Source organism: Mixophyes fleayi, chromosome 9, assembly GCF_038048845.1.
Source record: "Mixophyes fleayi isolate aMixFle1 chromosome 9, aMixFle1.hap1, whole genome shotgun sequence".
Classification (NCBI taxonomy): domain Eukaryota; kingdom Metazoa; phylum Chordata; class Amphibia; order Anura; family Limnodynastidae; genus Mixophyes; species Mixophyes fleayi.
Window position 1 is genome coordinate 18313377 of NC_134410.1, and position 143739 is coordinate 18457115.

General features: G+C 41.1%; 5 protein-coding genes and 2 long non-coding RNA genes across 15 annotated transcripts in view; 5 read left to right on the forward strand and 2 right to left on the reverse strand.

Moving 5' to 3' along the window:
* The first annotated feature begins 37451 nt into the window (after positions 1–37451).
* LOC142101460 (uncharacterized) lies at positions 37452–39844 on the forward strand. The gene is made up of 3 exons (XR_012679022.1): positions 37452–37523; positions 39287–39334; positions 39785–39844. It is a non-coding gene; the product is annotated as an uncharacterized LOC142101460 (long non-coding RNA).
* A 20414-nt stretch (positions 39845–60258) lies between these two features.
* On the forward strand, positions 60259–69522 carry LOC142102110 (uncharacterized). The gene is made up of 8 exons (XM_075186734.1): positions 60259–60411; positions 63070–63126; positions 64282–64350; positions 64803–65729; positions 66276–66338; positions 67217–67357; positions 68414–68483; positions 69148–69522. The coding sequence occupies exons 1-7, from the start codon at positions 60351–60353 to the stop codon at positions 68443–68445; spliced, it is 1350 nt and encodes a 449-aa protein (XP_075042835.1). The 5' UTR covers positions 60259–60350; the 3' UTR covers positions 68446–68483; positions 69148–69522.
* A 1381-nt stretch (positions 69523–70903) lies between these two features.
* Positions 70904–92585, reverse strand: VARS2 (valyl-tRNA synthetase 2, mitochondrial). Of its 5 annotated transcripts, none has more exons than XM_075186737.1 (30): positions 92493–92581; positions 90016–90183; positions 89754–89835; positions 89504–89604; positions 87338–87459; positions 84871–84937; positions 84640–84737; positions 84465–84546; positions 84021–84140; positions 83438–83546; positions 83269–83357; positions 82920–83010; positions 82192–82319; positions 81932–82035; positions 80977–81058; positions 80805–80881; positions 79618–79702; positions 79370–79499; positions 79032–79102; positions 78819–78944; positions 78534–78638; positions 77542–77610; positions 77271–77349; positions 75822–75949; positions 75241–75393; positions 74124–74324; positions 73843–73954; positions 72733–72923; positions 72490–72591; positions 70904–71257 (listed from the first exon to the last, which is right to left on the reverse strand). In XM_075186737.1, exons 2-30 carry the CDS (start codon positions 90157–90159, stop codon positions 71183–71185), a joined length of 3123 nt encoding a protein of 1040 aa, XP_075042838.1. In that variant the 5' UTR covers positions 90160–90183; positions 92493–92581; the 3' UTR covers positions 70904–71182. The 5 variants fall into 5 exon arrangements, with proteins under 5 accessions (XP_075042838.1, XP_075042836.1, XP_075042837.1 ...); XM_075186735.1 differs by having other exon boundaries at positions 92465–92581; XM_075186736.1 differs by lacking the exon at positions 92493–92581 and adding an exon at positions 92413–92477.
* A 170-nt stretch (positions 92586–92755) lies between these two features.
* LOC142102116 (uncharacterized) lies at positions 92756–121032 on the forward strand. Of its 3 annotated transcripts, XR_012679208.1 has the most exons (3): positions 93179–93286; positions 96589–98732; positions 120535–121032. XR_012679208.1 is itself a non-coding variant. In XM_075186754.1 (2 exons), exon 2 carries the CDS (start codon positions 96873–96875, stop codon positions 98004–98006), a length of 1134 nt encoding a protein of 377 aa, XP_075042855.1. In that variant the 5' UTR covers positions 92756–92961; positions 96589–96872; the 3' UTR covers positions 98007–98908. The 3 variants fall into 3 exon arrangements, 2 of the variants coding, with proteins under 2 accessions (XP_075042855.1, XP_075042854.1); XM_075186754.1 differs by lacking the exons at positions 93179–93286; positions 120535–121032 and adding an exon at positions 92756–92961 and having other exon boundaries at positions 96589–98908; XM_075186753.1 differs by lacking the exon at positions 120535–121032 and having other exon boundaries at positions 96589–98908.
* Positions 102930–121032, forward strand: LOC142102118 (uncharacterized). 2 transcript variants are annotated; one of them, XM_075186757.1, is made up of 3 exons: positions 102930–103333; positions 114385–115701; positions 118526–118813. In XM_075186757.1, exons 2-3 carry the CDS (start codon positions 114665–114667, stop codon positions 118545–118547), a joined length of 1059 nt encoding a protein of 352 aa, XP_075042858.1. In that variant the 5' UTR covers positions 102930–103333; positions 114385–114664; the 3' UTR covers positions 118548–118813. The 2 variants fall into 2 exon arrangements, with proteins under 2 accessions (XP_075042858.1, XP_075042859.1); XM_075186758.1 differs by having other exon boundaries at positions 102952–103333; positions 114385–121032.
* A 14133-nt stretch (positions 121033–135165) lies between these two features.
* Positions 135166–137194, forward strand: LOC142102114 (uncharacterized). The gene has a single exon (XM_075186752.1). It carries the CDS (start codon positions 135183–135185, stop codon positions 136401–136403), a length of 1221 nt encoding a protein of 406 aa, XP_075042853.1. The 5' UTR covers positions 135166–135182; the 3' UTR covers positions 136404–137194.
* A 2022-nt stretch (positions 137195–139216) lies between these two features.
* LOC142102119 (uncharacterized) overlaps positions 139217–143739 on the reverse strand; it is a 4532-nt gene continuing 9 nt past the window's right edge. Inside the window, exons 1-3 of one of the 2 annotated variants that reach the window (XR_012679211.1) lie at positions 143548–143739; positions 142142–142771; positions 139217–139455 (exon numbers count right to left, since the gene is read on the reverse strand). The exon at positions 143548–143739 is cut by the window's right edge and continues 9 nt beyond it. This is a non-coding gene — a long non-coding RNA (uncharacterized LOC142102119). Of the gene's footprint in view, positions 139456–142141; positions 142772–143486 lie in introns of both variants that reach the window. The other variant, XR_012679210.1, reaches the window with a different exon arrangement.

Sequence of the window (143739 nt, forward strand, 5' to 3'; positions counted from 1 at the left end):
CAATCATCTAGACCAGTGTTTCTCAAACCCGGTCATCAGGAACCCTAACATTGCAGCTTTTTCTGGTGACAAGGAAAATAATTATACCAACTGTGGATCTGTTACAATGTGTCAGTCAGTAATGAATACACCTGTGCTAAAGCAAGGAGATGTGGAAAACATGCACTGTTAGGGGTTCTAAGGACCAGGTTCAAGAAACACTAATCTAGACAAACTTTTATTTAAAGCCTTATACACTTAAAGAACCAATTCATATAGGATATATAACAATCTAGATAGCTAAAATTCATGTCGATATAAAAAGTTATACAGACGGAGTATGTTTCTTTTAGACAAATGGGGCCTGATTCATTAAGGATCTTAACTTAAGAAGTTTCTTACTTAAGTCACCTGGGCAAAACCATGTTACAATGCAAGGAGTGCAAATTAGTTTTCTGTTTGCACATAAGTTAAATACTGACTGTTTTTTCATGTAGCACACAAATGTCAACTTTAATTTTCAGTGTACAAATAAGCTATCAAGTATTTGTGTGCTACATGAAAAAACAGTCAGTATTTAACTTATGTGCAAAATAGAATACTAATTTGCACCTCTTGCATTGTAACATGGTTTTGTCCAGGAGACTTAAATAAGAAGTTTCTTAAGTTAAGATCCTTAATGAAACAGGCCCATGGTGTTATTGAGTGACCCCCAAATTGCAGGGAACATGCTCCATTGCACCATACTAAACTTTGCAATTCAATAGAAAACCCTTGTGCATTTGGTGGGGGTGAATGGTAAGGACCAATGTGCTGTGTGATAGGCGTTTGATCATGCTGTTTATCCCAGAGGAACGCATCGCTTCGATATGTAGGACATTTCCAGACTTGTCTGAGATGGTCTGATATTAATCTATCTTTTGATTTTCTCCCAATTAGGTTGCTTGCAAAATGAGGGGAGGCTGCAAACAGGATCAAAGCCTTGGTGGTATTTACCTGCAACACCTGGGCGGCCAGCAGCAGTGATCCAAAATCAATGACATCTGCGCCATTTATCTGCATATATGATGAAGGAGAAATGACAATATTTATTTATTACTTCTCTTGATGCTAATCACACAATGAAGAAATCAAGATTTTCATAATAGTGTAATCCTTCAATTGTAGATGATGTATTCAAGCTCTATTTAAGGTTTCTGTCGCATTCATATGTTTACAATAAACTTGTGCTGTTATTAATCATCCTTTAGTATAATTTTATTACTAGATATGTCAATGTATTTAGTAGAGGATCTGTGTGTGCATTAGTTTAATGGTAGTAGGGGGGGCGGGGGGGGGGGGGGTGGAGTAGTGGCATTACCCCCAGTTTAATTTTTCACATTTTAACTTTTTCACTAAGAGAGATCTTCAAACTAGGACTAATTCAGAGGTTTAAAAGTGTGACATTTATGAAAGGTGTATGTAGCAGGAATCTATGTGAAATTTAGTGACAACAGACCTGGATGACAAGAAGACAGAGAGTGGGAGATAACGCAACAGCTTAAGTGGAATCGTGGAACACCTCAAGGGGAATTTGTGGCTGTCCTCTATAGTATAGCCTAGGAACTGCAGTCATAGTGGAGAACACGCAAGCCCAACTAGGGGCAAATGTAGGATCTCTGGAGGAGGATTTCCATGCCATGCCCCCAGAGAGGGCATGGCCAGCATGCAAGGGGACTTTCAATTAAAACAGTGCTGTCCTCCTACTCTTAAACATCCCCTTCAAATTCATGGGCAATGCTGCATGCACCACTGTTAAGTGAATGTAGCCCCCCCCCCCTCACAACCTGTGCATTGTGGAGTGGGACCAGGGGCAAATGCAGGATTTGTAGAGGGGGTTTCCACACCATGCCACCAGTGGGCGTGACCAGCATGCATGGGGGCATTGCATTAATATTATACATGTGCTTGGCCTCTCTCCAACTCTACAAATCTACTGTTAGGTGCACGCAGCTCTCCCTTTTCAAGCAGAGGTCCAGCCACCTCAATTATACAGTGCCCCAGGCTTGGATGGGGAACTAGGAACCCAGGCACTAGGAACCCGCTTCCCCTCGGTTTGCCTAAGGGGACATACCTTCCAACTATCCCTGAAGTGAAGAAAAAGTCCTGACTGCATGAGACAGCCACACAGAAGTGGGACTGCCCAGCCAAAATCAGGACAGTTTGCAGACTGCCCTGCTCTCTCCTACCTATTCTTGAGGCACTAATGCTAAATCTAAAGGCTATTACTCTCTTCTGACTCCCTTGAATCTCTGTGTTGCATTTAACGCTGTTGACCATTCTCTTCTCATACAAACGCTACAGACCCTAGGTCTTCAAGACAGTTGTCCAATCCGGGTTCTTATCCTACCTGTCTAATCACTCTTTCAGTGTTAATTTCTCTGGATCCACCTCTGCTCCGCTTCCTTTATCAGTTGAAGTACCCAGAGGCTCAGTCCTAGCTTCTCTGCTCTTCTCTATCTACACCACTTCTCTTGGAAAACTAATAAGCTCCTTTGGATTTCAGTATAATCTCTATGAGGATGATACACAAATCTATCTATCCTCTCCTGATCTCTCACCATCTATGTTGTCCCGTGTTACTGACTGTCTTTCTGCCATTTCATCTTGGATGTCCTCTCGCCAACTCAAGCTTTCAAAAACAGAGATAATAATATTCCCACCTGCCAACAGAAGTTACCTACCTGACATTTTTGTTTCTGTTGATAACATGAGCAGAAAATCCCACCCCGCAATCTCACTGACTAGGTGTGATCCTTGACTCAGAACTATCCTTTGTTCTCACATCACCTCTATATCTAAATGATGTTAATACATTAAAAACATTTCCAGAATACGCACATATCTCACACAAGACCCTGCAAAAAGTTTAATTCATGCACTCATTATATCCCGCATTGACTATGGCAATTCCCTCCTTACTGGTCTTCCACTCAACTCAGACTCACACCCCTACAATCTATTTTGCACTTTTCTCAAATATCTCCCAACTCGAAACCTCCGTTCTGCACAAGATCTGCCTCTCTCATCCGCTCTCATTACATGCTCCCATTCCCGCTACAAGCCTTTTTTCAGGCTGCACCCACTTTGTGGAATCCCCTCCCTCACACAATAAGACTTTCCTCTAGTCTTCAAAGCTTTAAACGTTTTCTGAAAAGCTATCGCTTCAGGCAAGCTTATAAAATTCCTTAACCACCCTCTTAACCTCCCTAGGTTACGCTATTACCATCCTTTACCCAGTTAACACAAGACAACAACCCACTTACCCCCTGACCAACATTGCTGTGTGACTGGATCATATAGCACCATTAGGCACTTTTTCCCTTTGCACTCTGGCTGGACTAATATGCAATATGTAGCACTTACCCTCATGTATCAACTTCCATTGTTCCATAGATTGCAAGCTTGCAAGCCCAGCCCTCTTTCTTCTCTATCTGTCTGTATTACCCAGTATTGTTTTATTACTGTGTTTGGTCCCAATTGGAAAGTGCTATGGAATTTACTAGAGGTATATAAATAAATATTAATGATGATGATGATGATGATGATCCTGGAAAGTTGGGGCCCTGTTTGGAAAAAAGGATAGGAATATGAAATATGGAAAGTCTAGCAGTGAGTGATACATTTAGGCTTCATTCACATTTATTAAATAGACCTATTTTCCCCAATTAGCCTCATCATTAAATTAATAGCATTCAGAAATAATCAATATACCCACTTCCCTCAACAAGCCCTTACATTAAATTAATAGTACTCACAATTATGAACAACCATCTCCCCTTCAAACAGCTGTAATGTTAGAAAATTAGTATTCACATCTACTAAAATATATAAAAGATTGTTTCACTTTGGTGAGATGATGTTTCAGCTGCAAAAGTCAATGTGCATGAAACTTCACCACATGTTTGTCTCTGTTTTATTGTACTTGCAATCTCACAGGGCCTCTTGTGGTCTAGTTGATGAACTGCAGGCATATTCATGTGCATCGTTGCCGTGCCCATAGTAGCTCCTGTTGTTAAATTAATTGACCGATTTAAACAGTCTGCTTAGATACAGGCTTTCCCGTCACTGAACAAGAGTAGAATAAAAACATAATAGTAATATTTCCATTATTTATAACAAATATAAAATACCAATAATCGAAAGAAACCACAGTAATAAGCAAATATATCTGCTGTTATATTTACCAAACGCTTGTATAGCATTCACCACTGGGTCTGAGCTGGTGAACTTAGGCAGCCGAGAAGCACTTGTGTGTATGACTTGGTTTTCAATATCAACAACTTTATTAGCTGCAACAGAACAAAGTAAAGCTAATAACACACTCATTTGCAAAATAAGGAAAGACCTTACAGAGTATACCTTATCTAACCATTTTCGACTACTACACAATATGATGCTTGGTTTATTATTAAAGTTCAATGGGTTAGAGATAAATAGATAGGATTGCAGAGCTTATAACATAATTTTTACGCAAAATGGAGATTTAATTTTGCGTGCTGACATTATTTATCTGAGATTCATGGGGTGGAGAAGGTTCATTTAGGGGGTGTTTCTGGTTTACCACGGGAGGGACAGTATTTTTTTTCTCCAAAAAAGAAAGTTGATTATTCTGTATCCTCAGAAATAGTGATAACTAGATGTGGATCTATACATTTAATGGGACACATATTATACCTTCCAGGAACTCATTATATGGGAACATTCATTTTTTGGCACATTTCAAGGAGTGTAATAAATATTCAATAAACAAAAGTGGTAAAGAGAGTTTCCGATGTTCTCTCATTCCCAGGATTAATTTAAGACATGAATGAGATTAAACCAAGTAGTATTTTAATAGAAAAATGTTGAAATGAATTAAGAGAGTAGACTAAAAATGATGGTAGACTGGCATTTGGCATTTTTACTCTTCCCACCATGTGCATTTCCTGTTGGACCCCTAATCTTGGAAAGGCCCAGACTGATTGTCTATAAAAGAATTATAAAGACAGAAACATTTGCACAACTATAAAAGTTGTATATCGTTACCTCTTTTGTTAATAACCTTTACTGGGTTAGTCAGTTCCAGCTGGGTCAAAAATAGACATTGACCCAAGGGGGGAATTCAATTCCCTGTGATGGTCCTTGGAGTGCTTCCATATTGGTTTGTTTAGGCACTCAAGAGCAATGTATCTTTGATAAATTTTCCCTCGCACCCCAGTTGTTTGTAACAGTTAGGAAAAAGGAGGGTAGGTCCATTAGAGAATATACAATGGAAGGGGTGGAACAGTGGGAAGTAGGTTCTCTGGTGGATGAATTTAAGCTCTAGTTAAGATAGAAGTTATGTCTATGGAGATAGTAATAGCAGGATAGGTATTGTGATAGTTAAAGCACCACCACCATACTCCTTCATTGAGAAACCTGGCGATAGCAGTGTTATCACTGGCAGTAATCCTTTGATGTATAGAGCAAGAGCTCTCATGACTATAACAATTTCAGCTCAGACAATATCTTATAGTTTATTTTAATGAAATTGGACTGTAAGATGGGAATTTGGTAGCTACAGTCAACCCTGAATCGAATTGGGCTATTTTAACAAATTTCTAACCGGGTTGAGTAATTTGAACATGTGATTTTGTTGTATACATCAAATACTGAAAAGTTCACGGGAGTGGGGGAGGAAATGCGTCAAACACATCCAGGGGTAGACTTGCTAAAACTTCTTAAAAGGAAAAGTGGAGGAGCTGTCCGTAGCAGCCAATCAGATTCTAGCTATCACTTTATAGAATGTGTAAGATAAATGATAGCTGGAATCTTATAGGTTGCTATTGGCTATTTTTCCGCAAAGCCAGAAGAGATCATACCTAGAAAGGTAGATTAGGAGCAAAAAGGCAACAGCAATTGCTAGTGACAAGCCCTCAAGTGGAGATCATGCTGGGAGTGCTAATAAAGGGACAAACCTGTCGCAGTTGATCCAACTGAACAGCAATCTTCAGAGAAGCCCTTTCTTCCAATACTGTTAAAAGTGAGGTTATGAAATACCGAGGATTCACTTCTCAATCTGGAGATCGTGGTCCAATGGGAACTAATCCGGAGACGTGTGGATGTGGACACAGGGATGAGCAACGGTACAGTAAACATGGATGTGCCTAATGGAAGAAATTACCCAAGGCCAGGAACATCAAAGGGGCTGAGATAATTCTGACAGCGAAGGGACATCCCAATGCCGAGGGAGAGTCTTAAAAGGGCAGAGCGTGCACCTGAGATGCACTCTATAATACCTCTAATTATTCTCCATAATGCCTCCTTATCATCATCATCATCATTTATTTATATAGCGCCACTAACTCCGCAGCTCTGTACAGAGAACTCACTCACATCAGTCCCTGCCCCATTGGAGCTTACAGTCTAAATTCCCTGACACACACACACACACCGACAGAGACTAGGGTAAATTTGAGAGCAACCAATTAACCTACTAGTATGTTTTTGGAGTGTGGGAGGAAACCGGAGCACCCGGAGGAAACCCACGCAAACACGGGGAGAACATACAAACTCTACACAGCTAAGACCATGGTTGGGATTTGAACTCATGACCCCAGTGCTGTGAGGCAGAAGTGCTAACCACTAAGACACTGTGCCGCCCAATGCCAACTATAGCTGCTGCTTTAATTATATATAACTACTTCATATAGCTTTTTCTATTAATCTGTATGACCCCTATATATAGCTCTTCCTATTACTCTATTACTTCCATATAGCGCTAAATATCATTGAACTACAGCTTCTCATATTATTCCATGAACCCCCTGCATATACTATCTCCTATTATAATGTATTACCCTTTATAAAACTCATCCTCCTATCCTATGTGATGTCTCACTATTGCTCCTTCTACTACTCCATAAAATCCCAACATTTAACACCTTCTATTATCTCTCCATGGACCTTCTCCAGTTATTCTCTCTAATCCCTCTTTACCCAGTAATTTTCTTATTACAATTACCTCTGTTATGTTCTACCACTAATCATAATTCTTAATTCTTAAGCTACAAATCATTCCACATACCTCTATTTCTATGTAACAACTTTCCAATTGGTCTTACGCTATTGAGACAACATATTGTTATCATATATTTTGAGTCCTGCACACAATGATGTTAATAATTGCTAAACATACAGGCAAAAGTCAGAGTTTATCAGCTGTACCTAAAATGTTCTGCCACAGACATACTCCTTATGAAGGCGTCTCACAAGAGGGATTTAATAAAGGACCCAGCCTTTCGTCCTTCGCTGTACATACACAAGTTGCTCTCTTTAGCCAAGAGTTCTGTTGTGGGCAGAGGAGAAGGACACTACTGGATGATGGGGTCAAGGCTCAGAACGTTCATCCTACTAACCTTGTGCGTGATTGGTAAGGAAGAACTTTATATTCACAATAGAGAGAACAGTTTGTAACATTAAATATTTGTATTATTTATAATATTGTGTTTGTCATAACATTTAAATATATTGTATGTTTCAAAATTGTATCCCAATTAATGGGAAGCAGTCAAGAACATTCAGTAAACACTCATAAACTATTCCATGTGTTTGCTTATTTTTAACCTAATTAATAAAGGGAAAAACTGTAATTCAATGCAAACTGCACTGCTATTAAATTTGAATATGGTAACAGTATCAACCTATAAGTGGTGGCATGGAACAGGGGAAATTGGTAAAAGACTCTGTGAAGATTTACACCAAAAATGTGGAATATAAAGAAATACTTGTGAAATAGGAGTTGTGCCAAGTTCTTTTTTTTGGGAGGGGGCAGTAAATGATAAATGATGCGTGGACTTTAACCGCTACCAAAAAAAGGGTACAACATGATCTTACTCTTGTTTTTACTTTCATGGGCTTTTAACTGGTTGTTTTATATTGTGTACCTTACACTAGACAAATACATGCTAATTGCTGATTGGTTGATATGGTTTAGGTGCAGATTGGTACCTTTGAGCAATGTAAGTAAATGGCACTAACTGTGAGGGATTTTAAGTTGCCTTTACTCATTTTCCCAAGTTGTGTCTTTTGTAATCCCAACTATTGCCATCCCCATTTTATACCAAGTTCTTTTGATTAAACATGAACATATATGTTTATGTACTGTACCTTTTTTATGCAATTTGTTTTTATTGAAAGAATAAACAGATATATACAGCAGATGGACCGAATACAAAAGCAATATTAACTAAAAGCATTATAGTCCGTTAAGCAATAATTAATGACGTTTAGAATGTAGACCAACAAAACACAATGGACAAGAGAGAGGAATGAAAGAGGGGCTATAGAGGGAGAAGAGGAGGATAAGAAAGGAAGAGAGTGGAGGGGGGGAGGGGAGAAGGGGAGAAGGGGACTCCTCATATCATGAAATAAAATTAGCTAGGACAGAGATGCCAGACGAAAGTGTTTTCTAAGAGTGTATCTGCCCATCTTGCAATAAAAACTAATGCTGTTAATATGTCTTCAACAGCTCAGCCTATGAAAACAAAGGATACATTTAAACATTTAGCACTGGACAAAATGAATTCTAGGAATGGAAACAAAGAAGATTTATTTACTAAGCATATCAGGAAAGATATAAATACCATGGATGCGGAATACATTTTTCTCCCAGGCGACAAACCCACATTAACTCTTAGTGCATACATACCCCACACTGAAGCCAACTATACAAAAATTGTGAAGACTTCACTTGACTTCATATCTATGACCAATGTCATATTTGAAGTTACAGCACAGCAAAATACAACAGGCCTAGCATGTACAAATGGAGGTCCCATTGCCTACAACTCCTGTAAAGTCAAAGCACCTCAGTTGGTGGTGAAAGTTACACTGCATACTGGTAAAATTACACAACCGTTTTATTTTACTGAGTTAGCCAATGAAAATCTTTTTGTGGTATTAGATATTAGCACTCACCTTTCTTGGAAAATCAAGACAAGTGTCGGTAAGATGAACAGTGCAATAGCTAACTTTAATGTTTTGGTAACTAACACTGAAACCAGAAATACTGTGTTTGACTCATTAAGTTTTCTTGATCAAAACTATTTAATCTCATCAATTCAAATTAAACCTAAATTTAATATACTAACTACTACTAGTAAGCCAACATCATTGCCCACTAGTACAGTGACTTTGAGAACTACTAAGACGAAAACTCAGCCAATAAAAAGTGATACAACCCATACTTCAAGTACTCAACAGATTTCAACTAGCGCAACAATAGCTACAACTGCCACAAGTAGACAAACAACTTCAATCAGTACCAAAAATGTTCTTTCAACTACAGCAAGTACAGAGCCAACATCAACCACTACTACACTTTTTGATTTAGCTAGAGAAGGTACAAAGCCAATAACGACTAGTCCTACAACTCTCCCTTCAACTACAAGTATAGAGCCAACTTTTACCAGAACAGTATCTGTCCCTTCAACTACAACAAGTACAGAGCCAACATCAACCAGTGCCACACGTGTGACTTCAACTACAACAGGTGCAATATCAACATCAATCGGAACTACACCTGTCTCTTCAATTGCTACAAGTAATGAAACAAAAACAACCAGTACAGCATCTGCAAACAACACTACTGTAACAAGTAAAAAAGCAACATCAGCCAATACTACAACTAAAGATATCTGGACAAGTAGACAACCAACATTGACCACTCCTACATCCATAACTAAACCTTCCACTATATGTTCTCAACCTGCAACAACCAATACCACAGCTAAGCCATGTATGTACTTATTATCAACTGATATAATATGTAGAAATATTATAGATATAGATAAGTGTTATATTCAGTCAAAATGATCCATCATGATTTTAGTGCCATAAATAGTCATAAGTATTATAGTATTATGATTATTAACAGTGGTCGAGGTGGAAATTTAGAAGTGGTGTTATGGAAATTGTATGTGAAAGGAATATGATAGTTTTACAATGAAGGTAGTAGGAGAAGTGACGGTATGGCATACCACCGTCAGTGGCGCACACAGGGGGGGTTTCTGGGTCTCCAGAAAACCCCCCCTCCGCTAAAAAGTGCCCTACATATCGGCACTGTAGTATAAAGCAGCCGCGGCGCTGTCTAAGAAGCGTCCGCGGCGGTGCTGTATTGTATACAGCACCGGCGCGGACGCTTCTTTGACAGCGCCGCGGCTGCTTTATACCCCCCCGCCGAAAAATCCTCTGTGCGCCCCTGACCGTATCCCGGACCACTTCAGACACTGATTATTACATATACCCTCACATATATTATAAACATATAGCAATAAAAATAACAATACGTACAAAATAAAAAACTGGAGCACAACAAACAGGAAAGTAATTTATGTAACTGAATTGTATTTTCTATCACACAGTAAAAGCTTGTGGATCATCGTGTTTCTCTCTTTGGGTTGTCATATTCATGTCTGCTCTTTCTGCCCTGGGAACCGGTCTCGTCTTTAAGCTATGTATAAAATAGTAAGTTTTTATTATCAGAATTGTAATAGAAAGATGATTATTGGAATTACCAAAAAAAATCATAAGGCTTCGTTACCAAGTGCTCAGAGTGCTTCCAGCGCTCATATCTAACCTTTGAATGGAACAAATAAGATTTATTGCTTTATTTTCACACACTATTATTACTATATGGGATAATGTGCTACTTTATTCTATTATAAATTAAATAGATATTAAAAGTTACCGAGCAGTCCCTTGACCGTAGCGCAACACAAGGCTATAGGCTGGATGCTTTTATACAGGTCACAGAAATCTGAGGTGGCTTCTAATATCCATAATAATGTGGATGATACATTATCACTCCTAATACTCAAGTTTTCCTAATGAACAATGAAGTGATGTCATTAGAAGTCACCAATTAGAAGCATGACAGAAGAAATCACTGTTTATACAAATATTATTTAGAGACATTTATTCATGTATGAACATTACTTTTGTGTTAATATATACTAAGATATGGTCATTTAAAGAGTGGGTGGATAAATGTGATGCAGTGAAGCAGTACCAACTAGTGGTTTATCTCCAGGGCTAGAGTTAGGTTCTCTATCCCTGGTAGGTGGTACAAGCCGCGGTGGCTTGGCACCACCATGACAAGCTCCGGCCCCTTAGATGCGTCCCGGCCATCGCCAGGACAGCCAGGACATCACTTTCGGTCTTCGTTCCAGCCATCACCATGGCAATGGCTGGGACCCTCTTTATCTCACCGCCACGACTCGGTCAGCTGGGCAGTCGGGCACGTTGCGCAATGCCATTTCATTAATTAATTTACTGCTGGGCTAATTTCTCCTCCTGTGCCTCCTGCTTCTGATTGGTCTTTTCATGTATTTAAGTCAGGGAGGGCTTAGCCTCCCTGCCGGTTATAGCTTCCGCTGCCGGTGTGTTGCTGACCTGCTTGTTTCCTGACATTCTGATTGATTCCTCATTGTGACCTCTGCCTGGATTTGGATTTCGCTTCTTTCCACTACCCAGGTCTGGTCCCGGCCTCCACCTCCAGTCTTCCAGCTACTTTGTTCCACATCTCGGTTACCCTGACAAGCCTCTACTGCCATTGAGATAAGTCCTGGGGGCATCCTAGTGCCGGGGAACGTGTATAGTTCTATGGGAAAGGCGGCTGCTAAAGGTGAAGAACTCTGCTAGCCCGGTTCTAAAGGTTTATCAGTAGCTGTGACCCTAACAGTAGGTTCTCAGAAGAACTGTAGGCCAGATCTACATCCAACACATTTATAGTCACTCCTAGTGTGCACACTCACATGGGGAAACTAATAAGCAAAGTATTCTGTATATTAAAGCTCTACTGATGTTGGTAGGGCTACCTAGAGGATAATTGGCCTTGTTCCTTCGGTCCCCCCCATTTCTGCGCATGCACCCTCGCAAATGGTTGGACAACATGGATCAATAGGAAGATGTTGGCCCACACAGTCACTTGCCCCTGCGTTAACCATATGCATACTCTAAATTAGATTGGGCATTCATTGGATGCAAGGGGGCCTGAGCCATGGATTTCCCTTAGCCCTAGTCGCTATATCTTATCCCATTAGGCCTCTAAAGCAGGCCCAGGTACTTTGTACCCAGCCATGCCACTGGGTGTTGGTGTCAGGCACCTGTTTAAGAATGTCTTAAAGCAAGATAGAAAAGACCATTTACAAAATAAACCTTAAAAACTTCCCCTGGACAATTGCCTCGAGGCCCAATAACATCCCTTACTATAGTTTAATGTATGAAACATACTTATGTACAAACATTGGATTTAGGTGTAAAACTTGGTCTGAATCAGAGAATCACATGTTACTGATTGATTTCTCCTGACTTGGCAATGGAGCTGTGACTGTGAGAGGTCTAAGTTCCACACTACGTTTTCAGACTAATATCATTGAACAAGAAACCTTCAACACATTGTGTAGAGCTGAGCGGTAACCACAGCCACAAATTACTGCAAAATTTAGTGTGCTATTCTGCTTTGTATGGGCTCTGGTGGCCTGATGGAGAGATGGTCGCAAATTGGGCGCAATTTGGACACAAAAAAAGTTGCTCGGAAAAATAGCATATTTTCCCCCATATGCTGAGACACATGCTTCTTAAGATCCATGCAAGAGTTTGCGCCAGGCAAATATCACAGACCCTTACACCCCACTTGCACCCCTGTTTTTATCCATTTGTTTTAAGTGCAACAAACGCATTCGCTATTAGTTATCACTAAGACTGCTAAAACCTTTCTAACATAACCTGCACCTCCTGTGCGAAAAAAAATAAAAGAAGTTTTGCTTAAATATGTATGAAAAAGCATAATATATGCACCAATTAGTGTCAGTGGTGCAATCACAAACAGCCAACAAGTGGTTGGCTAGTATCGGAGACTGCCTTCATTTGTACCCTTATTGTACTCTGCCCATCTTAGAATGCACCCTTTCCCACCCCTCAAGGGCCAGGCAGACAGAATGACCCAAATCTGCATGGATGCATATATGTGTGCCCACTTTCTGGGCAAACACAGGGCGCTTCTACGCAAGGTACGCTAAGCAATCTGCCACGAATTGTTAAAAGAAAACAGTTATTTTACTTTTCCACCCATATACACATTGTGTAATTATTAAAAATAAGTAAATAATTGCTGATGCTCAGTGATATACATAATACTGGGGTTGTTTGTTTTCTCATTTTCTACACTGCAGTACAAACCATGCAGTTAGAATCAGATTGGTCACTGTAGGCAACACCACCTTTATAATTTGCTTTACTGTAGTTTTCATGTTTCCCAAGATCTCCAAGTGGCTCCTCATAGAGTCCCAATAAGGAGCACTGCTACTCAATGTAATTATTGTAATTAATGTCTTTTGGGTATGAATCACAAGCCAGACTTTGCTGGATGTAAATCCCTTTATCTGGGAGGTGAGTGTATCTGATTTTTTAATTACATTATAATAATGTTTAAAACATATAGGTCAATGTAGGACCTGCATAGAATGAGGTTCCCTTGATGCTGGCTTAAATGTTTTGATCAAAATATGAACAAAAATATGAAAGCCACAGGTTTGCCAGGCTAGCAAGTGGGCATCTGTATGTTCAATTCTAAATCGGGTCCATAGATTTTCAGTCTGTATACTTGTGTGATTTGTTTGCTGAATAACCGTTGTTGGTTACAACCATATAGCATCATCTAGATAATTCTTGCAAAATTTAGTCCATTTAACTTATTTATTTTTTTTTTATTTTTTTTACAGAAACCACTGGATGGAGTCTTACTAACAATGTTGTCTTCTTAAAACATTCACCAGCCTTTGCAGACTCTTAGGGGCATACGCTGAGGGCCCCAACATACTGTAGACATTTTTGGAAGAAGACCACAGCATTTCATTAAAATGTCCACGTGTGTAGCAGGTTCTAAACAAATGATTGATACTGTTTAAAATTCTAGTGGACCATAGGTCAGTTTTATGTGGGATTTGTGTGTGATGCTGTTTATGCATTTACGTATTCTAAAGGCTGGGGCGCACAATTATAAGTCTTTGTTTTAATTTTTGCTGCTTTTGTTATACTTTGCTTTATTTTTATCTGATTTAAGCAGCAAAGAAAATGTTAACATTTTATTCTAACACAACTATTCTAAAAATATTTCTCGTATTCTACAATGAAATTCTACAAAAATATACAGTTCTAGAATTCTTAGAGCTCCCATAATTTTGAATTGAAAAATCATCAACACTCATGTGACCTGTAGTCTGCTCAGATCATAAAATCTATTAATAAAGCAAAATAGTTATGCAACTATTCCCACTTGCCCTGTTAAGTTGCGTTCATCTGGGGTTCATATTGTGGAAAAATAAGAATCGAATTAGAGGTTATTGGTGGAAAAAAGTGAACTGTCTTAGGAAATATGTAAGCCCTAAGCATGTTATAAATATGATTAGAATAATGCCATCATTGATAGCTGCGATAAGGTTGTATAGTTTGTGTAAACAGACATTAGTGAATTGGATAAGAGAAAGGGTAACCTACCCACAAAGACTTAACTGGAGATTTGAAGACATAAAGTGGTAGATTGACTAAAGCTTCTAAAGATGAAAAGTGGAGGTGTTGCCCATAGCAACAACTCAGATTCAAGCTATTATTTATCTAGTACAGCCATAGGCAATAGGGGAGGGCTGGCAAATTTTAGCATAATACTTTAAGTGCAAAGTTATTTTTTCATAAAGAGGGAGGGTCAGGAATTAGCTTTGAGAAATAAAAGTATAATAAAAAGGGATTTGGGGTGTGGGGAGAGTTTATCAGCAGTGATCATTTGAAATAGAAAACACAACACTCAAATCTCCATAAAATGTAAATGCTTTAAGGTACAATCTTGGTTTTTACTTGTCTGGCGTGCGTCATACTCTCGCTCTGCTAGCTCACCCAAAGTGCCCAATGACCAAGCACTGGCCTGTTCTCTACCACTAGTAGGGCCGTAGCTAGGGCAGCGCGATATCGGTGAGTGCCCAGGCCACAGCGCTGAAGGGGGGCGAATTTTAAGAATGTTTTAAGTTCATTTGGTTAAAATTGAGGGCTAGGGGGGCAGCATTTTTGTTTCTCACAACAGGCGCTAAAATTTTAAGTTATGGCTCTGACTACTACAAATGACCAGTTTCAAATAACAGTAATGTCATTCATGATGTAACTAAGAAGTCCACAGCGGAGGAGCATCGACAATGCTCCTTCAGGACAACAGAAGTGGTGAACAGCAGAGCCAGGGGATAGATTTACTAAAACGTCTAAAAAGGAAAATGGGAGGTCCCATAGCAACCAATCAGATTCTAGCTATCATTTTCTAGAATGCATTAATTAAATGTTAGCTAGAATCTGATTGGCTGCTTCCACTTTCCCTTTTCAGAAGTTATGGCAAATGTAGTGATCTGCTAAGGGCTTTGAAAGACCTGGTGGATCAAGAAAACATTGCACCCCAAGTAAGTAAGACTCCGGATTGTATCGTAACATAATAAATTCCACCAAATACAAAATTATTAGTTTTGTGTTATGTCCTTGTTTACTATGCCTGCTGACAGCTTTGCTGCAAATTCATTCCCACCGGTGAATGTCCCATAGCCCAGTCTCTAGTAATATTCGTGCTACTGGGCCAATAGTTTGTTTTTACCAAGACAATTCAAAGTTCTTTTATTTCCAGTTCAGAAAGAAAATGTTTTTTTAAAGAGAAGTAATGCGTTCTAAAAAGTAATGTCTAACATACATGTGTTTAGCTTCTTACTTTTTTTTTTTTAGAAATTGTCATTAAAATTGTATTTTAAACTATGACTTTGAACAAATCCACTCAAAAATTAACCCCCTATAATAAGGTAACTTTGGAATTTGTTGAGTCACTTGGAACCCCAAAGTCTGACAGTCTTTATGCATCTCTACTTATTCCTCAAGGACCCAGCATAATAAGCTTAGGCAGGAGAAAGGTCACCCTACAAAATTGTCAGTGATAATTCCTTGTAAAAGAAAACTACACAAGTTGTTCCCGTACACGTACAGTATTTCCAAGCAAAGTAAATATATTCTGTATATAATATGATTTCCTTTATATTCTTTATCCAAACTATTGTAACGGGGGATAGCCCAGAACATAACAATTTCCATCACATCAAGATATAAAATATAATTATATATAGTTATATATATAAGTCTCCAAAACAATATCAAAGTCATTTAAAGATATGAGAATAAATCGTAGCACACATGTATATATAAATATATAAGTATAGATTCTCTCTGCCCAGCTAGAAGCCCCTTTCCCAGCAGTCTCACTCTTTCACCACCAGTATTCCTGACTGTAAACACTTCTCACCTGAAGTTACCAGGTAAGCTATCATCGCACGATAATAAAGTAAATATTTACTAACATGCGGACATCCTAGATGGCAACAATCCCAGACATGATGTGGATAAGATAATGGTGTAAACCAATCACTTAACCCTGTTTATTCATGAATAAAATATTTATACCTTAAAACTGGGTCCAAAATGACCCAATAGTCAACGGCCAACTGCATTTGAAGGTGCACACCTCATCATCATCATCACCATTTATTTATATAGCGCCACTAATTCCGCAGCACTGTACAGAGAACTCATTCACATCAGTCCCTGCCACATTGGAGCTTACAGTCTAAATTCCCTAACATACATAAACACGGACACACAGATTAGGGTCAATTTGTTAGCAGCCAATTAATCTACCAGTATGTTTTTGGAGTGTGGGAGGAAACCGGAGCACCCGGAGGAAACCCACACAAACACGGGGAGAACATACAAGCTCGTCACAGATAAGGCCATGGTCAGGAATTGAACTCATGACCCCAGTGCTGTGAGGCAGAAGTGCTAACCACTAAATCACCGTGCTGCCCCCACACCTCCTTCCCAATCTTTGGAAACATCCCTGTAAATGGGGGAGAGGGTGCACTGACATATGCAAGTATGCAGACACTTTGGAAAATGTACATGGTGGAAACAGTGAAAATGTCACGTCAAAGTCAAACTTACACCCACTTCTGGACACCCATCCTCCTTCATTAAGTCCTAAGGGCTCATATATATGTGTGTTTTAATATATACATATTACTTAATACTAACCTCTTAACTTTAAAATTATGGATTTGGGACAATGTGTGTGAGCCTCTATGTACAAGAAGAGGGCGTGGTCATGCATCAAGAGGGCGTGGCTACATCCCATCGTGGCTAGATCCCATCAGGGACAGGTTCAGAGCGTCCGAGCACTGGCATTTGCCAGTCTCCTCCAATACACCATTTCAATGCTGCGTGCACCAGTGGCAGGTGTGCATGGCACCCGCTCCAAATGGACGTACCTCCCAACTTCCCCACCATGGTACAAAGCTGTCCACGGGTGGGACAGTGTGACAAAGCCCTGAAATCGGGACTGTCCCATCAAAATCGGGACACTTGTGAGGTATGATGAATAGGCTGCTTTCTCATACACATTGATTCAGCCAACAAAATTGGCACATGTATTGCGTATGGCCACAGGTACACCTAAGTAACAAATACACTTTGTAATACATTAAAATCTGTGCAAAAAACATAGTTCCTGCAATACTATATTTGATCACAAGATGTCGCTGTGTGACCCATGTGACCTGAATGTTCTGTACGTAACAACATATAGCCATGTCAAAACATGTGATATACTGGTGATACCATTTCGTGCAATAATAAAACAAGTTGAAAGTACGAATTGTGTTTCACGTTGAGGAATCTTTGGCAGGAGCCTCACATCACTACTTTGCGCTGTTTAGGGATCTTGCATCTTCCGCTCTTTAATTTTGTCCCGGGCTTCCAACTTGCCTCCATTCCCCTCCTCACATAATGACACTGCCCATGTCACATGCAGTCCTCGCTATCATAATAACACAAGTGGATTAGTAAGTGGCTCACAAGATCCGTACACTCAGCTCCTGATAATCCAATCGGATATAGGTTCTTCTATCCACACCCACTTCACAATTGGTTATAAACAGATGTGTAGTAGAAGGTGAATGAATAAAGAAGGGGCTCTAATTGTATTTTATCACATGTTTTATGTCTGATACAGAGCAAGATAGCAGTCTTCAACGTTGTACAAAAGAACATTTCCCATACTAAGTGAATGTGAGTTAACCAGTTTAATCCTGATATAACATAAGCTCTGTGGGCCTGATTCAATAAGGATCTTAACTTAAAAAACTTCTTATTTCATCCTGGACAAAACCATGTTACAATGCAAGGGGTGCAAATTAGTATTCTGTTTAGCACATAAGTTAAATACTGACTGTTTTTTCATGTAGCACACAAATATCCACTTTAAATTTCAGTGTACAAATAAGCTATCAAGTATTTGTGTGCTACATGAAAAAACAGTCAGTATTTAACTTATGTGCTAAACAGAAAACTAATTTGCACCCCTTGCATTGTAACATGGTTTTGTCCAGGAGACTGAAATAAGAAGTTTCTTAAGTTAAGATCCTTAATGAATCAGGCCCAGTATCTCTCTTTATATTGGCACCACACACGGTCATACCAGTAGAGGTAGGTGGCAACAGGCAACGATGTGATGGCAAAGTGGCTGAATTGCCCAATAAAAATCTAACAATTGGATCCTTGGTTACTTTGGTAAAATCCTGATGTAAAATGACATCATACTTTATATATCTCCCTCAATTATCCATTTAAGTTGATTTATTTTAAATCTCAACTTTATGGTAAAACTAATTTGTCATCTAAAATTTAGATTTCATATGTAATATATAAATCCAAAAACAAGGTGTTACATTATCATGTAACCAAGCCATAATAAAAATTGCTGCTCTATGTACACCCATGGTTATATATTCCAATAAAAATGCCTGCACGCAGGCCATGTTATATTAAAATAATTAGAGACGTGTGTTTTATTATCAGGAAAGCTTGTGATATATATCACATATAATACATGTATACACATACACACAAACGTCTCTTCCCTGACTGGTGTAGTGTGTGTTCTTAGCCTCCCACCCATTTATGCTGGCTGTAAGATACCCTCTAAGGAGGAAGACTAAATAGAGGGGTAGTGCACTTGTTTTCTAAATGCAAATATGTAACTATATTTGAGAGTTTAGGTGTTTATTTTTAATGAACTAAGTTAATTAAAACTTCAATTAGATGAAGTTTCTATCTTAACACATTGTAAAATACTGTTCAAGTCAGTTGAATAGTTTCAGCACAAGCAAATAGAAATATAGGCAGCTTTATATATATATATATATATATATATATATATATATATATGTGGAGGTCAAATAATTGGATGAAGTAAACCAAATTGTTGTTGTACCGTGCGATTGCCTTTAGTACGCCACGTGTTATGATGTGAACACGTGCACACTGGAACTGCAATCCTTTCAGGTTCGCATAGATAAATAACGCACACATATATTTACACTCACACATTCACTTGTGAATAGTTCACCTTAATAAAGTTCCAACACACAGTCATTTATAATCGAATGTAATAGATTTAATAGTTTAATATAATAATGTGAAAACCACTTTATTGATAACTAAGGTTCAGGATTTAGGAATCATATCATGTTAAGTGTCATCTTAATCCTCTTATTACCACCAGACATCTGCTACAATCGGCTAAGCGATCGCATCTCGCGTATGCAAGTTATGGATGAAAGAGAATTAATGATAAGAATGATATTGTGTGTGTGTAATGTTAATAGGCCAGTTTGAACCAGCTTATCGGTGGGAAGATAAGTATGGATCTGTTGGAGAGCTGACCCCCACCCTTGGAGGGCATCGTTTGAACTGACCAATGACCTGCATTATAGCAGACTGTCCTGAAGCCTGAACCAATGGAAACCTGCCAAGTCATCTTTACTGTTTTCAATGTAACACCAACTGTATATAAACTGAGCTCTGGGGCTAGGATTGAATGCCTGTGTGCTGGATCCAGAGCGCCTGTATGTAATCGGCTGTACTTATTATACTGAACTGTAAATCTTTGCATATTGCCATTAAATTTAATTGTGCGTTGGAACCACAACAAATCGCAGCAGACACTGTTTATTGGTAAGCGATACAATGACTTTAATTTGATATATATATATATATATATATATATATATATATATATATATATATATATATATATTGGCCAGAGAACGGTGGTAATGCCACTATAAAGGTCAGTGATAAGACCACACCACTGTACTTAGTTCACATAGGGCATATCTCCAGAAGTAAATCAATAATTGACAAATTACAGATGGGTTGCTAAAATGGTGTATGGTCTACACTCACCAGGAAAAGCTAAAGGATTTTAATATGTATAGCTTGGAGCAGAGAAGGGTCAGGGTAGATATAATAGAAGATTTTATATATATCAAAAGTTTTGACAAGGTAAACTAGCATTCTACAGTGGAAAGAAATAGAACAAGAGGATATGCACTAAAACTGGAGGGTAGCAGGCTTTGGGAAAATTCGAGAAAAGATTGCTTTACTTAATTTAGGTGGGTGAAATTGTCTTCTAACAGAGGTGGTAGATGATAACACAGAGCGGAATTTAAACATAAAGTTATTCAAAATCTAAAAAAGGAAAACCTAAGATTCAAATACGGTCTGAGGTTTTTAAGAATAAAATGGGCAGACTAGAGGGGTCGTGTGGTTCAGACCAAATTCCAGGTTTCTATGACAATCAGAGCAAATCATCTCCAGCATGTTGGAATTTGGCTCAGTATCTACAATACTGCTCACTCTTTCATACGAGTTTATGAATTTTAATCAAAACAGCTTTTCATACACAATCTTCTCATTGAATGATTTGAAAACACACACACAGAGCCATCTACATCTACTAAGCTTCATATGGTGAGTCTGCACAGAGATCTGCTAATAATCATTGTCCTATTTACCCCAATGCTCACATGGTGATATAAATATTCTCAAGTACCAGACTTTTACATTTTCATAATTGAAGGATCATATTTCAAGATAATCATTTTGATTAAGATTGTTCAATGAAGGTCTTCTGCAAGCCACACACATGGAGATTATTGTAAAACCTAGGGGTCTATTTATCAAGACCCTGCAGTCTATTGCAGCCATAGAAATTTTTCAGATGCACAATTCATCAATGAAAGGTTGCTATGGCAACTGAGCAATGCTCATCTCCTCGGCTATACAGGCTGGCAGGGGTAAGAGTAGTTACCGCTAGCCATGCACACTGGAACTGCAATCCTTCCAGGTTCAATAGAAAAAAATTAAATTAATAAAATTGTAAAGAAATTGAAAACAAAATACCGTATATACTCGTGTATAAGCCGAGTTTTTCAGCATACTTTTGTATGCTGAAAAAGGGCACTCGGCTTATACACGGGTGAACTTACCTGGTGTCCGGTCCCTCGGCTGTCAACTTCTGCATATGCGTTCCAACAACAGGAAGTTCGGCATTTGGAACGCAAACTTGCGTTCCAAATGCCGAACTTCCTGTTGTTGGAACGCATATGCGTTCCACTGCCGGGTAAGTGAAAAAATCTCTCTCTCTCTCTCTCTCTCTCTCTCTCTCTCTCTCTCTCCTTTTTTTAAAAAAAAATTTACAGTGCAATTACATAATGAACAAACAATACAGCCACCATGTTCATACATTTATATCCCTACCCCTTATATACCCCTTTATTTAGGTTAGGTTGTACCCAATGATTTTATAATCATTTATGAATGTTCCTTGTCATCTACTGTTATTTATGGTTTAGCTAAAAATGATTTTATAGATTGAACCTATCATTTTTATTTAGGTTTTTAAATTAGCGCTCTTTTCCACCCTAGGCTTATACTCGAGTCAATACGTTTTCCCAGTTTTATGTAGTAAAATTAGGTGCCTCGGCTTATATTCGGGTCGACTTATACTCGAGTATATACGGTAACTAGTTAAAACAGGATACATGCTTTATTTTAATAATAAAGCATTTTTTTTCCATTGCTGATCCCTGGCTATCGTTATCCTGAGTACCGCTGCTGTCCTTTATGTGGGGAACCTTTTGTCGAAGGACATCGGCAAAGTCTACCACCGGCCTAGTTAGATAGGTAGAAGCCCTAAACGATTTAGAGATTCTCTTCTTGTGATAAATAGACCCTCTAACCTAATATGAAAGCATTGTGAGAAAAATCATTGCATGTGTTAGTACACTAAGGGGCATATATCAATTGTTCCCATTTTCGGCGGCGTAAAAAGTATTACCGTTATTACGTTAATACTAAACCAGATTTCAGCTCGCATCTCCCTGAGCCGCGAGCTGAAATCTGGCATGAAAGGTACCGTAACAACGGTATTTACTTCTGCAAAGTGTTCACGAACATTCCTGAGACACTTTGCGGGGAAGATTTTGACAGAAATGTCCGCTCATTTTTCCTCGCCCAAAAAATTACAAGATAATTCTACTGTAATGGCCACCAATGTCCCAGAGCCACATAGTCAGCCAATGAATTCCTCCCATAGTGAGTTAAAAGCTAAGATTATGAAACCAACACAACATACCCATGTATCACTTTCACGTATTATAATATTTGAATAATTTTGGGAATTATTATAGTACTAGATTATATCAAATAGAATCTGCAATGTCCTCACAGTTTGAGTATATCTCTTCCAGGTAACCACCAAAGCTATTTCATTCACGTCGCTTTTAAACAAAATACAAGTTTTTGTTTGAACCTAATATTAGCAGTCCTGATTCAACAACACCATTAGTGTGACTGAGAAAATTGTCTGTAAATATGGGTGGTTGAATGCTTTAATTTGCTATAAACACTTAATGATCCCGGAGGATTACACCTCATTTTCTACAGTTTCTTTATGAGGAAATTCCGGAGACCACACATGAAATCATCAAAGGTTTTATTTTTTAACCCTTCATTCTCTGCTCAGAAATACTTGTCCTGAAAGGAAAGGCAGATATTTAAGAATACATTACAAACTGTTTAATAATGAAGTCACCATAGCAGTTATCTCAGAGAAAATTAAAAAGACATTATTTAAAATAAAGGTATTGATCTTTCTTTGTCAGCTTCTTAATTCTCATTTTCTATGATCAAACATAGATAAAGGTGGAGTCCATTTTCAATAGAGTATTAAATTATGATTATATATTTATTTTTCTAATAAAGCGCTGACATACTACACAGCTGTATACAGAGGAGATGATGACATGACACAAATAAATAGCATACAGTGACATAAAACAGGAGGCAAAGATGGCCCGGCCCAAAGGAGCTTACAATCTAAGAAGTATGGGGAACACCTGATATATTAGGTAGCGGAATTACAATTAGTGGGGAAAGTGAGGGTGGCGATTTGTTAGGCAGCAGCATTATCAGATTAGAATAATAAATAATAAATGAGCCATTGGAGACTGGCGTTCCTGTGGCACTACCGGTGGTGTAGGATGGTTGGAAGACGGAGAGATGGCAGGCGGCAGAGACCTGAACCATGAACCAATCACTGTACAAATCTTAAAACAGTCACCTGCTGATAGCCATAACTGTCCTCCACCATTCAGCATAACTGAGGGTCCTTCCTCTGCTGATAGCCATAGCTGTCCTCCACCATTCATCATAACTGAGGGTCCTTCCTCTGCTGATAGCCATAGCTGTCCTCCACCATTCATCATAACTGAGGGTCCTTCCTCTGCTGATAGCCATAACTGTCCTCCACCATTCATCATAACTGAGGGACCTTCCTCTGCTGATAGCCATAACTGTCCTCCACCATTCATCATAACTGAGGGACCTTCCTCTGCTGATAGCTATAACTGTCCTCCACCATTCATCATAACTGAGGGACCTTCCTCTGCTGATAGCCATAACTGTCCGCCACCATTCATCATAACTGAGGGTCCTTCCTCTGCTGGCTCTAATAGGGACTTTATTTACTTAGGCCAGTGGTTCCCAAACTGTGCTCCTAGGCTCCCTGGGGTGCCTTGGAGATCTCACAGGGGTGCCTCGGCCAGGGCCAGTGGTAAGCAAGGCAGGGGACTACTTGGTAATTATTTTGGCTTAGGGGTGTCTTGAAAAAATTTTGGAGACCCTAAGGGTGCCTTGAACTGAAAACATTTGAAATCCACTGACTTAGGGTACACACTGGTTTTGTACTCAGCCATGAACAAGTTCACAGGAGCAAAATGGGCGTCGTCTATATGATTGTTTGAAGCACAGGTCATCCTGGGGTTATCTTTATATAGTACCTGAGCGTAGCATCATGCTCACTGCTGGGAAGAGGAGCCTGGGTATTGTAACACTACAGGAAAAGCTGTTTTAGGCTTCTACAGATAAGTCAATAGTTTTTCACAGTTTAGATTTGGTTGGCTTTTTGCTGGTTGGGTGTCCCTGTACTAATACACAAACTTGTAAAACCAAAATAAAAGACAACAAACCTTATGTTTCAAAACCAACCACACTGCAGGAAAATATGAAAAGTTGGCAGAGGTTTCGGAATTCCTGCTCTGAGCCCCATCTGCTGTTTTAGGGCAGACTTTGGACATTTGTTACTTAGGGTACACACTGCACAACACCTTGGTTTTGGACTCAAGTTCACGAGAGCGAAACGCCTGTTAGCTGTATGACTGTTTGAAGCAACAGATTATTTCCTACTAGTCTGACCCAGGACCCGTTACTGCCGGATTGGGTGCCCAAGATTATACCTGCTACCATATGGAGTTTAGGAAGCAGTAATACACTTATAGAGGACCACAAAATCCGTCTGACATAACCTGAGATTTTAATGTTACTACTGACTGACACACTGTGGGACATATGTAGTGGCCAAAGTGCTATATTTTATAGTACCTGTATAAAGGAATACTTCGGTATTGTGTCCCCACAATCTATCTAGGTCTATACTAACTGCTTCACATCATGCAGAAAGGGATCAAGAAATCTATAATACTAATACATGTATACTACTAACATATAATAACCAACTTACTATAACCATTGGTATTTCCCAAGATACTGAGGATGCATAATTGTTTCATTGGAAGATTCACAACATATAAAGAGAATTTTTTCTATTATTAATATTCTTGGTTGAAGATAAAACCATTGCTGACAACAGTAATTTTTTTCTTTTAATTCACGCATTTCATCATTTTTTCACGCATAACTATTAATTTCAATACTTCCCCTTAGCTAAGAGTTAGCAATTTCTAATGAAATATGGATGTTTTAATAATGGATGGCAAAGGTTCAGATGGTTCTCTTTCTATGAGCAGCATGTATGGCAAACATTGTTTTACTTTCATCAGCTAACTAAGGGAAAAATCAAATTCTCTGGGATGACGGTAGTGCCGCTACCAGAGAATGTTTGGTATAAAATATGTATTGGAAATGACACAAGGAATTATGCACCAGGATGGAACGCTGATAGCGTCCAATGATGTAAATACAGTTCAGAGTGAGTCAACAACATAAAATTCATTATGGTAGATTAAAGGGGTGGGGTACGACATATCGATGCTGAGTACCCCGACTAGACTTACCCTGACCTGAGGACTCCAAAGCGCTCCTTCCTGACCATCACCGATGACGACTCTTCTTCAAACAGACTTCAGCCAATCACAATCAAGTAAGAAAAAGGCTCCACTTGATGACGTCATTCAACACGCCGAGGGGATTATCGCTGTTGTTAAGGAGGTAATGTAAGTATGCACCCATGTACAATGTAGTTTACAAAGGCTTCTACATTGTACATGGGTGCTTACTTACATTACCCCCTTAACAACAGCGATAATCCCATCGGCATGTTGAATGACGTCATCAAGTGAAGCTTACTTGATCGTGATTGGCTGAAGTCGGTTTAAAGAGGAGTCATCATCGGGGATGGACGGGAAGGAGACCTCAGGTCGGGGTAAATCTTGTCGGGGTACTCGGCATCGATATACTGACTACCACTGGATTAAAGTTATACCGGGTGACACCGGTACACCTCCACAATGTGACAATTATTATTATCAATAAATTAAATAGAAAATACCCCCACTTCATAGAGTAGTTAATTGAAGTAACTGTGAGTTCTAACTACCTCCATAAATTTGTGCAAACATGATCTACCAGGGTCTGCGTGCAAACTCTATAGTATTAAGAAGCTATATAAAATAAATATTTCAATGGTTTAATTTTTAAGTGATCCATATAAACCCTACTTGTACCATCTGCAGTTTTTCTTGCTCTTCCAGTTTGCACTGCCTAAATTATAACTTGTTATTGTCTCTGCTCCTTGTGCTTAAGAATCACATCCTCTATAAAAATTTAAAACTATTCCAGTGTCATAAAGAGAAATGGCGACTCTCACATGCAATTTGTTTGTCTGTACGGAGGGAGGAGAATTCAGTCACTTCTGACTCTTAACCTTTCTATCTAATTAATGATAAATACCTTTTCCATAAAAAACAAAGGAGACTTGTCATATTTAGGCGTGTAGCTTCCTGTCACATCCCATAAGTGTTCTCTGCCCCCAAGAAAGATCATGGAAGGGTGGAGACACCTGAAAATGTGTTGGGTGTAGGGGTGGATCTAGCAAATACAAGCTGTATAAAGACAGAGAATCATGGTGGAAGTCCATATTCATTACAGAGTTACCAGACCAGTTGTGTTTCCCAGGAAGTTACTCTCTTGGCTAATGATGATGGACCTCAAGGCAGCATTAACGCTTTTACTGGTGGCTTGTTTTCAACTCCAGCTGAGCAGTGAGTACATTCATGGCTGTGTGTCTTCAGGGGAATGGGAAATATAAAGAAACATTTCTTAGATTTGACCTTGGTTAGAAATAATTAAACTTTTTTTGGTCTGTATATATCAAACTAATGTTGGGAGCTTTGACATACCTGTACATCTCTCTATTGGTCAGTTATAACTGTATGTGAGAATGTATGAATGTACAGAGGCTTACCTAATTATCATGGTAAATATTTTCTGGTTCACTGTGCAAAAAGTAGAGGCTTAAACTCTGTCTATTGCCACTTTGTTGTGCTACAATGTGTACTCAGTACATTCATTATACATGACACAAATAAGGCAACATTCTATTTGTAATTCTCCCATCTGAACAGTACTGTGTCTATGTAACTGTTGTAAAATGCTATATAGATGTTACCCATTCCATTTATGTCACTATGTCACTCTGCAGACAAAGTTAGACTCTTAGGGGGGATATTCAATTAAGCATGAGGTGCCTCCGGAACAGACCTGAAGGCACTTCACGTTATTGCAACATTGTGGATGTCCCTTTGCCCCCCATAGGGTTGCAAAGGAAAATCTGCCACGTTGCGGTACCGTATTGACTCATTATATGCGTAGCCGCAATGTGCCGGCTTAATTGAATATGCCCCCTTAGCTTCTCATGTATGTGTCACCATCCAGGGAGAAGGACAGGTTAATGTCACCTTTTTGTCTGTGTCACCGTGCCCTCCATCCCTCCTGCTTGTGCCACTGTGCCACCATGCAAAGGGAGGTAAACAATTGTCATTGTCATCAGCATAATTTAATGGTGCCACAAATTCCATAGCGCATACAGAGGTGACATACATTAAAACAGTACACTTAATATGTGCATGGGTACAGAGCAGAATAATACATGTATGGATGCAATTAATCACATGACAAGGACAAACAACAATGACAGAGGTGGACAAACCTGAGACTTAGGCTAGAAGACCCTTCCCTTGAGAGCTTACAATCTAGAGGGAGGGAGATAGTGAAATGCAGTAGGAGCTAGAGCGATATTAAACGGAGGACAAATTCATTTGAAGCACTTGGGTGTACCCCTAGTCCTGTGTTTTTAAAGTGCATTTGACTATCAGCAGCAGCAGCTATTTATATAGCGCCACTAATTCCACAGCATTGTATAGAGAACTCACTCACATCAGCCCCATCCCCATTGGAGCTTACAGTCTAAATTTCCTAACATACGCACCGAGAGAGACTAAGGTGAATTTAATAGCAGCCAATTAACCTACTAGTATGTTCTTGGAGTATACTCTGGCACATTATTGTATGTAATCATTTTCTCCTTTTCATCGCAATGTCTTCGGTTTTCATTTGGGCAAGGACAGAGCAAACTATAGCCAATCGGATCACTGGCATGTTCACAGCAGCGGCAGATGAAAGTGGGGATGTTGTGGAGGCAATGACCTATCCTCTTGTGTGATTAAGTTAGAGAGGACAGGGCTGCCTGTGACAGGGGCAGAGCTATGATGTGAGGAGAGGAATGGAGGCAGACAAGAAGCCACAGACTGAGAGTTAGATAGTGGAAGGAGCAGGGTCCCCCAACAGTACAGTGAAGATATACGAGACCCTGATTTAAGTGCACTTCTATATGAAGCAAAGATCATACATCCAACTTTTTCGGGAATGTTCAGGAGTTGTCATAATAAACCAGCACACTGTTACTTGATGCTGGGTAGAGATGCTGAAATGTGTTTCAAAGCGGATCTTGAACCAAGATCTAAAGTTCAAAAATTCAAAATACAGTATGTTTAATGATTTTCCATGTGTATGTATGTACGTACGTACGTACGTACGTACGTACGTACGTACGTACGTACGTACGTACGTATGTATGTATGTATTGTAAAAGCAAATTAAATGTGTTGTCTGGACCAAATGTAGAAGTTGCAAGAAAATAGAGCTTAATTTATTTAATTTTTAGTTATAGTAAAAAGTACACAGTCCAGTGTCAATACGACCGGCAACCCACAAACTTTTACAACGAGTGTGTTTTACAAATGCTGTCATGATATAATGGTTTGAATACAGGCTACAAAGAGGTCACAGCAAGGCAAGAACAAAGTAATGGTGAATCACCTTTGTTTCACAGATCTTATCCACGTGCAGCAGTGATTTTGATGCTCAAATAGCTCATAAACACTTCATAGTATTTTATGAGCTATTCCCAAAATAAAAAATATGTATAATAACAATTATATATATTGCAAATCAGATTGCACACTATCAATTGTATTTACTATTATAAATTTGACTTTTTAAAGTATAGATGTATTTATTTATATATTTCTTTTTACAGACACTGCTCCACTTGAAACTGCAGTTACTCCGACTTCAAACTCAAACAGCATAGGAGGTCAGCAAACCTTTCATCTTCTGTTCATTTAAAAAAAAAAAGGTTTTGATTTACATATTACTGAGTAAAACACAATTATATATGCTAAAGAGCCATGGGTGCCTGTTTTTCTGTCTTTTGGATAACAGTGGGGATTTCAAGGGAATAATCACCCACTGAATTGCTGTATGAGGGTACAATAAGATCACCTGTATTTACACTCCCCCCCCAAACTATTTCTGTGTCACCCACTGCCCCCTTTCCCAACACCATAGCACTCCATGTACCTCTCTCTGCTTCCCTTCTGTTCAAAATAAATAAGTGGAAATAATGCAGCCCCTAATTCAACCTTTAGTTAAAATGTTTACAATACCATCATCAGCTATTTTTATAGCGCCACTAATTCTGCAGCAGTGTACAGAGAACTCACTCACATCAGTCCCTGCCCCATTGGAGCTTACAGTCTAAATTCTCTAACATACATACAGAAACTGTGGTCAATTTGATAGCAGCCAAATAACCTACTAGTATGTTTTTGAGGTATGGGAGGAAACCGGAGCACCCGGAGGAAACCCACAAACATGGGGAGAACATACAAACTCCACACAGATAAGGCCATGGTTGGGAATTGAACCCTAATGCTGTGAGGCAGAAGTGCTAAGCCACTGTGCTGCCCTAAACCACCATAAGGATCAGAAACATATTCTCGCTTCTGAAGTAGCAGTTACTGAGTATCTTTGTAACCTTATCACAGCCTTAAACAATGTATTATTTATTATCAATTCTAGGTTCAACTGCTACGCTTAGACAACCATCCGCCATCCCAACAGGTATGTACCACAAATACCATTTCTCTGTTCTCCAATCATTATCTTCATTCACATGCTTGTTTATGTCGCCAGACCCAGATTTAACTCATTGTTCCCCTTGGCCAGGCTTGGCTAGCCTGTGACACTCCAGGTGTTGTGAAACTACAAGCCCCAGCATGCTTTGCCAATATATAGCAGCTTATTGCTGGAAGGGTATGCTGGGACTTGTAGTTTCACAACACCTGGAGTGCCACAGGCTAGCCAAAACTGCACTAGGCTGTTTTTGTTTTCTCCTTCCTCCTCCAAACCATCATAGAGCTCCATAGAGCCCCAACTTCCCCATGTTTTATATCTATCAGATTTATAATGCTAGTTAAAGCATATCAACGTGTATGGGAATGGCACCCGTTGGTTCCATTGGCTCCATACCCACTAGCATTTGCACTTGCAGTCAAGAGCGTTTGAGTTGTGGGGATAATTTTTCACATTTTTACATGTACGTATTGACCCACCCGACAGCAAGTGCAAACTCTCATCAACCAATGCAATAACATTAAACATGTGTTGTCGCTGGCATTTAACACAATGTCAGTGGGTGATCCGTCTAAAAGACGGAAGTGTGAGATGTATATGTAGGAGACACAACAATAGAAACTCAACTTTTATATTTGAGCAATCTTAGAATCATCATCATCATCACCATTTATTTATATAGCGCCACTAATTCCGCAGCGCTGTACAGAGAACTCATTCACATCAGTCCCTGCCCCATTGGAGCTTACAGTCTAAATTCCCTAATATAGACACACACTCACACATAGACATAGACAGACAGACTGGGGTCAATTTTGATAGCAGCCAATTAACCTACCAGTATGTTTTTGGAGTGTGGGAGGAAACCGGAGCACCCGGAGGAAACCCACACAAACACAGGGAGAACATACAAACTCCACACAGATAAGGCCATGGTCGGGAATCGAACTCATGACCCCAGTGCTGCGAGGCAGAAGTGCTAATCACTAGACCACTGTGCTGCCCAATACAAGTTATTAATAATATATATGTGTTTTTGTGTTTTCTCAGGTGGATCCTCAAATGGTCCCACGGTTGCTGGTGGCCCCGTGGTTGTTGGTGGCAATAATATATCCGCTGCAACACCCAGAGCTGGTAGTGTGTCTGGAAATGCTGTGACAGGTATTTCATTCTTTCTTGGGGGCACTTAATGGTGTCACTCAAACGCAGTGAAAATGAAAAATAAAATTATATATATATATAACTGACTTTTGATATTTTTGCTAGTTGATATTTTTACATTATGATTTTACTATATATCTACAGTTTGCTCAACTAACTCAATTTACTGCATCTTCCAAGGCTACATGTAATGCCTGTTTTAGGACAGGACGGTTACTGGAGATGACAATGTGTTATGGATTTTAATACATTGACCATTATTAACACTGCATCAACGGGACATGTACGATGCTTAAGTAGGACACTCATCAATTCCAGCATTGTTTTTTTAAATTGAGTTCTTGCTGTTATTTCAGGGTTCCTGCCTGGTGTAAGAAGCACTGGATTGCCAGTATTGGTCAATATGTCTGGCCAACCAGTTTCTCATGGCAATGGTGAGTGACCTCATGATGCTTGTAGAACATTAAATACATAATGAATAATGTGACCACCTCTGTAAAGCGTGGTGCGAATCAAAGCCATCAAGGAGTTTGGTGACGATACTGTATATAAGCCTGTAGCCACAGGTCGAGTGCAAACATAGAGGTCACTACAAGCTGGTTTCAAACATTTTTTTTTTTATTTACACTACTGCATACATTATTTTTTATAATACTCAAGTATCAATTTGCTATTCATAGTGAGCTGTGTTTTTCCTTTGCTGATAGCTATGGATTCCATCACTGAACACACGACGTGAATGTTGGTTCATCCAACGGCTGCCTCCGTTTTGTCTCACCAATGAGTGCACTTTAACTATATGGTGTACTAATGCAATGTGTTATTCTCGGTTCTCTTTTAAGAATAATCACTCGACATATGGGAATAACATAACTGATGCATCATTAGTACATTTATTTGGTTTAAATATTAATTATATGCATATAAGATTATACTAATATTAATGTCATTTTGTTAACCCTATAGGTGCAGCAACTACCTCCACTGTTTCTGGAGTAACCCCAGGCTCCTCAAGTGCCACTTCAGGTATAAATGATGATCAATCTTGGCTTCACTTAGTGTTACAGTCAGATTTTACATGTGTTTGACCTGCATTTTTTTAGACTCTATTCACTAACCAGGTTTGATATAAAAAAAAACACATATTAATAAGACATAAACACAAAGGGCCTGAGTCATTTAGGAGAGCAAAGCATGAAAAAAGGAGTAACTTTGCACCTGGGAAAAACCATGTTGCATTGGAGGGGGGGGGGAGGGTAAATATAAAATGTGGGGACAGATTTATAGTTTGGGTGGGGCATGTTCTAGATCAACTTTAAATTTCTGTGTAAATATAAAGCTAACAAGTATTTGTACGCTACATGAAAAAGCAGGCAGTATTTAACTTGCGTGCAAAATAACAAACTAATTTGCACCCCTTGCATTGTAACATGGTTTGTCCCAGAGAATATTTACTCCTTTTTTTGCCTTACTTCCCTTAATGACTCAGACCCTATATGCCTGATTCATTAAGGAAAATAAGGCCTGTGTTGGTCTGTGTAGGCGGCCTAACTCCTGTCGGCAGTGTGCCATCGATGGACAACATGCTTCCAATGTGATAAATGCTTGCCACAAGCTTGGATAGCATCCTGGACGACAGCAGATCATCTGGGGATATTCTCCTTACTCATGCAAAGGAAGTCTTAGCTCACAAGGCAGGATTTTGCCCTTCATGCAGAAATGCATGAGCAGACAGAAAACTGCCAAATACACCCAGGGGCTTAGTAGATCAGGTGGAGAGTTGAACACCATCTAATTAATATTCTGCATTTATATTTAACATGAAAGTCACTTTTAGTCAGAGTTATCCTTTAACTCCTCCAGGAGCCCTCCTGTTAATCTTACTCAGATGCGATTATTCTCACAATAAAACAGCTTCAGGTACGGTTCAGCACCGAGGAATGTGTGTGATTTCACTTGAGGTGGGGTATGAACTGAAAATAAGACATAGAGCAGGGAAAGTGATAGCAGTCATAGGTGAGGTTGATATGCAAGAGAGATTACATAAAACTGGGTGTAGAGCATGCTTTGCTCCCTGTAAGGCAACAAACATTTAAACCTGATGTAAATGTTGGAATGAAAATGGGGAATGATACATTCACCGAATCTAATTGCAATAAGAGTATTGGAAAGGAAACAATGGAGCAAACAATTAAGTACATAGTTTTAAAGTTATCTCGTTATGATTATTATTTTAATATATTTAGAGGATATAGATAGATGATAAGTGACCAAGTCTGTGACCTGTGCTTTTTCCCATTCTGTTTCTAGGATCAATCCGTGCAAACAATGTTTCAGTGTCTGGTACAGTGTCCGCTGTCCCCACAGTCACTGGAGTCAGTTGTGAGTTTAAATTATACTATTTTGTACAAACACACTTCATGTTGATTTGTTTCAAGTAGCTTAGATCCCTCCAGGAATTAGTTTATTTATAGGGCACCACTAAAATCCATAGTGCCATATAGTGGGAGAGTAGAGCGTAATAAAAGACATAAAGGACCAACAGGCAAAATACCGGACATTCAAGAAGCATAAACATAAGAATACCAGGATGTAGGTAAGGTATAGAACAAAGAAGTGTCAGGACATGTAAGAAGCATGAGACAAGGACATACAGATGGAGTAGGTAGGAACGTGTTAGTAAGAGTTTACAATTTAATGGGGGGTGGTGAATATTAGACAAAAGGCTGGGATGAAATAGGGAGAATGGGGGCAGAGGGAGGCTGGGCCAGAGTGGAGTTAGGTTGGAGACAGTTAAGCTTTGGTGGATTTTCAAGCATCATTTGGAGTGTAGATTGAGATGCACTCAAAGATGTAGGGAGGGAGGAGTAGCTGACGGATTTGTGAGAGAATGGAAGGAGTTTGAATTGGATTCTGTAGAGTATAAGGAGCCAGTGTAGAGATTGACAGGAGAGGAAAATCAATCTCACTGCAGCATCCTTGTCTGTCCTACTCGCTTATCTTCAAGCGCCCGACCAAGGATGACTCATTGTCTTCAACCTTTACCATGGGACAGTGATGGATACATGGTGACCAGTTTATTGCAGACCGATCTGAAATTCCAAGGAGCACAAGAGAAAGGGAGTTAGAAAGTCGAAAAATGTGTATAAGGTTGGCACAACTGCAAGCAGGGCATGATCTGCAAAGAAAGAGGGTGTGTGAGCAAAAATTGATGTGAGGTTTAGGACATTTGAGGAAGAATTGAGGATAAGGAGAGTATTGTGATGAGAGTCGGTGGGTGAGGAGGGTGGGTAAGTGGGAAGAACATATCAGAGGAAGTGATTTAATATTTATTACAGTTCTTGCTATCTTTAAATATTCTGTGGGCTTCAAAAGCTTGTATTTGTTGATGAACACAGTTGTAAGTACAACCAAGTTAAGTAAACATGTTATGATGTGGATTCAGGACCGTTGTGTGAAGTTTCACAGAGTCCCTAAAGTGCATTGATCGTATTATAGTACTTGCTATATATAGTACTTGCTGTGTGTACAAAAGGTTGAGTAAAACACAGCTGATATATTAATAAAATGCCCATGTGTATGAGCCCTAAAGGGAACAGAATATAAAAATATCACATAACTATTTGCACCAGGTACAGAACACGGCTTTACCGGGTCCCATAGCAAAATTTAGGAGAGGGCCCAGCAATTCCGTTTCACCCCTTCGATAGCTCTTGCTGCGCTCTCCTGAGGGTCCCACCACTAACCTCCAGGTCCCATAGCAGAATACTGTCACTGATTTGCATATAGTCTAGTGTTAAAGGATTAATATTTCTAATAGACTGTTATGATAATAATAGTATAAAGATATAAGTACTAATGAAATGTAAAAAACTAAAGTCTGTCAATTTTTTATATTTTAGCTGTTTTCAACTTGAATACTCGGAATATCAGTACTTTTCCTATTGGTAAGAAAATTTTGTTGAAATTTTTATACAACATAAACGTTTGCAGTATTCATAGGTATCCACATTAAATTTCACTTCTTGTGCTACAAACGTTGACCAGAAGATGTCAGTAACCATCAAAGTAACTACTGGAGACATATTTACTGTACAGATAATCAAAATTGTGGTGCGTGTTTTGCACAAATTGAATTTCACGTCAACGTGGGCCATATCGCAGATTGAGACGTTTCGGCAATACAGCTTTTGAGATCCACTTTTGCTATAGTATTCCAAGGGAACGCACTGTTTTTTTAAATTCGTATTTGTAAATTGTTGAACTTAAAGTCTATGAATAGAGCTGGGACAGTTTGCTATGTGGTATGATTTGTGACAGAATACTTGGAATACTTACTTAAAGCTAAATACCGCCAACTAAACAGAGCAGAGGTAAACGGGTGATGTGCCTACTGGTGCTCACGGGAACGAAGGGCTTTGGAAGGGAGGGGAGAACAGGACAAGCCCCCGCGATGTGGCCATGCCCCCATCAAGGTATGGCCACCTCCCACACTACTATTCTCCCAAATGTTGTTACCATGTGTTAGGTTGCCTGGTCAGATAACAAACCTACAGAACTGATAGACAGAGGTCTTTACCTATAGCAGCCAACTTTCCCATAGAGCTATACGCGCTCACAAGTACTCGGGTGCCCCCAGGACTTCACTCCAATGTAGTGTAGGTTCGTTATACAGTACCGCAGCGGCAGGCCAGGAGGCAGCAGAGATGGTAATGGATGGTCAGATGTAAGCCGAGGTTGAGGGTCACTAGCAGGGTAGAAAACTCAGATAACACGCCATAGGTCAGGGTCACACGCAAAACTGCAGATTCCAAGATACGGGCCAAAGGGTCAGGGTCACAGGCAAGCAGACAAGGTCCAAAAACCAGGCAGGGGGTCACAACAGGTAATCAGCGATTCAGGAATCCAGAGCAGGTCAGCAACAGTCCAGTACTGGAACGCTATAACCGGCAGGGAGGCTAAGCCCTTCCTTCCTTAAGTACTGAATGTAGCCAATCATAGCCTAGCTCTGAAATCACCCACAGCCTCAGCCTAAATAATAAATGCACATTAATTTGCTCCCAGTCTAGTGAATTAGCTGCGAACATGCCCGGCTGTCTTGCATTGCCGGGACGCGGCGCTGAAAGAATTGGCGTCCGACCGTTGCCCTAGCAACGGTCGGGCCGGACCTGGAAGTGACTTCCCGGTCGTCAAGGAGATGTCGGGACGCAGGACAGAGCATAGAGCGAGCCGCGGCGGATATGGACACCGCCATGGCTCGTAAATGCAGGAGGCCCAGTGACCCAGCCCAAGGTAGCCCACTATGGGACTGGCCCGGGGGGGCAGATGCCCTCTTGCCACCCCAGCCTAGCCTGTCCAGCCTGCCCCTGTCAACAGGATTATGTGGTATAGATTTAATCTTTATTGAGCGATATGTTTTACTTATCAAAGAAAAATATATCTCATATCACACATTGTACTACAGTCATTAATTGCTCTATTATAATGTTATTAAATATATAAATTACTTCAGTGTTGTCACTGCTTCCTAACACGTTAATAGACTGTAGTAACAGAACGGCTGCTGTCACTGTAAATATGTAGTATTTATGACCTTTGAGTCAAATGTCATAAATGCTGTGATACACAGGTTGTCCACAAGGTGTCAGCCTTGCTGCAAATAGAAACAACATCAGTCCTCATCTACGGCACATTTTTAGTCCAACAAACATAAAGACGCTAAATAATAATCTCAGCTGCATTTTTATGTAGGGCCTGATTATCCAACAGGCTAACAAGGCTGCAGCCTAGGGCACAAAGGTGTTGGGGGAGGGGAGGTGTAAAATTGTGACAGAGAGAGGTATACACTAAAAATACTTTTCAGATATAAGAGAATAGTTGTTCTCCATAGTAAAAATAAAAAAATGAAAGATAAACGTAGTAAACCTTTAATATTGAAGTATTCCGTAATGGATGAAGACAATGAGTCATCCTTGGGTGGGCGCTTGAGGATATGTGAGTAGGAGAGATGAGGATGGTGAAAGGTGCAGATACCACAGTCACTTTACTTTCCTTAAGGAATCAGACTACCCATGTAAAACAGAATACAGAGGGCTGGTTGTAAAATAGAGCAGGGGTATAATTTGCCTTATCCCTCCATTTACAGGAAGGGGGTCTGCTAACACCAATATGGTTCCATAATAATTCTGTATTATTTTGGTCATTTAAACCCCTTGGCCATGCAGTGCCTTCATTAATTATCTTTTTACTTTTAGCCTTCACCAATTCTCAGCCTCATGTGTCAGCCCCATCTGGACCCAAAGTTGGATTGGACACCTTCTCAGGGGTCAACCCGTGCCCTGAAGAGTGCCCCAATGGTGAGTCTCAGTCTCAGGACATTCCAAAAATTTCTGGAGAACTCCGGTTGGGATTTGGTGTCAAAATATTATTGGAGTCATGAAGGCAAAAAAGGAATAAACTGTGCAGTTGTGAGGATTTAATTGTGCAAGAGTCTAGTAAATCACAGAATGATTCAGCTTGTTCAAAGGTGTAATTACCATAGTAGCAGAGTGTGCAGCTGTCACGGGGCCCGCAGGTAGTACCGAGCCCATCCCCGGGTCCCCTGTTAAAGACCCATGGGTACATGTGTTTGTTTGACCCTTGGCCAGTACACGGGGTCTATCAAAAAAGTTGCTATGCAGCCACATATTAGCAATGAACTCCTAGTCTACTGTAAGAAAATATTTACTCTATTTCAGTGGATTCCAAACTTTTTCAGTTCAAAGCACCCTTAGGGCCTCCATAATTTTTTCAAGGCACCCCTAAGCCAAAATAATTACCACGTAGTCCCCCACCTTGCTTACCACTGGCCCTGGCCGAGGCACCCTTGTTAGATCGCCGAGGCACCCCAGGGAGCCTGGGCGCACAGTTTGGGGACCACTGCTCTATATAATATATCTTCATTTTACCTATAAATCAGCCACAATAATTTGCACGTCATTTAAAAAAACTTAAATGAGTAGAGATCATAAGTAATCATAAAGCGGGTTATTCATTTTTGATCTTGTGTTGATTATTACACTAATCAGAGATGGGTGTTAATGAATGCAACAATGTATCAGCATTAGAGTGCTGTGTAGGTTTACTGATGATAACAAAGCAGTTGGAGCGGACTGCGGTGTAATCAATGTAGACTTGCATAGGTCTTAGTCACAAATATCCAGCACATTTATTAGGCTTAGGGTGTTTGAGGGGGTATATAGTAAATTCCATCTTCTTGTGGCTTCAAAAAGTCACTGAGCTGTAATTAGCTCCAGATTAAGAGTCTCATAGGCCTGAAACTGAACACACTGGTAGGTTAATTGGCTGCTAACAAATTGATCCTAGTCTGTGTGTCTGTTTGTCTGTCTGTCTGTGTGTCTCTGATTGTGTGTCTCTGTCTGTGTGTCTGTCTCTGTCTGTCTGTGTGTGTGTATGTTAGGGAATTTATACTGTAAGCCCCAGTGGGACAGGGACTGATGTGAGTTAGTTTTCTGTACAGCGCTGCGGAATTTGTGGTGCTATATAAATAAATGGTAATAATATTAATAATAATCCATCCTCACCATAGACCGATGGATATTATTCTCCCCCTACTTTGCTATGGTATACTATACCTCCAGCTTAGACAATCTGTGCTCACCAGCTGTTGTAGAACTACAAGTCTCACCATTTCCCTGCCAGCCAAAATGCTGAGAGTTGTTTCCACAACAGTTGGACAGCTATAGGTTACGGACCCTTGTTGCAAATCATGGATTAATATCCCTATAATTTATTAGATAATTTTCACATCCCAAGCAATAAATAACCTCTTCAGCTAATTGTACAAGAATTTCTTCATCTATCTACCAGATATCTCCTGCTCAGTGCTGTGTTTTATTTTTTGCCTCAAAGCCCTGCAGAAAATGACTGCAGGATCTTACAGGTTCATTAGGTGTTGCAGCTCCGCTGACGTTAAAGCTGATCATTTGTCTATAGGAATGTGGCACAATAAAGCTGTTTCCCACGGCGTTAAAAAAAAAAAACACATTGATAGAAACCTCCTTCGAGAGGGATAAAATATATGTTAACATCAATACATAAATATATATTTGTTTTTCAGGTATTGGGGTAAATCCTCCATGTGTTTGTGGGATTTCAGTCTTTAAAGGTGAGTAAACAAGCAAAAAAGTTAAAGTTGGACTGGGAGTATTGTAGAATTGTAGTAATGAATTGTAGAACTTAACACTAAGTTGGTGGATAACCCATACTTGCCGACTTTTTAAAACTCGCCTACGGGAGATCCCGGAGGAGAGGTCACTCCCCCTGCTAGGAAATGCCAAAATGTATTTGAGGCATTTCATGGCTGGGTACGGGGCTTAATGACACAAAATCGCGTCATTAAGCCCCACCACCAACATGTCTGGGAGGATGCCTACTCTTCAGGGAGTCTGGGAGGGCTCCCTGAAATTCTGGAGCCTTCTGGAAATTCTGGGAGAGTAAGTCAAATATTGAACCTACAGTAAGAATAACTGATCTATTCATAACACAGTACAGCAAATGAGTAATTTTTTTTATCTTCAATAGTGCGTAGTTTAACTGTTTCTGCTTAATCCACTAGGACCATCAGCCTGAAGTTATCCTCATTAAATCATATGAACACAACAGGCGGTGAGCAGGTGAGTTTTTAGTACTGCATAATTCATGAGTAATATGATTATTTGTATAGTGTAAAATATATATTTATTTGTATCTCTCACTAAAATACATAATAATGAAAAAGAGCAATCTATTTCACTGTGGTGCCAACTTCGGTCCATGGCCATTTTAATTAAAGCAGCATTTGTCTTGGGCCCACAAAAAAAGGAGGTCCCTGTCAGGCTCAGTAATGGAGCCAGGATGGGGAGGTCATAAAACTGCTTCTATCTCAACCCTCTGGTGAAAAGAGGCCCTTTTGTTTCAAATAGAGGAGTCTCCTCTTTCAAATGAGTTGCTTGGCCAAGGTGAACCAAGGGGTCATTTAAAAAAACCAAAACATATTGTTTACTTTAAATTAGTTGAACCTATTATAATAATGATCAGTTTCAGAGCAGCCGCTACTGGACCTGGAAGGGGAGGGGACGGGCAATGCCAGTTTGCCCACCTGAGGACTCCACTCTGCTTTCAGAAGAGGCCTCTTCTGAATATGTGCCAGTTCAAAGCATCCGCAGTGTAGGCCGGGCATCTCTGCTCATGTGACAGACCTGAGCATGCTCAGAAGTTGCTAACACTATGCTCTTCGGAGAGCAGAACGAGGGCCCGGGAGACTGGACCCTCCCCAATATTTTGCTATGGGTCTCGGCTAACCCTTACAAATTTTGCTTTTTGGACAGTAAAAGATTTTCTTTGTATCTAAATAGCCGGTCTATGTATTTTTCATTCGTACTTTACAGTTCTCTTGTTCAGAATCAAACTATATCTGGTAACCTCTGTGCTTCTATTGCAGGTTCTACTCAGAACACGTCTGGATGGGCCAACACTAGACTATATATAGATACACTTGGTGACCTCACTCCCTGTACACAGGGGCTCTTCTTCATACTTGATTTTTTGTATTTAAATAAACCTGTTCTCTTGTGTGCCTGTCACTGTTTCATGTAATTAATCACTTCATATAAAATTGTGAGTAAAACCGCTGTCAGATTCCTCTGTCATTGTCCAGGAATTTTAACAAAAACGAAAAATAGAACATGCAGTATCATTGGATTGTTTGTGTTACAATAAAACGTCAGTATTGTGCAACCACAGAGAGAAGTGTACATTTACACTTTTGCAGGTACTAGTTCCCCTTAGGGTAGGTAGACATGATCATTTTAACCCTACAATTTCAGGTGCTTTTCATTACTGACTCATTCATGGTGATAAACCTGAAACTAACTGTGAAATGTGGAAAACCTATTGTCCATATAAAAGACATTAGATAGACCACAACACTAAGCTTTTCTCTGTCCAGTGGCGCACGCAGGGGGGGTTTCTGGGTGTCCAGAAACCGCTCCCCTCCGCTAAAAAGGTGCTCTACATAGTGGCACTGTACTATACAGCAGCCATGGCGCTGTCAAAGAAGCGTCTGCAGCGGTGCTGTACTGTTTACAGCACCGCCGCGGACGCTTCTTTGACAGCGCCGCGGCTGCTGTATAGTACAGTGCTGCCGAAACTGAGCTGCAGCTGTCAATTGCACCCCTGCTGTCAATGTTCTTCCCCTACTAAAGGTTCTTTACCGTTTTTGACCAAAGCTGCATAACATTTTTCTGAGAGCCAGCATAAGGACCCATAGTTACATTTTTAATTAAAAAATCAAATTCTCTTTTAATCACTTCATTATTGGTTACAAGATACATATAATATTTTATTAATATACAACTGATGGTCAAAAGTCACTGAGCAACACAAATGTTAAAAAATAATCTAAACTTATGAACCTCACTATTCCTGATAAAGTTATTAGAGTGAAACGCGTAGAGTCCTGTATCACTGTTTCATTTATTCTCTCCACAGTGCCCAAACGCCTAACAGGGTTCCAAAGGGATTTTAAGACTCTTCATTTATTATTATCTTTTATTTATAATAAACCACAAGGTTTCCACAGAACCGTACATTCAACAAAATTACATCAGGACATACAGATAAGAACAGTGGGTACAGATCAGCAGAATAATAAATGCATGGATGCAATTAACAGAACAAATAGCATGATATACAGAAACAATTCAGCAGATGTTAAAACAGGGACATAGAGGAGGACAAAGTGTGGGCAGACATGAGACACATGAGTACAGGCTTGAGACATAAAAAACAGACTTGAGACAGGGGGAACAGACTTGAGACAGGGGGAACAGACTTGAGACAGGGGGAACAGACTTGAGACAGAGGGTACAGACTTGAGACAGAGGGTACAGACTTGAGACAGAGGGTACAGACTTGAGACAGAGGGTACAGACTTGAGACAGAGGGTACAGACTTGAGACAGAGGGAACAGACTTGAGACAGAGGGAACAGACATGAGACAGAGGGAACAGACTTGAGACAGAGGAGACAAAGGAGCAAATGGGAACAATAGGCATAGTGGGGGTCACGATGGTGCAGAGTTCTGCAAGATACTGGTCCCGTGATGTAAAGAGACTAGATGGGGCCATGGTGGTGCAGAAGCCTAGGTGATACAGAGTCCTGGAGGGTCCAGATCGTGCAGAGGACTATTTAGGCAACATCAAGGATTGTGCAGGAACGGAGAAGGTGCCGTGATGGTGCCTGGACATAGGAAGTGTAGAAATCTGGATGGTGACAAGAAAGCTATGACAGTGGCAATGTAATCAGTAATTCAATAGGTTGCAAAACAACAGCAAGGCAACACTATGGCAAAGCAAGGTTTTGGAAGAGTAGTACAAAGGCAAAGGCAGTGTAGTGTGTATGGGGGAATTAGTTGCAGGAGAGCAGTGAATGGGCAGGAATGAAGTGGTGAGAAAGAAGAGATGAGAGAGTTTGTAGAAAGCAGAGGTAGTAAGTGGAAGGGTAGGGGGCATAGAGAGCAGGAGTTGAGCAGCTAGATGGTGATTGAAGCAGAGCAATAAAGAGATAAAATAAAGTTATAATTACCAAGTTACAATGTTCAGAAACAAGAAGTAAGAACAATGGCAGCAGGTGAAGTTAGTTCATAACACTAAGTGTAAACAAAAAACAATACAACCACACCCCAACCTGTTTCCCCATAGAGTGAATGCTAAGATATAGTTGGGATGAATATAAACTAGGTACATCTGTGCTAATTGGACAGCTGATTAAAATAAATTATTGATCTTAGTCAGGTTAGATTAGTGCCATGCCAGAATGCTCTCATAAACTCTGCTTCACTGATCAACAGCCCAACACAGACTATCATCATCAGCTATTTATATAGCGCCACGCACTCCATAGCGCTGTACAGAGACCTCACTCAAATCAGTTATAACATTAGATAAATTCCTGTTATATAATTTAAAAATAAAAAAAATACATAGTTTGCACAGATGTGAAGTTACATTGCCAATATCTGTCCAAATGATCAATCAAAGTTTTTATACATTTTTAACTATTCATAATGAAAGTTATGAGATATTACTGAACCACAAGGTGGCTTCAGGAATCTTCCTAGGATTCATTGTGAGCCTAGCCTGGCTACCACTGAAATGTGTGATTATTAACCTTTAAACATATCAAATATTGATTAATTGTCAAATTCTTACAAGTTCCAGACACTTTATTGGATCTGACCTATACAGGTCAGGAATCCCCTGACATAGCATATTCTTTAAAGTCTGTGAATAAGTTAATCAGCTCACATTGTACGTCCTGGTAATTTCTATTTGACTAGGTAGCATAGTATGTGATATGTAGTAGCATTCCCTTTTCACAGCTGCAAGATGGTGCAGAGTGGGATTTAAATTCAAGTAACAGTGGAAATTCCGGAGGGGGTTCCCACCTAAGGACTAAATAAGTTTAAGTTGAACCAAGCCTAAAAATAATAGGTGTAGTCACATGACTATTAAAACAGATCTCTTGACTCAGAAAAGTCTGAAGTTGCTCTCTGAAAGATCCCATATTTTGTTGAAGTTTCTATCTGCAGTTTTGAAGATAGAAAATTAACTGTGTTTCTGTTATCATCTAGTTGTCTACTATACGTGGTAATATGCAGTACAGTTCAGTCCCTCTTGAGAGAAATGACTTACATGTTGGTGTGTATCACTGTCGTTATTAATCCATTGCTTATATTAAGACCGCAGGCAAAGCGTCCTGAGCATAATTATGGGTGTGACAACAGATTGTTACAAACAGCACCAGGGAGAACTCTGAGTTTTTCACAGATGTCTGATCATATGCAGTCTTGTATAGACATAGACGATAGCTACAGACACTGCAACTTGTATTATGTTAACCAAAAAGTCAATTTCAAATGAAGCTCTGTATCCTAAAAGGTCATACTCTTAAGCATTGTTAAATGGCACCTGTAGGATTTGATAGCTTTTATTTAGGAGGACATTAAAGAGGGGTGTATGGCGTTAAACCCTGTCTAGGTGACATCCGTTATCAGAAACACTTGCCCTTCTTCGCCCCAATGTATGAAGGAAGTGTGGGGGTGAAATGAGTTTTCTTCACAGGCCTTTTCCCCTTTTCTACGAACGAAAGGGAATGGGGCACATTTCTATCAGCTGATTAACAATATGCATTTATGGGCCCATAAACAAGGTGATCTAGTTGCTGGGCCTCGCTGCCCCTCGTCCGGATCTCTGTCAGATTTGACCATAGGCTTTCATACCTGTAGGTTACGCAGTGAAGCATAGCCAGAAACCAGGTTTCTGAATTGACAAGCAGATTGAGAGAGTTTGAATTAAATCAACCATGGATGGATGGATGGGAATTTGGTGCAAGCAGACCTAGGGGGTAAATGTATCAAGCTGAGAGTTTTACAGCGGGTTTGAAAAGTGGAGATGTTGCCTATAGCAGCCAATCAGATTCTAGCTATCATTATGTAGAATGTACTAAATAAATGGGGGGTTTCCTAGTGCCTGGAAGCAGCTAACAGTAGTGCACACAGCATTGCCCAAATATATTATGGGGATATGAAGAGTTGGAGAGCAGCCAAGCACTGTCTAAAATTATAGCTACACCCCCATGCACGCTGGTGACGCCGACTGGTGTTGTGGTGCGGAAACTTCCCTCTACAAATCCTGCGTTTGCCCCTGGAAAACTCTCAGCTTGATACATTTACCCCCTAGTGTTACAGAGAGTATAGATAAAAGGAGAGATGTGGATAAGTTTGGAAGAGTTGGAAGTACATAGCGGATGGGTAACATTAGGATAAAGAGAGCAGTGTGAGCAGATTAAGAGAATTGAGCGAGAGGTGGGACTGGGTGTGATGTTGCCAGCATCCATGAGAAGGAGCCGAGGACATGGGATGGGGGGTTGTGAATTTGAGATATGTTACTGCTTGTGCTGTGAATGTGGTGGGTTTAGAAATCAGAGCAGCCCATGGGGTAAATGTATCAAGCCGAGAGTTTAACTGCGGGTTTGAAAAGTAGAGGTGTTGCCTATAGCAACCAATCAGATTCTAGCTATCATTTTGTAGAATGTACTTAATAACGGATAGCTAGAATCTCAGCTTGATACATTTACCCCCATGAGTGTGAGGTAGGAAGCAGTAACGAAGAGATAGTGAGAGAAGAGGGAGAGATTGGATGCTGGGGGAGAAGAAACATTTGTAGCGGAGGGTATAGGAAAGGAATAAGAGACACAAATAATATATATTTATATATAAAGTAGATGCACTGTGGTGAAGAGTGGTAGAGGTTAATATGAGTCAGTTGGGGGAAGCAGTTGAGACAGGTAGTGAAAGACAGTGGAATGCAATAGTCTCATTACACTGTTTGTATGTGTAAATCAGGAAGAATTATATAGCAGTTATATACATAAGGATACAGATTAAGGCATTTAAGCCCAGCATGGCTATATTGTAATTGTGTATTCATCTCTTTTGACAACTGTCTGCCAGGTACATTGTAGCACTGGAGGTTGACTGTATACACAGAGCAGCCACCTGAAAAGCTAATGAGTCAAAATCCATCTTATTATATATATGTTAAAATCATTGACGGAAACAGCTGTATTGTGGCAGCATTTTCAAGTCTATTTATCCGTATGGTGACCTGACTCTTATTCCCATCACTTTGTATGTGCTTTATAAACATGGGCATGGATGCATTGTCCTCTAGTCACTGGGCAGCTGTGCCAAACAACCTGATCTGAAACGGTTGGATGGGACGTCCGCGCTTCTCTCAGGCGATGGAGCAATACATGCACCGATGTGCGTCTCTGGCTGACTACATTACTGCAAGGCCTATCTTCCTCTTCTTATCACAGCTCTGTGATTTACCTCAGGCCTGAGGGCACAGATACTGTTGCAGGGAAATAATGACGGATTTGCAGCCAGAATGACCGGTTTGGCGATTGCTGTACATTTAAATAACTGTCATTAAATGAGCTGGTTTAGGCTTGGTTTATCTCTTCCAAGGAACACAAAAATAGCCTAACACTAAACACCTGGCGATCACAGGTGTGACTACTGACTGTGCTGCCTAAAGTGGAAATTGAAGCCGTTCTCCTCTCGCAATTGATACAGGTGACATAAATATGAATATTTGCCTTAGAGTACTGTGCACCATAGAAGTATTGATAGCATCATGATTAGGTGTAACAGCAATGTATAACCCACAAATGATTTAGTAGCACTCGGAAATAATCTAAGACAGCTGCCTCAGCCTTAGTGATGGGCATGCCCCGGCTATAACATTGTGCATATGAATTACATATGAGTGTTATGTATAAACATGTAACCGTAACACCATTCACATTGCTATAATTATTCAGTGGTAATAGAGGAGAAACAAGAATCTGAGTGAAACTGCTGCAACTGTAAGTAATAATAATAATAATAATAATAATAATAATAAAAGGGGAAGGTCCGCAACACAATTTATCTAATTGTTCATTTTTTGCATCCCAAAAGCATATGAAACACTTTATAAGGTTACATAAAGTCTCCTCTCCTGGAACAACCGGGAGACTCCTGAATTTCAGTGGGCGGCACACAGGGCTGGATGAAGCGATTCTCAGTATTTCTATAATAGCTGACACAGTTGTTCCATGGAACACCAACGTGTCTCTCCAGGTCTTACACACAGCACTTTTTTAAATTTGCTGCACATCCCACAATGCAGGGAATAAATTAGTGGCATTGCTAGTTTATTTGCTCATTTATTTCACTGTGAGCTATGCGGGAAATGTAAAAAGGGATTTGCATTATATTCACTCAATAAACTGAGTTTTCAAGGGGGTTCTGGGTGTTTTGGTTCATTCTTTCTATAGGCCGATCGTACAACAGCGCGTGTTCGAACAAAATCGAAAAAACGATCAGAACCACTGTTATCTAATTTTGTTATATGGCTCGTATACATTGCCTTGTTCTGTACGTTGCAGTTGATTTAATGGCCAAACAAACACCTTGGGGTGGAGATGTTGCCTATAGCAATCAATCAGATTCAGATTTGTAGAATGTACTAAATAAATGATAACTAGAATTTGATTGGTTGCTATAGGCAACATCTCCACTTTTTCAAACTCGCAGTTTAGTAAATATACCCCCTTGAGTTTTCCTTCATTCAGTGTACCAGATTTGTGGCTTTCAACTTTATTATCTTAAACTAATACATGAACCAAACAGTGTATGGCCATTCGGCACTAACCACTGGTTTCAGGAAATACTCCTTTATGATTGGCCGGTGCTAAATCTGGCGTCAGAGTGACTACACCCCTTCTGCGCTCACAATGACGTGCCCACAAAAAGCAGGTCAAGGGATCTCCCTTATAAAGGGACCAAGAGCCACGTTGCTTCGGAAGTGGGCAGTGACCTGCCGCCGCTAATCAGTAATAGCGCTGTATGTATTAGCTGCTGATTGCAAAAACTTTTCCACCGACTGTACCTGGTCTGCACCATCGAGCCCCTGACACCTACCTCTGAAGAGAAGAAACTAAATATAAAGAACAACAAAGAGGCACCGGCGACAGCCTACTGGAGGGAGGGAATTTGTGCAGAAAAAGTGGCTCAGCAGCTGCTAGGGAGGAATATATAGTGCAGCCAAAGGACCTCCCCTGGATCATATTGGCTGGAGTATGCAATGGACTTAATCCCTAATAGGTAAGTGAATGACTCTGGCACAAACAAATGAGTTTAAGTGCGCTTGGCTCATTGGCCTTCCATGTCATAATATATCAGCCAATTTTTAAACCCCTTTGAATGTATATGTGTGTCTGTGTGTGTGTGTGTGTGTGTGTGTGTGTGTGTGTGTGTATGTGTGTGAGTGTGCGTGAGTGTGTGTGTTCGTGTGTCCGTGTGTGTTTGTGTGTGTGTGTGTGTATGTGTGTGTATGTGTGTGCTAGTTATGTCCTCTCCTAGAATATCCCTGTAGTATACAATACAGTATTGGGAGCGCAGACACATTAGCTGTAATTACAAGGGCTTTTCAGTGCTGTAGAGTTAGTTTAACACAAGAATAACTTTTCATCGGGACTTTAAAAGATGTTACACATGTTGCATAATTAATCTTCAACTGGACAGTATTCTCAAAGCATATAATCAGTCATAAAACATAATTCATATTTAATAACACTTCTATCATGAGGTTTAATCAATAGGGCAATAAAATGTAAGCACCTGTTAATATGGAAACATAAGCTTCCGTCATCATTTATCATTAACATCATCTATACATACACCCGCTCACACTATACATTAAAATACTGCGCTCACACATACACTATATATTAAAATACTGCGCTCACACATACACTATATATTAAAATACTGCGCTCACACATACACTATATATTAAAATACTGCGCTCACACACACTATATATTAAAATACTGCGCACACACACACTATATATTAAAATACTGCGCCCTCACAGACACTATATATTAAAAAATACTGCGCCCTCACAGACACTATATATTAAAATACTGTGCCCACACACACACACACAGACTAGGGTCAATTTAATAGCAGCCTATTAACCCACGCAAACACATACAAGCTCCACGCAGATAAGACCATGGTCGGGAATTGAACTCATGACCCCAGTGCTGTGAGGCAGAAGTGCTAACCACTGAGCCACCATGCTGATTTTTCCCAGTGCATGTGAGAGAATGATAGTTACGGACATAAAATTAAGTTTGTAAGATAGTCAATGTGAACCCAGAATGTTTCTGTACATATACTGGAGTCCTCTTCTGAGATATTTGGGTGTCTCTCTTATGAACCTCAGGGTGGTATCACACACAAACACTTTTCACTTTATATTTAAAGCGCAAAGTCATTCTGAGGGGATGTCACACAAGTATGTTCAGCTCTCTATTTTTAAAAAGTGTTTCAGTAAAACATTCCCACCAGGTGAAATACATTACATGCAAGAAGACCTTGTCACACATAGGGCCTGATTTAGAGGAAAATGCAAGAGGTATCGTAACTTACAATTTTAAAAGTTGCATCCAAGTTTATAGGTATGTACGCCGTATTCAGAGTGGAAGATGTGTCCAGGTCTGAATGACCACCAGATAAGGCCGCTTGATAACAGATACACCCCACTTACGTCAAACTTGCAAACGTGTACAAGAAAAACATTTCTTTTATATGTTATAAGTGCAATTGCTATTAAGCATCATTTAAACTTGAATAACCTAGCTAATCCAGCAAGAACAATTTCCTGACACGCGTACATAAAAATAAATGTTTTTATCTTTAATAGTATATTGCCAAGTGACTTCTAGGGGTAAATGTATCAAGCTCTGGCGAGTTTGAAAAGCCAATCAGATTCTAGCTATCATTTATTTAGTAGATTCTACAAAATGATAGTTAGAATCTGATTGGTTGCTATAGGTAACATCTCCAGTTTTCAAACTCGACGGAAAACTCTCAGCTTGATACATTTGCCCCTAGAGTCTCAATAAGCATCTGCAAATAATTTCCAAACGTCTTACAAGAAGTTCGCTAGTTCAGGTGTTCATTATCATCAGCATCATCCACTATTTACACCTACCCCTGACCAAACACAAATAAAACCACCTTTTCAGTTGCATCGTTGCATTGTCCCAGTCTAAATCATGTCAACGTGGTAACACACAAGGACCAGCAGCAACAAAATCACGATAACAATTAGATATGAGCAGTTCTGAGCCTAGAAAAACACACACCAATGGAAGCACTGCTAACAGCCACATGGCCTTTTTAAAATTAATCAGCTCTAATGTCATTAGGAGTAACCACATATTGCTGAAATGATTCCGAAGCCTAGGTGATTTCTATGGGCGTATAACTTTGTATTTATACAGTAGTTAACAGCTTATAAAAAGAACATATTCACATAAAATCATAGACTTAAATGCAAACTATAAATACAATGCAAATAGAAATGTGATGATGTCTCATTGATAAATGATGCTTTTTGCTTCCCGCCCTGATATTTGTTGCCTAATATGTAAATGTATGAGAGCGTTCTTGTGTATGTTTTCTTTGCATAGATTAACCAATGCAGAAGATAGTTGTATTGTGCATTGTGCATCTAAAACTGTAGATGAAGGACTGGTCAGTGTCCTTCATCTATCCTGCACTACACAGAAGCATAGAATGTGCCAAACCACTTTCCTCTTGCATCTAGCTTTATACAGTTCCTGGTGATCTGACATTGATCATCCTGACAAGTCACAACCAAACCTGTGAATGTGCACACACTCAGGCTATTCTCCACACACACTAGATATTTATTCTACTTTATACAGAGGCTCAGCCATAAGTCAGCCTCTCTGACCATCTACAGTTCTCTGCAGGAAGTCCCTGATCGCACCCAAGGAATGTCCATTATGATATAGGTACCAATGCTAATGCCTCACTGTCCATACCTCCAATACTCCATGGTTTTGGGTACCTTGCTCAGATCAACCAGGCAAAAGGATTTGAGGAATATGAAAATGGTGACCTGACTTAATCCTCACCCAATGCCCTTGACTCTCATCTTGACCTGATATCCTACGTAATTGAGAACGTCGATCCTCAACTGAACCCAAAGATGTGCCCACAGGTAAGACGATACTGTTTTTCATTCTTTATAACAAATAATGCTAATGCGGAAAGTTAGTAAGACTTGTACTCATAACTTTTACATTTGGTAAATTTCCAAAAGGCTTCGATTGTTTTGAATGAATATCCAGACAACTAAACTTTCTGAAGGGTGGGTAATTCAACTGTGGGACACTTCAACCAGCCTCGTTTAGCTGACTGATAACATAGAACAATAGCAGGCACTCTGGTACACCACAAATGCTGACACCATAGCATCACAATAACCACGTTAAGCTTATTTTGTAGACACAGAGCAAGAAGTTGTTAAAAATACAATTAAAAACATGAGAAGAGAAATAAGTATGCATTTAATAAGAACAGTACATTCAAATATTTCATTAAAAAATCTTCCAAGTGTCTTATTTTTGGGGGACCTTCCCACTATCCCGGACTGATTCCTAAAGTCTCGGGTTGGCCAGAGATCTATTGATTATGCTGAAGTAGGTAGACCCAAAATTGGCAATTTGAGTCAAATGTCATTTTTTTTTAACATGAGTTGTCTCAAACTGCGTCATCGAGGCCCCTCCCACCCACTTCACTAGGAATTGGGCAGGATGCGGGAGGATGATCTCTTCTCCTGGGAGTCTGGGAGAACTACCTGAAATTTGGGAGTCTTCCGGACCTTCCGAGAAAGTAGGCAAGTATGCAGTATTCTAGGAGGTGTTCCTGTGAGCTTCTCCCATGATGTACCTCTTGTCTGCTCTAAGTAAGGTGATCTTTGCATATTAAAAACAGATCAGTTCTGTAAACTCATTTCAGTAGTTTTATGACTAAATACTACAAGACAAAATGATAGTCATAGACATAAAATAGAGTTTAAGCAGCAATTACGTTAAGATCTGTATACTTCTATCACTGTAGTACAGTTTTCTATTGAGCTATTTTGGTCGCCCTTCCCGGTGGTAGTCACCATTCCGAAACAATTAACACCAACATTGGCTTTATCTACATAAAAATTGCAAAAACTATGAGATCGACATTAACAAAATATAGACTAAGCAACAAATAAACACAGAACATTTCCGAATTGGCTTTGACTCGGCTCCTATCAATTGCTATCAATTGCGACCAAAGCAAATGCCTGCATTTGGAATTGATGTCACTTAACATAGCGACACTAACATTTAATGTTTTAAAGCGTCAATGCCAGTAGCAGCCTCCTTAATAATCCAAAATAAGGGTTAGCGCTACAGTTAGCATTAGGGATAGGAATAGGATTAGCGTTAGGGTTAGGGTTAGGATTACGGTTAGAATTAGGGTAAATATTAGCGTAGGGCGCAGTGTCCTGGCATTGCCGCTTTAAAACCTGAAATATTAGTGTCGCTATGTTAAGTGTTGTCAATACCAAGTGCAGGCATTTTTTTGGTCGCAATTGATAGCCGCCGAATCAAAGCCGGTGCGGAAAATATATTTGTTGGTAAGTCTATATTTTTTTAATGTTGCTCTCATAGTGTTTGCAATTTTTATGTAGCTATAGTCAGTGTTGGTATTTTCGTCATCACTACAACATACCACACCGGCCCTTTACTGCCATGTGCTGTATATACACGAGCAAATGTTTTATCCCTAATCGCCCTACTTTTATATCATGCTATGGGGTCTGTTAATGAATTTCCGAAGAGGTTTTTATCCCGGTAAATCCCAGGATCTCGGAGGATTGCCATGTTTTAAGATAATATGCCTGTTTATTATTAGAGGATAGTAGCAGATATCAGAGATATCTGCTGCTTTCCTGGAATCTTCAGCCATAGATGTATTACCCATAGATGTCTATGGGGACTGCGGAAATGCCGTACTTATCAAGCTACGAAATTGGAGCTTGGCCCCAATAGTTAATGCTATCTGATGACTGCGTTAGCCGTTCTATCCTATGGGAAGAACCAGGGCCATCTTAACAACATTATGGGCCCCCGGACAAAGCAGTGCACCGGTGCACCGGGAACCCTATATATATGTATATGTGTGTGTAAAAAAAAAGTTATATATATATATTTATATATATATATATATCACTTTTTTTTCAAACCCACTCCTTAGGCTACCTTTCAATCGCCCTGCTCTTCGAGTCGAATCCTCTTCTGTTCTTCATCGCTGTTCTCCGCTCCTCCATGCTGTGCCTGCAGTGAATGTCGGGCGTGATGATGTTATCACGCCCGACATTCACTGTGAGCATAGCAAGGAAGAGGGGACCAGGGAGGTCAGGTAACTGCAAAAGGTAAGTTGTTTTTTTTGTTGCTGTTGTTTTTATAGAAATCCTGCCTCGGGCCCTCTTGTCCGCTGGGCCCCCAGGCACCTGCCCATCGTGCCCAGTCGGAAAATGGCCCTGTGAAGAACACCTCAGGAGGGGGATCCTCAGATCCCTCTACGTCAGGCTCCTCCCCTCGTAAACTGTAAAAACACCCATAATTGCAATCACTTTACTATAGACTAATTACAGGTAGAGGCTCCTATTGGAGTCACTGTCCCGGCTGAATAATTTTAAAAAATAGGCAAGTTAAATAATTTCTTATCATTGCAATTAGAAAATATGAAGAAAATACGATTGGTAATATATAGACCCTGCAATCTCTGATGGTATCAAGAGAAAATTATGACAATGGTAATTAGTAATGGTAATTATTTCTATAGGTCTACTTAATTTTTTATTTGTAATTAGCAGTTAAAAGATTAATTTCAAGTAATAGGCTTACAATAGAAACTAAAAGTAAAATGCTAATACAAAGTACTAAGACTTCTCTCTAATAGAGCTCAGGCTCCATCCATGGTCCCATTTGAGCCACATTATAGGGGGGAAATAGAGGTAGGTAACTGTATGGATCAATAGCTTCCTATAGATCTGCATGGTCACAACTCCGTCGGTTGCTCACTCAGTACCAGCACGGAGAAAGCAAGATTGCCTTTAATTTTTAATTGGTTTCTTAAACAAGTTACATTTTTTTAAACTACTCAGCTTGATTTATCTGACTATTAAAGCAATTTTCTTGCATCCAATTATTTGTCCATTCATTACATGTGACTGCTATATCTATTACACAATATTCGAAATTACAAGATACAATAAGTTCCCATCACTCTCCAAGTGACGTGAACCAAATTCCTATGTAATAGGATTTTCTCCAGCAGACCTGTCGCCTTATACACCCACCTGAACTTATAATACCTCTGACATCTCTATGGCTAATACACAGAATATTCCTCAACACTTTGACGTTAATTTCATATGGTATAAAAAGTGAGTTACAAGGTAATGAGAGGGTGGGAAGCCCAAGCTGTGAGGGTAATCCTGTGACGTAGCAAAACCAGATCCTATATGACAGAGGAGATACAGGCAGTCATCCATCTACACAAACATAGTAATACTGTATGTGTGAGCGCTGACATTACTTACTCACCAGCCATGAGGAGTATCCAACACCATGTGCAGCGTTCCACCAGGGGCTTTGTGTGTCGTGTGTTACACTAATTAGGCTTGGCCCTATGCATAAAAACAGAGGGAACAACATAAATATCATGGGCCTGATTCATTAAGGAACTTAAATTAAGAAGTTTCTTATTTAAGTCTCCTGGACAAAACCATGTTGCAATGCAAGGGGTGCAAATTAGTATTCTGTTTTGCACATAAGTTAAATACTGACTGTTTTTTCATGTAGCACACATATATCAACTTTAAATTTCAGTGTACAAATAAGCTATCAAGTGTGTGTGCTACATGACAAAACAGTCAGTATTTAACTTATGTGCAAAACAGAAAACTAATTTTCACCCATTGTATTGTAACATGGTTTTGTCCAGGAGACTTAAATAAGAAACTTCTTAATTTAAGTTCCTTAATGAATCAGGCCCCATATGTTTAAAAAATGGAAAAAAAGATTTGTCGTGGGCAATAATTTAAATGCAGAAATCAGTATATGTTTCAAACAGGCAGCTGCGTTGGCGATGACCCTCCCCCATGAACTTCCCTTTCATCAACACAGTGGGTCATTAAGGAGAGCAAAGCATAAAAAAGAAGTAACTTTGCACCTGGGCAAAACCATGTTGCATTGGAGGGGGGAGGTAAATTTAAAATGTGGGGACAGATTTATAGTCGGGGTAGGGCATGTCCTAGATCAACTTTAAATATAAGTGTAAAAATAAAGCTATCATGTATTTGTGTGCTAGATGAAAAAACAGATAGTATTTAACTTATATGCAAAATAATAAACTAATTTGCACCCCTTGCATTGTAACATGGTTTGTCCCAGAAAGCATTTACTCCTTTTTTTGCCTTACTTTCCTTAATGTCTCAGTCCTAGTGTGTCAGATAGAAGCCCACCTTAAGAGGAGAGAGGAACCACTGGGTACCACTAGGGAGCCTCTGGACCAGGGTGTCTTGAACTACACTGAAAACTAAATTTTTAGTTTTTGGTAGCGTTATCTCTTAACAAATGTCAATTAATCCTTTAAGCTCTGGAAGATATTTTAGTATTGGAATCCTCACCACTATCTGTGTGGAGATTGTATTATTATTATTATCGTTTATTTGTAAGGCGCCACAAGGTTTCCGCGGCGCGAGAAGGTTGGCTATAACGCCAACAATTGAATATGCCCCTATGTTGTTATGTTCTCCCAGTGTTTGTGTGGGTTTCCTCCGGGTGCTCTGGTTTCCGACCACAGTCCAAAAAAATACTGGCAGGTTAATTGGCATCTTGCAAAATGAGCCCTACGGTGTATTTGTGCAGCATGGAATTTAGACTGCAAGCTCCAGTGGGGCAGGGACTGATGTGAATGATTCATTATTTTCTGTAAAATGTTGCATAATATGTAAGTATTAAATAAAGTTTAACAAATAAAAATGATGTAATGCTTGTATGTCACAGAAACATGAAGAATCCTATGAATGCAAAGTTTCACGAATAGTGGTAGAAACAGTGAGTACCACAGGCCCATGGCTTGTATACATTAGGTACATCTATGGAAAATCAAGAGTATCCTGTGCTACTTACTGAGTGCATTCACATATCTCTGGTATAGAGTTGTACGTTACAAATAACAATGCAAAACTGCTCAAACAATGAAGTGCAAAAAAGTAAATAAAATACTTATCTTCAAATGTTGAGGAAATCCATGTGTCACAATAAAGTAATCCTTCCCTTCTTACAAAGCCCCCCCTAGCAGGGGCTTGCTGCTGACGGCTGCTCTGATTGTGTTTTAAACACAATCAGAGCAGCGGGACAGCACACTGCCAATGCTGAGCATACTGTGCAGCCGTCAGCAGCCTTAGAAATTAGAAAGGGGGTGGGGCCTAAACCGCCCCCCCCTTCCCCTAAAATCGCCCCGGGTAGAGTAGTTGCCTAGATCCACCCCTGAGCTGGACAGCAGTTCTAATAATGTCTCACTTTGTCTGCAGATGGCTAAAATGTAGTTTCAAACTACAGACTTTCTTTTAACATCAGTATACATGTATGGATGGGAGTAGGAGAAAAACTATAAAATATATAAGATGTATTAGCGCACATCATGACATGAACATTTTATTTGAATACTTGCATTCCTGCACATATGCCTGCAACTGTTATGGTAAATGAAATATATTAGTTATACAATGGTCATGTCTTAAAAAGTCCAGAACTATATTCAAGGTTTGCTCCATCTATCATACATGTGATTGTTCTATATTTATGTATTTTTTATTACAGCAGTGGCCTCTCTAGTTCTCTTTCATCAGAGATGGGGTATCACAGGAGGCATTAGAGAGAGGTGCAGGAACATGAGGGGAAAGAGGTGGGGGACACAGGGCAAATAGCCTTGCATTGTCTAATATACTTTTATATTATACAATATAGTGTTATAACATATCTAAACTTAATTTCACACTCCCCTAAAGCAATTCAGTTCCAATGCCATACCAGCACTTCTAAATTCCCATTTAGACCACTATATGTGTGTGTATATATATATATATATATATATATATATATATATACCTACACATACTCAGTGGACACTTTATTAAGTACTCTTTTCAAGTAGGTACCCCCCTTTTTCCCCATTTAGACCACTATATGTGTGTGTGCGTGTGCGTGTGCGTGTGTGTGTGTGTGTGTGTGTGTGTGTGTGTGTGTATATATATACATACACACACATACTCATACTCAGTGGACACTTTATTAAGTACTATTTTCAAGTAGGTACCCCCCTTTTTCCCCAGGACAGCCTGAATTATGCATGGTATGGATTCAACAAGGTGCTGCAACATTCCTTAAAGATTCTGGTCCATGTGCTACATGACAGCATCACGCAGATGCTGCGATTCTTCCATTCTACCACAACCCAAAGATACTTTGCTGGATTCAGATCTGGTGACTGTGGAGGCCATTGGACTACACTGAACTCACTGTCATGTTCGTAGAACCAGCTTGAGATGCCATTAGAAGATGGATAGACTGTGGCCATAAAGGGATGAACATGGTCAGCACCAATACTCAGGTAGACTGGGGACATAAAGGGATGAACGTGGTCAGCACCAATACTCAGGTAGACTGTGGCCATAAAGGGATGAACGTGGTCAGCACCAATACTCAGGTAGACTGTGGCCATAAAGGGATGAACATGGTCAGCACCAATAATCAGGTAGACTGTGGCATTTATGTAATGTTCAATTGGTACTAATGGGCCAAGAAAACAATCCCCACTCCATTACACCACCACCAGCCTGCACTGTTGACGAAAGTCAGGATGGATCCACGGATCCATGCTTACTCCAAATTCTCACCTTACTATCTGCATGTAACAACAGAAATCGAGATTTGTCAGACCAACAATTTTCCAAATTTTAACTATACAGTTTTAGTTGAACTTGTGCCATCTGTACCCTCAGTTTCCTGTTCTTAGCTGACAGGAGTGTAACCCAGTGTGGTCTTCTGCTGCTAGAGCCAATACACTTTGAGGTTCCACATGCTGGTGTTCAGAAATACTCTTCTGGTCATTTTCCACTGCCCTCTCTCATTAACAAGGTGTCTCCCCCACAGAACTGCCACTCACTGGATGTTTTTTGTTTTGTGAGAGAGAGAGAGAGAGAGAGAGAGAGAGAGAGATCGGTGACATGAGTTGAGGGACTGACATGCAATGACCTCATGTCTATAGCAGCCAATCAGATTCTAGTTCTCATTTTGTAGAAGGTACTAAATAAATGACAGCTAGAATTTGGTTGCTACAGGCAACATCTCCACTTTTTGAAACCCGCAGTTTAGTAAAATATACCCCTATATTTCAGTACATTACAATGATAAACATTAGTACCAGGAGCTCACCAATGTAGCTACTGAAAATGTTCATCTTTTGTTCTATTTTTTTAATCATGGAACAATAAATATTTTATTTTTAGATATTTATCTATTACAGACTCTTTCGAATCTATGTTTGCAGCTACTTTTTCGACTACTGATTGCATAATGTCTCAAGCTATAGTACGTACTATACCTTGTAACCCAGGGCGCGAGTATTTAATACTTTTAATTTTGGATGACTATTTATCTTAGACTCCAGGGTGCGGCTCACACTGTTAGGTACATACATTATATTAGAGGACATGGGGTTAATCTTTTGCAGACTAAGCAGGATTTGTCTGGCAGCTTTTAACGCATAAGCGATATGTTGTTTGCAAGCAGTTTAATGTTTGCCAGCAGGGTCACCCGGCGTTGTGTGGTCCGATTTGTAATGTGTAGCTAATTATTTGGTAAATAGACCAAAAATGCTATTTAGAAAATAAGATTTGTTGCTTTGTTGCATTGTCGTTATGTCGTGTTGTCGTGAGGTTTTCTTCCAGCAGTCAAACAATTGTTTTCTACCAAACAATTATGTTTTCAATATTTGTTGCTCTGACGCTTTCTTGTATTGTCGCGTTGTCGCAATGTAGACTTTTTCGATACTAAATAACTATGTAAAATTTGGCAGCTTTACCTTGAGAGCTGTGGAAGATATTCGGCAGCAAACAAACAAAGAAACAAACTTCTTCTTTTATATAGATATAGAGTAGATGGAAAATAACACTACACATAAAAAGAGACAGAAATAAAGACAAACAGTAAATAAGTACAATAAAATGGAATGAGACTGAAAAAATGGGTAAATATAAATTGAGAAACACAATAAAACAACTGAAACTGACACTTTTCTAACAGGCTTGTCACAGAAAATAAACAAATATAATAAATAAATAAAAACTGAAAAAGACATATTGATACTAACACATCTGTAGATTTACGGCCCATGCATAACTCTGATGCATTTTCTGCAACGTCTTAAAACACGTTCATCTGTAACTTGTGTGTGGAGCACATTCACCCACATTTATAATGCAATTGGGATAAGTGTTATGTAGTAAATGCAATCGGAGATGTGATACCAGGAGACAAAGGAGAGAGTAAATGAGTCCACGGAAACAAATTAACAAGCAAGAGATCGATACAGTGAGGAATAAATTGATAGAGAATGAAAAATGACAGGAAGGAAAGAATTGAGACAGGCTCGTATAGACGTAAAAATGAGACAGGCTGAAAGAGGAAGAAATTAGACAGATTTGTGGAGAAATATGAGACAGAGAAATAGAAATAAAAGAGATAGACTGATATGGAGGATACATGAGACAGGCTGATAAAGAGAAACAAATGAAACAGACAGAGAGGACAAATGAGACAGCTTGATAGACAGAGATGACTGAGACAGGATACTATAGAAATAAATAGATTATACAGTAGGGAGCAATGAGACAGACTGATAGAGAGGACAAATTAGACAGGCTACTATAGAAAGAAATAGATTAGACAGATGTGTACAGTAGGGAGGAATGAGACAGACTGATAAAGAGGACAAATTAGACAGGCTACTATAGAAAGAAATAGATTATACAGATGTGTACAGTAGGGAGGAATGAGACAGACTGATAGGACAAATTAGACAAATAGGACAAATCAAACAGCTGGATAGAAAGATGAGACAGTTTATTCTATAAAGAAACAAATTAGACAGATTTGTGCAGAAAGACAGACAGGTGTAAATGAATAAGATAAATACAGAAAATAATAACTGAGAAAGATGGATACATAAAGCAATAAATAACAGTCATATAATAACACAGACATAAAGGTATAAAAACAAAAGGAAGATTGGAAGGGGGGGAGAGAAAGTAATATGACAATGCTGAATGATTCACTGTCCCCCCCACCCTATAACTGCTGGGTAGCATGTTTTGGGATAGAAATAAACTGGAGCCATAAACAGTCGCACCCATGGGTGTAAACTCTATGCTCGCCTCTCACACCCTAGTGAGACATGCTTTGTCAAGCTCATCCAGGTTACACGCCAAACCAAAAGATGTGAGATCTCCTCCCAGTGAGACAGTCATATAAATAACATTAACTTGGTGCTAAAGAGATCCTGTGTTCAGAAGAAAGTGACCCCAAACGCCAGGATGATCGTATTTGGTACCCCCGGGGTCCTCCTCTCCTGGGCTGCTGTTCTCTGTGTCTGTAGTAAGTAGGATTGTCTTTATTTTCTCAAAGTCATAATTGTATAAATCTATATATATGTATAATTCAGTAATTATAATTTATTCTATTTAGGTTATAACTATAACTGTGGAACTCTACACTATTATAACCACAGATTGGCCGATTCATATTAATCTATTTTCCTCAGTTGCTCATACACAGAAACAGAATATATTTTTATTCCTATGAATACAATTTTTTTTCACATAAATCCTGTTCTTATTGTTCTCTGACCAATTAATCAAAAACATTTTAACCTCAATTTATTTTTATTTATTTATTTAAAAAATAAAATAAAAACAAAATTACAAAAATAAGGGGTACATGGGGGACTACTTCTGTTTTATTTAACTTAAAAATTGTGTTGCACTCGTTACAGGGACATTTAATATTACATTTTGCTCTGATAGGCACCACATTTACTTACATTGTTGAATAGATAAGAGTAGTAAGACTGAAAAAATGCAAAGTTCCATAAACTTCCACTTTTCATCAATACTAATTGTGTAGATACAGAAGTGCAACCGTGCAACAGTTGTACTCAGATAAACTGGATCAAACACTCACATAATGTCCTCTACTAATTATAACTACAGATAACATTTCTTATCGAAGGCATCTAATCATTTATTAAATTATGTTAGTGAATTTGCCATCACCGCTTCATGTGGTAAGGAATTAACCACCTTTACAGTAAAGAACCCCTGCTAACACCCTTACAGCAAAGAACCCTTGTAAAGATAAAATTTCTTCTAATTGCAACTGATGACACCTGGTTCTCTATATGGTTCTTTGTATGTAACGTTTGTTGGACACATTTTTTACCTTGAATATATTGATTGTTTAAATCATGTGCAATTAAACCCCTTTCTATGCAACCCAAAATTTTATCCTCCTTTGCAGCCACTGCCTGGCACTGTGCTGCTGCTCAGCTTTCTGTTTATTACAGTTGCTTTTCCGTTTCAGTTTTCCTCCATTGTTTTCCATTTAATGTACAAGTAGCATAGTCATCCCACAACCTAGGTGCATAACTACAGTTACCTACATTGCATTTCCTTTAAAAGAGTGTACAAAATGTGTGCTTATCTGTGTCACTGTACACAATTGTTTTATGATTTAATTTTTACATTTTCACTTTCCAACCTTTGCTAAACAAAATATCAGGAAACTAATTACACCAGATTAAATCTTAAGACACATATCCAACCACTCACAATCCACCAGACAGCTCTCTTATCTTAGTACTTTGCTAATTGCAGTTCTGTTTATCTCAGTGACAGTGTTAGTTATTTGTGTAGTTTAGGAATAACTCATTCTCTGTCCATGGTGCTGAGAGGGTTGATGGGATCTGACTAAAGATTACTTCTCCTTCCACCTTATGAGTATAATAGTACTTATTGTTTGGGAGCGCTTGGTCCACCCTTCCCCCTAAGATAGATATGCAGTTTCTATTACATGATGTGTTTCTTTGATTTGGTATTTGGAGGCTGGAATTATAGTCAGGCACTGAAAGTAATGTGGTTTCCTATTGCCAGACTCAGGGACAGATGTAACAAGTCATGATGGGGAGATTTTGTACTATGTCCGTACCAGTTTAATTTAGCTGGTTAATATACTAGACTAAGGGTGTGTCATAGCAGTTAGAACAGAAGCCACGAGTGGGTTGTGGGGCATTTTGAGAGTAAAGAGGGCAAAACAAATCCACAATTTGGAGGATAGGTTCCTTTGTTTTATGCCTTGAATTTTCCTTTGTCTAAACCTGATCCTGCTGCCAAAAAGACATTCAGTATGGACATGGAGAACAGTGACGGAACTACCATTGGTGCAGCAAGTGGGATGCATCGGGGCCCATGGAGATAATGGGGCCTGCTGCACGGGGAATTAGTGAGCTGTGGGTCCCGGTTTGCTCCTCCCCGCTTCTCTGCACCGGGGCCTGCAGCTCAATAGCTCTGTTTTTGGTAGAGATTATATTTATAGGACTGCAATTCATATATTCCTGCTGTAATTGTGTCAGAAAGTTGCCATTTTTTCATGCCCTGCACCGTTGTATATATTAAGCACTGAGATACCATAGAACTTCTGGTATTGTGACATAATAAAAGTGTTTTTGTCATCAATGTATTTGCATGTTTCAAGTCAAAAAGCACAGGCATCCTTCTCTAATATAAGGAATATATTAAAAGTGCTAATAATAGTTATAAAAGTACAGTTTTGAATAGTCTCATGTAAACATATTGTAGACTTACCAGCTTTGTGGACTCTTGAATTATTATGTTATATAGAATTGCTTGGAAAATGTTCAGGTTCCAAAGCTGGTGGAGTTTATCAATTGTTTGTATTTTATTAAACTCCACTAGTGTGATTTATGTGTGAATGTTTGTGAATGTATGTGTGTTTTATTGCTTCTGTCGAAGGTGGAGAACTTTAATAATTTGACATAGTTATTTAGGAATTAAAAGTTTATTTTTTACTGATTGTACAGCGCTGCAGATTCTGTGGTGCCATCTAAATAAAAATGATGATGATGATGATGATGTGGCCACGGAACTTCTTGATGACCTCAAATATTATCATTTGCACTAGGATATAAAGGGGGGGGTCTCAAGACTCTGCTAAATATTTGTTTTTTTGTCTTTACAGACGCTGCTCCACTGTTGTTATGCAGAAACCCAAGCGACAAACTGGAAGGTCCTTCTGGTAAGTTATGTGCATATACTGAAGCAATTACACTGATTACTAGAACAATATTATGCTGATATCATGTTTGCTTTCACATTTAGTAGAACAGCATGTGTGATGTCATGTACTGAAGTCTATTTATCAGGGGAAGTAGACCATGGGATTCTACTACCTGTCAGTGTCAGCACTAAAATTCTGTACAACTTGAAACTAATCAAAGCTTCCTATCAGATGCGATATACACTGAATCAATTCTTGATGGAAAACAGGAGACCCATTGTAACAGTATTTCGCAAACCCAGTCCGCAGGGAGCCCTAACAGTGCAGGTTTTCCAGGGAAATAATTATACCACCTGTGGATTTGCTAAAATGTGTCAGTCAGTAATGAATACACCTGTGCTAAAGCAAGGAGATATGGAAAACATGCACTGTTAGGGGTCCTGAGGACTGGGTTTAAGAACTACTGATCTGTAGTCTTTATTCATTCAATATGACTTCTAGTGACTGTTTTCCACAGGGCTTGTTTATAGGAACATATGTTCCAGGTCATTGTACAAAGCGTTACTGACAAAATATGAATATGAGACTGACTACTTTTAATAGTTTCCCTGAGAAATCGCCCCTGTTACACCCACTGTAAAACCATTCCCAGGCAGATTTTGAAATGTTGCCACTGTGCATGTGAGGTTCATATCAGTCTTGTTCCTGGCATTCCTGTTTTTAATTGGCATAGGTGTGGCACAAACCAGCTGGCAGTCATCAGTTTCTGCATGAAATCCAGAATAATGAGATTGTCTGATTCAAGATGTAACTTGGTGGGGGCTATTTACAAACAGCTCTACAAAAGTGCCAAGAAACCTAATTAGATTTATTTGGTTGTGATAACTTAACCTCATCTATCCTGGTTTTCGGCCAAGGGGTGTGAGAGAGACGGAAGAGCTCTGGGAAAACGGCCGGACAGAGCAGCCCCTGGGGTTCTAGTTAGGGCTCGGGAGCACTGTAGGAAAATGTTTTTTTAGGTAGTAGGGTAGCTTTAATATGCCTTTTCATAGTGGGCCAACTTGTGTTCCAAGTTTAGCCGTCTTTTCTCCAGTGCAGGTTGGCACAAGATTTACAGTCTAAGCAATTTCACTATTTTCAGTTGTTTAAACTTTTTTACTTAATTTTCTGCAGATCCTATGGCGCAGTACCCTCAGTGTGATGGTACACCTGGCTACACCCAAATTACAAGGGTCTCTCTTGGTAAGTGTTATGCAAATCTGGTGGAGGGAGAGTCTCACATATCACGCTTTCACCTTTGTTCCTTAGTGATGTATTGCTTTCTAGTTAATTGATAGACAGCATCCTATAGAAGTTCAGTTCAGATAATCGCTGCCTCCACCATGTGTATATGACAGCTTCACTTTAATGTGATACTTCCTCTGCTACTATAGTAAATTCATACAATACTTCCATTCATTTAGAGTAGCCAAGGAGGGACATTTAGAACTATTTGTGAAATGTAAATCTAAATGTTGTATTCTTTATATTAAAAAGACCATTTAAAATGTGTGCACCTACTCTTAAAAAAAGGCAAGCAGAGAAAAGAAAAGAAAAAAAAAAAGCTGGAAAGTATTTAGAAGGATGGCTGGATAATTGGGTAGCATCGGGAATTTAATCTGTCAGTAACACAGCCTTTGAATTGGTTGTTGTAGGTCAATTTGGATCCTCTGGAGGTTCTATTGGATCTGCAAGTGGAGGAAGCGGCTCGCAACTCACTTCCATCATTAGCAGCAGTGAGCACTCTAACACTGTGATACGAGGAGGCAGCAGTTCAAGTGGTGGAAGTTGGCAAGCTGTAGGTGGAGGAAGTCAATTTGGCCAAAGCGGTTCATCTTCTGGATCAGCTGGTGGAGGAGGCGGAGGTGGTGGAAGTTGGCAAGCTGCAGGTGGAGGAAGTCAATTTGGCCAAAGCAGTTCATCTTCTGGGTCAGCTGGTGGAGGAGGCGGAGGTGGTGGAAGTTGGCAAGCTGCAGGTGGAGGAAGTCAATTTGGCCAAAGCAGTTCATCTTCTGGATCAGCTGGTGGAGGAGGCGGAGGTGGTGGCTTGTCTCATCAAAACTCTGTCAACATGGGATCAGTGAATTTCGTTCCTCCACGTGGAGGAGGTGCTGGTGTCATAAGCGGAGGCTCCTTTGGCCATGGCGGTTCGTCATCTGGGTCAGCTAGTGGCGGTTCATTTTCAGGATCATCTGGTGGAGGTGGAAGTTCGTTCGTAGCATCAGCAGGCGGAGGTGGTGGCTCATCTCATCAAAACGCTATCATCCTTGAATCAATTAGGGTTGGATCTGGAGGATTTGGTGGAGGAGCAGGTGGAGGCTCTTTTGGTCAGGGCAGTTCATTTTCTGGTTCTTCTGGTGGCAGTTCATTAGTTGCAAGCGGTGGTTCATTTTCTGGATCATCAGGTGGTAGTGCAGGCTCGTTCTCAGGATCAGCAGGTGGAGGCGGAGGTTCGTTTGCAGGATCAGCAGGTGGAGGAGCTGGCTCTTTCCAGCAGATTCATGGTGGAGGTGGAGGTGGAGGTGGAGGCGGAGGTGGAGGTTCCTTCGTAGGTGGTTCATTAAACCCACCAAGACTACCAGGTAAAATATTAACATGTTTCTATTTTGCATTTTCCACATTTAATTTTTTTTATTTGTAGATATTTTTTAAATGAATCATTACTAGGCCGAGATGAGTCCTTTATCACATTTTTCCAAAATCACAAATGTAATGTGTCAATCAGACATTTGCCTTCATCAGTCCAACTCTTGTTGCTATGGGTAGTAAAATATTAAATCTTTGACTCTTTTTATAAATAAGAATTTTTACACTTTTAGTATAAATAGTGATAGTATCCTATCCTATAACATTATTGAAGTATCTAATCCAAGAAAATAACTGAAACTAGATACAACAGACGCTATTTATACATTAAGTGAAAACAAATTGTTCAAGTGGACATTTGAGCCTTTTAATTGGTGTTGTTAAATGGATGTTGTTTTCTGAATAAGTTTACGATTGGCATGAAAAGACAACACCGATTGACTTGTTCTTAAGATTAGCACGGAAGTGTAAATGCACTTTTAGGTTTAGCTAATTTTTCCACTTTAAATTAGCATAATTGACGTTTGTTGGACTAATTACAGGTGGAATAAACCCTAAAGATGTTCCAGTATCCAAGGGATGTAAGAAAACTTCAGAAGGAACATGTAAGACTTACATTTTTTTTTTTTAATCATTTCCCCCTTCTGCGAATGTATGCTACTGTACTGTGTAGGGGGGGATTCAGAAGGAATTCTAGTACTATTAAAAAGAAAGATGACTCACGCCAATATAACTAAATACAAGGACGAAATCGCAAAGAGGAAGCCAGATATCTTTGCAGTAACAATGCCTACTACCTCTTGGACTTGAACCTGTTCTTAAGTTCCATCACCAGAAGTCTTGCTGTGGTCTCGAAAACCGTGGGACGTTCGGTGGCTACAGCAAAGTCTACTGGTGACTGCATGTGGCTATACTTAAGAAGAACTGTCCTAACAAATGTTATTTGATGTTTTAGGCCTCATACCCATGGGAATTATAGATTAATTGTAAAGCTATTAAAAACACATATCTAAGCTACTATTTACTAACGTTTTAGCGCTCAATGTATCCTTCTCAATATTTTGCATGCGGTAAGCACAAAAAGAGAAGAAGCAGTGCTACCATAAATATGCCAATGGGTATGGTAATATTACAAACAAAGAGCCGTTAAACACACCAATATCATTATTCACCAAGGATCGTTTTTGGAAAATCTCGGATTTTCCAGCAATTTTTCCTGTGGGATTTAAAGCAGCACAAATTAAGCCCTGTATATATAGATGTTTCAACTTGAATTATACTGAAGTAAATGTCATTATGAAGCATTTATTCAGTATTTATAAATTAGATAAATCACTGGGGCACGCAGTATTCCTTCAGAAAATACAGACATAAGATTATATGATGTTAAAGTTCTTTTAGTGAACAGTATAGACTTATTCTGTACATCTCTTGGAATTTTGTACACAGTCCTGTTTAATTAATGATAATGTAATTTTTACAGTTGTTCACAAAAAAGAGGATGGCTTCAACCAGATCTCTCAAAGCCATGGAGGTGGTGGTGGGTCCTCCCAAATCTCCCAAGGTTCACTTCATCCAGGTGGTGGTGGTGGTGGTGGAGCAGTAGGAGGTGGTAGACCTCCAGGTGAGTGACAATAAGGACTACGTAATTTTCAAATCTGACTCTACGACATCAATTACCTACCCACAGGAATTTCTAGTCTTCTACATTTTCAAAATCTATTTGGAATTATCCCAGAGCAAAATAACTGTCACCATAATATCATTTTCAAATATGGCTACATGATGAAGGTAACTTCATTAGAAAATGGTATTGGTTTTGTGACCCGGTTTTTGTACTTTATCATCTTCCCACAGTTGAGACGGACATCACTGTATGCCGCAGTGATATCACTGTTTCTTTTCTGGTCAATTGTAGTCTCCTTAGTTTTGGTTCAATATTTGCTTATGGACAGAATAGAGCTATTTTGGTAACATAGATACATTTTTAGGTGCTTGCACGTTATTAAAGACGCACAATAAATAATATGCAAAAACATAAATTCAAGTTTTCATTCTGTTTTATGACTCCCCACTCCATCCACTAATTCCGGGACTTTGGCCTTCAGCTTGCTCAAGTCAGGATAGCCCAGGTAGCCAGGCCTTGAGATGCCAGTTGGCTTCTTAGTGGCAGCATTCAGGGACTACCTGTAGCTCTTTGTCGAAGCTCACAAAGAAAGTTTCCAACCGATAAGTAGTGGGATGCTGCTGAATGCAGCAAATTGTGAAGGACCACCAATGTAGTAGCATGGTTAAGGTGGTAGAGAGCTACAAGAGTTTTAATAAAAATGGGAATCACCATGATAGTACTTGGACCACAGACCTTTCAACCTCGCACCATATATGAAAATAGTGAAAACTGTAGCCTATAATAGGCTTAGAACATCTGTAGCTCTCCTTCTGCTGTGCACCTACAACACTTTACCCCCTGCCCCTGAAAATAAGGAGAGTGCAGCTGTATTTTTTTTTGTTTAATATAGCCTGCAACTTAAAAAGGACCTTGTTCTTTACAGCCCAGCTGAAACACATACATGGAAAGTATGATGTATTGGAGACTCGCTATATTAAAATGTGACTACTGTTAAGACAATGTTCATTGTGTTTTTATAAAGTTTTTATAAAGTGTTTTATTTGGATACAGGTTCTTCACAACAAATTCCTCAGTCGGGATGATAGAAGCTTGATGGAGCATGTAGTTAATATTTGAAAAAGTAAGTTAATGTGTGTCCTACTGCACAGAGGAGGAAAATTGGAGTTGAGGGGTGAGGGATGGAAGCAGTTACAGGATGAGCAGCACAGCAAATGAACAAACACCGATAGGCAAAGGGAGTGCAAAGCATTTTGGATGCATACACATTGCTTCATATAGAGGTACATAGGACATCATAATCATTCTACATCAGTAGGACAGAAGCCTCACATTACTATTCTGTGCTGTTGGGAGGCCCTGCTCATTCCATTGTCTCCTAGTCATGAAGACCTACCCTCACTTTCTCAATAAGAATACAGGACAGCCTTAGTATCTGATTGGCTAGAGGTTGTTTTATCCCCACCTACTTCAAAATTGGAGACACACAGATGAGCAGATGACGACTGACAAGAAGAAAAGATGCTCTAAGCTAGACCTAAACCTAAGTTTATGATACAACAATTTAGGGGTTTGCCCTGCCACTACTGGAAAGACAGGAGAGAAGGAACTATAAGTACAGGGAGTGAACACACCTACACAATTACACTGGCAGGGCATGAGTGTTGTTATCTGACCCATACACAATCTCTGCAGCATCATTGAATAGAGTGACCCAACTAACAGTCTCTATGTCAGAAGCCAAAATCAGACGTCAATGTGTAATAATGGTCTTTTTTCTTTCGCAGGAAATAAAACGTCAACGTCCAGCGACTGCCGTAAATGCAAAACGTTTTAGAAGGTTAACACCAAATAAATTGTATATAGTTATTTTTGTACAAATTCTCCCGTTTCCTGGATCCAATTCCCCATTCCCTGCGTATGCAAGGCATTTTCAGTGAGCAGTGTATAGATGTTTTCCTAGATAAATCTCGACGCTTGTTCCCTCCGGAGGTATTAGGATGGCAGTTGTTATTCGTCGTTTTTTTTTTTAGTCCACCAATCTTCCTCCGAAAGCGATTTGTGCCAAATTTTGTGTATTTTTGTATCTCTTTGTAAAAAAAAATATGTTATGTCTAAATATCAGTATGTGCAATAAAACTTGCAGAGGATGTGTCATAAAATGTGGTCTCATTCTATGAATCCTACGCTTGATTCTATGTTGGATGTAGAACGAATAGTTAAGATTCTAAAATTAGGATAAATGCGGCTACAGAGGCAAGTGATGTCTTAATGTTCACAGCACAGGGCAATACACATAAACTAAGGCTTCCATTCATTATTGAACATCAGTATATAAATTATATAATGTACAGTAGATGATAAGTTAAGACCTATTAGAAGTCACCCAGGAACATTTTAAGAAATTAGTGGGACTGTGTGTAAGATTAGTGCTTGCCCCCTCATTATACATACCCCAAACATTTTTGAATAAAAAATGGAGACCAGAGTGAAGATGCCAGCAGTCACCAGGAGAGCTTGAGATCACATTACATGGGCATGGTCGTGTCACATTGGGGGCATGCCACATACTCAAGGGCCATGCCCAGCAAAATATAACAAAAAAGGGACAAAGTAGAATGCTGATAAAGGGAAAATTATGCAGAGGATAAGAAAGATACAAAGTGTGACAGGGGAGAAACTGAGTAAGGAGGGGAGCATCAGGGAAATCAAAGTGTTAGATAAAAAGTCTAAACTGCAGGTTTGAAAAAGTGGAGATGTTGCCTATAGCAACCAATCAGATTCTAGTTATCATTTATTTATTGCATTCTACAACATGACAGCTAGAATCCAAATTGATTGCTATAGATAACATCTCCACTTTTTCAAACCTGCAGTGTAGTAAATACACCCCTAAGTGGGAGGGAGTGGATGTTACTTTGACATGTACCACTTAGTTAAACATTGTTGCAAACCAAGTACACCCCTTCATAGAAACAATATTTCCTGATGTAAGTGACCCATTTCAGCAGGATAATGCGCCCTGCCAAAATTGCTCAGGAATGGTTTGAGGATCTCAATCTGATTGAGCATTTGCTGTGATGGGCTGGAAAAACAAAGTCCAAGCCATGGAGACCCCACCTCGCAACTGACAGGATCTGCTGCTAACGTCTTGGTGCCAGATACCACAGGACACCTTCAGAAGTCTTGTGGAGTCCATGCCTCCACAGGTCAGAGCTGTTCTGGGGGCACGAGGGGGGGACCTACACAATTTTAGGCAGCTGATTTTAATGTTGTGGCTGACCGGTGTATAATCTACCGTGCAGCATACGTCATCCTCTATACTATATTGTGTCATATAAAAAAAAATAAAAAATCTCTAGGTTTATATAGTCCTTGCTTAATTAACACTTCTACACATCGATACGTTAATGAAAGTCACATCTGTAAGGTCATAAGCTTGCCCTTATATCTAAACATTGTAGTGACCTAGGCGGAAAAAAAATGTGTGCACAATAAATCAAATTGTAAAACTTGCATATAAAATGTATCAAACTGTAAAAGTTGTATCTAAAATGTATTAATTTAATAGGAAAAATATATATTTACAGAGCATTTCTGTTTTTACAATACATATATAGTGACCACATGAGGATTATTCTTAAGTATACAGAGTATACCTATTAAAATACACAGACGCCAGGCAATATCCATGATAACCACATGGTGTCACATGACTGTATCAAAAGAAATGAACCAGCTTCTACAGTAATTTGTGACCTGTAATACACATAGTGACCACAGGTTGGCGATCAATTCTACCAGCCAATGTCCTTGTTTTGTTCATTCTTGTAACATTTCCTCTAAAGTCCTCATTGTCTGCTGCAACTTAGAGATTTTCAGGTGCAGAGAGTTATCCTGCAGAAAGACGCAAAAGGAATCAAGGTTAGAGGAAAAAATATATTTATAAAAAAAAAGACAAATACACAGGCCAATGTCATTACAACAATGTGACACTTTGTTGGGCATGATGTAAGCAAATGAATGCATGACATATTGTGTGTGTCTCCAATTTACACTTTGTATGTTCTCCAACTTCAAAAAGTTTTTCATGCAGCAATTACTTTTCCGCGTCTCCCCTTTACTTTCTTTAGTGTGTTGACAATAGGGAGGATAAGTAGGAACGATGGCTACACATGTTCCAATTAGATCATTTCTTGTTGAACCGTTAAATAGAAGTGTGTGATGACAGACAATTACATGTAGTTGGTAAAAGTACGGTTAAAGTCCGACAGTTGTCCAACTGCCCTACAATACATGTGTACAAACATTTTTTTTTTTTGCTGTGTTGGATTAAGAATTGCTAGGTAAACTAAAAAAGGAGTTTGATTTATAATCTGATTAAAAACGATCAGACTAAAAACAACCTCATTGTAACGTGTGTGCTTAAAATTGCTGTAATTACACAGCAACGTAACCGTTCAGAGACCAGAAAACGGATTACTGTATGGCCAGCTTTAGAAAGACAGAGGGGATGCACACAGTTATCAAATGTACTTTTATTTAATGCAGCACCTGCCTTACACCTTAGTTGTACAGGTATAGCTCAATTGGCCTACATGGCTCCCCCTGCTGGCTGAAATTAAAATACCATCCAATCAATCCTGTGTCAGTCAACATCGGCAGGTCTGGCGCAGAGACCTCATCTCTCTGATGTGATGCTTTTATTATTATTATTAGCACCATTTATTTATATAGCGCCACTAATTCCGCAGCGCTGTACAGAGAACTCACTCACATCAGTCCCTACCCCATTGGAGCTTACAGTCTAAACACACACAGACACAGACACAGACACGGGTCAATTTCTTAGCAGCCAATTAAACTACCAGTACGTTTTTGGAGTGTAAGAGGAAACCGGAGCACCCGGAGGAAACCCACACAAATACAGGGAGAACATACAAACTCCTCACAGATAAGGCCATGGTTGGGAATTGAACTCATGACCCCAGTGCTATTTGGCAGAAGTGCTAACCACCTAGCACTTTTTCTTTCCCGATCACAAATACTTCTGTTCATACCAAGTGGTGACAGACAATACAGATTGTTATAGGGACAAACATGAATTACTGCAAGGATCTCCAACATACCTCACCCACCTCCGTGCATTGTATCTTGCCCTGAAGCTGACGCTCTAATTTCTTAATTTTATTCTGCAGTTTGCTGATCTCCGAGAGAGGATCAACCAGTCCCTGGTAAAGAAAGTCAAATTAACTTATAGTGTAAGCTTCACATTGAATTGTTTATTTATTATATTCCAACATATTTTACTGGGTACTGGCTAGGAGCCATTGGATCTTTACAGTATTCTACCAGAGACAAGTGTTACGGACCTGTAGGTTCATGTAAAGATGACAGTTATCGCTCACTTCTCCTAAAGCCCAGCCAATACGATGCTCACGCTCCTGAGGACTACCCCTGGAGAGCTGAATGTGAAGGGGACCTGTCAGCGAGAGAGTCTGGAGTGCAGAGAGGAAAGACTGAAGAGAGCGCAGGTCATCTTCCTGAGAACAGAAGATGTGGGCTGGGGCGGAGAGAAATAAAAACAAATTGTTTAGCATGCTTTACCGTTATATTAAATATCCAAACAGCCAAGGCTGTAGATTTTCTTTTTGGCCTATTACCCTTTTCAATCTCTCCTTCGGGCAGTCCTTCCCTAAAACCAGTGAGATTTTAGGCATATCTAACTGGAGTGCCTGCACAAAGTTAGACGCTAAAAATGCAATTGCAAAATTTCCCTTAATTAATACTCCTAATTGCACACAGTGGGAGCAGTCATTTGCGGGAGGAACCAGTTTTCACGATTCAGTAGCCTATACATTGCACTAATGTCATTAGATCTTTGTGGATTGGTTGTATTCACAAAAAAGCAGCCCATATTGTGTGTAAGTGAATGTGACCTTTTCCACCAACGCTGGTGTCACACATGGACTTTGGAAAGAGGCTTTTGGATGTCCGTTAATTCAGAAAACTAACAGGTCTGGTACACTAGGTGTTTCCAAAGATAGATCCTCAGGCCACCAGTATAGGTAGATGGAAAGGAGAAGGAGCACCCCACTTCTTGGACACAGATCACTGGGATATGACATGCCCATCCCCAGGAAGGAACAAGGTCTCAAGACCACCCTACTGCCCTCGTAGTGAGTACGATCCTCACTTGTCATCCGCTATGCTCGTTAGAGAACAAAGTAGAAGAATAAAACACTTCACTGAGAAGCGACACACTGCCATCGGCCAGGAAACTCTCCAGCCACACTCCAGGAGGCAGCTGAGCCTGTTTAAAATTATTAAAAAGAAAGGCAATTCCCTATGCCCACTTCCTACGCAGGGCACTAGAAAGAGAATGGCGGAAGAAGCAAGGGAGCAGAAGAGTTCTAGGGAGAAGGAGTAACCTCTTTCCAGTGAGGAGACCCCTCTAGTTAAACCTAAACAGGTCCACTCACCCTCCGGCCGCGCCTTGGTCACGTTATAGTCACTTCTTAGGCTGCGCAGCGCGGTGATTACGGAGTGAACAAAGGTAAAGCGTTGCACCTCCTCGGGGTAAAACCAATGAGCCTGGGTGACAGAGAAGGTCATGAACAGCCTCCAGATTTATATTAATCGTTAACACTAATACACCAACAATTTAAAATAACCCTACTGCACTAACGCACATACAGAAAAAGGCATCCACTGTCCACTTCTTTCAAAAAGACACACAACAATCTGCCACGTTGTCGCTTACCGTGTGTCTGGGAGCGGGGTATTCAGCAACACAAATGCTGGGCGCACTCCGCGAAGGGGCTGCCGGCAGGCGCTGCCACAGCTCCTCTGATAAGTAAGGGGTAAAAGGGGCAAGAAGACGCAGAGTTTGTTCTGCCCCCCAGTACAGCACTTGTTGGGCGTCATGGGAACCTGGGCCCTTTAAGATGGGTTTTACAGATTCCTGTGTTTGTAGAGAAGATTAAATATATTTGCATATATATATTATTATTATTAGAGAGGGGAGAACGATCAAAACCAAAACAAGTCCCTTTCCTGATGCAATGATCACCCAATCGGATACAATGAACATACAGATGGCAGCACGGCGGCTAAGTGGTTAGCACTTCTGCCTCACAGCACTGGGGTCATGAGTTCAATTCCTGACCATGGTCTTATCTGTGAGGAGTTTGTATGTTCTCCCCGTGTTTGCGTGGGTTTCCTCCGGGTGCTCCGGTTTCCTCCCACACTCCAAAAACATACTGGTAGGTTAATTGGCTGCTAAGAAATTGACCCTAGTCTGTGTGTGTGTGTGTGTGTGTGTGTGTGTGTGTGTGTTAGGGGATTTAGACTGTAAGCCCCAATGGGGCAGGGACTGATCCGAGTGAGTTCTCTGTACAGCGCTGCGGAATTAGTGGCGCTATATAAATAAATGGTGATGATGATGATGATACTATATCATAGTGTGTTGATTGAATTAAAATCTATGAGACTGGAAAGGGGCTATTTACTCAGGGACTTTAAGTGCCGAGTATTGCATGACAACATTCTTGTAGCTTTAAAACTCCTCGATTATATGGCATGTGGATGGTTCAGTACTAATATCAATACATTCATTTTAGTTCTCCGGAATGTCTACAGGGACGGATCATGCCGATGTTCTGGCTGGAATCTCCCCTCATTATTCCTTATACCGCAAACAGGTGCGAGGAAAAAGGAGAGGAGATTCCCTACAGTAATGGCCGGCATGTGTGCAGCCGCACAGCGTGGTAATGTCTGGCAGTACAATGCCAGCGATAATATTCTAAAGATTGAGGCCTTACCCACTCACACATTGAATTATCATGTATGTTCCATGGGAGCCTGCATGTCCTACTTACCAAATAGATATCACAGTAGTTCTTCACCCAGAAAGTGTGGATAGCTCCAGTGGCTCCATGAATCTCATAGGCCTGGAGCTTCTTCTCGCACTCCACAATGAGCCGCCGGAGGCAGTCTAGGAGCCATCGATCCATCGGATCCTGGGGCCTCAGCTAGTGTAAAGACAGAATATCATTAGGAGATGTAATAGCTGGGAGGATCAGCAGCAGCGGGCGTATCTGGCCGAAGAGGGAGTAATAAATGTGGACGCGCTGCTAGGTCATGAATGCCTTGTTGTATATGTAATGTAGTGTAACTGATACAAACAAAAATTAGAACTCACATATCCCAGGATTCCGTTGGCAGTAAATTCTCACATAGAACAGAACTCTAGCACATACTACAGACAAGTTCAAATATATTGGCGGCTTACTATGTAGGCACAATTGCATAGTAGTCACAACGTCTCTCATCCATTACATGGTTGTTACGATATAATGTTTTGTACAGTTAGAGGCTACTGTCCGACAGCCATAACCGTCAGCTGTGGAACACAGATGGGAGTATTAGAAAGTGACCAAACCTGGGAAACTCCACCCACCTCTTCCATTGGGAGAGGCGTAAACCCCTCCCCCAGAGCAGAGAGCGTGAACTTCACCCCGTTCCAGATTTTGTTACAGAAATAGCGGAAGGAAACGACGAAGGAGACATCCAGATTGATATTGTCACCTGAAAGACACAAAGGGGAATTGAAGAAGGAGATGAAGAATGGTATCAGACATTAAGAGGTTCCTGATTCGCTGTTTGTGGCAAACATTCTTAAAGTCATATTATAAAGTAAAAAAATATACTTATATTTATTAAAAAATATAAAATGTTAAAAAAAAAACTCTTCTTGTCAAAGAAAATTTCACAAATATTGGTTCACGCCACAAGCTGGCTGCCTGAACTGTACAGTGGCTAACAGGGTAAGAATAATTTTAAAAATTGCTTATTAAGGGCTGGAACCATAATGGCACACTTTATTTATTCACTTTTTTACATTTTCCTTCTTTTCACTGTTCATTGTTTCATGTTTGGACAGAAGGATGTAGGCCGGCTCTTATGGGCTACTGTCATATGGAATTTTGAACTGTAAAATCCTTGTCATGGAAGCATATAAGGGATATATGGGACTGCATCCCACACCCAATCCCTGGTAGGTGCGGAGGAGTAAAGATCCAGATGTCTAGAGCTGAAGGGGCATAAAGCCTCACCCATGGGGGCAGTGTTGAGGGATACGGTCAGCTGAGACTAGCCGGTGATAACTACCTGTACTGCTGCCTTTTTCTCCTACTTTACAGCTGAGAAAAGACCCTTATCACACCCCCGAAGGTTAATAGGAGCTGAGGGAGGTTCTAGGGGAGGGCGGGTCTTCAGTTTCTGAGTGCCCAGCATCGGCCTCCTAGGGATGATGGTTTAATCTCCATTGTCTTGGGCGGAGACATTGTTATTTTTGCAAAGTCAGCGTAACCCTGGTAAATACACAGCTATTTTCTATTTATTCCATTCATTTGCAACTTTTATAGGGATTCCTAATATGTGTACTTTAATAAAGGTTATGGGGAGTGTCAACCTATATGGATCTTATTAGACCCAGGAGTTCTCCCTCTTCTGTGGAAAGTCTGCAGTTTCAGGGAGGAGTTGGAGGGTGGTCATCACTCCCCATGCACAGCTGAGGCTAGCAGCAGGAGACCAGGCTTTGGGCAAGGCACGGACAGCTGAGTGTGAAGAAGACATAGGTGTGTTTCATACTGTGTTATTGAAGACGTATGATTGGCTGATCGTCTGTGTTCAGCATTCCAAAGAGAACACTGCAGAGGAACAACCTGGAAACCACTTGTTCTGGTCCCTGTTCAATACACAGGGACCAACGGCTCTCAGTACCAGCCCTGTTCATGTCCAGGCACGTTGGGAGAAACAGATCTACTACATTGATGAATTATACATTAGATTCTGAATTCTACAAGCTTAAATTTCTCTTTACACATAGTAGCAGGGATTTCCTCACCGTGTAGTCTATGAGAACAGAGGGCGAATCTCAGAGCATCTGTCCCACACTCTGGGATCCCTTGTGGATAATCCTTTATCTGAGAAGAAACACATATACAGCGTAAGGCAGAGACTGACATTACCTCCTCTGCATGTGCTGATGCTGTCCTCTTTCCTATCAATTCTACTATCTAAACATTTGCAATTTACAAACTTTATAGTCCCTGTCTAACTGCTGAAGACATCAGAGGTTATTCTATACCTGCATAATATAGAGGAGTACATCTTACCAGTGCAGACTCCGCTACTTTAAGTTCCCGTGGATCCAAGTTTCCCTCATTTAATTTTTTGCGCAAGCTCTGTAAGGTAATTGTGAGCATACACGTTAGATGTGATAATGAGTGAAATACAATAAAGGCTTGTTAGATATAAGCCCCAATATCTGAGAGGTGAGTGCATTTGATTTTAACAACATTTTAGTGGTTTTTGAAGCATATAGGTGTAGGACCTGTATACAATGAGGTGACCTTTATGCTAGGATGCAGGCTTAAATGTTTTGATTAAAATACGAACCAATACCTTGTTTTCATTTTGCTAGATACACACAGATATGCAACTGTTTTTTTGTTTTATATACACATAGGGCATTTACATTGCCACGCAGTAGGTACAATATAGAATATGGGCAGGTTTATTTCTGCTCTGGTTTTGTTTCAAAATATTGCCTTACACTGTCTTAGCCGCTGTCTATTATGCCTATATAAGGCCTGTTGGGTGTGGCTCACAAGCCAGCCCTTGTTAGATGCAAGCCCCTATAGCTGGGAGGTGAGTGCATTTGATGCAGTGTTAAGGACAGGCACTGACGACTGTCTTTTTCTTTTGTATACAATCAAGACTAGTTTAACCCCATTAGATGATGGACGAGCCCTCTCCTAGGATTAGCATCGTCTTTGTCCCAAGTACTGTGACCGCGGGCTCCAGCTAAATGGGGCCACATGTCTATCTATATTTATGTATGGTGTCATGGTACAAAGTCTATGCACATGAAGCGTAAGGCAGTGTTCATGGGAAATTAAATTATAATTACAATGCTTTTACTACTTAAATAAACGCAGAGAAGGTAACCCACATATAAGAACTGTGCTGTTTATATGTAGAGAATGAAAAATGTTAAAAATAACGATTATCTTTAATAAATTGATGGAAATGGGTGAAGGACAGCACAGTGACAAACGTATTACACGGATAGCTGTGTGCAGTCGGAGCAGATGGCTGCGTGTACCTCCAGAGAAATTCCTGTCATTACATCTAGAGGATCCAGAACGTTCCCTAGAGATTTGCTCATCTTCCTTCCGTGGGCGTCTCGGACCATGGAGTGCAGTAACACCTGTCAGCAAATAAAGTGACATTCTTATCAATATTGGTTACCAACTCACAAGCAACCAGCGAAACAAGAAAGGTTCTCTGTTCCTCAGTGATCTCACTGGTTCCAAGTTACCGATACTGAACAAAACGAATCCATTGTGCGTAGATGATGGGTAAAGTTACATGTTGAGACCACTATTACCTCTTTGAATGGTAACTGCCCCGTGAGCTGTTCTCCTAACATGACCATGCGAGCCACCCAGAAGAAGAGCAGATCGCTGCCCGTCTCCAGCAAAGAGTTAGGGTAAAACTCCACAAGATCTTTGGTCTGTAAGGAAGAGACACCTCGACGTCAAGAGGTTAGTGATGATATATCATATCCAGTTCTATAATAAGGTCATGTCACAAAACTCACATGCTCTGGCCATCTCAACATAGCAAACGGGAAAAGACCGGAAGAAAACCAGGTGTCCAGGACATCTTGATCTAAATGTAAGAAGGTCAATGAAACAGTTTAAGAAAGTCAACAATAGAGCATTACATTATTACCTGAAGCTATAATAATAATCATCATCTCTTGTAGTTCCCTGCAGGACACAGGGGTGGCGGATTGTGCAAATACGTCCCAAACCCCCAAAAAGTAGACCATTTCCTTTAATTTTGTTTTTTTTATACAATATTGCTGCAAATTTATGATTCCTTCCATTTCATCACAACTGTTTGCTCAGTGTCAAAGAGAATTTTACCTCTCACCTCTTTCTAGAGAGAGTTCTATCTCAGGTTTACCCAAGGCTTCTGCTGCTTTCTTCCTGGCTTCGGCCTCACTGTGGGCAGCTACCCAGAATTCTTTACTCTCATCTATTCTTTCCTTGGTCACAGTGTCCTGAAAAACACAGATGGCTCATTTTAGTCTGCATCATCAGGATAGGGAAAATAAACTGTTTCTAGGTCCCACCTTTATGGGTGTCTTTATCAGAGCATGTTATTCTGGTTGTAGTTACCTGGGCAGGCTGAACCTCTGATATGGTCACACGATACGCTGGGATCTGATGCCCCCACCACAGCTGCCTGGAGACACACCAGTCACTAGAATTCAAAGAATCAAATGTGAAAACTAAAATGATGTATTATGAAGGCTTTGCGGAAAGAAAAAAAAAAAAGTTCTTAAAATCTTATTTTTAAAAACACAAAACAAACAAACATGATTTAAGATAGGATTTGCATTTATTTCATAGATTTATCTACTTGAGAATGAAAGACAACTAACCCCAGAACTGACATTTCCATACAAGAAGTATCAAACAATTCATATCTGGCAGCTCTGACAATCGCTATCTGTCTGCTAATATATGTCCGCTGACATACACACGCATGTACATCTATAGCGAACTCTGACAGATTTGGAAGTTCGGTGGATTAACACAGCGGCCAGACAAGGCCTGTGCATAAGGAACTTAAAAATGGCTACTTCCAGCAAGGATAGTAGAGAAGACATTCCGGACATATTTAATAAGCCCTTAAGTGGTTTCTAATTATAGTATTTACCACAGAAGTGCAGGCTTTGATAATATAATAACGTAAATAAAAGTTTAAAAACACTGTGTGGGCCTCTTGGAAAAGCTCCACACCACCAACACTCCAGATGGTCTGCAGTCGGATCTGGCACACTTACCAGATGGAACACATTACTAGTGTTCTGAGGGGCTCCTCCGTCTCCTACAAAATTTGGACCCCATGGGCCATATATCACAATCAATCTCCACTCCAGTTCTACTGGAATCTAGACATGGAAAGATATTCCTAAGCAAGCATACTTGTTCTCTCATTGGATGTGTGAATCATTTACCCCCCCCCCCCCCCCCATCCTTCCCTTTGGTCCCTGTATACCCCCCCCCCCCTTTATACCATTCAAACTTGAAAAGTTAAAACATCTTTGTAGTATAGATAGGTAAATATACATTTATCTCCCAAGTGCGAGAGAACCTGTTGTGTGTAAATACGTGTTATCTATTTCTGTTCAACCTCTCGAGATTTTGTAATGCATTTTCTATGGGAAAAGATGTTTCTAATAAAAAGTTATAAAAAAAACCAAAAAAAAAAAACCACTGTGTGACAACACTTTAGTCATGTCAGAGAGATATTCGTACGACTACAGGAAACGAACATATATTCCTCTCCTAATTCAAACCTGATGTTTGAGAGCCAATTCCTCCAGTTCTTCTGGTGATAGGACGGTGTGAGCTTCAGCTGTCCTGAATCCACGGCCTGGAGGAATAACGGGGCAGAAGAAACGTATATAAAGCAGATGATACAGGGTAAGAGGGAATGATCGAAAGATACAAGAGAAAAACCAGCCTCACCCTTAGAGCCTTTTCGGCCATTGTTTCACAGTTCAAAAACCATTGGTTCTTCAAGAGATGTTCAATCACGTCACCAGAACGACTGAGCGATACAGACAGAGACGTAGAATTATTAGAAAAATGAATTAAATAATCAATAAACCCCCAACATTGAAAGGCTCACATTTTAACCATGAACCCTCCTCCATTACACACAGCTGAAGCTTCTCCCAGATCTGTAGGATAGAGTCCTAATGGGATCTAAGTATCCGGCCATGGACAATGTACAACGCTTTGTAAAGTACATTGTAAATGGCCGCATACTTACATTACCCCCTAAACAGCACCGATCACAGCGTCGCGCTCGCCAGTAACGTCATCGACTCTCGCCGGCTCCCTCATTCATCGCGATGCCTTGCAGTCGGTTGCCACATCGGTTGTCCTGGAGCCTTTTCGGAAAGGAGGCCTTTGGTGTGAACACGTCAGGGTACGTCTTGTCGGAATAAGCACCATCATTATTTCGTACCCCACAAGTTGGACGGAATCTTCACATCACTACTCTGTGCTGTCAGTGGACCAGGCTCTTTCCGCCATATAACTCACAGTTTGCAGATTCCTGTTTGCCTGCACACATCATGACACAGTAGCCCTGCCCTCACCCAAATGCACAAGTCAACAGGTGACTACCACCCACAAGACCAGCATAAATCAACTTCTGAAACGACGTGTTCTGCTGCAAGCTTTACAATAATCTGATAAGCTGCAGGTCATTCTATGCCTGTCCACAGCAAAGCAGGGGACATACAGACGTGCAGAAGATGAAGAATACAAACAGAAATGTGGTCAAACACATCTTTAATATAGATGTACACAGATAACGGTGACATCTTTAGTTTTAATACACAGATGACCAACGAAAGTTGTAAGAACAGCTCTTCAATAAACAAGGTGCGGGATTCGGGACAATGATGCTCACCTGCAGACAGGAAGCGGCATTGAATGCTCACATTCTCCCCTATAAAGACCCTTCTCCTTTAACGCAGCCAGAATTTTCTCACGAGCGTCAAATCTTTTCACTCCCTGTGAAGCAGAACATGAGAGGAGACAGTTCATGAGGAATGAAGGAGTGTCTTAAGCAACATGTGTACACACAAAGTAAACACACCCAACGGAGTGAGATGAACAGAAGAATTTGTAGAGTAGTCAGACACAAGAAAAGAACAATATGTCCTAAACCTGAATCCAATGCCCGCTGGCCTCTGTCATTGTTCCGTCTTCTCCAATCACAGACACCAAAGGCAGCTCCAGGTCCTGCGCCATCTCAAAGTCCACCAGGCTGTGGGCAGGGGTCACTTTTACAGCTCCTGGAAGTGAATTTCCAGCAGAGGTGATTATGTATCTCCGGTGACTGATGGTGCCTAGTGACACCAAACTTTGTGTCTCTATGCCTGGTTCTTCCCTCTACCTTTGCACGTTATCCCATTAAAGTTGTCTTATTAATTTCTGCTCTGCCTGGAATACACAACTTTATTCACAACATTAAGTCTTCTCCTTAAACACTTCAAACATCCTCCTGATAGACATCCTTTCATCCCTTTCCTCCTATAACTCTACCAATTCTCTTTCATCTCTTGATCTCTCAAGGAGATCATTCTGATTGGTGCTCTTCTACCAGTTGACATCTCATGAGCTATCCAACTTTAAGAGTCACACACAAGTCTGGTTCTTAATGGTTTCTTGGTTCCATATATTAACCTCACTATTCCACAAATGGTTTGTAATCCTAGTCACTACTCCCAGGATTAAAATTAAATTTAAAACAAAACAAAACCCAATAGATTTAAAAACATTTCTGGAGTTTTCAATAACCTTTCCTGTTCCCATATTATATTATGATGATCCAATAAATATATAACTTACTGTAGGATTTAGGAGTAGTAGCTATTGGTCTATCGTATACTGACCTGTACCAAACTCTGGGTTGACAAGAGCATGGGTGACAACAGGAAGTAAACTTCCAGTGAAAGGGTGACAAAGATTCTTTCCATGGAATTTCTGAAAGGGACAAAAATAAAGCAAATACAATTTAGGGACACCTGATCACAGAGCATGCCCTTTCAGCTCATATAACGAGGCTACTGGTCAAATGTTTATGGGTCCAGTATCCAAGTCTAACGGTTTGCTAGCTCAAGCATGTCCTCATTGCCCTGAACCATGGTCATCACATATCACCCATTCTTGTCCATCACATTGGAGACTTTTCTCCAGAATAGTTCCAGAATCAGGTAACCTAGGAGGCTCAAAGACACTAACCAAGTATCTAGAGTCTTCTGGATGGACGGCCACAGCGGTGTCACCCAGCATAGTCTCCGGACGTGTAGTGGCTACGATGATTTCATCATCTGCAAAATCAATTTGCGGAACGGTTGAGATTCAGCGACACAGAAAAGTAAAGACAGTAAAATCATATTGTCAATGTTACCTCCTTGTTCTGTGGGATAAGCAAAGCTGAATAGAACGCCAAAAGGAACTTTTCTTTCGTACCCGGGTACAGAGAGGTAGGTTTTACCATTCAACTGCTGGCTCTCCACCTGTGAAAACAGAAAACCAAACGTAATGTAGAGAGAGGAAAGGTCAACTCTGCTTTCTGCAATAAAACCATCACCTGTCAAACAAAATGAACTAGGTAATAAATTGCTAGCATGAAGAGAGTCTAACATCTAGGTGTGTAACAAATGTTATGCACTTTCTTTAAAGGAAATCTTGGGAAAAGCCAGTTAACTGAATACATGAGAATGACAAAAGCATTAAGGAACTGTTAAAGTGAGGAAAGAGGCATTTACGAGAGAGAGGAGAGAGAGGAGAGAGAGGAGAGAGAGGAGAGAGAGGAGAGAGAGGAGAGAGAGGAGAGAGAGGAGAGAGAGGAGAGAGAGGAGAGAGAGGAGAGAGAGGAGAGAGAGGAGAGAGAGGAGAGAGAGGAGAGAGAGGAGAGAGAGAGAGAGGAGAGAGAGGAGAGAGAGGAGAGAGAGGAGAGAGAGGAGAGATATTAAACAATGTCGTCTCACCTCAATATCCGATATGGAGGAACGAAGGACACAGGACCAGTTCACAAGGCGATTCCGTCGAGAAAGCAAACCATCCTCATAGAGGTGGATGAAAGCTTCAGACACTGCCCGAGAGAAATGCTGAACAAAAGCCACAAACAATCAGATCAGTGAGCCAACAAACACTTTCTAAAAAGATATTACAAACGTTCTCATCTGCAGATATAATTTCCTTTGGACAGTATCCAATTCAAATAACAACGTAATATCTTCTATCTGAAAAATTGTCTTCTACTAAACAAATTTGAGGCACACCTAGAGGGGCAGGGACTGATGTGTGTTTGATTTAATACTCTCTGTACAATGGCTAAGTAATTTGTAGATGCTATACAAATAACGGTTAATAAATAAAAATAGTATTTATGGCACTTAAAAAAATAAAAAAAATACAGCGTATGGGCCTACTTTGTCCATAGTAAAGCAAGATCTGTCCCAGTCAAGAGAAGCTCCCAGAGATTTGAGTTGATGATAAATTCTATCCCCTTTACTAAAAGGAAAATACATTAAAAGTTGTACAAAGAATACAAGTATACATGACCAACATCATAGTACGAAAACAAACCAATCCACCACCACTTACTTCTCCTTCCACCTCCAGACAGCCTGTAGGAATTGGTCACGGCCCAGATCATGGCGAGACAGGCCTAGCTCTTTAAACAGGTTCTTTTCAACTACGGCCTAGAAGACAGGATAAGCGCTACGGAATTTGGTGGCGCTATATAAATAATTGATGATGATGAAGGTGACCAACAACATAAATCATTGATCCCATCAATTAAATAAATAAAAAAATGTGGGGTCCATAACTTACCTGCGTGGCGATTCCAGCATGATCTGACCCAGGCAACCATAAAACCTTCTGACCCCGCATCCTCCTCCTGAGGAAGACAAGAAAAGGTCTCTACAACCGCGTACATTTAAAACAGCTCTACACTGCACCTACACTATACAGAGGACACGTTTTTTTTAAAAACTGATACATTTATACACATATTAGAGATCAGTGAAACCAAGAAGCCGCGTTTTTTTAAATTCAAGAAATGTGCAGAAGTGAGTAAATTACTTTTGAAAGTGCAGCCAGAACAATTAAGACCACTGTGTTTGTGCAAACAAAAAAGAATATAGTCCGGCGCTCTAAAACAAACAATTTACATATTACGAGGTGTCAGCATATACATAAATAGGAAAATTTTGTGCACAAAAATCACTATATTGGGATAAGCTCACCTGCCAACGTCAAGCCATCTCCAGTGCTCATTTGCTCACCTACAGGCTATGTTGTGCACAAAATTCTCGTATTTATGCAAGTACACATTTCACTAATTAATGTATATAATTTTCTTAATTGTCCTGGCTGTAAATTTTCAAATGATTGCATTTGCTTGTACACATTTAATTAAGAGGCGGTGTTACTATTGGCTGTACACTTTAGGACACTACAACTCACGCAACTTCCGATGCACTGTCACCCCCTGACTTTTCTGCAATCATAATGACAGCTAGGCTTTCCTTGGGGTTACTTTCCTGCAGTTTTCTAAACGAACTCTGACGTTATCACCGCTTCCTGTATTACTCTTTCTGGGTGAGGACTGGAACAGATCTCTACTGTAGCTACAGGAGATGAGCCCTCTATTCTGCCGCTCAACAAAACTACACAGAAACAGCCTAGGTGTTACATTCAGCACTCAAGGTCTTGGCAAGAAGGAGAGTTCCTAGCATACCTCAACAGAGACGGTGTCTACTACCTACACGATCGTGGAGGGGCTTCAGTGTCTACTTCAATTTGCAGTGCAAAATGCAAAAACTATGAGCTTTGTACCGTCGGAACTTCAAGCCTCAGTGCGCGTAGATGCAAATGAGGATTTTAGCTAATATTAAAATGACTGTTCTATAGGTCTCTCTAGAAACTTTCAAAAATGTTTCCATGCTTTTGTAATTTTAATCAGAGCTATATTAGATACACTATATGGCCAAAAGTATTCGGACGCTTGACCTTTAAACCAACAGGGACTGTAATGACATTGTATTCAAATATATATTCTTTAATATGGAGTTGGTCCCCCTTTTGCGGTGATAACAGCTTCCACTCTTCTTGGAAGGGTTTCCACAAGATGTTGGAGTGTTTCTGTGGGAATTTGTACCCATTCATTCTGTAAAGCATTTATGAGGTCAGGCACTGATGTTGGACGAGCAGGTCTGGCTCCCAATCAGTTTATCCCAAAGGTGTTCGATGGGGTTGAGGTCAGGGCTCTGTGCGGGCCAGTCAAGTTCTTACACACCGAACTCATCAAACCATGTATTTGTAGTCCTTGCTTTGTGCACTGGGACATAGTCATGTTGGAATAGAAAAGGGCCTTCCCCCAAACTGTTGTCACAATGTTGGAAGGATAGCATTGACCAAAATGACTTGGTATGCTGAAGCATTAAGATTGCCCTTCACTGGAGATAAGGGGCCTAGCCCAAACCCTGAAAAACAGCTCCATAATATTATCCCTCCTCCACGGAACTTCACAGTTGGCATAATGCAGTCAGGCAGGTAACAATCTCCCGGCATCCGCCAAACCCAGACTCGCCCATCTGACTGCCACAGAAACGTGATTCGTCACTCCACAGAACACGTTTCCACTGCTCTACAGTCCAGTGTCGGTGTGCTTTACACCCCTCCATCCGACGCTTGGCATTGGTCTTGGTGATGTGAGGCTTGCATGCAGCTGCTCAGCCACAGAAACCCATTCCATTAAGCTCCCGCCGCACAGTTTTTGTGCTTACATTAATGCCAGTGGAAGTTCGGAACACTTCAGCTATGGAATCAGCAGAGCATTGGCGACTTTTATGCACCATGCGCCTTAGCAGTCGTTGACCCTGTTCTGTGATCTTATTTGGTCTTTCACTTCGTGGCTGAGTTGCTGTTGTTCATAGAGGCTTTCACTTTCTAATATCACTTACAGTTGACCGTGGAATATCCAGCAGGGATGAAATTTCAAGTACGGTCTTATTGCAAGGGTGGCATCCTATCACAGTACCACGCTTGAAGTCACTGAGCTCTTCAGAACAACCCATTTTGTATCACAAATGTTTGCAAATGGAGACTGCATGGCTAGGTGCTTGATTTTGTACACCTCTGGCAACGGGTCTGATTGGAACACCTCAATTCAATAATTAACAGGTGTGGCCAAATTCTTTTGTCCATATAGTGTCTATGTACATTTCTAAAAATCTACACTCCATTTCTGAGCAGTACTGTTCTTCCAGTATCAAAATTGTATTAAATCACTTACCAGCGCACGAGAGAGTCCTCGATGGCCACTGTGAGAGCGTGTCCAAGGTGAAGAGACCCAGTGATGTTTGGGGGAGGGATACAGAGTGAGAAGACTTCCGGAGTAGCATGAGGGAGGTGACTCTGCAAAGCAGTAATGTAATATTACTATGGATACAACTATTATAGTTCCCCATCTCAACAACCACTCTATCGGTCGCCTATACGTTTAACTGAAATGCCAACTTTATCAACATTGGCCATTCTGCACAATCGGTCCCCTGGTTCCTTGCTTTGTTCCATTTCCTTAAATATATTGCTTTTCAAACCATAATAAATTAACCTCTCAGGTAAGAAGTTCCAATTGCTACAAAGCAAGAAACAGGAAAAGGAGGCAACTGAACAGTTTGGAGTCTTCATTATTAGTGGACAAGATTCCATTTCTGTAATCAGCAAACCATTCTTAAACCTTGCTAAATTATATTAAATAGTTTGCACTTCACTCAATATGCAATGATACATTTAGTGATCACTTTATTAGGTACAACATTCTAGTACTGGGTATCATCCCACCCATTGCTCCCAGAACAGCCTGCATTCTTCCTGGCTTGGATTTAACCAGGTACTGGAAACATTCCTTAGAGATTCTGATCCACGTTGACCTGACACCATCACAGAGTTGCTGGAGATTTGTCAGCTGCACATTCAGGCTGAATCTCCCATTATGCCGGGCGCTCAACTGGATTGAGTTCTGGCGGCTGTGGAGAGCACTGGAGTGCACTGAACTCATTGTCATGTTTGTGGAACCAGTTTGAGATGACATGTGCTTTGTAACATGGCGAGTTATCTGCTGTAGCCATTAGAAGATGGGTAGACTGTGGCCATAAAGTGATGCACACAGTCAGCAGCAATACTCTGGTAGACTGTGGCATTTAGACAATATTTAATTGGTATTAAGGGACATTATGTGTGCAAAGAAAATATTCCCCACCCCATTACAATAACACCACCTGACTGCACCGTTGACACACGGCAGGATGGATCCATGGATTCATGTTGTTTACACCAAATTCTGACTCGGCCATACAGCTTTTTTGCAATCTTCAACTGTCCAGTTTTTCAGAGACTGTGCCCGGTGTAGCCTCAGATTTCTATTCTTAGCTGACAGAAGTGGAATCCGTTGTGATCTCCTGTTGCTCCAGCAAATCCACTTCAAAGTCCGACAAGTTGTGCGTCCAGAGATGCTCCTCCGCGTAGCACTGTTGTAAGGCTTGGCTATTTCAGTTACTGTCGCTTTCCTATCAGCTTAAACCAGTCTGGCCATTCTCCTCTGACCTCTCTCATTAACAAGGTGTTTTTGCCCACAGAACTCGTGCTCAGAACTCTAAAGACTGCTGTGCATAAAAATCATAGAAGATCAGCAGTTCTGAGATACTCAAGCCATCCCAGTACGGTGCTAACAATCATTCCACGGTCAAAGTCACTTAGATCACATTCCTTCCCCATTCTGGTGTTTGGTCTGAACAACTGAATCACTTCTTAACGTTTGCATAGTTTTAGACATTGAGTTGCTGACACGATTGGCTAACTAGAAATCAGCATTAACAAGCAGGTGTTCAGTTGTACCTAATAAAGTGATTCATTGACAGCATGGTGGCTTCGTGGTTAGCACTTCTACCTCAGAGCACTGGGGTCATGAGTTCAATTCCCGACCATGGAGTTTGTATTTTCTCCCCGTGTTTGCACGAGTTTCCTCCCACACTCCAAAAACATAGTAGCAGGTTATTTAGACTGTAAACTGCAATGAGGGCAGGGACTGGTGTAAGTTCTCTGTACAGAGCTGCGGAATTAGTCCCGCTTTATAAATAGCTGATGATGATTGGTCTCCGGCTCATTTTGCAAATTGTAAAAGGGCTGTTAGTTGCAAGAACACTGACAGTAGGACACGTGGATTTCTTGTTCTCCACAACGTTGAGTCATATTGCATTGCTTCTTTCAATTAAATTCGCTCCAATCACTCGCACCTGTCACACTGCAAAACTTAATATGATTACAAAGACCTCACCAAATGTGACACAAATATATCCTCCATTTCTATGGAGAAGCTAGCATGTGAGGATCCCTACTTTTTCAGCTCAATCAAAGAATGAGCGGCGTGGTACTAACAGGGCTTCGTCTGCACCCTCACCTGGTACTCTGGCTTGAAGAACCCCTCTTTCACCCACCAGGAATACCATGCTGCCTCCACATAACGAGGGCTGTAGGAAGCAGGCAGCGGACAGGTTGTATCTGGAATTAAAACGTAATGTACTGATAAGTAATGGAAGCAATGATAAGAATGGCAGACACTGCATAGACCAGGACAACAAGCAGGGTAGGTGCCAGAGCTATGCGATTAATAGATCTATGTGATTAATAGACAGAGGGCACCATCCAACCTTTCTTTTCTCCTGGCTCCGTAGCAATTTTATACTCAATCTTCTCTTTAACCTTCCAATGCTGGCCTTTAACTTCCGCCACCTAGCATATATGATGGGAAGAAAAATTAAATATTATTAAAAAATGGTATAACAACAGGATTTACACATACAGGCAAGAATCATCATTTGTATTTTACAGGATTTAAATATCATAAGGCTGAGTCTAAGTGCAATTCAAGATCAGTCTCTATCAAACAATAAAATAACACAATTGTCATACTACTGTTTCCTGAGCAGCATCTTCCGTTAGCTGAATACGCCGACGCTGCCGGCGCTCATCTCTCTTAATCTGTTCTGTGATGCTGGCAACACCCCTACGGGAAGGCATGCAGGTAACAGTCTGCCTGGAAAGGAGGTGAAGCATTGTGTGGAAGTACCCCCAGAGAACCTATAGATGGCAAAGGAGTATTAGTGTGATAAAATCATAATCAGTCATATGATCTTCAATTGTTTTAATCTTGCTTACTAATAAGATACTCCCCCTACTGTCTCACTGCCCCTTCTCCCCCTTCCTGTCTCTCTGTTCCCGTTCTTCTCTCCCCATCCTGTCTCAATATCCCTGCTCCTCTCTCCCCCTGCTGTCTCATTGTCCCAGCTCCTTTCTCCCTCTATCCTGTCTCACTGCCCTGCTCCTCCCTATCCTGTTTCACTGCTTCTGTCTCACTGCTCCTCTCTCTCTCTCTCCTGTCTCACTGTCCCTGCTCCTCTCTCTATCCTGCCTCACTGCCCTTGCTCCTCTCTATCTATCCTGTCTCATTGCCCCTGCTCCTCCCTATCCTGTTTCACTGCTTCTGTCTCACTGCTCCTCTCTCTCTCTCCTGTCTCACTGCCCTTGCTCCTCTCTCTCTATATCCTGTCTCACTGCCCCTGCTCCTCTCTCTATCCTATCTCTCTGTCCTAGCTCCTCTCTCTCTATCCTGTCTCACTGCTTCTGTTCCTCTCTCTATCCTGTCTCACTGCTTCTGTTCCTCTCTATATCCTGTCTCACTGCCCCTGCTCCTCCCTCTCTCTCTCCTGTCTCACTGTCCCCTGCTCCTCTCTCTCTCTCTCTCCTGTCTCACTGTCCCTGCTCCTCTCTCTCTATCCTGTCTCACTGCCCCTGCTCCTCTCTCTCTATCCTGTCTCACTGTCCCTGCTCCTCTCTCTCTATCCTCTCACTGCCCCTGTCTCTCTCTCCTGTCTCACTGTCCCTCTCTCTCTATCCTGCCTCGCTGCCCCTCTCTCTCTCTATATCCTGCCTCACTGCCCCTGCTCCTCTCTCTCTATATCCTGCCTCACTGCCCCTCTCTCTCTATCCTGTCTCACTGCCCCTCTCTCTCTCTCTATCTATCCTGTCTCACTGCCCCTGCTCCTCTCTCTCCATTCTGTCTCACTGCCCCTGCTCCTCTCTCTATATAGCCTGTCTCACTGCCCCTACTCCTCTCTCTCTATATCCTGTCTCACTGCCCCTCTCTCTCTCTATATATGCTGTCTCACTGTCCCTGCTCCTCTCTCTATATAGCCTGTCTCACTGCCCCTGCCTCTCTCTCTATATCCTGCCTCACTGCCCCTCTCTCTCTATATCCTGCCTCACTCTCTCCTCTCTCACTGCCCCTGCGCCTCTCTCTCTATCCTGTCTCACTGCCCCTGCGCCTCTCTCTCTATCCTGTCTCACTGTCCCTGCTCCTCTCTCTCTCTATATCCTGTCTCACTGCCCCTGCTCCTCTCTCTCTATATCCTGTCTCACTGCCCCTGCTCTCCTCTCTCTATATCCTGTCTCACTGCCCCTGCTCCTCTCTCTATATCCTGTCTCACTGCCCCTGCTCCTCTCTCTATATCCTGTCTCACTGCCCTTGCTCCTCTCTCTCTATATATCCTGTCTCACTGTACCTGCTCCTCTCTCTATATCCTGTCTCACTGCCCCTCTCTCTATATCCTGTCTCACTGCCCCTGCTCCTCTCTCTATATCCTGTCTCACTGCCCTTGCTCCTCTCTCTCTATATATCCTGTCTCACTGCACCTGCTCCTCTCTCTATATCCTGTCTCACTGCCCCTCTCTCTATATCCTGTCTCACTGCCCCTGCTCCTCTCTCTATATCCTGTCTCACTGCCCCTGCTCCTCTCTCTATATCCTGTCTCACTGCCCCTCTCTCTATATCCTGTCTCACTGCCCCTCTCTCTATATCCTGTCTCACTGCCCCTCTCTCTATATCCTGTCTCACTGCCCCTCTCTCTATATCCTGTCTCACTGCCCCTCTCTCTCTATATCCTGTCTCATTGCCCCTCTCTCTCTCTATATCCTGTCTCACTGCTCCTGCTCCTCTCTCTCCTGTCTCACTGTCCCTGCTGCTCTCTCTCTCCTGTCTCACTGTCCCTGCTGCTCTCTCTCTCCTGTCTCACTGCCCCTGCCCCTCTCTCCCGGTTGCTCTCCCCCTCTCATGACTCACTCTCCCCCTCCTGTCTCAACGTCCCAGCTTTCCCCTCCTTAATCAAAGGTCTTTGCTCTCTCCCCCTCCTGTGTCACTGCTCTTTCGCCTCTGCCCCCTCCTGTCTTACTGCTTCCATCTTAATCAAAGGCCTTTGCTCCTCTACCCTCCTGCCACACTGCCTCTGTCACTCTCTTCTCCTCATGGATCACAGTTACAGTCTTTCCTTACTCTCTCCTATCTCTCATTACGGACTACAATGACCTTGCCTCTCTCCGGCATTTAAACGCACCGCCCTGAGGTCCTAACAGGACGCAGCCAGACTTCCAGCAAAGCCTGCGGCCAATCACCAATTACAGAACACAACTCTCAGCAACCAGCACGCGTTTCATTTTAGTATCGAGGTTTGGAACGCAGACACGTGCGATTCTGTTCTAACACAGCCAATCAGAGAAAAGGACTAATGTCCCTGGATTGGGCGATATTTTGGGGGCGTTTCCTTCCCTCTGCACCCACCAATAGAGTCCAAGACTCTATCTCGCCTGTCAGTCAGAATGACAGCAATAATACTGAATGTGCCGCACTCATCTGCTCCATAACCCCTATTCATAGAGGTGACTGTGATACATTAGTGCAGCATTCATGTGATTTACATCTGGCCACAGTATCTGCCTTTAACTGACTCATTTTAATTAACTTGGAAAAACAGATGTAGGACGTTGTTCAGTGGCTGAATTGGGAAAATCCTGACATTTATAAAGGTAAATACACAAGAAGGAAAAGGGGTAATATAAAGTCTGCAGTAACATCTACTGCTGCTAATAGGACAGTGTATTGATTCACCAAATACTTGTATACTATCCTTCATCCTCAACCTCCAGACCGTGCGGCAATGCATGCTGGAACTTGTAGTTCCTCAACAGCTGGAGAGTCACGTGTTGCATGCCCCTGATTGCAGCGATAGGTCATTCCTTTGCACACTCCTATGATGCATTGCTCATTCCAGGAAGTCCCATCATGCCCTGCTGAGCACAGTCACGTGGGTAAGCTGCTCACACGGAGATGTTACATGTAGTGATGGCCCAGGTGAGTGAGGAGCCCACATACATATACACATTGTTATTACAGATACACTCCTACTCCTGGAGAACTCTATGTCCCAGCATGCATTGCTGTGTGGCTATATGGGCTGCAGTGTTGTGTGAGGCTCATGTGTGTGTTTCAGAAGGTTCTTGGGAGTTATTCTGGTGAGTTTACATTAATCTCCATGAAGTGTGATCTGTCCTAATATAAGTGGTGAGATTGAAGCACAGCAGAGATTCATTATATGCGGAATAAATGCAATAGTTGCAGACAATGCATGGTGGGGAGTGCAGGAGCTGCATGTGAATTGCATGTTGTGGGGAATGGGTGGAAGCAGCAGGTGAACTGCAAGTTGGTTGGGGACGGAGCTGGAGGTGATGAATTGAAGACTGGGGGCTAGAGGTGAATTGCATGCTGGGGGAGAGCTGCAGGTGAATTGCATGCTGGGGGAGAGCTGCAGGTGAATTGCATGCTGGTAGAGAGCTGCAGGTGAATTGCATGCTGGGGGAGAGCTGCAGGTGAATTGCATGTTAGGGAAGTGCAGGAGCTAACTTTTAAAGTAGAAGATTAGAATATGTGTTTATGGAGGCACTCCTATAGTCCTAATCCACCAAATTGAAAACATTAAACATATTCATTTTTACTTGTATTCATTTAAAAAAAAAAAAAAAAACCAATGAAAATGTATCAGACTTCTCAATGACTTAAATCACACTTGGGTGGTGAAATATTTAAAATAGAAATTGTGTATAAAGAAAAAAGTGTTTTGAAGATATTAATGTAATTGTTGCAATCCTGTCAGACACCAGGAAGAAAAAGATGTTAGTTTATATAAATGGATTAAGGTATAAATTAAATTTCCTTCTTATGCGAGTATAGTTTAAACTGTTCCCATAATTTAGATTGATTCACAGTGTATTGCTACATATTAATTCAGAAGAGTTGAAAATGTATTTTTATAATGCCTAGTTAAAATATCACACTGTATGTTAGTTGTTTATTCACAGATCACTTCTCGCTGCACATGCTAAACAGACGTCCTATAATTAGTCATTCTGTGTACAACACACAACATGCAGCTTTTGTGTACCGTACTATGCATGTGATGGTATTTTAGTTTCATGTATTCTTTTGCACATACACCGCTCCATCCATCACACACATATACATTGAGAACCACCTTTAATTTGGATTCTATAATACTGCATATTTACACCCACAGTCATGTCCAAAAGTTTTGAGAATAGCACAAATATTATTATTAAAGAAGGCTTCAGGTTGCCCAAGGACGTCCAGCAAGCGCCAGGGCTGTCTCCTAAAGTTGATTCAGCTGCAGGATCTGGGCACCACCAGTGCAGAGCTTGCTCAGGAATGGCAGCAGACAGATGTGAGTGCATCTGAACGCACAGTGAGGCGAAGACTTTTGGAGGATGGCCTGGTGTCAAGGCAACCAGTAGAGAAGCCACTTCTCTCCAGGAAAAACATCAGGGACAGACTGATATTCTGCAAAAGGTACAGGTATTGGACTGCTGAGGACTGGGATAAAGTCATTTTCTCTGATGAATCCCCTTTCAGATTGTTTGGAGCATTTGGAAAAACGCTTGTCCGGGGAAGGAAAGGTGAGCGCTACCATCAGTCCTGTGTCATGCCAACAGTAAAGCATCCTGAGACCATTCATGTGTGGGGTTGCTTCTCAGCCAAGGGAGTGGGTTCACTCACAATTTTACCTAAGAACACAGCCATGATTAAAGAATGATACCAAAACATCCTCCAAGAGCAACTCCTCCCAACCATCCAAGAACAGTTTAGTGACGAAAAATGGCTTTTCCAGCATAGAGGAGCACCTTGCCATAAGGCAAAAGTGATAACTAAGTGGCTTTGGATCCATGGCCAGGAAACACCCCAGAGCTTCATCCCATTGAGAACGTGTGGTTGATCCTCAAGAGGCAGGTTGAAAACCAAAAACCCACAAATTCTGACAAATTCCCAAGCATTGATCAGGCAAGGACGGGCGGCCATCAGTCAGTATGTGGCCCAGAAGTTGATTGACAGCATGCCAGGGCGAATTGCAGAGGTCTACAAAAAGAAGGGTCAACGCTCCAAATATTGACTCGTTGCATAAACTCAATGTACTTGTCAATAAAAGCCTTTGACACTTTATGAAAATGCTTGTAATTTTACTTCATTATACCATAGCAGCATCTGACAAAAAGGTCTAAAATCACTGAAGCAGCAAACTTTGTGAAAACCAATACTTGTCATTCTCAAAACTTTTGGCCATGACTGTATGTGCTGGAAATGATATGCAACCACTATATAAGATTTTTCACTGCGCTTTTCTGCGAGTTCTGATTGCATTGTGCTTTTGACAATTTAGAGCCGTTTCCTATAGCATTCTAAGGAAACAAAACTTATTTTATTCAAAATTACTGGACTTTAATGTTGGTTATTAGAGATTAATAAAAGCTTCCCACAAAGGACAATGCAAATTAGAGTGACATTGAATTGATGGGGACTCCCCTTAGCCGATCAGAAGCAGTTTTCCACACTAGCTGTGATATGATTGGCTGGTAGTAAGGGATGCCCAGTGGCTCTCTGCTTTGATTACACATCAAGTAAAGATTATGTGAATCTGGACTGATGTGGAAAGATACAATTTAATGCTGTGGAGCTCCATTTATTTCAATAGTTTGTACATGAAGTGTACAGCTCCTTTGAATTGAATGGGCCATTGACATAAATGGGACAAATACAGAACAAAACTGCTTGTGTTAAACCCTAGTGCTTATGTACACAATGTGTTCACTTAGAGATCAATTGATTTTCTTCATGAACACCCGTAAGTGGAACAAGCTGTGTCCAAGAAAATACAAGGTAAAGGCGTGCAGTCACAACTATGAATACAAATGTGTACAGTGAAATAGAATAGAATGGGTTTTATTTTTGCATGATTTTCAGCGTGTGTGAGTCTGGAGAGCACGGTGACTATTTTGTGCCAATATCAAATTTCAAGGAGTAAAGCGTGTCACACTAATCTAACACATTATTTCTTCTTCATTTTCTGCAAGTACACTGCAAAATAAAATGATTTAAAAAAAATAATAATAATCATTTCAGTTTGGCACATCTGCTTCATTGGACTATAATATATTAATATGCTAAATTCTTATTAAGGATTAATGTTGAGTTTGTAGTATGTACTTTATTTGGATTGTACTGTGCCTCATCTGACCACTTGATTGTATACTGTATACTTTCTGTTTTTAACTATGTAATCTTATATTTCTCCTATCCTTTTTGTTTAGCTATAAGACAGAAGTAAAGGAGCATTGATAAAGTGGACAATAATGTTCCCACCTTGGAAAGGAATCTTTGCCTAATCTGGTATAATATACAAAGCATCCTGCCATTGCTAAGAAAAAACAATAACACCCTATTTGATTGCTACAATTACAACTGAAACAAAGAAAAATACATTCAAGAATTAAATGCTCCCTGAGGGGCAATTTCTGCCAATAGTACAATCAGACAGAGGCCAACAGATCACAACTTCAAGACAGACGTTTTAGTAATTGACAAAAAAACAGGTATGCAATCTGCTTTGTACTCTGATGTCAAGTTTAGTCAAAAGGCAGATGGCACAGATGATACAGAATGCGAGAATTCTGGAAGTGACAATTCTAGGGGTGAAACAGAAGAACCTTCCAAGATTGTTGAAGGGGACAATGGAGGGAAACCTTATACTTGTTCATTGTGTCAGAAGAAATTCAAGAACCTTAGATGTTGTAGGACACATGAAAAAAACCATGGCCTCAAACGAAATCATAAATGTATTGAGTGTGAAAAAAGGTACCATACTAAAGGGCAGCTTGAGATACACCAGAGAATTCACACTGGAGTGAGACCTTACAGTTGCCCTCAATGTAAACAGAGTTTTGCTTACTTATCATGTCTAAAGAGGCATAAACAAATTCACACTGGGGATAAACCACATAAATGTCCAGAGTGTCTGATGAGCTTTAGTTCGAAAACACATCTCAATAGGCACTTGAGGATTCACACTGGAGAAAAACCCTATGAATGTCAAATGTGTGGGGAAAAATTTAGACATAAGGTTACTTGGGATAAACACTCCAGAATTCATACTTGGGATAAACCTCCAGCCAAATCCGAGAGATATGAAAATGACGTTTCTTGGGGTGAATCAGAAGAGCCTTCCAAGGTTGTTGAAGGGGACACTGGAGAGAAACCTTATGCTTGTTCATTGTGTCCAAAGACGTTCACCAACCTTAAATATTTTAGGAGACACCAAAATAACCATGCTGCTAAGAGGCCGTATAAATGTACCGAGTGTGATAAAAGCTGCCGCAATGAAATAGAGCTTGAGGAACACCAGAGAAGTCACACAGGAGTGAAACCTTACAGTTGCCCTCAATGTAAACTGAGTTTTGCTTACGCATCATGTCTAAAGAGGCATCAACGAATTCACAGTGGGGATAAACCACATAAATGCCCAGAGTGTCTGAAAAGCTTTGGTCGGAAAACACATCTCGATAGACACTTGAGGATTCACACAGGGGAAAAACCCTATAAATGTGAAATGTGTGGGAAGACATTTAACCGGAAGTTTACTCGGGATACACACTACAGAGTTCATTCTAGGGATAAACCTCGAGCCAAAGTTGAATCTTCTTGCACAACAGACGACTCGGATGACTGGTGAGATGGAAGCTGCTGTCAATCTATTTCATGCTTTGAAAATCCAATCTTCAGAATACACACATTTGTTGAATATTTAAAGAGAACATTTTAAGCGAAGAAAACATTTGACATGTAGAAGAGTAGGGAAATAACCTTAGCTGGTAGTGGAGGTAGCCTTTAATTGCTAAAGATAAATTTTACTATTTTATCTGCCTAATCTGCCCGACACTTCTTGTAGACGCTAATTTATTTAATTTTCCCAATACCAGATGAATACTATTACAGAGGTGAGCAGCTCAATCTGCTGCTGTCGTTATGAATCCACTGACGGGGATGACACGTTGGGGGTGGTGAGGTCGATACAGGCGCTGGAAGGAGCTTGTACTTGTCAATCCACAAGATGTTTGAGAATTATTTGGACTCTTGAATATGTTTTGATAAAGAAAGGTGGTGGAGTAAATGGACATGCTCCTAACACTGAGGGGCTAATGACCTTTTAATAACTAATCTCATTAATTAACCACTCGCAAAGAGTTTAGTTTCCTGCTCTAAATTATTTCTGTGTTAGACGTGTGTTAAAAGATATCTTAATAATTTGCTTGCTTATTGATTTATTAGCAATGTTCTAAAATAAGATATAATTAAGAGATTTTAATAAATGTTAAAGATGGTAATTAAGGGTTAATGGCATTTGGATAGAAACTGCAGTATAACAGAAAAACTGTTTGTGTTTAACAGTATGTGCTATGTGACAGAAATAGTAAAGCTTAACTCTTCTAAGCTGCAAGGAACTTCGCAATATGGCCGCAAAGAAGAAGAAAGCCCATTGAACAATATGTTCTGTGAAATACTAACAACAAAAAACAGATTTGCACTCAACAACTGCAAAATTGAAGAAATAAACCTATTTTTTTTTTAATTCTTTGACATGTTTGGTATCCTAATGTGTATAAAACACTGTGGTGCTTTATGAGCTGTACACATTACTTGTCTGACTTGTCTGTCCAGATCAGGCCTGGCCAACCTCTGGCTTTCTAGATGTTGTGAAACTACAAGTCCCAGCATGCCCTGCCAGCTATCGTATGGCTACTGGCAAAGCATGCTGGGGCTTGTAGTTTAACAACACCTAGACGGCCACAGGTTGGCCTGGTCTAGATAGAGTCAGTGCTGCATCAATGACAGGACTGGTCTGATCTGCTGTAATACTTAATCAATCTTCAAATAAGGAAATTGTCTTAAAATAATCAATATCTGCCTGGACATCAAGTTATTATCCATAATACAGGTGTATCAGTATATATTATTCAGACGCACCATAGTAGATATCCTTGACCTGGCATAAGTTCATCAGTGAATTGATTTGCACTCCCCTTAGCTGCTCAGCCTCTCATATGCCGTGATATGATTGGCTGGTAGTAAGGGATGTCCAATGGCTCTCTACTTTGATCATACATCAATTAAGATGAATGAAATCTCTACTGAAGTGGAAAAATACAAAATTAACAATGCTGGGGAGTTTTACGTTCATTTGAATAGTTTCTACATGTAGTGCACAGCTCTATTGAAATGAATGGGCCATTGACCCAAATGGGGAAAAATACAGAACACTGGTTAAACAGTTTGTGTTAACCCCTAGTGGGTGCATACACAATGTGTTCCCTTAGAGATTAATTGACTTCTCAAATGAGGTGATATGTTCTGGAATGGACCAAGCAGTGCCCAAAAAATGCAACGTACAGGCACAATGAATGCCAATGGGTATGGGCACGTAGAATAGAATGGGTTTTATTTTTGCATGATTTGCATTTAAGTGAACAATGTCTTCAGAGCACAGTGACTGATTTGTGCTAATTTCAATTTTCATCATTGAGTAAAATGTGTTGCACTAATCGAACACATTCCTTCAATTGTGCTGTTCTTTATTCTCATCAAGCACACTGTAAATAAAAATGTAGTCATTCCACATCTGCTTCATTGGACCAGAGATTTGAAAATGCTAAATTCTTGTGAGTGAGTACGATGTGGTTTGTTTGGCATGTACTATCCGTCCTCTGACCATCATCTGTTTTGTATACTGTTCAATCTAAATTGTAAATTAAAAGGAAAATATTTTATACATTTAGCTTATATCTGTTATGACATGGGTTGTAGTAAGATTAGAAATATATATATATATATAGAGACCTGACAGAGCATCACCAGGGATGAAACCCAGCGTCTGGTGATGTCTATGCCTTCCAGACTTCAGGCTGTAATTGACTGCAAAGGATTTGCAACAAAGTATTAAAAAGTGAAAGTTTGATGTAGGACTGTTTAGTTTGTCCCATTACTTTTGGTCCCTTAAAAAGTGGGAGGCACATATAGAAACCGTTGTAATTCCTACACCATTCACCTGATTTGGATGTAAATACCCTCAAATTAAAGCTGAAAGTCTGCAGTTAAAGCCCATCTTGCTTGTTTCATTTCCAATCCATTGTGGTGGTGTATAGAGCCCAAAATATGAGAATTGTGTCGATGTCCCAATATTTATGGACCTGACTGTATATATGTGTATGTGTGTGTGTGTGTATATATATATATATATATATATATATATATATATATATATATATATATATATATATATATATAAAAATTACATATCATTAGGGAATAATTAGAGTTACACATGTAAGCAAAAACCATCATCTGTATGTTATAGGATGTAAATATCATAAGGCTGAGCCTTATAAGTGCAATTCACGATTAATCTCTATCAACCAAAAAAATAACACAATTGTCATAATACTATTTCCTGAGCAGCATCTTCCTCTAACCGAATCTGCTGACGGCGCTTAACTCGCCTAATCCGTTTTGTGATGCTGGCAACACCTCTACGGGAAGGTATGCAGATAACAGTCTGGCTGGAGAAGAGGTGAAGCATTTTGCGTAAGGAGCCATAGAGATGGCAAAGGAGTATTAGTGTGATGACTTCATAACTAGTTATATGATCTTCACTTGCTGTAATCTTGTTGACAAGTAAGTTTCTCCCCCTCCTGCCTCACTGTCCCTGCTCCTCTCCCCTCCTGCCTCACTGTCCCTGCTCCTCTCTCCCCCTCCTGCCTCAATGTCCCTGCTCCTCTCTCCCCCTTCTGTCTCAATGTCCCCTCTCATGTCTCAGTGCCCCATGTCCTCTTTTTCTCTACCCTGTCTCACTGCCCCATGTCCTCTTTTTCTCTACCCTGTCTCACTGCCCCATGTTCTCTTTTTCTCTACCCGGTCTCACTGCCCCATGTCCTCTTTTTCTCTACCCTGTCTCACTGCCCCATGTCCTCTTCCTCTACCCTGTCTCACTGCCCCTCTCTCTATCCTGTCTCGCTGCCCCTGCCCTTCTCTCTATCCTGTCTCGCTGCCCCTGCTTTTCTCTCTATCCTGTCTCGCTGCCCCTGCTTTTCTCTCTATCCTGTCTCGCTGCCCCTGCTTTTCTCTCTATCCTGTCTCGCTGCCCCTGCTCCTCTCTCTATCCTGTCTCGCTGCCCCTGCTCCTCTCTCTATCCTGTCTCGTTGCCACTGCTCCTCTCTCTATCCTGTCTCGCTGCCCCTGCGCCTCTCTCTATCCTGTCTCGCTGCCCCTGCGCCTCTCTCTCTCTATCCTGTCTCGCTGCCCCTGCGCCTCTCTCTCTCTATCCTGTCTCGCTGCCCCTGCGCCTCTCTCTCTATCCTGTCTCGCTGCCCCTGCGCCTCTCTCTCTATCCTGTCTCGCTGCCCCTGCGCCTCTCTCTCTCTCTATCCTGTCTCGCTGCCCCTGCGCCTCTCTCTCTCTCTATCCTGTCTCGCTGCCCCTGCGCCTCTCTCTCTCTCTATCCTGTCTCGCTGCCCCTGCGCCTCTCTCTCTCTCTCTCTATCCTGTCTCGCTGCCCCTGCGCCTCTCTCTCTCTCTCTATCCTGTCTCGCTGCCCCTCTCTCTCTCTCTATCCTGTCTCGCTGCCCCTGCCCCTCTCTCTCTATCCTGTCTCGCTGCCCCTGCCCCTCTCTCTCTCTATCCTGTCTCGCTGCCCCTGCCCCTCTCTCTCTCTATCCTGTCTCGCTGCCCCTGCCCCTCTCTCTCTCTATCCTGTCTCGCTGCCCCTGCCCCTCTCTCTCTCTATCCTGTCTCGCTGCCCCTGCCCCTCTCTCTCTCTATCCTGTCTCGCTGCCCCTGCGCCTCTCTCTCTCTATCCTGTCTCGCTGCCCCTGCGCCTCTCTCTCTCTCTCCTGTCTCGCTGCCCCTCTCTCTCTATCCTGTCTCGCTGCCCCTGCGCCTCTCTCTCTCTATCCTGTCTCGCTGCCCCTCTCTCTCTCTCTCTCTCTATCCTGTCTCGTTGCCCCTCTCTCTCTCTCTCTCTCTCCTGTCTCGCTGCCCCTGCCCCTCTCTCTCTATCCTGTCTCGCTGCCCCTCTCTCTATCCTGTCTCACTGCCCCTGCCCCTCTCCCCCTCTTTTCTCAATATCCCAGCTTTTCCCTCCTTAATCAAATGTCTTTGCTCTCTCCCCCTCCTGTGTCACTGTTCATTCTCCTCTGCCCCCTTCTGTCTTACTGCCCCCTCCTTTATTAAAGGCCTTTGCTCCTCTACCCTCCTGCCTCTGTCACTCTCTTCTCCTCATGGATCACAGTTACAGTCTTTCCTTACTCTCTCCTATCTCCCATTACGGACTACAATGACGTTGCCTCTCTCCTGCATTTAAACGCACCGCCCTGAGGTCCTAACAGAACACAGCCAGACTTCCAGCACATCCTGCGGCCAATCACAGAGCAGAACTCTCACAGCACACACGCGTCTCATTTTAGAACCGAGGTTTGGAACGCAGACACGGGCGATTTTGTTCTAAGACAGCCAATCAGAGAGAAGGACTGACGTCCCTGGATTGGGTGGTAGTTTGGGGGCGTTTCCTTCCCTCTGCACCCACCAATTAAAGTCCAAGACTCTAACTCCCGTCAGTCAGAATGACGCAATAATACTGAATGTGCCGCACTCATCTGCTCCATAACCCCTATTCATAGAGGTGACTGTGATAGAAGGAAAAAGGGGGTAATATAAAGTCTGCAGTAACATCTACTGCTGCTAATAGGACAGTGTATTGATTAATCTAATACTTGTATTCTATCCTTCATCCTCAACTGCCAGACCGTGCGGCAATGCATGCTGGAACTTGTAGTTCCTCAACAGCTGGAGAGTCACGTGTTGCATGCCCCCTGATTGCAGCGACAGGTCATTCCTTTGCACACTCCCATGATGCATTGCTCATTCCAGGAAGTCCCATCATGCCCTGCTGAGCACAGTCACGTGTGTAAGCTGCTCACACGGAGATGTTACATGTAGTGATGGCCCAGGTGAGTGAGGAGCCCACATACATATACACATTGTTATTACAGATACACTCCTACTCCTGGAGAACTCTATGTTGGTACCAGTGTGGCAGAGGTGTTGGGACCAGCGTGAGAGGGGGCAGAGGGGGTATTTTTGCATACAACTAAATAAGTATTTCTGTTCTGATCTAAATACTTATTACATTTTTTTGACACAACTACTTCTAAAATGGGACTGCTCAGTAATTATTTTGGAGGGGTGCCTTGAAAAAATTATGGAGACTCTAAGGGTGCCGCGGACCAGAGCCGGATTTACACCTCATGGGGCCCTAGGCAAGATATCGGTTTGGGCCCCCCCCCCTTCACACAGTGGCCCCTCACACACACACACACACACACACACACACACACACTGGCCCCTCACACACGCATAATACACGGACGCAGTGGGGACACACATAATACATGGACGCAGTGGGGACACACACACACATAATACACGGACGCAGTGGGGACACACACACACATAATACACGGACGTAGTGGGGACACACACACATAATACACGGACGCAGTGGGGACACACACACAATACACGGACGTAGTGGGGACACACACACATAATACACGGACGCAGTGGGGACACACACACATAATACACGGACGCAGTGGGGACACACACACACACATAATACACGGACGCAGTGGGGACACACACACACATAATACACGGACGCAGTGGGGACACACACACACATAATACACGGACGCAGTGGGGACACACACATAATACACGGACGCAGTGGGGACACACACACACATAATACACGGACGCAGTGGGGACACACACGCACAAAATACACGGACGCAGTGGGGACACACACGCACATAATACACGGACGCAGTGGGGACACACGCACATAATACACGGACGCAGTGGGGACACACACATAATACACGGACGCAGTGGGGGGACACACGCACAATACCAGGACGCAGTGGGGACACACACACTTAATATACTACCCCACCCCTCCCCCAACTTACCTTTTTCCTTGTAGGAGCTGTGGAGTATTCATCCCCTTCACACATGGGACGGCACTTGTGATGTAGTGCATGTCCCATGTGACACACAGCAGGCCACACAGAGGAGGGAGGGAGGAGACCAGCCACCACACCAGCCCCATGTGGCCCCTCCCCCGATTCGCGGCTACCCAACCCCCCCCCCCCCCCCCCACGAGTCGCGGGAGGGGGGGGTGCCGCGAGTCGGGGGAGGGGCCCAAAAAAAAATTTGAATTTTTTTTTTTTTTTTCAAAAAATTGCTCCTGTCCCCCCCAGCTGTGCCCCCCGAGAGCCGCTAGGCCCTAGGCAGGTGCCTAGGTTGCCTAGCGGTAAATCCGGCCCTGCAGCGGACTGAAAAAGTTTGGGAACCACTGTGCTAGCTTATATAATATCCCTTTTTATAAATGGATTAAGGCTTAAGTTGAATCATGCATCCTAGAATGGAGGAGATCTGGCACAGCCTTCCTGACTCACCAGCGAGCTCTAAAGAAGGTCTGAACTGTGCCATTTTATATAATCCTTTTCCTTTCACTAAAGTGAATGCTGATGCAATCAGGACAGTTGACAGTATCATTTTGAGTAAAACAGCTAAGTTTGCAAACAGCAATTATATCCATATATCGCTTAGCAACAAACATTACAACAAATACTTAAGAATACACAAATACTCTGTTGTAAAACCAACATTACATTATACCTTAAGTTGGTAAATAACCATTGTCTGAGCTGAGTTGAAGGGCATAGTCCACTATACTAGGTTTAGGGAAAACATGGCCATAAAAGACAAATAATGTGCTGAAACATCACAGACTTAGTATCTGTTCATAAAGAGACACATAGAAATCAATGATAGACTCCATCTTGTTTCATAATTAAAGGAAAATACCATACTGCTACATTGTCAGCAGTTTACAGAGAGATTGTTATCTTTATTCAAGATAATGGAGTCGAGTGAAATCAGTCTCTCTGTATTGCAATTATTTATTGAGGCATCGTATCAGCGATTTCCTACTGTACATTTAGTGAGTGGAGCATTATTTTATAGTTTCAGTTATGTGTTACAATTGTTTTCACTTGTATTATACTTTGTAACACTGTACAGACTGCTTCATATGATATAGGGTCTCCAGTTGTCTCCTGAGATAATGTATGTATTTAGAATATATAGGCACTTCTATATTCTCTTATATAGTAGCAATATATTTAGGTTCAGGGGAAAGTGTATGATTCCCTATCATTTGTATTATATCTAGCCATTCATTCACTCTTATAGCCCTCTATTTTCTAATTCTGTGACAATAGTTTGTTCGTATCACTTTATTGTGTCTTAGCCTTCAGTAATAACGGGTGGCTAGGTATTGGTGTTCATAGGAAACATTGTGATTTTTATTCTATGTTAATTGGCTGTATATTAGCAGCAACATGTTTCTGCTGCCATTCTGGTCTGTCTTTCCGGACTGTGACGTCAATCCGACGTCCTAACCCAACGTATGTTTCACCAGGAGCTGCTGGGGAATTGCCTGCTGGAGGTGTAGTGCAGGAGCTGCGCTCCTTGATTTATAATCCAGTGGGTCATCTTGTAATCCATGGAAATTTGTCTTGTAATTCACAGTGTAAAGTATGTATCAGGGCCTATAGGGCTGTGTGAGTATAGCGGGTCTGACGTAACCTTCTGCGCCGCGCAGCTGGCCTACCCGGTACTTACCCAAGGTTCAAAATCACCCAGGCAAATATCCGACATAATACAAATAAGTTTATTTAACAAAATGGTGGCACAAAACAGCAATAAACATATTTAAATAATAACAAATAACACTACAGTCTGGGACAGACAACATACAGGGTATAACGAAAACACCTCACCAGTACCCTTGTCACTCTCAGGGACTGCTGTCTACCAATCCAAGCTTATCCCCCTCTCTCCTTTAAGGCTACCAGCAAAGGTAGCGGCCTTGAGTCACTGTCACTCTGCTTTCAGCATACACACAGCTCCCCAAGACCTGGAGAGGTAGACCAGGCTAATGGCAGTACTCCAGGGACCGATTGTCCAGTTCCTGTTGGGCAGAGATTTATATCTCAACGCCAGCCCGACTTCAGCTATTACTTGGGAGTGAATGCCAATTTGCTGTCCTCTAGAGGTCTCTTTTAAGCCCAAAAATGACCTCATCAGCAATTTCAGGATCTGCCTGATTGGTCCTTTTCTGTGTTTACCTTTTCACAGGTAAACATACAGCCAAAGGGATAGCAGATGAGTCACTCCGGATTTAATTAGGGACAGGTATTGTTCTGTGGCTACACAGCAGAGTTTGTTAAAACAGGAGAGATCACAATCCAGACACATTTACATTTAAATACACAATGCAGTCCTCTGTAATTAAACATAGAGCTCTGTCTGTGGGACTAGCACACAGAGACCCACAGCTAAACAAAGACAAGAGACCCCCTGGTGTGCTGTACATTCATACAGGACTGGCAGACAATAACCTTTTTGCCTAGACTGAAACAATGGACTAGTCTGCAAGATAACGATACATGCTGGTAGACCTTTTACTACTTTCAAAATATAATATACACAAGTCTAAATATGACTGAGAAATATGGGGAACCAGAGGGCTAGAAAAAGTACATGTTTTTATAGTCCGCTGTTGACAGGTTGAGGTGATATACCTCGTTTCCCCACAGGCTGGATGAACTGATAGAATGGATTCCTACATCAAAGGGTTAATGTATCAAGCTGAGAGTTTTCCACCGGGTTTGAAAAGGGGTTGCTATAGGCAACATCTACAATCAGATTCTAGCTGTCATTTTGTAGAATGTACTAAATAAATGATAGCTAGAATCTGATTGGTTTTTCAAACCCGCCGGAAATCTCTCAGCTTGATACATTTACCCCCGAATGTTTAATCATTGTGCTGTTGATAGAATTTGGAGGATGGATGTTAATATATGGTATGCAGACTGCATGGCAGCTTAATGTATATATTTTTTTTCTTGAATCAAGTAATATATATATATATATTTTTATTTTTGTTGTACATACAAGGAGAAAATGTACAGAAACAACTCAGATAAAAGAAAAAGACAAAACATAACATAAGTCAGCCGTCAATCAAAGCTTAGTGAGATCAGTGCGGGTAGCATAATGTTTTTCTTCGTACATAAGATGAACATATGGGAGCAGATCCAAATTATAAATAGTCAAATGCATAAACACATATATAAATACAAGCATCACCTGAACTCACAAAACTTATGTAAGCAAAATTGGTATCACATTGGTCAAGCAAGATGAGGTTCACATTTTGCATTAACTAGAGTCTAGACCCACCCTTCTCAGTCTGTGTATGGATTCATACCAAACAGACCAGATTTTGTGATATTTGTGTTCTGGCCGTCTTACAGTATAAGTATATCTCTCATGATCCATAGTATCATTTACTAAAGCCTTTCATTTATAAAAATCTGGTTTTACGTTTGCAAGCCAGTTGCGCGCTATGATAACTTTTGCTAGAGTTATGGCTATAAAAAACAAATATGCAAAGAGGTACACTTAAGTTATCTTCAAGTGATATACCAAATAGGCATGGCTTAGGCTCCAAGGGGGGGGAATCCCCGGTACAACCTCACCAATACACTCCCATACTTTATTCTAGAAAGCGTATACCACCTGACATTCCCATAACAGATGCAAGAAATCCCATCCTGACAACCCACACTTAGGACATTCTGCAGCCAAAGACATTGGAGTATGATATATCCTGTGTAGAATATAAAAATGTATTTGTTGGAAACAGACACAACAGGTGGCGAGTTTTATACTTCTTAGGATGTGACACCACTCCTTCTCTACAATTATACCAATATTAGATTCCCACTTAACTTTAAGAGGTAATAAGCTATTACAAGCTTGATGATAATTAAGTTCCGTATACACCGATGAAATGACTCTACGTCCTCTTATACTCTCTAGTAGTGATCTAATTGGTGAAGTTAACACTATTGGGGAGGGGGGGGGGGGTTGCCAAACTGCGACAGAATAGCATGCCTGATTTGCAAGTAACAAAAGAAAGCCCTCTGAGGGATATGAAAATCTCTTTGAAATTGCTTGAAAGATTTAAACAGGTTTGTTTCATAGAGGTGACCCAACGAGGACATCCCTAGATGATGCCAAAAGCTATCCCCCATTCAGTTTACTCAGTTCAGGTAGAGTATCATTATACCAGATCGCAGTGTCAGCATCCAGCACACTCCCCCCAAGGATTTTATGCCTGGGTCATAATAGGAGCATCTGATCTACGAGATCGACCCAACGGTTCAATGGCAAATAGTGCTGGGGATAAAAAGCAACCCTGACGAGTACCCCTACCCAAATGAAACGGGGTTGAGGTATATCCATTTACACATACCCGCGCCACGGGAGCACGCACGGTACAACAGTTGGAGCCAGTGGATGAATATCGGACCGAAGCCAAACCTACGCAAAACCTCCTACAGGTAAACCCACTCCACCGAATCAAAGGCCTTGGCGGCATCAAGAGATCAGCAAGATGGGTCATCTGTAGATGCATAAATAAATGCCGCAAATTAATGGTTGTGGATTTGCCTGGCATGAATCCAGTCTGGTCCGGGTGAACAATCTGGGTAATGACCGAATTAAGTCTTGTGGCCAGAATTTTAGCGAGGATTTTGACATCAGAGCCCAACAGAGAAATTGGACGATAAGAATCTGGGTACAAAGGATTTTTCCCGGGCTTGGGCAATACAACAATTAAGGCCTCTGACATTGTAATAGGCATCACATCTGAGTCCAGTATTCTAGCTTAGTGTGTATGTAGCTGTGGGACAAAAAAAAACGTACAAATTTTTTTTATACAATTCCACTGGAATACCGTCCGAGCCTGGGGACTTCCCACTAGGGAAGGATTTAATTGCCAACTCGACTTCAAGTGTGAGAGGGGCATCTACCAAAGCAACAGAATCACTAGTCAAACTAGGGAGTTGGGTAGAGTCTCAATATGAGTGGAGCGGTGTATCCGTGAAGGATGCCCTAGAGGCATAAAGTTCTTTATAATAACACAAAAAGGAATTGCCAATATCCAACCCTGCATAATATTTCACACCATTTTGATCGAGAATAGCTGTAATCACCTTATTAGCCCCTTCCTTCAGAGATAAACAGGCCACGTAACTACCGTCCATGTCCGCTACCAAGTACTGTGAGTGTCTAGCAAATTTTGATTTCTCCAATAAAAAATCTGACCACTTACACTGTGCAACCAGGCACTGAACTCTATCCTCCAGTGAACGTGATATCAAATATGTAGCCTCTAAATTTCTACATGACTGTTCCAGTTCCACCTCCCTAGAGCGATTGAACTTTTTAGTATCTGCCACTTTCTTTATAAGTGTTCCCCTCAAAAAGCCTTAAATGCATCCCATAGCAAAGCTGGATTAGCATAAGAATTATCCCCAAAATAGCCTTCCCAAAGTGCTATAAGATCAGCTCCGCCTGCCATCGGCTGCAGCCAGGCTGGATGCAGTTTCCAGAAACGGGTTCCCTTATCTACCATAGTGTCCACCTGAGCCAGAACAGGAGAATGGCCTGATATACCTCTCGTCAAATATTCAATCTTGGACACCAGAGGCAACAGAATAGGGGATAGAAGGATAAGATCTATCCGGGAGAGTGTATTATATGTGGTAGAATGACAAGAAAATTGTCGCACATCTGGATAATGAACTCGCCAAACATCCACTAGCCCCATCCCCTGGAGAAGTTTAGAGAATACCGTTGGACGTGAGCAGTTTATGGGAGTTGTAATAGGAGTCTCTCCATCTGTAAATCATAGGATCAAGCACATTATTAAAGTTCCCCACGCAAGTAACAGGAGTATCTGGAGATTGGGATATGAAGGACGCCGCCTTTTCAACCACCTCGATGCCGTATGGGGGAGGAATATAAATTGCAAGAACTATTACTGGAGAGGAATCAATTATTGCTCTAATTAAGATGTACCTACCATAAGGGTCTAATTGCAGACATTCTAAAGTAAAGCACATGTTTTTCTTTATTAAGAGAGAAACCCCCGTGGAACTTGGAGAGTGTACAGAGTGGTATGCCCACCCCACCCACAGTTTAAGTGCCATTACTTTACCACCATGTAAATGTGTTTCCACCAAGCAAACAATGTCAGGTGTATATTTTTTAAGCTGGGAAAGCACTAAATTACGCTTAACCCTGTCATTTAAGCCCCTTATATTCCAGGTGAGCAGGCGGAGCCCCCCCTACCCCACCGCATGGCTAACCCTTACCATGACATATCAGGTTACATATATCTGAGGATAGCGGGACCACACTGGCGCAATCACCATACAGTTGAGGCATAACATGTACACAACAAATATACATTGTCACATTATGCATTTAAATACATTATGAACCTGCCCCACATTAATCCCACAGAGCTTCATTATCAAAGCATGACAAAGATTTCCACGGCTGACATTAAAGAAAGATAAGAAAAACAAAATATATATATATAAAATAAACAGATCAAACCATCCCTTCCCACCCCGCATACTCAGCGAAACAGTAACAGCTAGAGTACACTTGGATTCCTAAACTGTTAAAGATTACCCCTAAATAATCATGTCTATCTAAATGCAAACGTTGGGAGATTAGCTATTACTAGCAGGGGGCCGCCTGTATTTTAAATCCTCCAACCAATTCTGCCTAAATCAACCCTCTACCAAGAAGCCAAATTATGATTATAGTGAGATAACCTAAGCAGTATTAGAAAACATCAAGTATTAAACTGAATAGAATAAGGAAACTTGAAACTTAAGCTATCAGGTGTCCAAGTCATCATGTGTCCAAGTCCTCAGCCGGCAATCTGCGATCCAACCAATCAACAGCATCTTTAGGCGGCGTGAAGAAGTGTTGTCTCCCATCTGCTGATACGCGAAGCCTGGCCGGATATAACATGGCATATAACAATATGGTTGTTGTACTTAAGGGGGCCATGTTGTCGCACCAAACGGAGAACAGCATCTCTGTCCTTGAAATGTACGATCTTTGCAATAAATGTACGAGGCAAAGCTCCAGGCAGAGGAGCCTGAGGAGGGAGGCGGTGTGCCCTTTCGACCGAGAAATGAGACAAGGCTTCTTTCCCGAATTCTTGAGTCAGCCAATTCTCTAGAAATGCTTCAGGGTTAGAACCCTCTGATTTTTCTGGGAGACCCACAAATCTTAGGTGACTGCGCAGCAGTCACCCCTCCATATTTGAGTTTTTGTTTACATTGATTTATCTGAGTCACCAAATCCACAATCTGCCTCTGTACAGGAGCATCTTCCAGTGAAGAGATTCTATGCTCTGCTTCTCCCACTCGTTCTCGCATTTTTTTGAAGATCGTGTCGGATAAGGGAGAGGTCGGCCTGCACCTCACCTATCCTATCTGTGACCTACTTTTCACTAGTATCTCCTGCAAGGATGGAGAGGTCTCAACGAGTTGTGGACTCAGAGTGGGTGGGTTATCTGATGCTATAGCTGGATGCCCATCATCTTTAGGAGCAGTTGATGTAGCTTGACGAGCGGAACGCTCCAACTGAGCCGTTGCGGGGTTATGCTTTCCCATATCGCTGCGGAAATAGTATATCAGAGTATACAGCAATGAACACCCAGGATTTTTCTTCTCTTTTCTCCCCTTTTTCTTCCTCCTTCACCTGAGACAGTAATACAGAATGGTGTTGAAAGGTTGCTGACCCACAGAGAGTATCCCACTATTACCCTCTTACAAATTATTAACCTCCACGAAGTTTGCCAGCACAGAGAAAATAGCCAATATAATACTGGTATATGCAGCAGGTTTATATGGAATGCAGGAATCGATCCCTGCAACACATTTCCCTGTCAGATTGTGATAAAGAGGGCGCCTGCAGCATGTGGGTATCTAAGATGGCGGATGTTGGCCTTGCAGCTATTTTCCCTGCACCGTGTGGAACAAATAGGGTTGTAACAGGGGGCACAACCCGCTGACCAAGTCATCAACAAAGTCCCGACCGCAGCCTGTAATTACGGATCCAGAGTCGGAGCAGAGGGTGAGGCGGCTTTAAGAACCAAAGTGCACCACGGCCCACGAGCAGCGGTTTCGCACCAAAGGGTATATATTCTGTCCTCCGTAGGAGCCTCACAGACGGCCCAAGAATTACCAGGTGGCACACAGGCGGCACATGGGGAAAGACACGCGCCGGATCACCAGGCTTAAATTCAGTGTACCTGAAAGAAATGACAGGCTGACGTCCAGCACTGAGGTACCGATCGCTTCCCGCCTCACCGACACCACAAGGTCTCGGAGAAGTCCAGAGTCGTCACCGCCGGTTCGGCAGAAGGTATATAGTGTTAAGTTGTAAAGTTTGAGGTATGGCAGTAACCGTTGAGAGGATAAAAAAGGATGAATTATAGCGGATTTGGCGGGAGCGTCCTTCTCCATACTGCTCCAGGCCACGTCCCCTTAATGTATACTTTTAGTTATGTTTCTTGGAATTTAGTTTCTATGCTAATGTTTTCTTATGAAATAGGAATAAGGCTCAAGTATCAGTCGACACCCTTTTGACTTACAGAATTAAATTCAAATATATGATTTGTGTTCTTATGTGTATTACTGCATATATACACCTATTTGCTGGAAATTATATGCAACCACTATATAAGATTTTTCACTTTGCTTGTCTGAGTTCTAATTGCACTGTGTTGTTAAAAATTTAGAGCTGTTGCTATAGCCTCCTACTAAAACAAAACTTATTTTATTCAAAATTATTGGACTTGAAGGTTTATTGGTTATTAGAGATCAATAAAAGCTCCCTGCAAAGGACAACGCAAATTAGAGTGACATTAAATTGATGGGGACTCCCCTTAGCCGATCAGCGTATCAGAAGCAGTGTTCCACACTAGCTGTGATATGATTGGCTGGTAGTAAGGTATGCCTAGTGGCTCTCTGCTTTGATTGTACATCAATAAAGATTACATAAATCTCTACTGATGTGGAATAATACAAATTAATGCTAGGGAGCAACGATCATTTAAATAGTTTCTACATGTAGTGCACAGCTCAATTGAAATGAATGAGCCATTGACATGAATGGGCAAAATACAGAACAAAACAACATTTGTTAACCACGGGTGGGTATGTACACAATGGGCCTGATTTTGAGTTAGGAGCAAAGAAAAGGAGCAACTTTGCACCTAGACAAACCATGTTACAATGCAAGGGGTACGAATTGACTTAATTGTTTGCACGCAAGGAAAATACTGGCTGTTTTTCAGGTAGCACACAAATGCTTTATTTTAACTCCAAAATTAAAGTTGATCTATGACGTGCTGTATCCCAACTATAACTGTCCCTACACGTTAAATTTACCTCCCCCCTCCAATGCAACATGGTTTTGCCAAGGTGCAAATTTGTAATTTTCTTTGGGCCTGATTATGAGTTCGGAGCAATGTGTTTACTTGGAAATTAATCAATTTTTTTCCGTGAACACACTGAAGTGGAACAAGCTGTGTCCAAGAAAATACAACGTAAAGGCTTGCAGTCGCAAATATAAATGCAAATGTGTACGAGCAAATAGAATAGACTGGGTTTTATTTTTGCATGATTTTCACTTGAGTTAACAGCGTGTGCGAGTCTGGAGAGCACGGTGACTATTTTGTGCCAATATCAAATTTCACCAAGGCGTAAAGCGTGTCACACTAATCTAACACATTATTTCTTCTTTATTCTCGAAAGTACACTGTAAAATAACTTTTTTGAACAAAAAATCATTTCAGATTGGCACATCTGCTTCATTGCACTAGAATATATTAATATGCTAAATTCTTATTAAGGATTAATATTGAGAATGAGTTTGTACTATGTACTTTATTTGGATTGTACTGTCCCTCATCTGACCACCACCTGTTTGTATACTGTATACTTTAACTATGTAATCTCATATTTCTCCTATCTTATTCGTTTAGCTATAAGACTGAAGAAAAGTAGTATCGATAAGTGAACAATAATGTACCCTTCTTTGAAAGAAATCTTTGCCTAATCTGGTATAATATGCAAAGCATCCTGCCTTCACTAAGAAAAAATCAATAACGCCCTATTTGGTTGCTACAATTACAACTTAAAGAAAAATACATTCAAGAATGAAATACTCACAGAGGGGCAATTTCTGCCAATAGTACAATCAGACAGAGGCCAACAGATCACAACTTTAAGACAGACCTTTTAGTAATTGACAAAAAAACAGGTATGCAATCTGCTTTGTACTCTGATGTCAACTTTAGTCAAAGGGCAGATGATACAGAATGCGAGAATTCTGGAAGTGATGATTTTTGGGGTGAAACAGAAGAACCTTCCAAGATTGTTGAAGTGGACAATGAAGGGAAACCTTATGTTTGTTCATTGTGTCCGAAGAAATTCAAGAACCTTATATGTTGTAGGACACATGAAAAAAACCATGGTGCTAAGCGAAATCATAAATGTATTGAGTGTGAAAAAAGGTTCCGTACTAAAAGGCAGCTTGAGATACACCAGAGAATTCACACTGGAGTGAGACCTTTTAAATGTCCAGAGTGTCCGAAAAGCTTTAAATCAAAATCACATCTCAATATTCACTTGAGAGTTCACACTGGAGAAGAACCCTATGAATGTCAAACATGTGGGAAAAAATTTAGATATAAGTTTACTCGGGATAGACACTCCAGAATTCATACTGGGGATAAACCTCCAGCCAAATCCGAGAGATATGTAAGTGACGTTTCTTGGGGTGACTCAGAAGAGCCTTCCAGGAATGTTGAGGGGGACACTGGAGAGAAACCTTATGCTTGTTCATTGTGTACAAAGACGTTCACCAACCTTGAATATTTTAGGAGACACCAAAATAACCATGCTGCTAACAGGACGTATAAATGTACCGAGTGCGATACAAGCTGCCGCAATAAAACACTGCTTGAGGAACACCAAAGAAGTCACACTGGAGTGAAACCTTACAGTTGCCCTCAATGTAAACTGAGTTTTGCTTACGCATCATGTCTAAATAGGCATCAACGAATTCACAGTGGGGATAAACCACATAAATGCCCAGAGTGTCTGAAAAGCTTTGGTCGTAAATCACATCTCAATAGACACTTGAGGATTCACACAGGGGAAAAGCCCTATAAATGTGAAATGTGTGGGAAGACATTTAACCGGAAGTTTTCTCGGAATACACATTACAGAATTCATACTGGGGATAAACCTCGAGATGAAGCTGAATCTTCCTGCACAACAGACGATTCGGACGACTGGTGAGATGGAAGCTGCCAATCTTCAGAATCCACACATTTGTTGGATATTTAAAGAGGACATTTAAGCAAAGAAAAACTTGTGACGTGTAGAGTAGAGAAATAAACCTTTAGAAATTAAAAGCTACCACCACTACCAGCTAAGTTTTACTATGTTATGTGCCTTACCTGCCTGACTATTCTTGTAAACCCCCATTTTACCCTTTAAAAGGTAATTAACACTCATCTATTTTCGGTGTTCTGGCTCATTTGATTTCCCCAATACCAGGTGAATATTATTACAGAGGTGAGAAGCTCAATCTGCTGCCAGTATGAATCCACTGACGTTGGGATGACACGCTGTCAATCTATTCCATGCTTTGAAAATACAATCTTCAGAATCCACAAATTTAGAGAACATTTAAGCGAAGAAAAGCTTGTGACATATAGAAGAATAGGGAAATAAACTTAGCTTATCTTTAGCAATTAAAGGCTACCTCCACTACCAGCTTTCATATTTCTGTCACGTAGCACATACTTTTAAACAGAAACAGTTTTTCTGTTATACTGCAGTTTCTATCCAAATTCCATTAACCCTTACTTACCATCTTTAACATTTATGAAATCTCTTAATTATATCTTATTTTAGAACATTGTTAATAAAACAATAAGAAAGCAAATTATTATATCTTTTAACACACGTCTAACACAGAGATAATTTGGAGCAGGAAACTGTAAACTCTTTGCAAGTTGTTAATTAATGAGATTAGTTATTAAAAGGTCATTAGGCCCTCAGTGTTAGGAGCATGTCCATTTACTCCACCACCGTTCTTTATCAAAACATTATAATAATTCTCAAGTATCTTGTGAGTTGACAAGTACAAGCTCCTTCCAGCGGCTGTGTCGACCTCACCACCCCTAGTGTGTCATCCCTGTCAGTGGATTCATACTGGCAGTGTAATAGTATTCATTTGGTACTGAGGAAATCAAATAAACGGGGGTTTACAAGAAGTGTCAGGAAGGTTAGGCAGATAAAATAGTAAAGCTTAACTCTTAGCTACAAGGAACTTAGCAATATGGCCGCAAAGAACAACGTCCATTGAATAATATGTTCTGAGAAATATTAACCACAAAAAAACAGATTTGGACTCAACACCTGTAAAATTGAAGACATAAACCTATTTCTTTTAATTCTGTGACATGTTTGGTATCCTAATGTGTATAAGAAGCTGTGGTGCTTTATGATCTGTGCACATTACTTTTCTGACTTGTCTGTCCAGATCAGGCCTGGCCAACCTGTGGCTCTCTTGATTTTGTGAAACTACAAGTCCCAGCATGCCCTGCCAGGTATCGGATGGCTATCTACTGGCAAAGCATGCTGGTGCTTGTAGTTCAACTCCTAGAAAGCCACAGGTTGGCCTGGTCTAGATAGTCAGTGCTGCATCATTGACAGGACTGGGCTGATCTGCTGTAATACTTTATCAATCTGCAAGTAAAGAGATTATCTTGAAATAATCATTATCTGCGCCTGGACATCGAGTTATTATTCATCATACGGGTGTATCAGTATATATTTTTCAGACGTTCCATAGTAGATATTCTTGACCTGGCATTTACAATCATACTGTGGGAGTTGAATGTGAAACAATATGGAGTCAAACAAGCAGCCATTTTATGATATAATTAAGCTAAGATGTATTTTGACATTATATACTTGCACAATTTGTTTATGACCTCAGTAAATTGATTGGGACTCCCCTTAGCTGCTCGGCTTCTCATATGCCGTGATATAATTGGCTGGTAGTAAGGGATTTCCAGTGGGTCTCTACTTTGATCACACATCAATAAAGTTTAATTGATTCTCTACTGAAGTGGAAAAATACAAAATTAATAATGCTGGGGAGCTCCATTCATTTCTACGTTCATTTTAATAGTTTCTACATGTAGTGCACTGCTGAATTGAAATGAATGAGCCATTGACATGAATGGGCAAAATACAGAACAAAACAACATTTGTTAACTACGGGTGGGTATATACACAATGGGCTTGATTTTGAGTTAGGAGTAAAGAAAAGGAGCAACTTTGCACCTAGACAAACCATGTTACAATGCAAGGGGTACGAATTGATTTATTTTTTTGCAAGGAAAATACTGGCTGTTTTTCATGTGGCACACAAATGCTTTATTTTTACTCCAAAATTAAAGTTGATCTATGACGTGCTGTATCCCAACTATAACTGTCCCTACACGTTAAATTTACCTCCCCCTCCAATGCAACATGGTTTTGCCAAGGTGCAAATTTGTAAATTTCCTTGCTCCGAACTCATAATCAGGCCCAATGTGTTTACTTGGAGATTAATCATCTTTTTTCCGTGAACACACTGAAGTAGAACAAGCTGTGTCCAAGAAAATACGACTTGAAGTCACAGATATAAATGCAAATGTGTACGGGCAAATAGAATAGAATGGGTTTTATTTTTGCATGATTTTCACTTGAGTTAACAGCGTGTGTGTTTCTGGAGATCACGGTGACTATTTTGTGCCAATATCAAATTTCACCAAGGAGTAAAGCGTGTCACACTAATCTAACACATTATTTCTTTTTTATTTTCGGTAAGTGCACTGCAAAATAACTTTTTGGAAAAAAAAATCATTTCAGTTTGGCACATCTGCTTCATTGCACTAGAATATATTAATATGCTAAATTCTTATTAAGGATTAATGTTTAGTATGAGTTTGTACTATGTACTTTATTTGGATTGTACTGTCCCTCATCTGACCACCACCTGTTTGTATACTGTATACTTTAACTATGTAATCTCATATTTCTCCTATTTTATTTGTTTAGCTATAAGACTGAAGAAAAGTAGTATCGATAAGTGAACAATAATGTACCCTTCTTGGAAAGGAATCTTTGCCTAATCTGGTATACTATACAAAGCATCCTGCCTTCACTAAGAAAAAATCAATAACACCCTATTTGATTGCTACAATTACAACTGAAACAAAGAAAAATACATTCAAGAATGAAATACTCACAGAGGGGCAATTTCTGCCAATAGTACAATCAGACAGAGGCCAACAGATCACAACTTCAAGACAGACGTTTTAGTAATTGACAAAAAAACAGGTATGCAATCTGCTTTGTACTCTGATGTCAACTTTAGTCAAAGGGCAGATGGCACAGATGATACAGAATGCGAGAATTCTGGAAGTGACGATTCTTGGGGTGAAACAGAAGAACCTTCCAAGATTGTTAAAAGGGACAATGGAGGGAAAGTTTATGCTTGTTCATTGTGTCAGAAGAAATTCAAGAACCTTAGATATTGTAGGACACATGAAAAAAACCATGGTGCTAAGCGAAATCATAAATGTATTGAGTGTGAAAAAAGGTTCCATACTAAAAGGCAGCTTGAGATACACCAGAAAATTCACACTGGAGTGAGACCTTTTAAATGTCCAGAGTGTCTGAAAAGCTTTGGTCGTAAATCACATCTCAGTAGACACTTTAGAGTTCACACTGGAGAAAAACCCTATGAATGTGAAATGTGTGGGAAAAAATTTACATATAAGGTTACTCTGGATAAACACTCCAGAATTCATACTGGGGATAAACCTCCAGCCAAATCCGAGAGATATGAAAGTGACGTTTCTTCGAGTGAATCAGAGGAGCCTTCCAAGGTTGTTGAAGAGGACACTGGAGAGAAACTTTATGCTTGTTCATTGTGTACAAAGACGTTCACCAACCTTAAATATTTTAGGAGACACCAAAATAACCATGCTGCTAAGAAGCCGTATAAATGTACCGAGTGTGATAAAAGTTGCCGCAATAAAATAGAGCTTGAGGAACACCAGAGAAGTCACACAGGAGTGAAACCTTACAGTTGCCCTCAATGTAAACTGAGTTTTGCTTACTTATCATGTCTAAAGAGGCATCAACAAATTCACAGTGGGGATAAACCACATAAATGCCCAGAGTGTCTGAAAAGCTTTGGTCGTAAATCACATCTCAATAGACACTTGAGGATTCACACAGGGGAAAAGCCCTATAAATGTGAAATGTGTGGGAAGACATTTAACCGGAAGTTTACTCGGAATACACATTACAGAGTTCATACTGGGGATAAACCTCGAGATGAAGCTGAATCTTCTTGCACAACGGACGACTCGGATGACTGGTGAGATGGAAGCTGCTGCCAATCTTCAGAATCCACACATTTGTGGTATATTTAAAGTGGACTTTTAAGCAAAGAAAAACTTGTGACATGTAGAAGAATAGGGAAATAAACTTAGCTGGTAGTGGGGGTAGCCTTTAATTGCTAAAGATAAGCATTCATATTTCTGTCACGTAGCACATACTTTTAAACACAAATGTTTTCTGTTATACTGCAGTTTCTATCCAAATTCCATTAACCCTTATTTACCATCTTTAACATTTATTAAATCTCTTAATTATATCTTATTTTAGAACATTGCTAATAAATCAATAAGAAAGCAAATTATTATATCTTTTAACAAACGTCTAATACAAAGATAATTTAGAGCAGGAAACTGTAAACTCTTTGCAAGTGGTTAATTAATGAGATTAGTTATTAAAAGGTCATTAGCCCCTCAGTGTTAGGAGCATGTCCATTTACTTTCACCACCTTTCTTTATCAGGACATATTCAAGAGTCCAAATAATTCTCAAGTATCTTGTGAGTTGACAAGTACAAGCTCCTTTCAGCGGCTGTGTCAACCTCACCACCCCTAGTGTGTCATCCCCGTCAGTGGATTCATACTGGCAGTGTAATAGTATTCATCTGGTACTGAAGAAATCAAATAAACGGGGGTTTAGAAGAAGTGTCGGGAAGTTTAGACAGATAAAATAGTAAAGCTTAACTCTTCTTAAGCTACAAGGAACTTAGCAATATGGCCGCAAAGAAGAACAACGTCCATTGAATAATATGTTGCGAGAAATATTAACGACAAAAAAAAACAGATTTGCACTCAACACCTGTAAAATTGAAGAAATAAACCTGTTTCTTTAAATTCTGTGACATGTTGGGTTTCCTAATGTTTATAAGAAGCTGTGGTGCTTTATGAGCTGTACACATTACTTTTCTGACTTGTCTGTCCAGATCAGGCCTGGCCAACCTGTGGCTCTCTAGATGTTGTGAAACTACACGTCCCAGCATGCCCTGCCAGCTATCGGATAGCTATCTACTGGCAAAGGATGCTGGGGCTTGTAGTTTAACACCTAGAAAGCCACAGGTTGGCCTGGTCTAGATCGAGTCACTGCTGCATCATTGAAGCACTGATCTGATCTGCTGTAATACTTTATCAATCTGCAAGTAAAGAGATTATCTTGAAATAATCATGTGCCTGGACATTGAGTTATTATTTATAATACGGGTGTATCAGTATATATTATTCAGACGTACCATAGTAGATATCCTTGACCTGGCATTTACAATCATACTGTGGGAGTTGAATGTGAAACAATATGGAGTCAAACAAGCAGCCATTTTATGATATAGTTAAGCTAAGATGTATTCTGACGTTATATGCGTACACAATTTGTTTATGACCAGTTCATCAGTGAATTGATATGGACTCCCCTTAGCTGCTCAGCTTCTCATATGCCGTGATATGATTGGCTGGTAGTAAGGGATGTCCAGTGGCTCCTCTACTTTGATCACACATCAATAAAAATTAATTGATTCTCTACTGAAGTGGAACAATAAAAATGAACAATGCTGGGGAGCTCCATTCATTTCTACGTTCGTTTCAATAGTTTCTACAAGTAGTGCACAGCTCCATTGAAATGAATGGGTAATTGAGCTGAATGGGGAAAAATACAGAACACTGGTTAAACTGTTTGTGTTAACCCCTAGTGGGTATATACACAATGTGTACCCTTATCAATTGACTTCTCAAATGTGGTGACATATTCTGAAATTGTCAGGAACAGCAGGTAACCGCTGTTCTCTTTTTGGCTGCAGCAGTGTTGTTTTCAGCCTGAGTTTGATCAACTGAACTCCTCACCTGCAGCTCTATCTGACACCTGCCCTGATTGGCTATTACTGGTTTAAATACCTGCCAGCTTCACTCTGCCTTTGCTGTTTATAGCATTCACACACCTGTTTCTGTGTGCTCCTGGTTCTGTGATTAGCCTGCCAGTTTCCTGATTGATACCCATCTGACCTCTGCCTGGATACCGACCTTGCTTGTTTGCTCATGGCCCTGACCTCTACCTGGATCCGGACTCTGCCTTTTCATCTGAGAGACATCCGCAGGATCGTGGTGCCAGCTATCCTTTCCATGAGACTCGCCTGTGTCTGCAGTGTTTCACAGTACAGATTTACTGCTTAGTATTGCTCTGGCATTTTCCCTGACACTGTGCTCCTCTCAAGCTCCATCTCACACAAGCGACAGCTGGCACTACACCATCCTCTACTCCACACTGCCATTCTGTAATACTGATGGAGGTTGGAACTACTCAGTGTTCCTGCCTTATCTGGTCCAGGAGTATCTCAGCTCAGAATCCCACTATCAAGCCCTCTGTGGTGTCTACCTACCGGAGTTGAGTTATCACTACTCGAGAATAAGTCCTGGGGACAACCGAGTACCGACGAACATATCTGGTTCTATGGGAAAGGGGGTTGCTATAGGTGAAGCTCTCGTCAACAACAGGTGCTGATAACTCAACTCTTAGGGTCATCTGTGACAGAAATGGAACGTACAGGCACAACTATGGTCCAAAATGGGTATGGGCACATAGAATGGGTTTTATTTTTGCATGATTTGCATTTAAGTTAACAATGTCTGGAGAGCACAGTGACTGATTTGTGCCAATTTCATTTTTCACCATTGAGTGAAACGTGTCACACTAATCGAACACATTCCTGCAATTGTGCTGCTCTTTATTTTTATTTACAGCATGCTTACGGAGAATAGTCATTCCACTTTGGCTCATCTGCCTCATTGGACCAGAATATTTGAAAATGTTAAATTCTTAGTAAAGATTACTGTCGAATGTGAGTTTGTATGATGTGTTTTGTTTGGCATGTACTATCCGTCCTCTGACCATCACCTGTTTTGTGTACTGTACTGTATACTGTTCAATCCAAATTGTAAATTAAAAGGAAAATATTTTATACATTTAGCTTATATCGTATGACATGGGTTGTAGTAAGATTTCAATCTTATTTTATATATATATTTAAAAAGTAGAGAGGACACTCACCATTTAAACAAATAGATTATTCTTTATTTTTAATCCAGTTCCTTTAAATTGTAATCGACTTTTCTGTCTCACATCCAGACCTTTTTCGAAACAGATTTACAGAGAACAGCAGACAAGACAACATTATAATTACCTTACTATATATAGTGCCAAAGGGTTGTCCGTTGTGATTCATCTCAGAAAATTGTCAGTGCTAGTGCATGTATCCACCCCCCTCCCTTCCCCCCAGTCTGTTTCACCCTGGAACACATATGAAGGTCACATGATTTCAAACTTGTTTTTTAAACCACTACTTAATTTTACCACTACATAGTAAGTATCATCTCCCATTATTGCACCAATGCACATATCACTTTCTCCAGACTCCATTTCTGCCAGCACAACCATTTAACTATAAATACAAGTTTGTCATTCTAATTCTATCATGCGTTCCATTGTGGAACGCACAACAGGAAGTCTAAGAAGGCATTTCTGGTTCGAAGTCTCACTATATACATTTTGTTAGTGGGACCAACAGGTGATGTATTATATTCATCCAACAATAAAATGTATCTGGTTGGAGACATCACTTCCAAAATTAGTATGATTAGATTTTATATATAGGATCCCATGCGTTCTACTGTGGAAAACACAACAGGATGTGAACCAACACACTTCCAGTTAGTACATGAGCCAACCACATTGTATAATATGGTTGGCTTATGTACTAACTGGAAGTGTGTCTGTTCACTTATACCGCTTTCATACTGCAGCCCTGACATTATCCCGGGTATATGAACCCGGGATATTGCCGGGGGACAGGCTCCCAGCCAGGCAAATTCCTGGGTCGACCGGGTTCGCACCGAACCCGGGTCTGGCAACAACAACAAAAAAAAAAGATAAATTGAAAAAAAAGAATAAAGTCCTCTTCATACTTTTTAGTATTTCCTCATCGCTGACTGTCTGGCAGATTACATGAAGAAATTACGTAATTCCTATTGACCAGGGAGAAAATTATGCATTTAAAGCGGCAATAGCGGACCCTATGCCTCTATAATGTAATCCAGACGAGGGTTTGTTTTTGTTTTGTTTTTACTTTTTCACACTATTCGGTGAGCCCCAGGTTGATGGGTATCGCCGTTCATAGTGCAGGCGACCCGGGATTTACCCCACCAAAATACCCGGGTCTAAATCCTAGCCGACCTGGGAATTAGACCTGGAGTCATTTATACTGCAGCCTCGACCCGGGTTGCCGGGGCGAGGCTGCAGTATGAAAGGGGTATTAATTTGCTAATTTTGGAAGGTCTTACAGAGCTCTAGATCAAAAAGAACAGATCAAGTATAAGGAAGATATTCCAAGGACCTTTTTGATTCCTCATCGGCGTCCTCTGAGCGCAACCACAAAGTCCTAATGGCTGCAATGGCTGATGCCGAGATGGAGGATGCATTCTAAGCTGCCTCAGAGATAAGTCCAAGGCCTGATGGACCACTAGGACCAGATCCTCCTTCCTGACCTCTAGATTTATCTAAATCTACAATCTGAGGGGGAGTCAGAGACCGGAAACACTTCTCAGTCTTCCTCAGAACACCAGTATTTAGAGGACTAGCGGTCCTATGTCGCTTAAGAGCAGCTTGAGGTCTAGGGATCACCGGAAATGTATTTAATTTTCCTTTTATGGGTTCATTTTGTCTGCAGCCAATTAACCTACTGGTATGTTTTTGGAATGTGAAAGGAAACCAGAGAACCCGGAGAATACCCACGCTACATGGGGAAAACATACAAACTCTACACAGATAAGGCCCTGGTCATGTAACAAACTCATGACCCCAGCGCCACTGATCCACCATTCTACCAGTGGTAACGAGGAGGAGTTAGCGGTACGGAAGGACCCATCTTGATATACTCCGAGTTGGCGTAATGAGAACTGCCGCATGAGGGCAACTGGAAGTGGAGCTGAAGCGATTGCCGCAGCCAGCAGTGTACGTATCTGCAGGAAGCTAAGAAACTGAACAAGAACAGCCACAGACTGCCCCAGCATAGTCGCCCACGCAGGATCTTTCACCTGAGGCGGCGCACTACTTGAGGCCCGTTCACGTCGAACCTCCACCTCCCAGTCCGCACCTGGGCCCTGTCGTCCACTGGGTGGTTTGGACTTACATTTTGCACAGGTAAAATATTTTAACCTGGGCGCCTTACCCTTGTCGGACATTGTCCCGCAATAGAGTAATGATAGTACTAGTTAACCTGCAATCTCTAGGGTATTGAACAGAAAACACATGAGAGTACATAATGTATAAATATACAATACAAATGTATATATAAATCCATAGACACATACCTGTGTGTGTGTGTGTGTGTGTGTCCATACATTTTATATATATATATATATATATATATATATATATATATATATATATATATATATATATATATCTCTATCTCAACCAAGAGTAGCATTCTTCCTTGTCAAGTACATAGTGAGTTAATGACTGCTTGTAGGTGACGGCCATATACATATATAACGTAGATTGCATATGTAAAGAAAAAAAAAGGCCAGTGACAAGGTACTTAGTCCTCCAGATGTACAGTCCAGGGCAGCACAGAGAGCAGAGGACCCAGTCAGCAACTGATACAGTTGAAACAGCAGTGCCCCTGGTGTAGATCCGATTCAGGAGTGCCTCACCTGCACCAACACCAGAACCCTTAGCCCCAGGGACGTTACAACTGAGGGGTGGGGTCGGCCCTCCATGAATTGGCTTCTTCCCAGTTAATAATCCAGCTTTTCAGGCAGACCCTCTATTTCCGGTTCTCTGCTGCATATGGCCATTTGCGCAGACCTCCCTGCCTAACCCTGCAAACGGCCCCGATATACAGTAGCTCCACTGACGGAGCTGAGGGGCGGACCCCCCCCCCTCCCCTGATAAGTAGGGAACATGGTAACATCTGCATAGTTGGCTATCTTCACCTCGAGGCACTTGCTGCCCCAAAAGGACAGCACTGGTCGGTCTGACAGAAAAAGAAAAGTGGCGTTTGCCATTGTAACTACAGAATCAGAGGCACCCTTTTCAAGGAGACGTGTCGAGAGTCACCGCAGAATACTGCAGAGTTTAGCTAGTGGGAAAAGAGTTTCCACAGCAGGCTGTACCTGCTGAAATAAGAGTGCATAGTTTTGTGCATCATTCCCTGTAAACACTAGAGACTGCTGTGCATGAAAATCACAGATCAGCAGTTCTGAGATACTCAAGCCACCCCGGTATGACCGTGGGATGAGTGTTGGTGCCAGAGTCTTTTAGATCACATTTATTCTCCATTCTGTTTGGTCTGTACAACTGAATCTTTGACTAGATATTTACATTAACAAGCAGGTGTACAGTTGTATCTAATAAAGTGGTCACTGAGTGTATGATTAATTGGTCTCCAGCTCATTTTGCAAATTTTAAAAGGGCTGCAAGTCGCAGGAACACTGAAAATATGACATGTGGAATGTTGTTTTCCATAACATTGAGTCTTTGTTGCATTGCTTGTTTTAAATTGCTCCAATCCCTCACACCTGTCACATTACAAAACTTACACGATAACAAAGGCCTTGCCACATGTGACAAATATATCCTTAATTTCTATAGAGAAGCTAGCATGTGAGGATCCCTACTTTTTTAGCTAATCAAAGCATGAGCGTCGTGGTACTAACAGGGTTTCTTTTGCACCCTCACCTGGTACTCTGGCTTGAAGAATCCCTTGTTCACAGACCAGGAATAGCATGCTGCCTCCACATAACTGGGGCTGTAGGAAGCAGGCAGTGTATAGGTTGTATCTGGAAATAAAACAATGCACTTATAAGCAAAGGAAGCAATGATAATAATGGCAGTCATTGCATGCACCAGGACAACATGCAGAGTGGGAGCCAGGCCCATAAGTGCATCAATGCAAGTTGGGCTCATTCCAACCTTTTTCTTCTGGCTCCGTAGCAATTTTATAGTCATTCTTCTTTTTAACCTTCCAACGCTAGCCTTTAACGATCGAGGTCTGGTATATATATATGATGGGAAAACAAATGACATATTATTATTAAAAGGTATAATTACAGAGTTACACATGCAAGCAAGAAACATCATCTGTATTTTATAGGTTTTAAATATAAGGCTGAGCTTAAGTGCAATTGACGATTAATCTCGATCAACCAACAAAATAACACAATTGTCATCCTATCATCTCATGAGCAGCATTTTCCTCTAACAATCTTCTGACGCTAGCGGCGCTTATCTCGCGTAGGGGTCTATTTATGACCCTTCGGTTTTTTCAGTAGAAACTTTTCAATCCTCATCGCGTAGATGCGGATTGAAAAGTTTCTCATAAAAAATCAACACAGGAATAGCCGTTCCGAAAAACGGCTGCTCCTGTGAAGAGTATCACTTACCTTTCACTGGAGTTTTCTCTTTTCCTCCCTGTGCGATGCTGCTCACCTCTCTTTCACTCCCTGCGCGCATGCGCCACCGGTAAACTCGGGCATACGCACAGAGATTCCTGACTGAAGGAACCTGAGGCATGACATGGAGGTATCATGTGATCCCTCCACACATGCGCTGTGCAGCTCTGCTCTTCGGAGCAGAGCTGTTTTCAGTGAAAGTTTTCAATCATGGTAATGTACGCCAGCTTCAGATGGCGTACATTAACATGATTGAAAACTTCCTTTCGGTCATTGGTACATAGGGTTACTGAGCACTTCCCATAGTGTTATGGGGAGTGCTCAGTAAAACCATGAGAAATGCAAAGCTGCAGATATCAGAGATATCTGCTGCGATGCTAAAATAATACATAGTAATTTAGCGGTTAATTTTCGAAAACAACAGTTTTCGGGTATTAACCGCTAAATTTACCTCTAAATTACTGGGGGGAGAGCTTTGATAAATAGGCCCCTTAATCCGTTCTGTGATGCTAGCAACACCCCTACGGGAAGTTATGCAGATAAGTCTGCCTGGAGAGGAAGTGAAGCATTGTGCGAAAGGAGTATTCGTGTGATGAATTCTGTGTGATCGCTTCTTGGCCTTTTGGCTAAGATCAAGTGAGTACCTGTCTGAGTAGGGAATTCCTGCACCTGAAAAGGACCATGGGAAAGCTTGGTCTGGCCAAGAGGTCAGTAGCATGAAAGCCTGAGATAGTGCCCCTGGAGTGGTGACCCAGGGGTGCCTGAATTCACTGGGGAGTGGTGACCCTCACTTGAAATCATGGCACTTTGCACGATCCTCACTTTCTGCTACACACACTTCCTTGCCCCGGCCTTTTGGCTAGGCAGGAATAATTTTTGACATCTCGGCCGAAAGGCTGGGGCCGTTTTGCAGAGCACTCATTTATTTATTTTTCTCACTGTTTTGTTACTTCACTTTTTAATGTTTTTTCTCACGGATTTTAGGGTGCGGATAGGCCCTTATGGGCTCTCCCCCACGAAGATCTAGGGGGGGGGGGCTGTGTGGCCATCAGGTCCCAGCCCCCCTGCAACCATCGTGGGTCCTCCCTTCCGGGGGTTGAACGAGCTGTCGAGCCCTGGGTGAAGCTTTGGCGGATCCCCAGAGTTAAAGGGACCGCCCTAGCCTTGCGGCGCCCCTTGCCCCCTAAGGGTCCATTAGGATCCGGGGGTCGGGGACTAGCGCCCTTCCTTTTTAGAGGAGGGCCATGTACTGCACCCCTTGTGTACGTTTTTTAAGTTTTCACTTCTTTTTTTCGTTCACAATGGGTTAGAGAGCACTTTTTTTTCATGGTTTCAATAAAAAAAAAAATTTGTGTGATGACTTCATGACTAGTTATACGATCTTCAATTGCTGTAATCTTCACAGTCCCTGACTCATTTACCCCTTCCTCTCAGAAAGTCCCTGCTCCTCACTCCCCCTCCTGCCACTCTTCTCCTCATGACTCACAGTTACAGTCTTTCCTTACTCTCTCCTATCACTCATTACTGACTACAATGACCTTGCCTCTCTCCGGCATTTAAATGCACCGTCCTGAGCCACTTAGCGCCGCTAACAGGACGCACCCAGAACACAGCCAGACTTCCAGCACAGACTGCGGCCAATCACAAAGAAGAACTCTCATCAACCAGCACGCGTCTCGGTTTAGAATTGAGGTTTATAACGCAGACACATGCGATTCTGTTGTAAGAAAGCCAATCAGAGAGAAGGACTGACGTCCCTGGATTGGGTGGTAGTTTGGGGGCGTTTCCTTCCCTCTGCACCCACCAATAGAGTCCAAGGGCTAGATTTACTAAGCTGCGGGTTTGAAAAAGTGGGGATGTTGCCTATAGCAACCAATCAGATTCTAGATATCATTTATTTAGTACTTTCTACAAAATGACAGCTAGAATCTGATTGGTTGCTATAGGCAACATCCCCACTTTTTGAAACCCGCAGCTTAGTAAATCTAGCCCCAAGACTCTAACTCTCTCGTCAGTCAGAATGACAGCAATAAGAATGAATGTGCCGCACTCATCTGCTCCATAACCCCTATTCATGAAGGTGAGACTGTGATACATTAGTGCAGCATTCATGTGATTTACATTTGTCCACAGTATCTGCCTTTAACTCTTTTTAATTAACTTGGAAAAACAGATGTAGGACGTTGTTCAGTGGCTGAATTGGAAAAATCCTGACATTTATAAAGGTAAATACACAAAGAAGGAATAGGGGTAATAGAAAGTCTGCAGTAGCATCTACTGCTGCTAATAGGACAGTGTATTGAATTATCTAGACTTGTATTCTTTCCTTCATCCTCATCCTGCATTGCCACATGCCAGGCCATGTGGCAATGCATGCTGGAACTTGTAGTTCCAGCATGCATTGGAACAGCCGTTAAGGAACTACTTGTTCCTTAACAGCTGGAAAGTCACGTGTTACATGCACTGATTACTGCTCAGGCCGACAGGCCATTCCTTCTTTGCACACTCCCATGATGCATTGCTCATTCCAGGAAGTCCCATCATGCCCTGCTGAGCACAGTCACGTGGGTAAGCAGGAGATATTACATGTAGTGATGGGCCAGGTGAGTGAGGAGCCCACATACATATACACATTGTTATTACAGATACACTCCTACTCCTGGAGAACTCTATGTCCCAGCATGCATTGCTGTGTGGCTATATGGGCTGCAGTGTTGTGTAAGGCTCATGTGTGTGTTTCAGAAGGTTCTTGGGAGAGTTATTCTGGTGAGTTTACATTTCAATGCAGTGTGATCTGTCCTAATATTATAAGTGGTGAGATTGGGACATACTAAAAGGAATGACAGCTTCATTCTGCTGAAAGGAACGCCAATAGACGTCTATGATAGCAAATTGAAAGTTTATGTAGATTTTTAAAAATCTTATACTTCTTAATTATATCTTCCACACACTTATTGCTAAGGTACTTGGTCATGTTTTACATATGATAAACAACAATGTACTAGTATGCGCTGCTAAATAGATAGTTATCTTAATAATGCTGCTCACAGATAATATAGGGGGATGTCCCTCCCCTTTAACAGAGATAAATATACAACAATTCTGGGCGCAAAATAAAGATAGTAAAGAGAGGAAAACATAAAAAAATAATATTTATAAACAGATATACATTTTAGTTTAGTGCACTGAAATACAATTAAAATTGCTAATAGTCGATATGTAAGCAAAAAGACGAATGTTTTACATATGGGATGACGGCCGATTACTATGGAATGACAGCTGTTTTATACGCCATGTGAATGCAAAAATGTGAGTGGAATCATGATTGCAGCATTATTTTAGTTTCAGTTATGTTTTACAATTGTTTTCACTTGTATCTGTTACGAGCCGCGGCAGTGCCCAGCCGCGGCGACTCTCCTACCTGCGTCCCGGCCGTTGCTATGACGATCGGGACGTCACTTCCGGGGCCAGCCCGACCATTGCCTTAGCAACGGTCGGACGCTAATCACTCCAGCGCCGCGTCCCGGCACTGTGGGGCAGCCGGGCGCGTGCGCGATATATTTACCAGCCTGTTGGCTAATTATTAATTTATCTATTAGGCATAGGCTGGGGGCAATTTCAGAGCTAGGCTCTGATTGGTCACACTTAGTATTTAAGACAGGGAGGGCTTAGCCTCCATCCCGGTTATAGCTTCCAGACTTCTGTGTTGCTGCCTGCTGCTGTGCTGTTGCTGTTAAACCTTTGGAACTCTGTTTGCCGCGTATGGCCCCTGCCTGTACCCTGGATTTGTCTTTTTGCCTGTGCCCTTGACCTTTTGGATTGAACCTCTGATACTGCTGATTTGCTCGTGACCCCGACCCCTGGCGTGTTTTCTGACGATTCTATCTAGCAAGTGATCCCTGACCTCGGCCTGTTCTCTGGAAACGCTGTCTGCCATAACCCTCCGCTCCTGGGTTCTCCACAGCCGGTACACATCACACGACCCTTTGTTAGTCTGCGGCCAAGTCTGTCCCCACCACTAGGGGCTCCAGTGAACACCAGACTTTCGGAGTAGATTCCGGGTGTTTGGTTACTGGCTGGAGGGGTTCCTAACAGTATGATACTTTGTAACACTGTACAGACAGCTTTATATCATATAGGGTCTCCAGTTGTCTCCTGATATAGGTATTTAGAATATATAGGCACTTGTATATTCTCTTATGTAGTAGCAATATATTTAGGTTCAAAGAAAAGTATAGGATTCCCTATAATTTTGTATTATATCTAGCCGTTCATTCACTCGTATAGCTCTCAATTTTCTAATTCTGAGATAAGTTTGTTCATATATGTGACAGGATGGACCGCCAATGCCACCCTGTCTGTTGTTGCTGGGAACCGGCTGGGCTTACTTTGCCACCGTTCCCTTTTGTTATCTTAAATGTGCCCTTTTGCTGCAGTAGGAGGGAGTTACAAATACTGCCACCACTGGACTCCTATACCGGTATCCAGAACCAGGTTTCTTCTGGATAACTGACGCTGCTAGCATATCTCGTTGCTGGTGTACCTAGGCTGGTACTCCTGACCTCTTGGATCAGGGATGCTGTAGAGGGATCCCCCCTGGCTATCACACTGACCAGGGCTGCAGGGTAGCAGGCAGAGCGGTGGTACCGTAAAAGCTGAGTCCAAACACCAGGACAGCTGAGAACGGATTAGATTTTAGGTAGATCACAGGCAATACTGAAGATGTTTCCAAGCAGGTCTTTGAAGCAAGATGTTTGTTTGCTCTCACACTGGTTAAAGGTACCAGTGCTCACTCAAGTCAGATGAAATAAGAAGTAGTTTTCAATACAAGACAGTGTCTTTTACACAGTTTAGACACAGGCTATTTTTAGAATCATTATGTAATGTGTTTACACAAACATGGATTTATATGCATTGCAAAGCCAACAATATTTACACTTATCTATGGAATTCTAGAGGCGCTATGATGTCATGCATCACATGCCATTCACGATGTTCAGAAAGGTTAGAACACTCTTGACAAAAGGCTACACAGTAACAACCCCCTGGTTTTTCCTGCTATCAGACTTCCTTTCCATAGGCCTAATTGGAGGTTTCCACTAGCAACCTTACAAACCCCAAACAATGACACTTCCAAACAAAACACATCCCAATACACAAAAGACTTTGTAAACAAAGGCTCATTGTATCAGATATATACATCGGAAATAATGCATTTGCTTTAGAAAGGTTAAAATAGAAAAAAATAATTTCTACCCTGGTCTCAGAAATAATGATTTCCTATCTCAAAATATACACATTAAACGTAAGTGCATGTGCAATTATATAAATAAGCGCCCTGCGTTATTTTCTTTAAATTTATACCAGAAGTTGACAGTGATCCAGTCACAATATCACTTTATTGTGGCTTAGGCTTAAGTAATAACGGGCGGCTAGGTATTTGTGTTGATGAGAAACGTTGGTTAGTAATTTTCATACTATGTTAATTGGCTGCACATTAGCAGCATGTTTCTGCCGCCATCTGGACTCTGTCCTCCCGGGTTGTGACGTCAATCTGACGTCCTAACCTGTATGTTTCACCAGGAGCTGCTGGAGAATTGTCTGCTGGGGGCGTAGTGCAGGAGATGCGGGGGGAATTGCCTGCTGGGGGCGTAGTGCAGGAGCTGCTGGAGAATTGTCTGCTGGAGGCGTAGTGCAGGAGATGCGGGGGGAATTGCCTGCTGGGGGCATAGTGCAGGAGCTGCGGGGGGGGGGGGGGGGAATTACCTGCTGGCGGCGTAATGCAGGAGCTGCGGAGGAATTGCCAGCTGGGGGCGTAGTGCAGGAGCTGCGGGGGGAATTGCCTGCTGGAGGCGTAGTGCAGGAACTGTTGGGGGGAATTGCCTGCTGGAGGGGTAGTGCAGGAACTGCGGGGGGCACTGCCAGCTGGGGGCGTGTAGTGCAGGAACTACGTCCTAACCAGTGGCGGATCTGGGGGGGGGGGGCTGATCGCCCCCTAGCAGGGGCTTGCTGCTGACAGCTGCACACTGTGCAGGTCCGTTCAGCAGTGACAGTGTGCTGCCCAGCTGCTCTTATTGTGTTTTAAACACAATCGGACCTGCACATACTGTCCAGCCGCCGGCAGCCTTAGAAATCAGAAAGGGGGCGGGGCCTAAATCCCCCCCCCCCCTAAAATCGCCCCGGGTAAAGCAGTTGTCTAGATCCGCCCCTGGTCCTAACCCAACATATGTTTCACCAGGATCTGCTGGGGAATTGCCTGCTGGAGGTGTAGTGCAGGAGCTGCGCTCCTTGCTTTATAATCCAGTGGGTCATCTTGTAATCCAGGGGAATTTGTATTGTAATTCACAGTGTAAAGTATGTATCAGGGCTAATAGGGCTGGATGAACTAATAGAATGGATTCCTACATCAAATGTTTAATCATTGTAATGTTGATAGAATTTGGAGGATAGATGTTAATATATGGTATGCAGACCGCATGGCAGATTATTGTATTTTTTCAGTTAGGTTTCTTGAAATTTAATTTGTATGCTAATGTTTTTTTATGAATCAGGAACATTGTTTGAGTATCACTCGACACCCTTTTGACTTACACAATTGGATTGAAGCATATGATTTGTGTTCTTATGTGTATTACTGCACATTTACACCTATTTGCTGGAAATGATATGCAACCACTATAGAAGATATTTCACTTGGCTTTTCTGTGAATTCTGATTGCACTCTGCTGTGGATAATTTAGAGCTGTTTGCTATAGCATCTTAATGAAACAAAAAGTTATTTTATTCAAACTGACAGTGAATTGAATTGATGGGGACTCTTAAACCGATCAGCCTAGTAGAAGCAGTTTACCACACTAGCTGTGATATGATTGGCTGTAGTTAGGGATGCTCTCTGCTTCCATTACACATCAATAAAGATTAAATAAATCTATACTGATGTGGAATAATACAAATTAATGCTGGGGAGCTCCATTCATTTCAATGACACGTTCATTTCAATAGTTTATACATATAGTGCACAGCTCAATTGAAATGAATGGGCCATTGTCATGAATGGGAACATATAGAACAAAACTGCTTTTGTTCACCTCTAGTGGGTATGTACACAATGTGTTCACTTAAAGATAAATTGAGTTTCTCCATGAACACACTGAACTGGAACAAGCTGTGTTCAAGAAAATGCAAAGTAAAGGCGTGCAGTTGCAATTATGAATGCAAATGTGTATGGGCCCATGGAATAGAATAGGTTTTATTTTTGCATGATTTGCACTGTCTAGAGAGCACAGTGACTAATGTGTGCCAATATCAAATTTCACCAAGGAGTAAAGCGTGTCACACTAATCTAACACAATATTTCTTCTTTATTCTCTGCAAGTACACTGTAAATAAAAAATCAGTTTGGCACATCTGCTTCATTGGACTAGAATATATTAATATGCTAAATTCTTATTAAGGATTAATGTTTAGTATGAGTTTGAATTATGTACTTTATTTGGATTGTACTATCCCTCATTTGACCACCACCTGTTTGTATACTGTATACTTTAACTATGTAATCTCATATTTCTCCTATCTTATTCCTTTAGCTATAAGACAGAAGTAAAGGAGCATCGATAAAGTGGACAATAATGTCCCCACCTTGGAAAGGAATCTTTGCCTAATCTGGTATAATATACAAAGCATCCTGCCATTGCTAAGAAAAAATAAATAACACCCTATTTGATTGCAACAATTACAACTGGAACAAAGAAAAATACATTCAAGAATGAAATACTCACAGAGGGGCAATTTCTGCCAATAGTACAATCAGACAGAGGCCAACAGATCACAATTTAAAGACAGACGTTTTAGTAATTGACAAAAAAAAAAACAGGTATGCAATCTGCTTTGTACACTGATGTCAACTTTAGTCTAAGGGCAGATGGCACAGATGATACAGAATGCGAGAATTCTGGAAGTGATGATTCTTGGGGTGAAACAAAAGAACCTTCCAAGATTGTTGAAGGGGACAGAGGGAGGGAGGGAAACCCTATGCTCGCTCATTCTGTCGGAAGACATTCAAGAACCTTGAATCTTTTAGGAGACACCAAAATAAACATGTTGCTAAGCAAAAATCATAAATGTATTGCGTGTGATAAAACGTTCCTTAGTAAAAAGGGGCTTGTGATACACCACAGGACACACACTGGGGAGAAACCTTTTAAATGCCCAGAGTGTCTGAAAAGCTTTAGTCAGAAATCACATCTCAATAAGCACTTGAGGATTCACACAGGGGAAAAGCCCTATAAATGTGAAATATGTGGAGTTAAATTTAAACATAAGGTTACTCGGGATAAACACACTAGAAATCATACTGGGAATAAACCTCAAACAGAATCCGAGAGTTATGGAAGTGACGTTTCTTGGGGTGAAACAGAAGAACCTTCTAAGATTGTTGAAGACAATGGAGGGACACCTTATGCTTGTTCATTGTGTCAAAAGACGTTCAAGCACCTTGAATCTTTTAGGAGCCACCAAATTAACCATGTTGCAAAGCGAAATTATAAATGTGTTGAGTGTGCGAAAAGCTTCCATACTAAAACGGGGCTTGTGATACACCACAGATCGCACACTGGAGAGAAACCTTTTAAATGTTCAGAGTGTCCGAAAAGGTTTGTGAACCAATCTCACCTTGCAGCCCACAAGAGAGTTCACACAGGAGTGAACCTTTTTGAATGTTCAGAGTGTCCGAAAAGTTTTGTGAACAAATCTCACCTTACAGTCCACACGAGAAGTCACACAGGAGTGAAACCTTACAGTTGCCCTCAATGTAAACGAAGTTTTGCGTACTCATCATGTCTAAAGAGGCATCAACAAATTCACAGTGGGGATAAACCACATAAATGCCCAGAGTGTCCGAAAAGCTTTGGTCGGAAAACACATCTCAATAGGCACTTGAGGATTCACACAGGGGAAAAGCCCTATGAATGTGAAACGTGTGGGAAGACATTTAACCGGAAGTTTTCTCGGGACACACATTACAGAGTTCATACTGGGGATAAACCTCGAGCTGAAGCTGAATCTTCTGGCACAACGGACGATTCGGACGACTGGTGAGATGGAAGCTGTCAATCTTCAGAATCCACACATTTGTTGGATATTTAAAGAGGACATTTAAGCAAAGAAAAACTTGTGACGTGTAGAATATGTTTAGATAAAGAACGGTGGTGGAGTAAATGGACGTGCTCCCAACACTGAGGGGCTAATGACCTTTTAATAACTAATCTCATTAATTAACCACTCGCAAAGAGTTCCCAGCTTCCTGCTCTAAATTATCTCAGACGTGTTAAAGATATAATAACTCGCTTGCTTATTGATTTATTTTTAGCAATTTTTTAAAATAATGAGATATAAATAAGAGATTTTAATAAATGTTAAATATGGTAATTAAGGGTTAATGGCACTTAGATAGAAACTGCAGTATAACAGAAAAACTATTATTTTTTAATTCTGTGACGTATTGAGTTGAGTAACACAAAGTATCACAGTTTTTTATACACTTTATGAGCTGTATGCATTAATTTTCTGACTTGTCTGTTTAGATTAAGTCTGTGCTGTGTCACACACAGATCTGCTGTAATACTTAATCTGCAAACCATTTTATGATGTAGTTAAGCTAAGATGTATTCTGACGTTATATGCTTACATAAGTTGTTTATGACGAGTTCATCAGTGAATTCAATTGATCGGACTCCCCTTAGCTGCCCAGCCTCTCAGATGCCGTGATATGATTGGCTGGTAGTAAGGGATGTCCAGTGGCTCTCTAGTTTGATCGCACATCAATAAAGATTAATTGAATCTCTACTGAAGTAGAAAAAAATACAAATTATCAATGCTGGGGAGCTCCATTCATTTCTACGCTCGTTTCAATAGTTTCTACATGTAGTGCACAGCTCCATTGAAATGAATGGGTCATTGACCCGAATGCGGAAAAATACAGAAATTGGTTAAACCGTTTGTGTTAACCCCTAATGGGTATATACACAATGTGTTTCCTTAGAGATTAATTGACTTCTCAAATGTGGTGATGTTATGAAATGGAACAAGCAGTACCCCAAAAATGCAACGTACAGGCACAACTATGAACGCAAATGGGTATGGGCACATAGAATAGAAGGGGTTTTATTTTTGCATGATTTGCATTTAATTTAATGTCTTTAGAGCACAGTGACTGATTTGTGCCAATTCCATTTTTCACCATTGAGTAAAACGTGTCACACTAATCAAACACATTCCTTCAGTTTTGCTGCTCTTTTTTATTCTCGGGAAGCACACTGTAAATAAAAATAAATAGTCATTGGCACATCTGCCTCATTGGACCAGAATATTTGAAAATGCTAAAGTAAGGATTACTGTCGAATGTGAGTTTGTACGATGTGGTTTGTTTGGTATTATCGAAGTCAGCAAATTGGATAAAGTCATTTCAATTAATAATCGAGCAGATTTGCTTGTCTTTGTCTGAAATTATGCGTAGAAGACGCGTAACGACGTGAAGGGGCGTATCCAGCCACAACACGTGGCAATAACAGGTTTTACACTTCTACACACATTCACACGAACATACACATTTGCAATTAGTACACATTAATTGTAGATGCAACACATAGTTATTTATGTCGAAATATAGCAGTATTTATGTTTAGTATTATAAGTTATATGCATATTAGTGAAATCAAATGTTCAGGTTGCAGGATGTCATGTTTAGTGTCATTTTAATCCCCTATTCATCAGCAGTTGTCCGGTTCATTTGCCGAAGAGATAGCACATTGCATACTCTAGTTAGCGATGTTAGGGAATAAATGTTTAAAGTGATACTGACTGTATAATGCAAATAGACTAGTTGAAACTGGATTCTTGGCGGGAAAGTCAGAGTACATCCCCTGGAGAGTTGACCCCCACCTTTGGATATTTTGGTTTGAACTGGCATATGATCTCCAGTGCACTGGACCTTCCTGAAGCCTGGACCAATAGAAGCAAGCCACATCATCTGCATTGTTTTACTGTATTCACTGACTGCATATAAGCATGGGCTCTGGACCTAGTGACCAGTCTTCTTGACCACAGCCTTCAGACCTGAATGACTGTACACTGGATCCAGAGCGCCGGCTGTACTTGTTTTATTTCGCATTGTTATTCTGATATTTTTGGCTATTAAATTACTTTGTGCTTCAGAACCACACATCGAGATTTGACAATTGTTATTGGATAGCGACAAAACGTGCATAACAGTATGTACTATCCGTCCTCTGACCATCACCTGTTTTGTATACTGTTCAATCCAAATTGTAAATTAAAAGGAAAATATTTTATACATTTAGCTTATATCTTATGACATGGGTTGTAGTAAGATTTGAATCTTATAATAAATATATGTTCAAAAAGTAGAGGGAACTCACCATTTAAAACAAATAGATTATTCTTCTTTATTTTTAATCCAGTTCCTTTACTCTGTAGTCGACTCTTCTGTCTCACATCCAGACCTTTTTCAAAACAGATTTACATAGAACAGCAGAGAAGCACAGACAAGACAACATTATAAATTACCTGACTATATATAGTGCCAAAGGATTGTCAGCCGTGATCCATCAGAAAAGTGTCAGTTGTCAGACGTGTTTCATCTCAGAAAAGTGTCAGTTCTAGTGCATGTATCCCCCCCTCCCATAGTATTACACACAATGTGCTTCACCCTGGAACACATATGAAGCAGGAACATCTTACCAACATTATGGGCCCATGGGCAAAGCAGTGCACTGGGGCCTCTACTTACACAACCACAGAATATTATATATAATATATATATATATATATATATATATATATATATATATATATATATATATATATAACTTTTTTTTCTTAATGTACTCGCTCTGCCAGCAACTAAAAAAGTCAAGTTCCCCTTCACTTACTTTTTTTTTTTTCAATTGCACCTCTTTTTCTCTACTTTTTTCTTCTTTTCTGTTTCTTTGAATTTCACTTGCTTCTCCGTTGCTTCTTGTGTCGTGGCTCCTCCATGCTGCGCTCCTCAATGAACATGTGGGGCGTGATGAGGTCATTCAGTGCGAGCTCAGCATGGAGGAGGGGAACAGCGAGGGAGCCAGATCATCACCTGACCGCAAAAGGTAAGGTTTTTTTTGTTTTGCAGGATTATTTATTTGAATTAAGAAAGAGCCCTACCTATGGGGCCCACTACATAGTAAGTATCATCTCCCATTATTGCACCAATGTTCATAATTCTAATTCTATCATGCGTTACACTGTGGAATGCACAACAGGAAGTCTAGGAAGGCATTTCTGGTTCGAAGTCTCACTATATACATTTTGTTAGTGGGACTAACAGGTGATGTATTATATTCATCCAACAATAAAATGCATCTGGTTGAAGACATCACTTCCAAAATTAGCATAATTAGATTTTATATATAGGATCGCCATGCGTTCCACTGTGGAACGCACAATAGCAAGTGAACCAACACACTTCCAGTTGGTACGTAAGCCAACCACATTGTATAATATGGTTGGCTTACGTACTAACTGGAAGGGTGTCGGTTCACTTAATTTACTGATTTTGGAAGGAGATTTCAGAGCTCTGGACCAAAAAGAACAGATCAAGTATAAAGAAGAGATTCCGAGAACGTCTTTGATTCCTCATCAGCGTCCTGGGAATACAACCACAAGGTGCTACTGGGGTATCCACTCTAGGCCTGTTCCAATCTACAGCACCTGGTATTCCTAGGCAGTCTTCCATCCTAGTACTAACCAGGCCTGCCCATTCTTCGTTGAGAGATCAGACGAGATTGGACGTGTTCAATGGTGGTGTGGCGGTTGGCCCGTGCTGTCTCATCTACTAGGATATAGACTAGAAAATCGCTGTCCGGTTGTTTCCATGCCGTTTTAGATCTGTTCAGTACAGTGAAAGGAGGGTAACGGGCAATTCGCTTCTTCTGCCGCTTGAACAGTCCTGGTTCAAACATTTTAGTGAAAAAGGAAAAGGTTGCGCTGTGGGAGGACTAAATATAATCTATACAACCAAAAATAAATTTAATTGCCTGGAGTATCTCCCATGGAAAGAGAAAATATAATAAAGATATAGAATACAATTTATTGCCTAAAGATATTGGTGTAAAAATATAATTGACAGGCAAAAAATACACACCGAAAAAAAATAAATATTAATGATAAATAATCTAAAACACACCCAAATAACATATACAATACACATAGAAAACCTTCAGTACTGAGGTAATAGGGCTCTATCTATAACATAGATTACATATGTAAAGTAAAAAAAGAAGGCCAATGACAAGGTACTTAGCCCTCCAGATGTACAGTCAAGGGCATCACAGGGAGAAGAGGAACCAGTCATCAGTTGAAACAGCAGTGTCCCTTACAAATGAGGGGTGGGGTCAGCCCTGCAGTAATTGACATGCTTCTTCCTAGTTAATAATCCAGCCTTTCAGGCAGACCCTCTTATTTCCGGTCCTTTCTGCTGCATATGGCCGTTGTGCAGAATTCCCTGCCTAACCCTGCAAACGGCCTGGATGGACCCTCCCCTTGATAAGCAGGGGACATGGTAACATCTAGATGGCAAACGTTATCTTCACCTCGCGGCACTCAGGGCAGCGCTGGTCGGTCTGACAGGAAAAGAAGTTAGAGTGGTGTTTGCCACTGTAACTACAGAATCAGAGGCACCCTTTTCAAGGAGACGGGTCATTGAGAACCACCGCAGAATACTGCAGAGTTTAGCTAGAGGGAAAAAGAGTTCTGCAAAGTTGCATTACAAGTTACATTAAACATTTAGTTAACTATTTAAGTGCCAACTCCTGTGTCCCCTCATACAACCCCATGGTAGCCGTGTCCCTCAGATTGAATAATAGAGAAATTAAGATTCATCCGACCATGCAACTTTTTCCTATCTTCAACTGTCCAATTTGGGTGAGCCTGTGCCCAGTGTAGCCCGTTTACTATTCTTAGCCGACAGGAGCAGAAGCCGTTGTGGTCTTCAGTTCCCCATCCACTTCAAGGTCTGATGTATTGTACTGTCAGAGATGCTCTTCTGCGTACCACTGTTGTAAGTTATTGTCGCCTTCCTGTCAGCTTGAAGCAGTCTGGCCATTCTCCTGTGTCCTCTCTCATAAACAATGTGTTTTTGTCCACAGAATTGCTGCTCCCTGGATGTTTTTTGTTTTGCGCACCATTCCCTGTAAACACTAGAGACTGCTGTGCATGAAAATCCACAGAAGATCAGCAGTTCTGAGATATTCAAGCCATCCCAGTATGACCATGGGATGACTGTTGGTGCCAAAATCACTTAGATCACATTTATTCTCCATTCTGTTTGGTCTGAACAACTGAATCTCTTCCTAATGTCTGCATGGTTTTAGGCATGGAGTTGCTAGCACATGATTGGATGACTAGATATTTGCATTAACAAGCAGGTGTACAGTTGTATCTAATAAAGTGGTCACTGAGTGTATGATTAATTGGTCTCCAGCTCATTTTGCATTTTTTAAAAGGGCTGCAAGTTGTAGGAACACTGAAAGTATGACATGTGGAATGTTGTTTTCTATAACATTGAGTTGTGTTGCATTGCTTATTTTAAATCACTCCAATCCCTCACACCCGTCACATTACAAAACTTACACGATAACAAAGGCCGATAACAAAGGCCTTGTCACATGTGACAAATATATCCTTCATTTCTATGGAGAAGCTAGCATGTGAGAATCCCTACTTTTTTAGCTAATCAAAGCATGAGCGACGTGGTACTAACAGGATTTCTTTTGCACCCTCACCTAGTACTCTGGGTTTCACCCGCCAGAAATACCATGCTGCCTCCACATAACGGGGGCTGTAGGAAGCAGGCAGTGGATAGGGTGTATCTGCAAATAAAATGTAATGCACTGATAAGCAAAGGAAGCAATGATAAGAAAGGCAGACACTGCATGCACCAGGACAACATGCAGAGTGGGAGCCAGGGCCATAAGTGCATCGATGCAAGTTGGGCACATTCCAACCTTTTTCTTCTGTCTCCGTAGCAATTATATAGTCAATCTCCTTTTCAACCTTCCATCACTAGCCTTTAACGTTCATGGTCTGGTATGTATGTGATGGGAATAAAAATGACATATCATTAGGAGATAATTACAGAGTTACACATGTAAGCAAGAAACATCATCTGTATGTTATATGATTTAAATATCATAAAGCTGAGCCTAAGTGCATTTCACAATTAATCACTATCAACCAAAGAAATAACACAATTGTCATACTACTATTTCACGAGCAGCGTCTTCCTCTAACTGAATCTGCTGACAGCACTTATCTCGCTTAATCCATTCTGTGATGCTGGCAACACCCCTACGGGAAGGTATGCAGATAACAGTCTGCCTGGAGAGGAGGTGAAGCATTGTGCGGAAGGAGTCCTAGAGATGGCAAAGGAGTATTAGTGTGATGTTAGTATAGTTATACTATCTTCACTTGCTGTAATCTTGTTGACAAGTAAGTTTCTCCCTCTCCTGCCTCACTGTCCCTACTCCTCTCTCCCCCTCCTGCCTCACTGTCCCTGCGCCTCTCCCCCTCCTGCCTCACTGCCCCTGGTCCTCACTGCCCCTCCTGTCTCACTGTCCCTGCGCCTCTCCCCCTCCTGCCTCACTGCCCCTGCTCCTCTCTGGCCCTCCTGCCTCACTGCCCCTGCTCCTCTCTCGCCCTCCGGTCTCACTGTCCCTGCTCCTCTCTCGCCCTCCGGTCTCACTGTCCCTGCTCCTCTCTCCCCTCTGGTCTCACTGTCCCTGCTCCTCTCTCCCCCTCCTGCCTCACTGCCCCTGCTCCTCTCTCCCCCTCCTGCCTCACTGTCCCTGCGCCTCTCCCCCTCCTGCCTCACTGCCCCTCTCTCCCCCTCCTGCCTCACTGTCCCTGCTCCTCTCTGCCCCTCCTGTCTCACTGTCCCTGCGCCTCTCCCCCTCCTGCCTCACTACCCCTGCTCCTCTCTCGCCCTCCTGCCTCACTGTCCCTGCTCCTCTCTCCCCTCCTGTCTTACTGTCCCATCATCTACCCCTTCCTCTCACAAAGTCCCTGATTCTCACTCCCCCTCCTGTCACTCTCTTCTCCTCATGACTCACAGTTACAGTCTTTCCTTACTCTCTCCTATCTCTCATTACGGACTACAATGACGTTGCCTCTCTCCGGCATTTAAACGCACCGCCCTGAGCCGCTAACAGAACACAGCCAGACTTCCAGCACAGCCTGCGGCCAATCACAGAGCAAAGCTGTCAGCGACCAACACACGTCTCGTTTTAGAAGCAAGGTTTGGAACGCAGACACGTGCGATTCTGTTGTAAGTTGGCCAATCAGAGAGAAGGACTGACGTCCCTGGATTGGTTGGTAGTTTGGG

What these genes read in the sequence shown, in the direction of transcription:
- LOC142102110 (XM_075186734.1), top strand. Translation starts at nt 60,351, where the DNA reads ATGATCGTATTTGGTACCCCCGGGGTCCTCCTCTCCTGGGCTGCTGTT. An exon ending in AATTACAAGGGTCTCTCTTG is followed by an intron (nt 64,351 to 64,802) that starts GTAAGTGTTATG and finishes TGGTTGTTGTAG; the next exon opens with GTCAATTTGGATCCTCTGGA. An exon ending in AGGAGGTGGTAGACCTCCAG is followed by an intron (nt 67,358 to 68,413) that starts GTGAGTGACAAT and finishes ATTTGGATACAG; the next exon opens with GTTCTTCACAACAAATTCCT.
- VARS2 (XM_075186735.1), bottom strand. An exon ending in ACCCCGCTCCCAGACACACG is followed by an intron (nt 73,955 to 74,123) that starts GTAAGCGACAAC and finishes TCTGTCACCCAG; the next exon opens with GCTCATTGGTTTTACCCCGA. An exon ending in AATGCACGGAGGTGGGTGAG is followed by an intron (nt 71,258 to 72,489) that starts GTATGTTGGAGA and finishes GTCTTTCTGCAG; the next exon opens with GATAACTCTCTGCACCTGAA.
- LOC142102116 (XM_075186754.1), top strand. Translation starts at nt 96,873, where the DNA reads ATGCAATCTGCTTTGTACTCTGATGTCAAGTTTAGTCAAAAGGCAGAT.
- LOC142102118 (XM_075186757.1), top strand. Translation starts at nt 114,665, where the DNA reads ATGCAATCTGCTTTGTACTCTGATGTCAACTTTAGTCAAAGGGCAGAT. An exon ending in ACAGACGATTCGGACGACTG is followed by an intron (nt 115,702 to 118,525) that starts GTGAGATGGAAG and finishes TTATTTGTTTAG; the next exon opens with CTATAAGACTGAAGAAAAGT.
- LOC142102114 (XM_075186752.1), top strand. Translation starts at nt 135,183, where the DNA reads ATGCAATCTGCTTTGTACACTGATGTCAACTTTAGTCTAAGGGCAGAT.